The sequence below is a fragment of the Rissa tridactyla genome, chromosome W (genome assembly GCF_028500815.1).
Source record: "Rissa tridactyla isolate bRisTri1 chromosome W, bRisTri1.patW.cur.20221130, whole genome shotgun sequence".
Classification (NCBI taxonomy): Eukaryota; Metazoa; Chordata; class Aves; order Charadriiformes; family Laridae; genus Rissa; species Rissa tridactyla.
Genome location: NC_071496.1, coordinates 17,154,721 through 17,298,899, shown reverse-complemented (window position 1 = coordinate 17,298,899; position 144,179 = coordinate 17,154,721). Strand labels below are relative to the sequence as shown.

The window sequence follows — 144,179 nt, the reverse complement described above, 5'->3', positions numbered from 1 at the left end:
CAGTTAATATTCTCTCAGCAAGTCTGGTGAGAAGTGAATTTGCCATGGAGACTGGTCCCTTGGGGTAAGTAAGTGGATAATGTGTGTTTTCTGAATAAATTGGGGCATCCAGCACTGAATAAAAGGCAGTTGGCAAATGCTAGTACCTCCAAAACCAAGAGTCTGTTTGGTTTTAGCCTTTCTAGTGAGTTATGGGTGTAAGCAAAGATGTGCTAAAAGATTTTATCCAGCTCAAGTCTGAAAAGCTCTCTGTAGATGAAGTGTCAGAGCTGGTCATTTCACCATACTGTGGGGCAGTGTCTCTGTTCATTGGTGAGTTTAATGTTTCTGAGCTGGATCTCTGATTGTGTTTATAGTCTAATAAATGGAATCTAGATTATTCACACCCCAAACTCCTGCTTCTCAAATAAATAAATTCCTGGACTGAACCTGGGATGTTTAGAAAATGCATTCTGAATTATTTAGAACAAGACCATGGCAGCTATTAAACAGTTGCAATAGCACCTTAGCAGTTACCACAGAAGATGTCCCAGCCTTGGGCATTACAGATTGCAGACTTGTATAATCTGTAGACTAAATTCTTCCTTGTATATTATAGATTTTTCTTGTTCAAAGAAACTCTTTACACAGCCATGATTAGGGGAGGTCATTTATGTTTGCACAGTGCTGACTTTGGCCATATTGGGTTTTACTCAGAATTCATTGGTGGTTTTGTTTGATAACTTATTTGTGTTTAGGTACTACGAGAAATAATTTTGAAGGGAAAAAAGTGATTCACTTAGAGTATGAAGTGTATATTTCAATGGCAGAGACCGAAATAAAGAAAATCTGCAGAGATATTAGAAATGGCTATCAGTCAAACATATTGCAGTGCACCATAGACTTGGGTATGTATGGCCAGACCACATCCTTCTGCAAGTGGAATATTAATTCTTGTCTGGTGCATGGTTGTGCTTACATAGTTGCAGGATGTGCAGGAGTCTATATAAACTGTAATGCAGTAAAGCTGGCTGCAGGATCAAGCTCTCACTGCACAGATGTTTCAGAAATAGTCTTTTTCAAAATGTGTGCTTTGGTAGTGTTTGCTGGAATCCATATTTAGACTGCAGGAATGTTGATGCTGGTGTGATGGTTTGAAAGTGTGGAGAAGGGATTGAGATCTCGTTGCTGGGAAGGGGATGCTGTTGGTTTTTTGCTTTTTTTAAAGACATGAAGTTCACACCACTTTGTTTTTTCTTCTTTCTTCTGTTGAGGTGCCACAGAATGTTGGTTTCTTATTGTCATATTTAAGTCAAATTACGCCATAGGGAACCTGAAAGCTTAGACTGTGGAGAGGGAGAGAGGCATGGTAATTGCTAGCCATGCTTGTAGGACAACCTTCTGTTGTTCCTTGAGTCTTGGATAAGCATTTTCTGGTGGGTTTAAAACATGGAATACTAGTGTCTGACATACTCTTGACCCTTCACTGTTCATCAGATTTCTCGCTGAAACTAGCAGGATTTGCAGTGTGTGTTGCAAATGCTTGTTTCCTTTTGTCTCAACAGAAGGATCTTAGGAGGTCGCAAAGGGTAATATTAGCCTCTGAGGGGTAGTTTCCTTAGATTTCCTCTGTAGTAAACAGAGAGCACGATTCTCTCAAGGGCAGCGCAAAGCATTTAAGCTTAGTTTTTTTCCTCTGAGCTGTTTGACAGGAGTCTTACTATAGAGGGAGGGTTGGAAGGCAGATTTTGGGAATACTACCCTTGTGAGGAGCAAAAAAAAACCCTTGTGCTACTTCTATTAACTAACTTTGGGAAAAAAACAGACACCAAACAGGAAAAGCTTCATAATTTGAAATCAGAATTTGTCAAAATTTAAGTTTCATTGCAAAATCTGCATAGTTTGAAGCACTTAATTTCTTCTTTCACAAATTCTTGTGCAAACTGAGATGACTTCTCAGGTTTTCAGATAAGAACTGGCTGTTCCTGACTTGTTATTGTTCATTATTAAGACAGCTTCCAGTGATTTTTCTATGCATTGTTTCAAGTTAGCAATTTTCTCCTCTTAATTTCATAGACTTTATATAAAAAAAGAAAAACAGAAGAAAAAAGCCTATGACTGGTGGGTTTATTTATTCTAAACCATGGAATTCTCACATCTGGTACTGATTTTGGTTGTGGTTTTCTTTCTTTTAAAAAGTGTATAATCTTTTGGACATGGCTTGACACTTGCTCAGTATGAAGTAGTCAGGAGAGCGTGTGGCCAAAATACTGACATGACATGACCATGACTTTTGGGTGCTCTTGATGTTAAGTGTTAGCTAAAGCTGCTGTTGTTCCTCTTCTCTCCCTAGTGTGGTTCCAATAACTGAAGCAAGTGTAATTATTGTAGTCTTCTCCACACAGAGCAGAATCCCTTGAAGCTGTAATGTACTGTATCAACACCTTAAAAGCATCCCTCCCAATATGAAAAAAGGTATGTTTGGGACAAAGTTAGTTCTAGGCCTGTTCCGGAGTCTTAGATAGCTGGGCTGGAGGCTGCTGCTGCTCTTAAGGGAAGGAGCTGAAGCATAATGGGCAGCAGTTGCTCCTGACAGGATGACAATGTCTAGCACCAGTCAGTTTCCTCTAATGCAGCCAGGCCCATCTGTGGCAGGTAGGGCACCTGGGAGGCCCTCCCTTGCCTGTACTATCCAGCTCCTTTTCCTCTTAACTCCATCCTGGGGTCAAAGTGAAGGAGCCCTGAGCTCTCCTCTTTTGGGTGGCAAAAATTCATTTCTGCGTAGGCTTGTGTTCTGCATAGGCCTTGAGTCAGCTCTGCTCTGGATAGCATTGCGGTTTGCAAGTAAAAGTGGCATTTCTTGTCTTTCTGTTTTCCCCTCATCCTGATGGCCTTGAGAAAGCACAAAGCATTAAGCAACAGCACACAATGAAGGGATGTGCAGAGATCCCAAATCTAGTATGGGCACACAACAATGTGTGGAGAGACAAGCCCAGGTCTAGAAATAGTCTCATTGCATAACAGCAGTGTTGCATGCAAGTAATGAGCATTACCTCTGCCTCCTCTCCCAGGCAAAACTTGGCATGTGGTAACAGTGATGTTCTCTGCATTGCTCCACTTTTCTGATACCTCTTTCAGGAGACTGGAGTTCTGTGGTCTCAGAAAGAATAATCAGGGGCTCAGAGCCCTGCTGAATTTGCTGCTTAGGACTGGACTGCTGCTGGGTAGTCCATTCTGTCCTGAAGATGTAATACTTACTGTATTTTTGGTATTGTAATTTTTACTCTCATTCCTAAGTATGATGATACAGTAGGTTAACACAGCAACATGTAAAAAGAGCAGTGTTTCAGACACGAGTGCTGTGTACTCTACAGCTTTTACATCATTTCTTCTAGATCTCTTTCCTGAAGTGACTTCGGCATAGATGGGCCCTTCTAAATTTAATGGGGTTCAGCCCAAGGTTCAGGATCTGCCCATATGTAAGTCAGTATGTTCTAAGGATGCTGTCCTCTTTTCTGTTTGCCAGCTAAGTGTTGTGTAGTCCTGTTGTGTTCAGTAAATAACAGCAGGATGGCTGTTGAGTTGTTTGGCCTGGTTTGTGGCCACAATATTTCCCATTCTTTGTTTATATTTCCAGGAGATTCCAGGACAAATATTCTTGGAAAGAAAACAAGGAATGCTTTGGGGCAAATTCAGAAAAATAACCGTGCTCTTTTTAAAATAAAGTGTTATTGTTCCTAATGAGCATAGTGGTTTAGCTTTGAGTTGTTTTTACAGAGAATCTATATGTTTTTAAGCAGTTGTGAGACATTTCAATCTGAACAATTTAATTAGGACTGAATGAAATTAACGAGTAATAAGTAGGTTTTTAAGTGTTCTTGAATCTCCTTTGAAATAATTTCTTTGTGCTTTTTAACATGGAGTTAGTTTTTAAGACAATCTTCCCTAAAATTCTTGGTTGCAAGGTATTTAGTCCTCTGTGATATATACTGCTTTAATGCCTTTATATTGGTAGTCTGTGTTCACTGTCTGCATGGGAGGTCACAACAGGACAATTGGATTTTTTTAAAAATCTTAAAATCCTGAGTTTAATTTTATATAAATGCAGAATTAGTTTGCAAGCTTTATGCTATTTTGACATTCTTGTAACGTGAAAGCTACTCGAAGTAGATTAAACATTTTGGTACAGACAGAGAAGAAAATATAAACTATATGCCAGAGTTATTAACTTTTTATTAGTGGTTACTTTCCAGTAGCTGTGTCTCACAGAAACATTTTTACTGTGCAGCTGATATTACAAGTTATTACATTAAAAAAATATGGATAGACCTTGATTCAAAGTTAGATCTAATACTCTACCAGCAACAAACTTGGATTAGCAATAACACACAAACCTGTAACTACTTAATGATGTCTAGACATGATTAATATTGAAGGAGATTTTTTGGCTGTGTAATTGTATGGTGCTGCAGGGGAAAAAAAGACAGCTATTATTACAAAAAGGCAACTATAAGAATAAGTTTAATTAGTTTTAGTAGTTTGACTTTAGACAAGTTAGGATTCAGTCATCAAAATGGATTATTTTTTCCAAAGGAAAGTGCATCTATTAAACTTTTTGCAGTTTATGTATGTATTTATATTCACATCTATGATTTTAATACAGTTTTTCTCTTGTTACTGTTTTGAAACCTAGTTAAAAAGAAAAAAGACTGACATAGTATGCCTGTGCTTCCACTGGAAACAATGGGCTAATCATCTGAGTAAGATAATTTTATTTATATTATTGTTCTGTGCTATGATAGTGTTTAGGTGCTAAAAGTTCAAAGTCCCATTGTGTATGGCATTTTTACTCATGCTGAGAGGTAATTTTAGCTAGTGCTCATTATCAGTGTAGACAAGATAGATATAAAGGAAGGGAAATGAGGTAAAGTAAAATGACTTGCTCAAGCTTATATATCATTACCTCACACAATACTTAAGCCTCAGCTGTATAATCCATTTCATTGTGTCTGCAGTAAAAAAATCTACAAACAGCTGCTAGCTGAACAAAATAAAACCAGAAAATTAGGCAATGATCTTCTTTTCCCAGTGATCTCAATCAGTTCTAATACTTCGCAATGGTTACTGTATCCCGCTTAAGTGAAACCCAGTGAAACACATAACTTCAAGCAGAAGCATGGTTAAACTGTGCTTATTAGCTTACTGATGCACTTTCCTCAATGGAAGTGAGCAAGTCCTTGCTCTGTAGGACAGCAGCTGCTCCTTGTGTGCATACACATATGCAGCCTCCAAACCATGTGGGCCCTGTTCTCTAGGCAGAACTGAGCAAGTTCAAGGTTGAATTTTCTTTTGCTTTGGAGGTTGGAGAGAAGCCCTCTACTATTTGAATGTTATTTTTACTGGGAATTGTACAGAATCCTGAGTACAGATCACTTCCTCTGTCAAATAATTATATTTTTTTTTAGAGAAAAAAAAAAAAGAAAACTGTTTCCCATTTTTGGCGTTCATTTTTTCATGTTCATGTTTGCTGTTACCATGCAACTAATTAACATATTAATTTCACAAAAATAAACGCCTGAGTTGCCTTGTGGTGGATGGTTTATGAATTAAGTAAAACTTATGCAGCGCTTGCATACTGGTGCTGTGCTTTGGTACAGAAAACTAGTGGTATTTAGAACAGTTAAATTGTGTTTGGTGCCCTACAATCAGGGGCAATTCCTGTGGATTCACTGTGTTGCATTAGTGCCCCTCTAATGCTGCAATCTCCTGGAAGGTTTCTTCAGAGTGACCTTAAGTGCACCTTCCCCATTAGCAATGCAGCTGGGAAGGAAGATGCAGAAAAGAAGAGAAAGAATAATTTTGTACTTCCCCACAGTGACCAGGAACAATGAATGGAAGAGATGATGTACTGAGTCACAGCTGAGTGTTACAATGTGTGTACGCTGCCATGGTCAAAACAATGAAACGTCATTTTGTGTCCCTAGCTGAGCATAAGGCAAGTACTGCTTTGTTCTGGAACAATGATGTATCAGTATTGTGTAACTTTGGGTACTTCAGCTGGCATCTAAAAGCAAAATGGAAAAGCCCCTAAAAGGGATGATGTGCATAATTAGAGGTAAAATGTATCTCACTGAAATTTAAGTCCATACTCCAAATTCAGTGTTCCAGCTCCCTCTGTGGGGCTACCCTCTCTGCTAGGGAGATGTTATCTTAAGAGGACAAATTACTCTATTCTAAGATAGCTGCCTAAGGCTATGTCTAGAAGTGCTTCCAAATTTCCAGGCCAGGGGATGAATCCCAGCTGCATCTGACTGCATGTCAAGGAACAATGTAGCTGCACACGTCCTGGTTTCTACACACACAGGACTAGGCTGCTGGATGAGGACTACGTTGTGTTCTGGTGAGGTCCATGAGTGGGATGATAGGCAGCTGCAGATCAATATACAATGTAGTCCTAGCTTTCTAGGACAAGTCCAGTTGTTGCCTTGGCTATTAACCTTGGGAGGTTAATCCCACCCCTCTGTGGCTCTTCTAGCCGTGTCACAGCATGCTGCAGAGATGATGGCTCCAGGTACAGAGAGATGTTCCTAGGAACAGATGCTGCAGACCAGATGGTAAACACGTGACTTGAGATCTGCCAGATGAGTGGTGTTTGTGGGAAGGAATCGCATGTCTTCAGAGCAAGAATTTCTCCTTCTGAAAAGATGTCTTGGTTTTGGCTGGCAATATTTGAATACACTAATCCCTTTGTCTGTCAGAATGTCCATATATCAGCATTGCTTAAGAGTTTTCTGGTTCAAAATCTTTCATTTGCACTTCAGGGCATGCTCTAGTGGCAGAGATTGTAGCTTGTTTGGTTGGACTCGATGATCTTAAGGGTCCTTTCCAACCATGAAGATTCTGTGATTCTGTGATTTGTTCTATTCTCAAGAGAAGCTCAGCCTGATGAATACTATGAAAACAGTAACTGATGGAAGATAAACTAGCGGGGGGGTTGTGTTATAAGGAGCCTACCCAGGCGATGGCAGCAGAGAGACGTCTGTGTGTCCGGCTGTGCTGGGAAGTACAGGTGCTGGCTTCGGCTGTCACTCATGAAACTGCTACGTTTGCATTCAGGAATGAAGATTTTTACATTGCTCAACTTTAAACTAGATTTTTTTGGGGTTCTCTCAGCTCACTTTTCCTGTAGCTGTTCAAAGAATTTTTAGTTTTATAGACTAACGCATTCATTTGCTCCATCAAAAACATTAGAAAGAGGAAACTGCTAAAACTAATTATTAATGAAATGTAATGAAAGCAGACAATGCTAACCACCCCCCAAAGCTCCAAAAACTCAATCTTGAGCTCTTCCATTAAGTGTCCTTTGGAGGTACTTGAAGAAAGAGAGTTAAGAATGAGAGAGTGTTAAGGCTGATGACTAAATCGGCAGGTTTTTTGAGTTTTTTAAAATACCTTAGGCCTGTTTTTTTAAAACACCTTAGGCCTGTTTTTTTAAAACCAAACAAACCATGCCATTTGACCTTATCAAGTGTTCAAAAAATTAGCATCCTGATGTATCTTTATAGTAGTTCTGTTTTAAACATTCCATTTCTACTGCTTTAAGAGAAAGAGGCAAATACATTTTAAAAACTGCTAGCACAACAAAGCTGGTGATTGTCTATGAATAATTGATCATAAATGAGGGCAGAAAGGTTGATTTAAAAGATAGAACTCAACTTTTCTGAGGCTGTGAAAATTATGTACACTTTATTGCCTTTAAAGGCAATAAAAACTTGAGGCAATTAGCTATGGATTTTGAGATGCATTTTCATACCTTCATTTTCTTTAGTTTTTAATATGCAAATTTTATTGCACCTCAGTTTTGGATATAATACACACAAGTCACACACAAGTCAGTATATAATGAATCTGTCTTTCAATTCTGCAGAACACTGAGACTTGGTGAAAGATGGAGTTTTGTGCCTTAAGATTATGGTCATCTGATTCTGTATTATAGAAGTGTTAAAGTTGGTAGTCTGAAACATTATGCACCACTGTTAAAATATGGAGAAGTTGAAAGGAGAGAAGAGAAAAAAAAAAAAAGAAAAAAAGAGGAAGCTCGGTGAAAGTGGCTAGTTTTCAGGAGACAGTTCCTGCCATGACTGTCTTCCTATTCACAGCCAAGTTCCTCCCCTTCTTCCTCCCCTACCGTACTCCTGCTGAAGTGTTGCATTTGGTTTTCCAATGCATGGTAAGGAATAGCCAGAGCTGGTGTCAGGAGATGCTACTGCCAACCAGTTCTGTACATAGTATAAAGTGCAGGGCATGGGGCTGGCAGAATATGGTGTCATTTTAAATGGCAGTGAAGATAACCTCATGTTTATAGGAAGGCCTGATCATGGTAAGGTTTTAAAACCAACATAGCTGTACTCAGAGCTATCCAAATAGATATTTTGCACTAATGTGAACTGACTTATACTACAATATAGCTGTTGAAGAAGAGTCCAGGAAGACCCTCCTGCTGAGTCACGAGGTTCAGAATGGAATCTAGGTGTGGCTGGATCCAATCTTAGCCTCCAACTGGAAACAAGAGTTTGGACCCTAGGTTCTGTCACAGAGTCAGTTTAATATAGCTCGAGCTATGTGCCTCTAAGAAGAGGGTCCCCCTCAGTTATTTTACTGTGCTTTAAAAGCCTCACAATCTATGACATAAGCTGTTCATACAACAAGCATGTGTCTTTTGTCCAATCAAATTTTTCAATAGTTATGTGTCCTCTTTGATGATTGGAGTTTTGGTGCAGGCTCTTTTACCTTCTTACACAGTTTCATGATCTCTTTGTCCCATCTGCACCTGGATCTCATACATCTCCTGGATCTTATCCATATTCTGCTGACTCCAGGTAGAATGGTCCCTTTCTTCATTTCCAAGAATTATAGTTCCCTTTCCTTTGGTTGCTCTAATTCATATTGCTCAAGCATAGAATCTTCATTAATATTACTTATACAGTTTCATTATGTTAGTTAAGTTACGAGGTATCAAAGTCATACAAGACCACCAGCCATTCTTCTTGGACTAAGGAGGAGTTCAGCCTTAATTCACTATGTTGCTAGGTTACAGCTCGTGGCTGAAGGAAGGCTTCACCAATCTAGCTACTTATGCTAAGCAAAACTTCAGTTTCCAACAATAGCTTACTGGTAGTGTTCTACTCATAACTATAACCTACAAGATTTTAAGTGCAGCTTCTTTGTATACCCAGTAGAGTCATCACCTTAGGGTTTTCACAGTGCTACTGGAACAAAGACATATTTGGCCCCGTTTTATATAGTGCTTTTTCAATAGCATTTCTTCTCTTTAGGGTACTGTTTAAAAATAAATGCCATGTTCAGCAGTATTCTTGTTTTTAGTGTAGTAATGCTGTTAGGCCCTCAGGTAGGCACCACAGAGATACAGTCCCTGCTCCCATAGAGCTTACATGCTAGCTTTCAGAAGTCAGTTTGATTATAAACTCTCTTGCACATCCCAAACCTACACATAGGCTCATATGAAACTAACTTTGCTTTGGACTTGATTCTAGTACTTCAAGAAGTCAGCAGCTAGATTTAAGACCAGAAACATATATAACTTGAGTTTGCTGAAGGTATTCCTGACTTCTCTTGCTGCAACATTTCAGAATATTATTTCACCTGTAACATGCTGTTTTAAAAAACTAAAACAAATAAAAAAAGCCCTTGTGCATAATACAAAATATACATATTTCCAGCATTATTTGCAGCTGTGCCAACTTAAAAATGCAATAAACTCATGTCACACCCCACTCAGAAAAGACAGGGGGCAAATGACTCAGATTCGCAAATCCCCAATGGCACAGACTAAGGTGAGACAACTCTCAAGGTCCGTATACAAACATTTATTAGATTCACACAGTGATTAGTATAGGTCTTAACTAGGTCACAGACTCACAGAATGGTAGGGGTTGGAAGGGACCTCTGGAGATCATCTAGTCCAACCCCCCTGCCAGAGCAGGGTCACCTTAGAGCAGGTTGCACAGGAACGCATTCAGGTGAGTTTTGAATGTCTCCAGAGATGGAGACTCCACCACCTCTCTGGGCAGCCTGTTCCAGTGCTCTGCCACCCTCAAAGTAAAGACGTTCCTCCTCATGTTTAGGTGGAACTTCCTATGCTCAAGTTTGTGCCCATTACCTCTTGTCCTGTCCCCAGGCACCACTGAAAAGAGCCTGGCCCCATCCTCCTGACACCCACCCTTTAAGTATTTATAAGTGGTGATAAGGTCCCCCCTCAGCCATCTATTTTTCCAAACTGAAGAGACCCAAATCCCTCAGCCTTTCTTCATAAGAGAGGTGTTCCAGTCCCCTAATCATCTTGGTAGCTCTCTGCTGCACCCTCTCCAGCAGTTCCCTGTTCCTCTTGAACCGGGGAGCCCAGAACTGGACACAGTACTCCAGATGCAGCCTCACCAAGGCAGAGTAGAGGGGGAGGATGACCTCCCTCGACCTGCTGGCCACACTCTTCTTGATGCACCCCAGGATGCCATTGGCCTTCTTGGCCACAAGGGCACATTGCTGCCTCATGGTCATCCTGGTGTCCACCAGGACTCCCAGGTCTCTTTCCACAGGGCTGCTCTCCAGCAGGTCAGCCCCCAACCTGTACTGGTGCATGGGGTTATTCCTCCCCAGGTGCAGCACCCTACACTTGCCCTTGTTGAATTTCATGAGGTTCCTCTCTGCCCAACTCTCCAGCCTGTCCAGGTCTCTCTGTATGGTGGCACAGCCTTCTGGTGTGTCAGCCACCCCTCCCAGCTTTGTGTCATCAGCAAACTTGCTGAGGGTGAACTCTATCCCTTCATCCAGGTCATTGATGAATATATTGAAGAGGACTGGACTCAGTACTGACCCCTGGGGAACACCACTCGTCACTGACCTCCAACTAGACTCTGTGCCCCTAATCACGACCCTCTGAGCTCTGTCTTCCAACCAGTTATCTATCCACCTTACTGTCCATTCATCTAACCCACTCTTCCTAAGCTTCCCTATGAGGATGCTGTGGGAGACCATGTCGAACGCCTTGCTTAAGTCAAGGTGGACCGCATCTACTGCCCTCCCCTCATCTATCCATCCAGTTGCACCTGTCTGGTGCAACTAAATGCCAGAACAGCAGTGCTGAGTAGCCAGTTGTCTCCCTGCCAAGATACAGGCATCTCCAGGCTGCTTTAATGTGCCAAGGAACCCTTCAGGCACCAATGCCCTCGCACACAGAAAAACTTTTCCTTCCCCTTAATCTAGGTATCCTTGGTAAATGACTTTTTGCCCTCACCTTTCTCTGTTCTCTTTTTGTCTGTTCAGTGTATATCCTATGTCTTTGCTTCTATTCCCCATCTTTGCCCACTGGGAATATCATGGGGGATCAGAGCCCAGCTGGGGAGTTGTGGAAGGAGGCAGGCAGTGTCAAAAGAAAAAAAAAGGTGCCTCTGCCCCTGTTTTGAACCATTGGCTGCTCATTTATCATCTTCATGTTGCCAGTTTCTATTGGGACCCATTTTAGAATTTTGATTTTTAAAGCCCTTCTAAATGCTCTCATCAAGGGTGTAATGCCAATGCAGTATTATTCTTACCACCAAACTGCATGTGCAGCACCAGAGAAGAGACATTCCAAAGGGAATAGCCCAAATGTATTTATCCCTTTCTGCTTTTCTTTTTAAGAATATAAACACCTACTTACTTTCCACAAAACTGCAACCAATACTTACAGCAAGAGTAGTCCAGCCAATATACTGCCAATCAGAACACCACCTGGTATCTCTGCTTTCTCATCCAGTTTCATTATTATAACTGGGATCTGAAAGCAGAGATATTGTGCGTTAGGGGTTAATGTTAACTGCATATAAAGTAGGATTTGTAAACCAAATACTTCACTAATCAAGAACAGCTGGACTGCACACATTCCAGGATCGATGGCTGGAACACACCAGGCAATTATAGCCCTTTCACTGGTGTCCACAGGTACCTGGTTGCATCACCATGGCACATGGCAGTGCCAGTTAAGGATTAGGGGCCCTCATCACTCTTGGCCATACACAACAGGCAGAGAAGCAATCTCTTCCTGCCAGCTTTCTGCCTTTCCATTAACAGGAGGTCTTTCAGAGTTAAGAAAAATTATTAAGATAATTCAATTATTATTTTTTTATTTGTCCCAATATATTGTGTCTATGAAAGTAATAATGTATCAGTAATCCAGGCCTAATTTTGCTGGTTTTACTTATTGGCAATGAAACTGAAGAACTGGCTTTTCTTCTTTAACATATAGTTCAAGCAAAACAGAAGAATTTGATTATGTATCCATTTTCATAGTTATTTCAAAGCTGTCACTGCTACTAGCAAGGAAGAAGTGGAGAAAAAAAATAACAGCAAGAAAAGAAGAAATAGCTCAGCAACAAAAGACAGATGGGGACATATGTCTGGCCTTTGAAAGAAATGGAAACTGGATGTTCTTTCCCTTCTTTCCCCCCTCGCTTCTATCCAATGCTTCTGGTTTTCCCCACTTATTTTTTCCTATCACTATCTGTTCCTCTCCACTGATCAAATTCTGACATCACTCCCTCAGCTTAAACAAAGATGACAACAAAAATCTTAACCCAATTCCTATTTGAAAAGGGACCCTGTGCCAGATACCACTTCCTTCTGCGCACGTGTCTAGAGGCAGAGGAGCACCGCTGTGCAGACACTACCAGCTCATCACTGTTCTCCCCATGCATGAGAATGGCCTCAGGTTCATGGGAGCATGGGAACACTCACCAGTCGTACCAGTGCTCTGTCCTTTTGCCTCCTCAACCATTTATCTGCAGATGGTTCTAACAAGCTTAGAGCCCCCAGCAGGGCCGGGTACTGTGGGCTTGACACAGGGAATGTGAGCTACCATGGGTCCGCAGCAGCCAACGTGCACTGAATTGACTGTCCCTGCAGTGTACAGTTATAGCACGCCTGCACTGTGGCCATCTGCCCAAGTGGTCTGTCCTGCACTCCTAAATGTTTAGAAACATGCCTGAACACTATTCAAGGCACCTTGTTAATTCCTAAACACATCTTTCCTTGCTTTGCTTAGCAGATACCAGGAAGCCTGCTGTCCTCTTCTTGGACAATGACTGATTGCCACGAAATAAAAAGGCTGATTATGTGGCATTTTTGGGTGCTTGCAAGATTTTTTGCACTGAACATTAACAATCACATAAAAAATAACAAAATGGGAGATGAGAGGAAAACTGTGATATGCAACCTTCCCTTCCCATCTCCCAGTGGTAAACAAATTATTTCCACTCACTTCCTTGTGAGGGTAGCAACCTTTTATTCAGGTCTCCAACTTCTGCATAACTGACAGCACTAACAAGTGGTCTTGACCCAGCTGATTTGAAAAATACAAACTTTTACAAAGACAGACAGAGGCTTTCCTTCACAGACTTGCATAAGTATATTACATTATCAACCTGACCTTTTCCTTTTAAGAGCTGACTGCTGAATCTGGCAAGGAGCCTGCTGTTAAATGTCAATATCTGCCATAAGACTTGCCAGACAGACTAAGAAGACCGCATCATGTTCCTAATGCTCTAGGCATACCCAGGACTCCAACACAGCTTGGTGGTTGCCCAGCTGAGAAGCAAACATGGTCTAATTTCAAAAGTATGGTAATTCATGATGAGTTATATCCTGGAGGACACATGGTGATATAAAATGGGAAAGTCATGATATTATGGATGGATATTATTAAGCATCCTTGTATTGAGTTAGTGTGGCAAGGTTCTGGTAGCAGGGGGGCTACAGGGGTGGCTCCTGTGAGAAGATGCCAGAAGCTTCCCCCATGTCCGATAGAGCCAATGCCAGCCAGCTCCAAGATGGACCTGCCACTGGCCAAGGACGAGCCAATCAATCAGCAATGGTGGTAGTGCCTCTGTGATAACATATTTAAGAAGGGGGAAAAAACTGCATGACAGCAACTGGAGCCGGAGAGAGGAGTGAGAATATATGAGAGAAACAACTCTGCAGACACCAAGGTCAGTGAAGAAGGAGGGGGAGGAAGTGGTCCAGGCACCAGAGCAGAGATTCCCCTGCAGCCTGTGGTGAACACCATGGTGAGGCAGGCTGTCCCCCTGCAGCCCATGGAATGTTAACATATCCACATGCAGCCCATGGAGTACCTCACGCCGGAGCAGGTGGATGTCCAAAGGAGGCTGTGACCCCATGAAGAGCCCATGCTGAAGCAGGCTCCTGGCAGGACCCGTGGACCCGTGGAAAGAGGAGCCCACACTATAGCAGGTTTGCTGGCAGGACTTGTGACCCCGTGAGGGACCCACGCTGGAGCAGTCTGTTCCTGAAGGACTGCACCCTGTGGGAAGGGCCCACGCTGGAGTAGTTCATGAAGAACTGCATCCCGTGGGAGGGACCCATGCTGAAGAAGTTCATGGAGGACTGTCTCCCATGGGTGGGACCCCATGCTGGAGCAGGGGAAGTGTGTGAGGAGTCCTCTCGTTGAGGAGGAAGGAGTGGCAGATACAACATGTGATGAACTGACTGCAACCCCCATTTCCCATCCCCCAGCATTGCTCAGGGGAAAGGAAGTAGACAACTCGGGAGTGAAATTAAGCCTGGGAAGAAGGGAGGGGTGCGGGGAAGGTGTTTTAAGATTTAGTTTTTATTTCTCATTATCCTCCTCTGATTTGATTGGTAATAAATCAAATTAATTTTCTCCAAGTTGAGTCTGTTTTGCCCGTGACAGTAATTGCTGAGTGATCTCTTCCTTTCCTTATCTCGACCCACGAGCCTTTCGCTATATTTTCTCTCTCCTGTCTAGTTGAATGATAGAGCGGGTTTGATGAGCACCTGGCATCTAGCCAGGGTCGACCCACCACGCCTATTTTTCTCATCCCATCCAAACTCAGAAAATGAGGGGTTTGCACCAAAGGCAGCCTTCTCCCTCTGTTTTAGCTCTAGTGTACCTGTGGATGTTGATAAATATAAGTCCTGTTCAGGCAGATAGGAAGGCACGTTGCTGCCTGTGGCAGGCTTGCAGAGTGCTACTCTTTCCCACAGCTCAGCACCCACTTCCATGTCTGGTGCAGAAGAGTGCAAGGCCTGAGGGCGAGACTTGACCTTTCTCGTTTTATGGGTGTCTGAGCCAGTGGTAGCACATTTGTACTGGGGCAATGCCTGGAAGTTCCTTAGAGCTCCTGTGCACTAAGTAATCTACATAAATACTGTACAAGAGTAGCCCTCACCCCAAATAAGTCAGTCTTTGCTACCATGTGTTTTTTAATTTAGCCCAAGTACCAAAATTAGGACAGTCTGTGCATGAGACCATGAGAAAAGACATGTACTTCTTACATTCCTATGCTGCAAACACAAAAATCTGACCAAAAGTTTTGTTGCTTTTTTAAAAATACTTGGTATTATTGGCATGATTAATTTTTTGTTTTGTAATAGTACCCAGATATCCCAGTCAGGGTCCTGCTGTGCTTAACACCATATGTTGCCGGAGCCGGCTGCCGGTGCCAGCTGGCACCAAGACAGACCTGCCGCTGGCCAAGGACGAGCCAATCAGCAATGGTGGTAGTGCCTCTGTGATAACATATTTAAGAAGGGGAAAAAACCGCATGACAGCAACTGGAGCCGGAGAGAGGAGTGAGAATACGTGAGAGAAACAACTCTGCAGACACCAAGGTCAGTGAAAAAGGAGGGGGAGGAGGTGTTCCAGGCGCCGGAGCAGAGATTCCCCTGCAGCCTGTGGTGAAGACCTTAGCGAGGCAGGCTGTCCCCCTGCAGCCCATGGAGGTCCACAGTGGAGCAGATATCCACATGTAGTCTGTGGAGGACCCCACATTGGAGCAGGTGGATGCCTGAAGGAGGCTGTGACCGCGTGGGAAGCCCATGCTGGAGCAGGCTCCTGGCAGGATCTGTGGCCCTGTGGAGAGAGAGGAGCCCATGGTGGAGCAGGTTTGCTGTCAGGACTTGGGACCCTGTGGAAAGGACCCACACTGGAGCAGTTCATGAAGAACTGCATCCCGTGGGAAGGACTCACGTTGAAGAAGTTTTTGGAGGACTGTCTCCCGTGGGAGGAACCCCACGCTGGAGCAGGGGAAGAGTGTGAGGAGTCCTCTGCCTGAGGAGGAAGGAGCGGCAGAGACAACGTGTGATAAACTGACTGCAGCCCCCATTCCCTGTACCCCTATGCTGCTCAGGGGAGAGGTAGAGGAATTGTGAGTAAAGTTGAGCCCAGGAAGAAGAGACGGGTGGGGGGAAGGTGTTTTAAGATTTGATTTTTATTTCTCATTACCCTACTCTACTTCTAATTGGTAATAAATTAAATTAATTTCCCCGAGTTGAGTCTGTTTTGCCCGTGACGATAATTGCTGAGTGATCTCTCCCTGTCCTTATCTTGACCCATGTGCCTTTCTTTCATTATTTTTTTTTCTCTCTCCTGTCCAGCTGAGGAGGGGAGTGATAGAGCAGCTTTGGTGGGCACCTGGCATCCAGACAGGGTCAACCCACCGCAATCCTGTAGTTTTTTTAAGCAAGGATGTTTCTTTGACACCAACTCTAATAAAAACAAAAAATGAATTAAAAAAAAAATTCCATACCTTCTCTAACAAATATAACTGGCAGTACTAATAGGCTTTTGATATTTTGGTGTGACTTAAAATGATCATTATGTTCAAAATCTAAAAGCTATGACAATACTGTACTCTGCTGTCCTATTTTGAGTTTTGTGGAAATTGTAGTTTCTCTTGAATGAATTTAACAGACACAGAAAAATGTTTTTTTTACAGTTGTGAAGATGTTCATTATCACAGCACTTTCTTAGGTTTTGTGCTGGACTGAAGGTTATCAGCTCCATTATGCAGCTTCACTACTTACTTAAATGTAACTTTTAGATTCAAGTTTTCAATCTGGAGAAACACACACAACAGTGTAAAGTAAAGTAAAGGAAGGTCTTTCTAGATTGGAAGGTCTCTTTACCAAAGTTTGAAAAATATCAGGAACTAGGAAATATTTGAGTATTGGTTCCTTCGTGAAGACACAGCTGATACTCACAGCAGCAAAGGTTCCGTTCCAGATCCGCGTGGACACATTCACAAAATACTCTCCTTTCAGCATGAGGTCTTCCAGTTTGCATGCAACGGTACTGCACTTTGCATTCTTACAGTTCTTCCAGGGAAAACAGCAAGGAGAGGCAACAGCATGCAAAGGTTGGTTAATATGTTGGTTAAGAAAATATGAAGTAGGGTTTGATATATTAAAGTTGTAAACTAACTGAAGTAGGTGCTTAATATATTAGAACTGTAAATTAAAGTAGGAGCTTAATTTAGGAGACTGGGCGCCTTAAGACTGTACAAAGAGCAAATGCAACAGTTGTAGTACTAAATGTCAGAACTTATCTCCTATTTTTTAAGAAAGAATGCTTTAGGACAATATAACCTTGCAGTAGAAGCTTATCTCTCGAAACAAGGGGCCCAGGATTACTGAGGAATGCAGAGACTAGTCAAAGCTAACACTTTTGATGTGCCAGCAAGAATAAAGAAGGAGAGCAGAGGCCTGCAGTTCACCCAGAAGGTCACAATGATGAAGAGGAGTGGAGGAAGTAAACGACCACCAGATGTCTCTGAAGACCACCAAGAGACTCTAGTGCGCATGCGGGAGTGGGCAGTAACCTGTAATAATGAGTTAATGAATAGGTAGTCATTTCTTGGAAAACTAGTGAATATGCATACATAGTATGTATTTAAACTGTACATCTAAATCAGTCAGTGCGCACATTAGGTGGAGCAATCCCCTGTGCGCCCAGTGCTGCAATAAAGAATACCTGCTTAATAGTCACCAAGGCTATTGAGTCTTAACTTTGGCATTTCACTGCATCAAATACATGGTGTACTGAAGCCCAAAGCTGGAGCAAGCATGTGAAGGTAAAACACAAGGGCTGCATGAAATGCAGGCTCTGCTCAGCCTCCTGCACCCTGTGGTGTTTCAGTGCCATGCTGCAAGCTCCTCTCCCAGGCACAAATTGCAACTTTCAGCCTTGCAGTGGTCTCCATCCTCAGAAAAGGCCCCCTGATACCCCTTGGTACATCTATAACAGCAAATGCCAACAGGTCCCAACGGAGATCCTGGGCTCTAATGCCATAGACCACAGGCAGGCTTGTTTCCGCGCTGCCTGGGTGTAGAAACACACACGGCACCCTGCTTGTGTGCATGGTACATATCCCATAGCCCTCTGTTTCCTCTTGGCTACTTTCTTTATTATTTATGTTGGTTTTTTTCATTAAAAATTTCCAAAGTAACATGAGGGTGGTTACAGCTAACCATAGCATGAAATTACAGGTGTGTGATGGAAGGATGCGGTATGAGAGCCTGTGGATGCTTGAGGGGCTCAGCCAGCTGGGACCATGCTCAAAGACAACAAAAGCATCCCTATGTGGTATATCACATCCATGTGCTACTGTGAGTAGCTCCTCCTCTGAAGCATCCCAGAACTGTTTCTGGTCTTCATCCTCGAGGAGGCTAATTTGAGCAGTCAAAAACCAAGCTGGGGAGTGAGTTAACAAGAAGAAGGGGCTATCGTGATTCCCTACATCAGCTCTACCTGTAGCACAAGATACAAATCTTTCCTCTTTAGCAGTGCCGCTCTCCCCATTTAATCTGGGTAACATCTGTGCATACAATCCCAAATTAACACGTGCAGTCTCACAGAGGTGCTTCCTGATGAGTTGTGCTCCTCCATATTGCATTGTGGATCCTTTTCAATCCTCTATACTTACTCCCGTGGGCCCTTTCCTTGAAGGGCATCCTCAGAAGGACTCCTAGGAAAACCTGCGTGAAGCATTTTCTGCTTCCTTAATGCTCAAATCTCCAGTCCTTCTGGAGTCCTTGCAGGAGTCACTAGTAAGACTGATTCCCACCTCTTCTCCTGGAAACTCAGATTAGGAGACTTTCCCTAGAAAAGCCTCACTTCAGCAAGACGACACTTTTTTCCTCAACCCTTGTATTTTAAGAGGTTGCTTCTTGGCTAAATTACCTGCCTCAAGAAGGAACTATCTCCAGATAGATATTTCCTAAGTGGAAGAGAGTGTAAAAATGAGCTAACTCCAAGGGAAGCATTTAAAACTGTGCCTTAGCATAATGTGTACTTCCTTTAGTTCTTTTAAATTGATTCATCTCCAAGAATAACTAAACCTTTTCTGGCTGTAGGGATTCTTTCATGCCTTGACTTGCATATGAAATTGCATTTTCTCATACTCGGGAGATGCACCTGAATTTGAAACCCTGTTTTTCCTCAAGTAACTCTTTTATAGACTCCGTGCCTGGCCTTTTCTGAAGCACTGAGTTTCTTTTTGTATTTCTCAGCTAACTAAATTTGCTGATTCAAGTTTGTACCATTTCCTAGGAGGCTGCTTAAGTTACTGTGCTAGCCACCTGGTCAGATGCTCCTGTAACCTCTGTGCGGTTGACAGCTTTAGTAACAAACACTCTGCTTCTCCTGAAGTCTCATGCGACATTTTCAGAGAGTTGAAACAACTCGCTTCACTGACTCAAGTGCTTTTCAGCAATTAAAATAATCTGAAAAATTCCGCACGATATAACCCTATAACCTCAGGTTTTAGTTCAAATCATTATCTCAAACTGCTAACAAGCATTTATATTTTTGGTTCAGGTTCAGCAGATATGTCCATAAAAAATGTATTTTTTAATTTCTTTGACGAGAGTTTGAACTGGGGCATTTTTGTTTCTTTTTTTCGTTGCTGTTTTGTTCAGTTTTGATCAGTAACTCCAGGTTTGATCCAACATCACTACGTTTGAGCCCAGAGGACTACTCTTATTATACAGTATATTCTAATTATATTATCAAACCCACAAGCACTGTTTGGTTTTTATACTGCTTCCATTCAGACGAGCATCTGATCCCCTGTAACAATTGTGTGGAGGTAAACATGGATCCACAATTTCTTACAACACATTCCATATTTTTTTGTGTGTAAGATTATTGGAAGAACATAAGGTTCTGCTATTGTTGATGAAGTGGGAATTTTTAATTACTTCCAAAATGAAAACAAAGTTTCACTATCTTTTCAGTGGCCTTTCAAGACTGTTACTATATTCAAATGCCTTTGAAAAATGGCAGCAACTCTTTACATTATTCAGCATACCTTGTGAAGTGAATTTCTGCATCATACCACAAAAGAATTGATAAGCTGACCTGGTTGTCCAGTTATTTCTCTTCCTTACTTTCACTGTTCATCAAAACACGTTTAAGTTGGATGTTATAATATTATTTTATATGAATAAGGCATTAATACCTAACTTGCTTTCATATGATTATATACTTTACCTCAATGCACAAAAACTTAGAACTGCCATATTCTGAAGATTTTTCAGGTTAAAATCAAAACTAATATCAAAAGATACCTATGGAAGAGACAAGGAACACATGGTACAACATTCAAAGCATTTCTCAATAACAACATAATTATTCATATGTGCAAACATCTAGAATTGCCCTCTGTATCTGAACACCTACTTCTGTGCATTTTAGTAATTCTTCATACTATAGAATTGCTTTGTCCTCTCTTTCACCTACAAATTGACATTGTTGCATAAACATTAGCTATTTGCATTCTTAAATGGTGTATATCTAGCTACAAGCTGCAACAAAAGGTGTTCAGCTTTGCTTCAATTACATGCTTTTATGCACTAGCACTGACACAAGCTTTGTATTCACTCTTTTCTTCTATTAATTCCAACAGGTCCACTTTGACCAATGCCATTAAAAATTCAGTACAAACTTAACTTTTTATATGTAATTAGGTTTTTTGGGTTTGCTTCTTCCCTCCCCCCCCACTCCCTCCCCCCATTATGTTTTTATTCTCTCTGGCAAGTTTCTTATTGCTCCAGTTGACTGTGTTAGAGTCTGAAAGCCTATTTTTGTTCTGACCCAGATGCATAATAGATTAACTTCCATAAAACCATGGATATCCCAGGATTTATGGTATATATGAGAAAAAGGATATATGATCTATCCTAGCGCTTTGTGGGCCACCCCTTTGCTCTCAAAGCAATGCTGCTTTCTTGGAGTGATGCGATTCACAGAGCAGGAGAGGGAGCTACCCCTGGTTCAGGCAGCAGGAGGGGTTTGATGTGAATTTTGCTCAGTTCCCGGGAGGCTACACATGTTGCTCTCTGCTTCTGCCCCCAGCGCTCACGCTCCAAGAGTTACAAAGCTACAGTAGCATTTGAAAGCCATGGCTAGTGACAAATCACAGGATCACAGAATGGTAGGGGTTAGGAGGGACCTTTGGAGATCATCTAGTCCAACTCCCCTGCCAAAGCAGGTTCACCTAGAACAGGCTGGACAGGAACACATTCAGGCAGGTTTTGAATATCTCCAGAGAAGGAGACTCCACAACCTCCCTGGGAAGCCTGTTCCAGTGCTCTGCCACCCTCAAAATAAAGTTTATCCTCATGTTCAGATGGAACTTCCTGTGCTCTAGCTTGTGTCTGTTGCCCCTATTCCAGTCACCGGGCACCACTGAGAAGAGCCTGGCCCCATCCTCTTGACACCCGCCTTTAGATATTTATAAGCATTGATGAGATCCCCCTCACTCTTCTCCAGGCTAAACAGACCCAGGTCTCTCAGCCTTTCCTCATCAGAGAGGTGCTCCATTCCCTTGATCATCTTGGTAGCCCTCCACTGGGCTCTCTCCAGCAGTTCCCTGTCTTTCTTGAACTGGGGAGCCCAGAACTGGACACAGTATTCCAGGTGGGGCCTCACCAGGGCAGAGTAGAGGGGGAGGATGACCTCCCTCGATCTGCTGGCCATACTCCTTTTAATGCACCCCGGGATGCCATTGGCCTTCTTGGCCACAAGGGCACATTGCTGCCTCATGGTCATCCTGGTGTCCACCAGGACTCCCAGGTCTCTTTCCACAGGGCTGCTCTCCAGCAGGTCAGCCCCCAACCTGTACTGGTGCATGGGGTTATTCCTCCCCAGGTGCAGCACCCTACACTTGCCCTTGTTGAATTTCATTAGGTTCCTCTCTGCCCAACTCTCCAGCCTGTCCAGGTCTCTCTGTATGGCGGCACAGCCTTCTGGTGTGTCAGCCACCCCTCCCAGTTTTGTGTCATCAGCGAACTTGCTGAGGGTGAACTCTATCCCTTCATCCAGGTCATTGATGAACATGTTGAACAAGACTGGACCCAGTACTGACCCCTGGGGAATACTGCTAGTTACAGGCCTCCAACTAGACTCTGCACCACTGATCACAACCCTTTGAGCTCTGCCATTCAGCCAGTTTTCAATCCACCTCACTGTCCACTCATCTAACCCACACTTCCTATGTACATACTCTGTGTGTACATTGGTTTCTTGCACACTGGGTAAACGACCCCGCTTTGGGACAACATTGGAATGTACTAACACAAACCACAAGCATGCTAGATATTAATACCTTAAAAGAGTGCATTAATCACAATCTTAAAGCATGCCAAATATTATACGTATGTTTCTTAATCCCTTACCCTCTCTCTCAGGTAAAGCCTCCTAATCCCTGGGAAATTACCTTGTATGGCATCCCGGACAAGGGGGAAAGAATCTCCTACAGGCCAGCTGTATCATTGGAAAAGACTCTCCCATTTTCTACCCAAACCTCATGGGTTTTATTTCCTGATTTGATGGGTGGGTAGGATTATGCCTGAGTGGATTATACTATCTGGAATGTTTATCTCTGGTGGTGTGATGGCCCCTTAGTCTGTACTGCTAATTTTGTGATGTCTAGTACACAAAGTTACTGAATAGTGGTGGAATGGGACTCAAGGCATTTTGTTTATTAAGGGATTTTTCAAAGCTCCATTCAGGTTTCAGTTCTTAGTATGATGCAGCATTCAGGCAACCTAGGGCTGAGCCGTTTCCACAGCTATTACAACTCCCTGCATTTCACCTTTGTGCTCTGAAACCTGATTAGCCAGGTGATCCCATACACCTGTGTAAGGGACAGACTGTAAATTCCCTGACGAGGGGCAGAAGGCCCTCCAAGCCTTCAATGGAATGCCTCAAACACTCGCAAGGAAATAAATAATGCAGGCCTGGCCTTCAAAGAACTGATAAGGCTAACACTTCTGGCACCTGAAAGTGTGGGAGAACTGTCTTGTGAAGACAGGATAGTTCTGTCACTCATGTGATGAGCTTGCTAGTTCTCAGTTCTCAAGGCCATTGTGTCCGATGAGTGACCTTTGCTTCATTATCCGTGAAATGCATATGAAAGTGCACGCCCCTGCATATGCTAATGAAGATTATAGAGATCATGCTAAACATGTATGACTATGGCACTCATCTCTCCACCCAAATCATGCTACACATCACCTGGAAGAAGGGAGAAACCTGAGATGAGGCTGTCCTCAGCAAGGGGGGTGGACCATGCCAATTCAGCAAACATAAAAGGGGAAAATAAGTGCCCCTAGAGGGGGGAACAAAGAAGAAACAAAAGAAGACTGTGTCTGGGAAGATTCTTCCCAAGAAAGAAGACCGTGCCTGGGAAGATCTTTCCAAGAAAGAAGAAGATTATGCCTGGGAAGCTTCCCTGAAGAAGACGCTGGAACCAGGACCGGTGATCTCTTTATCTCTGTCTTTTTCTCTGTCTTTTCCTTTCTCTATCCCTCAGTTTCTCTTTTCTCTTAGAATTGTTAAGTAACAGTTAGAGTTGTTAAGTAACAACCTTAAGTACGACCTTAAGTACCGCTTGCCATAAGTTGTCCTATAACTGTTGTTAACTAACGGTATGTATACCCCACCACTTGCCATAATTTGTTATATATCTAACCAATTATTGTGGACTTGTTAAGACCTATACTAACCATTTTGGTAAGCTAATAAATGTTTCTATATGGACCTTGAGATTTATCTCACCTTAGTCCGGGCCATTGAGAATTTACGAATCTGAAGTCACTTACCCCCCCTCTTTACTGAGAGTGGGAGGTGACAACCTGTCTGACAGGAGACTTCAGTCCCATTGCTCTGCAGAGGAAACAGACATAAAAGTCATCTTAATATCAGGTTTTGAATAAAACAGAGAGGAAATTCCCAGTCTGTATCTTCAACAGGACTTGTATTACACTAAGGAGCAGTACAAATAGGTGTTATGGCAGTAACTCCTAGAGATGCAGATGGGCGTGGAGATAGAGAGCAGCATAGGAGGTTTGTTCGACCTTGATGAGACAAGGCTGCGTCCTTGAAAGAGGATTCGAGAGAACAGATAAAGAAGTATCAGGGAGTATCAGGAAGAAACAGGATGTGAGAGTGAAGTTGCTGTGGGAGAGTGAAGTTGCTGCTCCTCGTGAACAGACAGCATAAACCAATCGGAAGTGGAGAAGCGCGTGACAGTCGACCTTCAACCTATCAGCAGGATACAACTTGCGCGTGGAGAGTGTGTAAAGCTATAAAGCCTGTCAAATTGCTGCAATAAAGGTCTCTGGTCTGTACCCCGCCAGGGTCTGTGAATCCATGCTCCACAAATGGTGCCTGAACAGGGACAAAAATCGTAGGAATGTACAACCGGTGGAGCAGCCCGGCTGAACGAAAAAAAAAGCAGCAGGAAGGAGAGCTGCAGTCCGGACGAATAATCACTAGGAAAAGGTGAGCAGCTGGGGACGTGTGAAAATGGGATCGAAAATGTCCCCAGAGGAAAAGGCAACTGTATGTATATTAGAAAAGTTTTTAAGTAGAAGGGGTATTAAATACGATGAAGGAACTCTTCAGCTTTTACTGGCATGGCTAAAAAGCAAGGGTCTTCCCACTGATTCTATGATGGCTTTCCAATTATCAAGTTGGGAGCAAGCGGGCGAAACTTTATTTGAGGCTGCAACAAAAGGGGATGCGACTGCCACAAAGGTTTTGACAACCTGGAGGTTGATTAAAGATACTTTACAGCAGGTAAAATCCGAACAAAATGCCACAGCAGCCGCTGTTGCAGCTAGGGCACCGGACAGCCCGATTACCACTCAGACAGAGGGGGGGAAACCTGAACCCCCGAGCTGTCTGGCTGCGCCATTAGCACCCCCGCTAGATGCGACGTTGATATTGCCGCGGTCTCCTGTGTTACTGGGTTGGGGCAAGTCCTTGCCAAGTCTGGCACCAAGTCTGGCAGCCACTGCAACTTACTATCCTGTCAACACTGGCAGAATTTACATAAACAGGCATTACAGGACAGCGATATGGAAGCCGCTACTGCCATCACCTGTCCAGTACTGCTCAAACAAAATGGACCGAACACCTGGGAACTGATAAGGTGGGAGCTGGTTAGAGAAATGCAGAAAACAATTATGCAGCATGGACTAACCTCCCCTTATGCACAAGGACTATTAAATAACATTATGAAAGGACACATACTAACTCCATTCGATATCAAGCAGCTAGCCAAAGTTATTTCTACCCCAACACAGCGAGTTCTTTTTATGGCTCACTGGAGAGATGCGTGCAGCGTCGCCACAGTAGATAATTTGTCAAGAGGGGACAGCAATCCGTTACAGGGAGCGGGCATCCCTCAATTGTTAGGGGAAGCACCTGTTGATACCCCACAGCTGCAGGCGAGATTAATTCCAGAGATACTAAGACAGTCAGCAGACATTGCTTTACAAGCTATCGTAAAGGTTCCTGACATGGAAAAGTCAACTCAATCTTTCACAACTGTCAAGCAGAGTCCTAATGAACCCTACATGGCATTTATTGACCACCTGCAGGAAGCTATTCATAAACAAGTGGAGAACATAGAAGCCAAGGAAGCACTCATGTTAAAGCTTGCAGTGGAGAATGCTAATGTCGATTGTAGGCGTATATTACAAGCCTCAAAGAATCCGGGCTTAATAGATATGATAGAAGCTTGCAACCGAGTGGGATCTATCTCTTATCAAACTGATTGGTGGCAAATTCTAGAGATGATACGGAAACAGGAGGATATCAGTCAAGCTGCGAGCAATAACAATGCTGCTCCATCTGGGGCAACCACCGCACCTCCTAATTTTAAAGCAGACGATTGCCCCCCGGTTTCGCCAAGATCAGAACAAGCCGAAGGGAAAGGAGGCACTCAAGTTCACTCTACCCTATTCTGTAATAGCCCTGAGGATGGTCCTGGTCCAATAAATCCAGAGACTGAACCTGATTTATATCCACCTTTAACCCCAGTTAAAGCTATGCCTGCATCTGCTCCAACCGCGGAGGAGATTTTACAGCAACAGCGACGAAAGTTGTTATCGCGCTCCTCCATTCTTAATCCTTCTCCATTTGTGCCAGGTACTGCATCTGTTCCTCCTTATCAACCGCTTATACGTGCACAGCCGGAATCGGGGTATTGCGGTGTATTGTCAGAATGTCAGCAGAGAAGGACGGAGACGGAGATGCTTTGCTCCTGCCACTGCCCGCCTCAGCCCCTCCCCTCCCCAGTCGTCTCCCTGAGATAGAAGTGCTGGTTTTGTATGTCTGCTGTGTAAGTGTGTGTGGGCGCCAGCTTATACCTGCTGATCAGCATGTGTGCTGCTGTTTGTTTTTTGTTGTGTGCAGTGTCGCTAGGTGACTCCCCTTGAGCAGGTGTTCTGCCCGGTGTGGTACTGTTCTCGTATGCAACTAGGGCTGACACTCCGTCAAGCAAAGAAGTTTGTATATACACAATGTTTAGACGTAAGGCGAGCGCGCCCCAGGTAGATAGACCAGGATGGGCCGTAGATACACTCAAGGGACTCGCACCTGGGTGCTGGAAAACACATATATCACACTAATTGTTATTCAGTCTCGGGTGTTTGTAAGAAAAACATTTGGATGACATAAGCCTGTAATGGACTCACAGACACCTTATCTAGCTGCTTGAGAATCTTGGCCTGTTGTGGAAGAAGATCAAAGCACAGCACCAGCAAGAACAGGGAGTCTGCATGCGCTCTTGCTAACAAGGACTCTTTTGCTGCCAAGGACTCTTGATAACAAGGACTCTCTTGCTGCCAAGGATAAGTTTAACAATGCTACTAGTACCGCTATTTCTGAGTTATTGCTAGATGTAGATAGTATTCGATATGCGATGTTGCAAAACAGAACTGCTACTGATTTTTTGCTTTCAGCTCACAGACATGGTTGTCAAGATTTTAAAGGACTGTATGGTATGAATCTAAGTGACCACTCCAAATCCATCCATGCCCAGTTGCAGGAACTGCACCGACCGAACCAGCAACTTGTGGAGACCACTGGGTGAAATCTCTTTGCTGGATGGACTTGGGGGTGGGGTTGGTTGAAGCAAATTATACTCATTGCCTGTGTGGAAGGAATTTGTCTGTTATGTTTAGTATGCTGTTTGCCGTGTTTAATAAGCATTATACGATCAGTTGTAGATGCCGCTTTGCATCGTACCCTTGTACGAGTTGTAGAATATGTTGCTCTAAAAACTATGTGTGTATCCATGAGAACCTGACCTTCACAGAAGATAACAAGAAGGGATTACAACAATGTAGTCACGTATCAGACAGCCACTGTTAGCAAAGCTGGATCATGAGTCTGGTGAGACTCGCTGCATACGCTGGCCACGCGTGCAGCGACTCTAGCCTGTACTTCTCCACTCAATCCAGTGCAGGATATAAGGAGGCTGTCTCGGGTCAGAGAGGGGGAGAGAGACATGAGCACACTTTGAAGATACAGGGGATGCCCTGAAGCACTGTGTCTGGCCCCGCCCCCCCATAAGTTCTATGTTCATTAACCCCAACAGCTCAGGAGGCATTACAGCACGCACGTTGCAGATAAGATATAGTCTACTACTGCTGCAAGACGCATTGAACACCTTCCTACAAGAATTTCAACTTTATGCCCTGATAGGACAGTGGGATGATGCACTCACAAAGAGCCTGACTGCGTTAGAGTGGGTGTTTTTGCCACATACCTTTTCAAAACCAGTAACTATGATGATTGAAATGTTACCACGATTGTTTTCCCAGGGTCGCTTGTGCTGTCAGCAGCTTTCTGGAATGGATCCAAGCCACATACATGTCCCCATCAAAAAGGATGACCTTGACCCTTGGTTAACACAAAGTCTTAACCTACAAATTGCCTTAGTACATTATATTGGGCAAATAAATTATTCTTTGCCCTAGCACAGACTATTACAGTCACTTTCACAAATTCCTTTACAGCCACGCATCCTGCTAGCACCAAAGCCTCTTGCTGGCACCCGTACGGTGTTTGTAGATGGTTCAGGGACACAGTAAATGCTTTTGACTTATTTCAACAGGAACCGTTAAATATAGTGGCAGACTCTCAATATGTTACTGATATTGTTCAAAGACTTGAAGGAGCATTTATAAAACAAGTAGACAACCAATTGGTATTTAATGCAATTAATGTTGCTTTTATGAAAAAGACAGTTTCCTTATTTTATTGTCCACATACGCTCTCATAGCTGTTTACTTGGTCCTTTAACTGAGGGAAACACAGTTGCAGATTATCACACTCTGTTGGTAACAACTCCAAACATTATGCAGCAAGCTAAAATGTTGTATGATTTTTTTCATCACAATGCGAAGGCATTGAGGAAGCAATTTTCTTTAACACAACAACAAGCACATGATATTGTGTGAACTTGTGCCGATTGTCAGCAGCTGGCTCCTCTGCCATCATTTGCAGGGGTTAACCCACGAGGGCTTACACCTGATGAACTTTGGCAATCTGATGTTACTCACATTATGGAATTTGGACATGTTTCAGTTGATTTGTTTTCTCACCTTGTTGTAGCTACTGCTCATACAGGAGAGAAGGCTTGTGATGTTATTCGACATTGGTTGCAATGCATTGCAGTCATGGGAGTACCGAAAACTATAAAAACTGATAATGAACCAGCTTATGTGTCTGCTAAAGTACAGGTCTTTTTTTTTTTTTACAGACATGGGGTATTAAACATGTCACCAGTATTCCTCATTCCCTAACTGGGCAAGCAATTGTGGAGCGTATGCATCATACTTTAAAAACCATGCTTGCTAAACACTTGTTCTAACACTTGCCCAAACAAATTAAGGGATTCTGTAAATCCCACAATGATAACACCCTACTGGTGAACCTTGAGCTGCTGGTAGGAGTGGTCTTCCTCGCCCCCAAGTAACAGTCTAAGGGGTCCCACTTCGGGGATTCAACTTCTTTGCTGATTGAAAAATCACCGACAGTCTGGGCTGGGAACATATAAACTGGATTTGGGCGTCCTCGAATCCTGAATCTATTCATCTTGACCCATCCAAAAGCATATTCACCTTCTTCGAATTCCTTATTATTCCTTATTGTTTACATACATGTTTAAAGTCTGACAGACCCAGTCTTCATCAGATACAAATTTGGGCCAAAATACACTAGGAGGTCTTATGGGTTCTTTGGTCCAAACAAATTCAAATGCAAACATGTCCCCCCTGGGATACCCCGAAGATCTCCCGTGACAGACATGGGACCCCCAGGGATGTCCCCAGGATTCCCCCCCAGGACACCCCTGGGATCCTCTAAGACAGACACAGGACCCCCTAGGACACCCCTGGGACCCTCCCCAGGATGTCCACGGGCCCCCTTCATTCACTTTCCTTACTGTTTCCTGCCTTGGAGCCAAGAGATGTTAAAGTGCCACCAGTATTTTCCACAGCAATTGGTAACCATCCAGCGTGCAGGGTGTGAATGCTACCAAACCTGTGGGGGATTTACCCTGTGCACTGAAACTCTGAATGTGACCAAGGATGTGAAAGGAAACTACTCAGCGTTACGAGGGCCTCGGGCGGATCTCTGGTGGTATTGTGGAGGGAAGACCTTGCGATCTGTGTTGCCGGCTAACTGGAAAGGTACATGTGGAATAGTACAATTGGCAATACCATTCACCCTAGCATTTGAAAAAGGAACAGGAACCCTGAGCTCAGGCAATAGAGTAAAAAGAAGTTTGGGTGTATCCTTTGATGAATGGATATATATATAGATCCCATTGGAGTCCCTAGAGGAGTCCCAGATGAACACAAAGCAAGGAATCAGATAGGAGCAGGATTCAAATCTGTCCTTTTTCTGGTGGGTAACTATAAACAAAAAAGGAGATTGGATAAATTATATTTACTATAACCAACAGAGGTTTATTAATTATACCAGGGATGCATTAAAAGGAATAGCTGAACAATTGGATGCAACCAGACGAATGGCATGGGAAAATAGGATCGCCCTGGACATGATCTTAGCAGAGAAGGGAGGTGTGTGTGTAATGGTAGGGAATCGGTGCTGTACCTTCATCCCAAACAATACAGCTCCAGATGGTACTATAACTAAAGCCCTTCAAGGGCTCACCACTCTAGCTGATGAGTTAGCTGAGAACTCCGGAATAGACACCTCACTGATAGGTTGGCTGGATTCCTGGTTTGGGAAATGGAAAGGTATGGTGGTATCAATATTGACTTCTCTTATAATGGTAGCAGGAATGTTAGTGGCTGTAGGATGCTGTATCATTCCCTGTGTGCGAGGATTAGTTCAACGATTAATTGAAACTGCCCTAACGAAACGAATGGAAGTAGACCCTCCCCCATACCCTGGGAAAATGCTTCATCTAGAAGACAATAAAAACTCTCAAGAAGAAGAAGAAGAATGTAACATCATGCTGTCGGCTCTAGAGGCCTCATATGGAACCATGCCCTAGAAATGCAAAAGACAATAAGATTATGAAAAAGGAAAGGGGGAAGTTGTAAGAAAGGCAGGTATTGCTTTTGCAGAGGAGAAAAGCCGTTTCCATCAGAGGTGACATGATAAGGGAATGACTAAGACAAAGAGGCTCCAGCAAAGGCTTGTAGAACATCTCTTATCACACAGACAAAAGGACAAACTGATTCCTACTGGATTAGTGTCTAGAAGGGTAGTCAAACATTTAACCAGGGCTAATGACATTGAGCAATTTTTTTACCAAAAAGGAAAGAAATAAACTAGTCAGATAATCCCTTTAGGTGGAGCATAAAGAGAAGTAAACAGAGGCAAGACATCCGGGAAGAATTTTAGGCGCCTCGGACAGACTGTGAACCCTGGAGTACCTAACCAATGGGAAACAGGGGAGGGAAAAATTTGGCTGGGATTAGGAAATAAAAAGGTGTGTTTCAAGAACTGAAAGTGTGCCTACTTGCTAGGTCACCCACTCTTGCAAGAACGTGAATAAAAATGTGCTTCACAGAGGATTCTGCCTGAGCCTATTTCATTCGGACCGGAACTTATTTCTCACATGGTCTTTTGGCATAAGTGGAATGAGCAATTTTGCTGTGCAGCAGGATGGGGAGGTAAAGAGGCACCCTCAGCTCTCTGTGTGGAGTACTTCTGCCAGTTCATTGTTCAAGAAAATGCTGTTCTTGGGCAGTGATGAATGCTCCTATCCCTCCTCTCCCTTCAGTATAGGGATTGCTCTGGATTTCACCCCTGGGATTATCACACACCTCTGCAGTAGCAGCCTGACTGCATAGGCCAAGCACTGAAGTCTGAATTTCATCCTACATTAATTGTTTGGTAGCAACAGTTGAGATTATAGATTTACTGCGCTCCCCAAAATAGTCTGTATAATTCCTTTCTTTTCCCTTTTCTAAGGTAAAATTCATAAGAAGAGCTTCTGGTATAGCAATCATTTCAATCTGATTAACTGTCTAGGTAGAATACATGGCCTTGGCAGTAAAACTATTTCTAGATCCAAAATCTGTGCTTTAAGGCCGCATCGATACTGCATGCTTGATTTATCAAATATGAATTCCCTGTGGCACAACAGCTGCATTCAGGCATGTTGGGAGTCAAGCAGATGCAGGTGACAGGGTCTAAAGTGAGAAAAAGATGACTGAAATACTGAGGTGAAGTCAAACTCGACAGGTTGCCAACTTTTATGCTGAGTTGGCAGTGTCTCTCCTTGACCTAAACTGATATGCCGAAGGGAATGATTCTAGTATCCAAAAAAATAAATTCAGAGAGAGGTTTGCACACACATTCTCCTTTCCTGGGATAGGCACTACCAGGAAAAATATAAATAAATTCTCTGAAAAGCTGGAAAATCAGTGGCAATAACAGAAACAGGATGGGTACCACATACCGATAAAGACGATGAAGCAAAAACCGAGTTGTCTGAAAATGTAGCCTGGATTCTGGTATTATATGCATTTTCCTTTTTATTTCTCAATTTCACATTGAACGTTATTCTTCTGTTTTTGCTGCTGATGACAAACTGCTGTTTGCTGTTGGAAAATAAAGTCCATTGTTGTAAACAGAGGTACTAGACCAGCTGTGGATCATGAAAATGTTGCCTCTAGCCAACAACAAATAACAAGTACAGCAAGACATTTCCTACGTTCTACGCTTTTAAACCCTCTGCTTTCTAAACCCTTTGACATGAAAAGCTTTGTGATGATGTTTCTTAGAACCGAATGGAATTAGTGTCTTCTTAAAGTGCAAGGCCTTGATTATGTACTGTCAGAGTCATTTTGCTGAATTTTCAAGGGCTCCACACTGGTGGGAATGTGGGCAGAGAGCAGACGGCAGACTGGGATGGCAGCTCCAGGAAAAGGCAGCCCTGTCTCTCTGTGTACTATACACGCATGCGTATATCTACATATGGACTTGGAATATGTGCTGCCTGAACAGCTGAATTCTGCTTCCCAGTGGCACAGCCTGCTGCAGGATCCTCACTGCTTCCTGAGGGAGGGACCAAGATGGCTGCTGCAGCCTTTGTTGCTCTCCCAGCACACTCCCTTACCTGTCGGCAGCCAGCCAGGCATGATTCTTCTGAATGTTCACCATGTCCTCATCCCTAAGGCACCAAAACTTGAGTCTGTCTAAGCTGAAGAGAGTCCTACTTCCATATCTGTGTTCCTATTATACCTCTTTTTCCTTGACTGGTTAAATAACTAGACAGTAGTGCTATTGATTCCCGCCCCCCCCCTCCACTTTTTCTAATTAGATGTTGAACTAGAAAGACATTCTTATCTAGAAATTAATCCAGAGCCTACAAACTCTGCCTCTGGTTTTTAATCCAGAGCCTACAAACAAAGCCTCTGCTTTTTGTCAGTTAGGTTGATGGTTGGACTAGATGATCTCAAAGGTCCCTTCCAACCTAGGCGATTCTATGACGCTATGATTCTAAACCAACTGATGAAAACTAACACCCAACCCCAGCAATTTCACTTACCCATCATCTGCCTTCTGCTGAACATTCAGAAAAAGATCACAGATACAAAGTTCATCTTCACCACAGTCCTTAATAAAAGGAGTCTATGAAAACCAAAAACATTTCCTGAATGACAGTGTTCAGCTTTAAAATTATCTACAGACAGTAGCATTAAACACTTTGAGGGGAAGCATGTTCTTCTTTTGCAGATAAGAAAATCTCTCCGAAGGGCATTAAAAACTTTGACACGTGAACAAGTCAACACTGAGTATATCTTACTATATGTCAACTGATCCATAAGAATGGTACAGGCAGGGTATTGTTAACCCACAACAAATACGATCTAAGAGGATCCATCTCTTTTATTTACTCTTCTGTTGTAGGCTAAACTAACCTAAATTACTTAATCTTTGCCATTGTCCTGGTTTTGGCTGGAATAGAGTTAATTTTCTTACTAGCAGCTGTTATAGTGCTATGTTTTGGATTTAGGATGAGAACAATGTTGATCACACACTAATATTTTAGTTGTTGCTAAGCAGTCAAGGACCTTTCAGCTTCTCATACTGGCCTGCCAACAAGAGGACAGGGGGCGTCTAAGAAGCTGGGACAGGGGATATTCCATACCATGTGATGTCATGCTCGGCATATAAAGCTGGGGGAAGAAGAAGGAAGGGGGAGACAGTTGGAGTTATGGCATTTTGTCTTCCCAAGTAACCGTTATGCATGATGGAGCCCTGCTTTCCTGGAGATGGCTGAACCAATTGGAAGTAGTGAATGAATTCCTTGTTTTGATTTGCTTGCATGCACAGCTTTTGCTTTACTTATTAAACTGTCTTTATCTCAACCCACAAGTTTTCTCACTTTTACTCTTCTGATTCTCTTCCCCATCCCACCACAGGGGGAGTGAGCAAGCGGCTGTGTGGTGCTTAGTTGCCAGCTAGAAGTTCACATGAACAGTGACATGGCTCAACCAACATGCTTGTTATGCCATGGTGGCTGGTGCACGTGTGTATGTGTATGAAAGCAAGCCCATGAAATACAGACAAAGGTATAAAAGGAACCAGGCAACACCCACCCCCCCAGGTGCCTGCTTTCAGACCGATGACTTAACTAGAACATGAGTTTTCACTTGCATGTACCTCTTTGGTGTTTGTGGGGGCCACATGCTACGCACGTGTGTATAGCCAGGTGTTTTACAATAGTAAGTCTGTATACTTACACTATAGGCCACAGATGCAGGAGAATATATATCAAGGACAGGGCTGGAGCCAGGATTTTCAAGGCTATTGTCAATGTGCAGACTAAAGGAATTCACTACATCGGAAGGTTCTTGTAAAACACATGTTCAGATGATAGCTGCCAGCACACCAAATAGGGTAAAATTGGTAATTCTATTGTAAATTGATAATGCATAGTAAATTCATACTTGCTCTGAACAAGTAGTAACAATGCAAAGCTTCATTTCTTTACCAAAATAATTTTGTGAGATTGCCTAGTGTGGGCTCCTCTTGCTAAACAGCTTTTAGTGCCATTTCCATTATAAAAGTCCTTTTCCTAGGATTCCTGGAGACTCCATTCATCACAGTCATTTCTAGGGCTAAGGAACATGCAGATTCTCTGCAGCTGCAGAAGCTGGTCCTCAAAAACCACCAGCAGGTGACTTTTGTTCTCACCTAGCTGCAGAAGTCAAATTCCTATTCCACTCTGCCTCACCATCACAGAGAGCAGCTGGACCTGAGCAACACTAAAACACACTATACTTCATGTCTCCTCTGTTTCTTTGTACTGTATGGATACTCTTCTAGCCCTATAGCTCATGGCTCCACAATGGCACTAAATGTGATCAACAAATCAAAGATATTTGAATTGCAAAGCAAAGCACAAATCAAAGTCCTCTGACTTTCTAACTACCTGACCTAGCATCATGCAGAGGGCATATGGCAGCTCTCAGGGCTGTGTTCGGTATTTGGTTCTAGAGAAAGATGGAGACTTTATTTTTAACTTTTCCAACACGACTTGTGTATACCTAGGGCTAGCATGCACCAAAAGTCTGCCTGAAATGTTGTTAGTTTGAGATAAAACATTTGCCACATAAGTCTTAGTTCTTACAGAAGAATCTACTCAGAGGGAAATTAAAATCTATTGAAACTATGGACTATGGTCTCTGTGTTATGTCAGAGCTGAAGTACATAATTAAGAACAGCCTCTTCTGTCCTAAAAAGCTGTGCTGAATAAGACAGTTATTAGTGTCTTTGAAATCAGAATCTTACTCAGTATTTTCCAGTTGTGGGGGATTTGAAAAATGTAAATCATTGATTACACCATGCATGAAATTAATCTTATAGACATAAAATTCATCAATGTCTTCCTCTGATCATTTTTGTTACATAAGGCTGCTTGCAATTGCACTTACCTGTACACTGAAGACGTCATGAACCCAGTTCTCCTCATGACATACCACAAGATCCCTCTGCATGTACCTTTCATTATTTTCTTTGAACAATCCTCTAGAACTCACTCTAGAGGACTGGAGACCTGCATCCAATGTTGCATTATACTTTATAGCTACAAGAAGAATAACAGTACATTTTTTGCTGAGTCTGACTGCACATGATCTCATTACTACACTCAACATTACAGAATGATAAGATTTTTCAAACCACACTAAATATTTTACTTTTTTTTGTAGCTTGTTAAACACAGAGCATTCTCAAAATGATAAATTTTTTTTGTGTTTTCCAAAGCAGTCAAACAGGTTTAAATCCTGACATAAGTTCTCATCCACACGGAGTACATTAAATGGCAATCAACCCAGTCTCCACTGCAGATGTCTGAGCCTGCAGCTCAGGCAAGAAGCCAGTCATCAGGGCCAGGATTACGCTAGATATAGGGGCCTTGCAACCATATCCCTGAACTCTGAGGAGACTATAAAGGACCTGCATCTTCTCTTCAATCACATAATAATTGCTGTCTTATCTTCATGTTACGACGAATACACCGTGGAAGTTCGCTGTTAGTTTATAGCGAACGTGAGTTCCTAAAGGCACTATACATAGCACTGAAGTAGTCCAACTGGTTTTATCCATGACATGTACATTTAAATAGCTTCATGAGAGGCCAGTGCTGGTCTCAGAAATATTTGGTGCCCTCCTGTCCTCTGAAATTAAGAGCTTCTCCCCACTGACATCTGCACTGAGCCTACTTTTTTTTTCTGAAGAGAAAAGTCTCCAGTCTGCTGTTGAATCCAGCAGCTCACAAAGTCTCTGTCCCCATGAGTAGCATCCTCCAGAGATAGCCAGTTACCCTTCCTAAAGTCTCTTGCTGTATCTGAGTGATATCAGCTGAAGGAAAACAACAGAACTTGGCGAGCAAAGGTTGAAAAAAATCAGCTTCTCACTAATGACATTTTCTGGGAGTTGCTGAAAAGTGAGAATACAGCTCTCTCTTATGTTGTTAATTCCTCACTTTTCAAAGATTATGGAGCCAATGATGAAAGTAGGTCTTAAAACCACTTTCTCAAGCACTTAAGTTTTATACTGATATTGCCTTTCTTGACGTTCATTCCAATATTTCTTTAGAATTTCCATTACTCATCTGAATAATGGACTTTTGAAGAAACTAATATAAAACAAGCCATTGAAGTACTCTTATCCACCTGATTATTTATCTTAGCAGGTCTAAATGTAGCCTGAAAACATATTTTGACAGTTATTTCTGTGTCCTTGTTCAGTAGACTGATTTTCTCAGGTTTAAATGAGGCAATTATGGACACATTTGCAATGTTTTGTGACCTGAAAAATATTTTTAAAAGGTTACGTGTGATTTTCAAGAGCACTGGGTAACTTAGAAGCTGTTTTCTATTACTATCTGTAAACGTAACATTGATTTTTTTTGCTTCCCGATACAAACATTTTTTATGGTACTGGTAAAATTATTTTTCTTTGCACGTAACTGAATTTGTTGATACAGTAACTTTCAGTAATAACAATAAATAATTTATCATGTCAAATTAATGCTCTAAACCTTTCCTTAAGATAACAGAGAATGAAGCCCTTGTCCTGTTTTCCCAATAAGTAAGCTGTATCTGCTCCTTTAGAGAAGTTACTGAGCTCCTCTGGGAAGGCAAAGAAGGCAGAATTATCTTCATTTTAATTAATACTCTTATTTTTCAGAAAAACAACTTTCATGTAATTGATTAAGATTTTGAAGAACAGTTTCAAAGGAACCCTGCATGTAAAAACAAACACTTTAATAAAAAGTGAAACTCATTAATCAGACCAAATGATGTAGTGAAAGAAAAATTAACATCTTCATTAATCAAATCTAAATAAATGCTGGTACTCCACGCATAATTTTTTTAATGTAACTCCCATCAGCACCAGCAACAGTTCTATTGTGGGTCAATGGTCCAAACTGACCATTCACTTTTAATAATCTTGTTATGAAATAAGTAGCAATTCAGTGATGTTTTTCTTGTTACAATGGGGAGCCTCAGGTGAGAAGACAGGAGACAGATAGGAAAGCAAGATGCTTTTTAATTTAGCTCCTCAAGGAAATAGTGGAAAATATACAGTACTTAGGGAGTCATGAGATTTGTGTTCTTGTGAAGCCTTTCTTCTTTGTTTTGTGAAAGCACTCAGATTGCTCTGGCAAAGGCCGCATGCCAGAAAAGATGGGTTTCTTTCTTACCATAAATAGGTGCCAACTCTCTTTCACTACTCTGTCTTTATCCTGCAGGACAAGTCTCTCCTCAAGATCAGCCTACCAGTTAGTAAAGGTCATGCAGGTTATGTGGGAAGTGGTTTCGTCTGTCTCAGGCTCAGCTATCAAAATTATACTTTGGCGATTGGAGTACAACCTACTGTTATAAATACTCTCAAGCAAGCCCCACTCCCCGCTGCTGCCCCTTCCCTCTGGACCATGTGCCTGTATACAGTGGCAGTGGGCAGGGGTGTCTCCTGGCCCTCCCCGTCCCTGCCCAGGTCCCTCCCAGCAGCATCTGCCACCGGCTTCCCCCCCCCCATGCCCCTAGCTCTGCCCCCCCAGGCTGGCTTGGCTTTTGATGGATTGATGATACATACTTAAAAGAGGTATAGTCTAATGCTGTTTTTCAGCTAGCTACGATAGCAGTGATGAAGGCTCTGAACATAGATTGAAAGAGCTTTTTGGTTTGTTTGTTTTGCTGTTTAATAAACTAAATGCTCGACTTGCATCAGAATCATTAAGTGCTTCCTTTCTAAAAGAGTTTACCAACTATAGCAGAACCACATTTCCATCAGCACCAACTGATGTCATTGTCATCTTAGTCTCTATGGCCATCTACTGATCTTCCAAAGAATTTGAGCTGTTGTCCAAAAGCAGAATCTGATCGGAAAATTTTCTGTGAAAGAGAGTTTGATTACTGAGTTTGCCACAAGGGTGCTTAAGTCTGTAGATAGCAGCCTAAGCAATGGATTTTCAGTGATATTCCCTGTATACACAATGCATTGTTTAAACAAAATGCTTTTGTGGATGTTTTCTCAGATGCTTTTAAGCACTTCTTCCTTCCCTGTTGGAGCAGACAATGGACTAGATTTTTCTATCTTGGGAGTAGATCAGTTAACTGACTGCTGTATGCCAGCTAGTACTTACTGGAAACTTTTTCCATCTCACATTGAGCAACTCAAAGAATAGGAAGCTTAACAGGACTTCTAACAAATACTTCCTGCAACCAGAAAGTCTACATGGAAAGTGACATTAAAATTACCATTATATTAGCATATGGGATAATGAAGACTGTTGAAAATATTTTCCTTTAATACTACATATTTATAATTTACAGAGCTGGGATTTATCCAGTCTTCATTGTTGGATATCAGCCCTAAAAACCTGAATAATGGGTGTCAAAAAATGTATAGGAAATCAACTGACTTCATATATAGGCACCAAAAATTATAAGAGGCTCAGGTAGAGCATCCTCCAAGTCCTTTTCCTCTGTACACTTCGGCTATAAGCACCACAACATTATCCAAGACATGCTGACAGCTGAAGTAAGAAGTGTCATGGTTTGGGCACGAAACTTGAAATAAGCCATGAGAATAACATTATTCCTTTAAGAGGATGAAATAGTAGCCAATAGATAGAAAAACCTTCTGCTTTCCTCTAGCAGATCTAAAGGCACTGAGTACAACATTATGCAACAAAGTTATTTACCTGAGAATATTTGGTAATTATAGTCTTTTGAAATCCATTGTAAATGTAAATTGCTCCAGAGTTCTGTTTTTCCAGTGGTGCACCTATTATAACATCATTAAAGCCATCCAAATCAATGTCTGCAAGCGTTGCAATAACTGATCCAAAGTGAGCATTTTCTGACCCCTGTGGACCTTCTAAGAGTTCTTGTTGATCCAAAAATCCCTTTAAAAAAGGAGGAAAAAATAAAAGAAAAAGAAAACCCACAACTATTATTGCATCAGATTAGACATAGACATAGGAGCAGTATCTATGTGCATTGTTTTATGGTTTTGTTTTCCAATACATTCCCCTTGAACTATTCAACCCTGAATTCCTTCCCCATTGTATTGCCCATTCAGTTTGCATTATGTCTCAGAGTGCTGGCAAGCATTACACAGCAAAATTAAAGCATGCTGTGCAAAGCACTAACAGCAAATATAACCATATGTATGAAGCTTAAATGCTCTCACTGTCCTCATCTGACTGTTCTGAAAGTTTCACAATACATTGAAAAATACAGTTCCAGTTTTGAATTACCAGTTTTTATGCAGAGGGAATGGAAATTATGTAACTGGACATAATTCTTTAAAACAGAAATGCAATTTCCTAACTAAACTAATGCAAAAAACATGTGTCCAAATGCTAAACTCCTGACCTCCAAGAAAGATTGGAGATCTTTATAATATATAGTTATAATAATCACATTTACACTAGCTTAAATTCAACTCTCTGGCAAATATCATTCTCATCTTGAACCTCAGTTATCATGCTGTGCTTAAAATTTTAGAAATACCAGCCAAGTTATTTATTAAAAATGGCTAGAAAAGTATAATTTGCACAACACAGACAAGTTGCACAAATCAAGGTTCTTTTTAAAAAAATAAAAATCATTCTTTCATTATTCTTAATATATTGCTTAACTTTAAATAATTTTAAACTTAACATTTGACAAAGTAAAAGCTGTAAGGATAGTCTTCCAATTTATTCAGTTTTCAAAACATGAAAAAAAATAATCCATTTTTCTTTTCTTCCATATTTTATGTCTAATTCCACAAAGACCAATGTCAGTTGCCAGCAGTACCACTTCCAGCACCTCCATCTACCTTGAAATTGCCTTAGTGTACAGTTTCCTGTTGCTGCAGGATGATCTGACTGTGAGCTACTGTTGAAGAGAATGGTCCTTCCTCTCTATTTATTTGATTACAATTTACCTAGTAAAAAGGCCACGTTCTGTTTTCTCTGATGGATGGCAGGTATTAATTTACTTTGTATATCCAGACATCCACGATTGATTGTGAGGCTGTTCAAAAGTGCCAGAGGCTTCAGGACTGTTAATACAGATATTCTGAAAACACCTACCACAGGTCTGAATAAAAAACACAGTCTAGCATCAGACAAATAAGATGGTTTTATGGTTTTGTTGACAAAGACAACAACATGAGTAATAGCAACCATCCAGTGTGAAAGTCTACAAAACAATGCAGAAAACTGGCAGAAGAGCATTTATTAGAACTGTTTTGGGAATACTGTTAGGTGTTGAACAGATTTTTCAAAATCAAATGGCAAACAATTAATTAGCAAAAGCCTCAAGCTAAGTTTTTCAGAGAAATGGTCAACCTTGTGTTATATTTGTGTACAGTGCCTAAAACCAGGACCAGGGAGCCACCTAGAGCAGCAGGCCCCTGGTCACTAATAGTGCTTAGCAATTAACTTGCTTATTGGCTCTGTTTTGGTCTGTTCCAGCTGTCTTATTCCCAGATTACATGCACAAGCGGTTCTGGGGAAAGTTTGCAGCTGCTCCTGAAAAGCAGAATGGGTAAGATCGCACTGGGCAGGGCTCCATCTGCAGTCCTCTAAACCAGGTAGGCTTGACACAAAGCACATGCAAAGCACATGCTCTGTTTCTCGTTACAAAAACACCACTCCCAGTATTTCAAACACTTGGAAAAAGATACACTAAATAGTGACTTAGGGGTTCTGAAGAGATCCAGGGCCAAAGGCTTTTTAGCATGCATGTGGCCAGAAGCTAGCCTGAAGCAATGCCTGCTTGAGTGAGTCTGCACCAGTTGGCCATGGGGCCAGGGATCGCTCTTCTGATCACTCTGATTTAACAGAACAGACATTGCCACTAAGTACTATTGCAGTTTGGATTGCTTTTTCCTTGGTAAAACTGTAGTCCAGGGAACGACAGCAAATCCCTCCATCTGCAAATGAAAATATCACCACTTATCATGGATGGGTAGAAAGCAAATTACAGCTTTGCTACAGTGCTGTTGTAGTAAAATTGATATTAACTAGAAAAATTAAATGTAACATGTAATTGAAGCAACCAAGGGAACCTGCCGCTGCTGCTAAAAGTTATCTATACAGCCCCAACTGTATTTCATTAATTATAGAGAAATAGTAATTAGACATGATTAATCTAAGATTAAATTAAGCAACTAACTACTAGACAATGTAGCTTTGTTAATAAGCAGGATATTTCTGTCAAGAGAATGATGAACTGTAGGCCTGGTCAGCAAACCGAGAAAACCACCTGGAACTGGCAAGATTAGAGGAGAAGTAGGTAAAAGGTAATTTCGGCAGGGGGAGATCGCGACCACCAACTCGTTGACCATCTACCCAAATGATACCACCTACTTAAAAGAGAACAATGGATGAAGAAGACAGAGACTGTGCATTAATTTACATAGGAAGTGAAGAAACCTTGACCAATCATTACAGAGAATAACATTGAATATGAATTAATCGTTAGAATATGTAATAATCAGTGTATAAAAAGGGAAATTTTTGAAACTAGGGTGTGCTCCCTTGGAACGGGCACCCAATTTCTGCGCATTAATGGAATAAACTTGGAAATACCTCTGCTCTGTGTGTTATTGGCTTGCACACCAAGTAAAGAACCATTTGTTTATGAATGACATGAAGAAAGAGGAAGGGAGAGTATACATGTTTTCCATCACAGAGGTAAGAATGGCACTGTTTTCCCAAATCTGGGTTATTTACTGAGAGTAAATCAGAGATTGGGTAGTTTCATGTGCAGTTTAACATTTAAAAAATATACCTCCCATAGCTTATTCTCTGTTTGTTATTCATAAACATTGGTGCACCCACAAGGAGCATATCTGTCATAGAATCCCTGTTAATGTCCGTTGAACACACCACACCGCCAAAATAGGAGCCAATCTGAAATCAGTAGTAAGAGTTGTGTTTGTATGTGGACTTTGTAAAGCATAAAGTTTTAGCACCTGACTCAGAAAACTCTTACACCCATAAATAGTCCAATACTAATGAATGAAATTGCCCATTGGAAGTAAATTACTATATAATATACTCCAGTGTTTGAAGTATCATATCCTTACTATGTGTCCACTGTTTCCACCCAGTAGCTACTGCTACTTGACAACAAGAATGCAAACAGAGAATAAGCTATGGGAGGTATATTTTTTAAATGTTAAACTGTGCACATGAAACTACCCAATCTCTGATTTACTCTCAGATTTGTCTTAAAAACAAGCCAAACCAAAACCAAAACCCTCTAAACTTTCTGCTCTTTCCCAAATGGAGAAAAAGAGAATGAGCTTCCAAATCTCTCTTTTGATATTATCTTCACGACTTCTCAGGCAGAGTGGATCTCACTGAGTCTCTCCCAATTAGAAGTGTTGACAGCATGATTCATTAAGTGGATTTGGAGATTATCTTTTACCACTAATTGAGTGACTACCTAAAATACTGTTTAAGAGCTGAAGTTAACCTCATTGAAATAGTCTAGTGGCAGAGAAAATTGCAAGTGGTATTTGAAGTGCATTGCAAGAAAGAGGAATTTTCAAAACAAATGCATTGCAATTTACTGCTGTGTCAATAAAAACAGATGCCTGCAAAATCTGCATTCATGACCAAAATATACTTGCCTGCTTGCCTCTCTGGGCCTGCACAATTGCGATATTACTACGGCTGTCAACACCAGAAACCATTACTCTGACAGTGTAGCTGGATATTGGTGCTCCAGCAACAGAATAGACGAAGCTCTGCGTTAAGAGAACAGCAACAGAATAACCTGGGGAGAGAAGCCAACATTTAACATGTGTGAGAGACCATTAACTACAAGTTGTCAGTTGGTTATCTGTAAAGGCACAGAGGATGAGTCAACCTGTCATGTTAGTGGCAGAGAATGATGCTTCCAGACAGGAAACAAAGTTGTCACATCAAACTTGCAATAGTCTTCTAGAGAGAACAATGACATGCAGATCAATAGTCTAGCCTATTCAGTAAAAGACAGATGACAAAAATGTTATGGTTGTGAAAGAGATAGGAAAAAGAGTGCAAAGAATATCCTTGGAATGAAGAAATAAAGATAAACATGAAATCAACATTTGGGCCAGCCTTCAAACCAGGGAAGAACAACTAGCTTCTACAAAGCTTGTAGTGCATTTTCCCCACAGTTCACCAAACCACAGTCCAGTGCTTTGGCTGAATACATGTCCTTGTTTGAGGTAAAACAGAACCAACTTTCTGTTCAGTAATTTTACTTCTTAGCTAGGCCTCTTCTAACTAACTGAACTCTCTGAAATTAACGGCTATTTTAGCTATTGATTTAGCTATTAATGTAGTCCGCTCCCAGAGTGCCAAGACCTGATTGTTTATAATTTATGCCAAGGAATGGTATGCAGAGAGGTTCTTGCTTATACTTATTGCTGTAACAACCAAGGTCAGCTAACTTTGTTATATGCCCCGTTGGAGAGTCAGAAGTGGAAGAGCATAGAGGGGTTGCACGTGCAGGGAGGAGAGGACAGGACAGGTGACCCAAAATTGACCAACAGGGTATTCCATCCCATCTGCCTCATGATCAGTATAAAAGCTGAGAGATCACAGAATCACACAGAATGGTTCGGGTTGGAAGGGACCTTAAAGATCATAAAGATCAAAGGGTCAGCCCTCTTTCTTCAATGTCCGGCGTCCAAGGAGGACCCTGTATGTTCATCTGCCTATGAACCCAATCTGTGCATTCCTGAATCCAGATCTGTAATCCAGTTCCCATCCACCGCTGAATCCAGTCTGGAACTTTACCAGTGCCTGCTGGTGTCATGATCGTCATCCTGGGAGCTTGATGCAGTTTTGTTTATATTGTATATATTTCATCATTTTATTTTTACTATTTTATTAATATTCTCACTAAAGTAGTTTAGTCCCTTCTAAACTCATAAGTCTCTTTCTCTCCCTCCTTCCTTTCCTTGGAGAGAGAGGTGGGGGAGAGCATCTGTCATTTGTTTCAGTGGCCAGTCTGGCCCAAACCACGACAGATTTATTGGCACCCAACTTGGGGCATGACCAGGGCTCAACCAGGGCTCTGATAGATTGCAGGAATAGTTTGAATTCCAGCTTGCTCAGCTGAGAGAGTATTGGATTTTTTCTCTGAGAGTCTTAAGGTGCTGGAAATTAAAACAGACAGCCCACATCATGTTGTTGTTAAGCAAAATGTTATAGAATTGTAGAATCCTAGAATCCTAGAATCCTAGAATGGTTTGATTGGAAGGGACCTTAAAGATCATCTCCCACCTCCCACTAGACCAGGCTGCTCAAAGCCTCATCCAGCTTGGTCTTGAACACTTCCAGGGATAGGGCATTGACAACTTCCCTGGGCAACCTGTTCCAGTGTCTCACCACCCTCACAGTAAAGAATTTCTTCCTAACATCCAATCTAAATTTCCCTTTTTCAGTTTAAAACTGTTACCCCTCATCCTATCACTACACTCGCTGATAAAGAGTCCCTCCCCATCCTTCCTGTAGGCCCCCTTTAAGTACTGGAAGGCTGCTATAAGGTCTCCCCGGAGCCTTCTCTTCTCCAGACTGAATAACCCCAACTCTCTCAGCCTGTCTTCATAGGAGAGGTGTTCCAGCCCTCTGATCATCTTTGTGGCCCTCCTCTGGACCCATTCCAACAGGTCCATGTCCTTCTTGTGCTGAGGGTTCCGGAGCTGGTCACAGTACTCCAGGTGGGGTCTCACGAGTGCAGAGTAGAGGGGCAGAATCACCTCCCTCGACCTGCTGGCCACACTTCTTTTTATGCAGCTCATTTTATCATGCCTTTAGAGAGTTTTGTTTAAAGTTAATTGATGCAACACTGCTTAACCTGCCAAATGTGTTGTATGGTTTATTTGCTCTTTGTGTTTGTATGCAGTGGTTTAAACATGTGTCCTGGTTCCAGCAGGGATAGGGTTAGTTTTCCGCAGGTTCCGGCAGGGACACAGGTATTCCATCCCATGTGAGCCATGCCCACTCAGAGCTGCCAGGGAGTTGCGGCTTGGAGCGGGCTGGGGCGTCCCAGGTCTGGTTGGTGAGCAGCGGTTCCATAACCATGTTTGTATATTCCTCTGTCCGTGTTATTTGTCGTTGTTTTCTTGTTCCCTTTGCTGTTAAACTGCCTTTGTCTCAACCCAAGAGTTTTGCCTTTTTTTCTTCCGATGCTTCCTATATTGGGAAGGCCCGAGCGAGCGGCACGTGATTCTTTGTTGCCGTCTGAGGCCAAACCACGACAGTCCTCTTTTGGCACCCAACGTGGGGCTCGAAGGGTTGAGATAACGACAGAATCCAACTAGGGGTTGTTAAAACGAATTTGTTGTGTGCATTTATTGTATTGGGTAAATAGTCGCTGCTCACCATGTTGCTTGGTTTGTTCTCATGGCTGTGTTATGTGAATTCCTATATGGCTTAGGTACTCCCTGCAATGCTGTATATCATCTCTGGAAGAGGGATCACGATTATCATTCTGCTGTCCTGTGCAATATCGGCTTATGATATGATAACATCACTGTTCAGACAGTTACTTTGGGGCGTTTATGTGGTATAGCTGTCCTGTCCGTACCTTGGGCACCGTCTCTCAGAATTTATTAATAATTACACCCAGTCTGTGGGAGAAACAGGGGAGGATACTTTCCCCAGCTCTTTTGCCTCCCTTTTCTCCTTCGGGTCAGGTATGACAGCTTTTGAGAATTTTGAATATCCTTGGGATGCTCAAACCAGCCTGGTCCTATTGTTACGTCTCCTGAATATGTTCCAGGTCTTGTTTAGGGTTAAATGACTATTTAAGACTACCACCCAGAGATCTGCCCTGAGGCTGGATAGTCAGGGGTGGCATGGCATGTGGGAGAACATGGGCAGGTACCTAGAGAACTTCTCACCTCCAATGGTCTGGGACTTCACCCCTGAACAATTACAGGACCCTGATAAAATGGTAGAATATTTGAAGGGAAAATGCTGTGGCTATTCTAGAGAGGCACAACTCACCGCGCTGTGCTGGGCCCTGGCCAGTATCTACCAGGCACTGCTCGGTATTATGCAGCACCCTCAGGGGGAAGAGATGGAGACCAGACCAGCAGCCACTGTGGCTGCTGCAACCCCTGAAGCAGCCACCACTGCAGCTTCTGCAACTCCTGTAACAGTCACTGCAGCTACTCCAGCCCCGGTGGTAGTTGCTGCAGTTCTCCAGCCCCGGTGGCAGCCACTGCCGCTGAACCAGGGAACCAACCCATGCCAGTATCAGTTGCCCCCATACAGAAGAAGAAGTACACAAAGAAATCAGTTCGCTTAGTAAGGGATGATGATGAACCAGGGCCATCACGAGAGCAGGAGGAAGAGGCAGAACCAGAGATAATTACTCAATCCCTATCCTTGAGTGAGCTGCGGGATATGCAAAAAGATTTTAGCCGACTTTCAGGCGAGCACATTGTCACCTGGCTGCTCCGGTGCTGGGATAATGGGGCCAGTAGCCTGGAATTAGAGGGTAGGGAGGCCAGGCAGCTGGGATCCCTGTCTAGGGAAGGGGGCATTGACAAGGCAATTGGGAAGAAGACCCAAGCCCTCAGCCTCTGGAAACGACTCCTGTCAGGCGTGAGGGAGAGGTACCCCTTCAGTGAGGATGTTGTATGTCAGCCAAGCAAGTGGACTACCATGGAAAGAGGTATCCAGTACCTGAGAGAATTAGCCGTGTGGGAGATGATTTATTATGACTTGGACAATGCAGACTTACCCACAGACCCTGATGAGGTCCAATGCACAAGGCCCATGTGGCAGAAGTTTGTATGGAGCGCACCATTGTCATATGCCAACTCACTGGCAGTAATGGAATGGAAAGGCGAACAGGGACCAACGGTGGATGAGGTGGCTGGCCAGCTCCGGTGATATGAAGGAAGTCTCTCTTCCCCCCTCGTCTCAGCTGTGGAGAAACTGTCCCGGAAGGTCCAGCAACTTGAAGAGAATATGTCCTACTCCCCACCTGTATGGGCCAGCATCTCAGCAATTGGGAACAGGCATTTCCCCACTCAAGAGAGAGACTACAGAGGGTACACACCACGAGGCACCCTGTGGTTCTACCTGTGTGACCACGGGGAGGACATGAGGAAGTGGGATGGACAACCTACTTGGATCCTGAAGACACGGGTACAGGAGTTGCAAGGAAGGACAACCACAAAAGGGGATCCCTCCAGGAAAAGTGCTGCCCCAGTTTCCAGCGGGCATTTCCCCAGACAGAGCAGAAGGCCTGATCTTGCTTCTGATCCTCTTGAAGGAACTTCCAAGTCATTTATGCAAGAAGTGAGTAACGGATACTATGACCAGGATTAGAGGGGCCCTGCCTCCGGCCAGGTGGAGGAAAGGGACAACTGGGTTTATTGGACGGTGTGGATTCGATGGCCTGGCACATCAGACCCACAGGAGTATAAGGCTCTAGTGGACATGGGTGCACAGTGTACCCTAATACCATCAAGCTATAGAGCGTCAGAACCCATTTGTATTTCTGGGGTGACAGGGGGATCCCAAGAGTTGACTGTACTGGAGGCTGAAGTGAGCCTAACTGGGAATGAGTGGCAGAAGCATCCCATTGTGACTGTCTGTGTTAGGGATAATGGCCCGAGTGAGACACGATGGAAAATTACTAGTTGAACCAAACCCAGCATACGTGCCGAGAAAAAGGACCTCAATACTGTTGCTGCAAAAACTATGTATGTATCCATGAGAATCTGACCTTCAAAGAAGAAAATAACAAGGAGGGAGTGCAACAATGTGGTCGCGTATCAGACAGCCACTGTTAGCAAAGCTGGATCATGAGTCTGGTGAGGCTTGCTGCATGCGCTGGCCACGCATGCAGCGACGTTAGCCTGTACTTTTCCACTCAATCTGGTGCAGGATATAAGTGGGCTGTCTTGGGCCGGGGAGAGGGAGAGAGACATGAGCACACTTTGAAGATACAGGGGATGCCCTGAAGAAGCGCTGTGCCTGCCTTTGCTCTGCCATACCGAGCTGGCTCCTCGTTATACTGCTGCTCGTCGGTGCTACTATGATCTATGGGTTGGTAAGACTCTCTGAAGTAACTTTCGGGACATTTGGGAACCGCTTAGCAAGGCTTCGCAATAAAGCTGAATTCACTCCTTTTTCTTTCTTTCTAGCAAGGCTTCACAATAAAGCAGAGTTAACCTTTTTTCCCTTTGTGTGGGCTCTGGTTTGTACATTGGAATCTCTTTAAAAAAGAACCCATTACACTGGCCCAGAGGCTCCATGCATCCTTGGTATAGATTACCTCAGGAGAGGGTATTTTAAGGACCCAAAAGGGTACCGCTGGGCCTTTAGCAGAGCTGCCTTGGAGACAGAGGAAGTTAAACAGTTGTCTACCTTGCCTGGTCTCTCAGAGGATTCTTCTGTTGTGGGGTTGTTGAAGGTCGAAGAACAACAGGTGCCGATTGCTACCACAACGGTGCATCGGCAGTAATATCGCACTAACCGAGACTCCCTGATTCCCATCCATAAGCTGATTCGTCAACTAGAGGTTCAAGGAGTGATCAGCAAGACTCACTCACCCTTTAACAGTCCCATATGGCCAGTGCAAAAATCTAATGGAGAGTGGAGGCTAACTGTAGACTATCGTGGCCTGAATGAAGTCACGCCACCGCTGAGTGCTGCTGTGCCGGACATGCTAGAACTCCAGTACGAACTGGAGTCCAAGGCAGCCAAGTGGTATGCCACAATTGATATAGCGAATGCATTATTCTCAATCCCTTTGGCAGCAGAGTGCAGGCCACAGTTTGCTTTCACTTGGAGGGGCGTCCAATACACCTGGAATCGACTGCCCCAGGGGTGGAAACACAGCCCCACCATTTGCCATGGACAGATCCAGACTGCATTGGAACAGGGTGAAGCTCCAGAACACCTGCAATACATTGATGACATCATTGTATGGGGAAACACAGCAGAAATTGTTTTTGAGAAAGGGAGTAAAATAGTCCAAATCCTTCTGAAAGCTGGTTTTGCCATAATACGAAGCAAGGTCAAGGGACCTGCGCAGGAGATCCAGTTTTTAGGAATAAAATGGCAAGATGGATGCCGTCAGATCCCAATGGATGTGATCAACAAAATAGCAGCTATGTCTCCACCAACTAGTAAAAAGGAAACACAAGCTTTCTTAGGCATTGTGGGGTTTTGGAGGATGCATATCCCAGATTACAGTCTAATTGTGAGCCCTCTGCATCAAGTAACCCGGAAGAAGAATGATTTTAAATGGGGTCCTGAGCAATGACAAGCTTTTGAACAAATCAAACAGGAAATAGTCCATGCAGTGGCCCTGGGGCCAGTCCGGGCAGGACAAGATGTTAAGAATGTGCTCTACACCGCAGCCGGGGAGAACGGCCCTACCTGGAGCCTCTGGCAGAAAGCACCAGGGGAGACCCGAGGTCGACCCCTAGGGTTTTGGAGTCGGGGATACAGGGGATCCGAAGCCCACTACACTCCCAACAGAAAAAGAGATATTGGCAGCATATGAAGGGGTTCGAGCTGCTTCGGAAGTGGTTGGTACAGAAGCACAGCTCCTCTTAGCACCTCGACTGCCGGTGCTGGGCTGGATGTTCAAAGGGAGGGTTCCCACCACACATCATGCAACTGATGCCACATGGAGTAAGTGGATTGCACTGATCACACAGTGAACTCGAATGGGAAACCCCAGTCACCCAGGAATTCTGGAAGTGATCATGGACTAGCCAGAGGGCAAGGATTTTGGAATGTCACCAGAGGAGGAGGTGATACGTGTGGAAGAGGCCCCACCATATAATAAACTGCCAGAAAAATGAGAAGAAATATGCCAAACCATGACAACGTGATATTCTGCTGTGGTTTGGGCTTCAGATGTATAATATGGTTACTTGGATAATGGTTTTACCTGCATATCTCAGGCATCACGTAATGGATTCTATTAATAATTACACTTTCAATTTTACCTGGGGAAATTTTACTTCGCCCTTTGTCGTGGTTTAGCCTCAGACGGCAACAAAGAACCAAGTGCCGCTCGCTCGGGCCTTCCCAATACAGGAAGAATAGGAAGAAAAAGGCAAGACTCTTGGGTTGAGACAAAGGCAGTTTAACAGAACAGCAAAGGGAACAAGGAAAAACAACAACAATCACACGGACAGAGGAATATACAAACGCGATTACGGAACCGATGCTCCCCCCGCCCCCTGCTCACCGAACAGACCCCGGACGCCCCAGCCCGCTCCAAGCAGCGACTTCCTGCCCCCTCCCCCGGCAGCTCAGGGTGGGCGTGGCTCACATGGCATGGAATACCAGGAAAAATTAACCCTATCCCCGCCGGAACCAGGACACCCTTTCCTGCTTATGCCAAATTGACACCATCAGAGCTAGGGGATGGAAACCTTTTGGACTGTTTCAGAAATGAATGTTACTTTCTTAAAATCATGATTTTGTTGTCAGCTTCCCTGAATGTGTTGCAGGGGTGGTTTCTTATTAAGAATTGGTTCAGTAGTAGGTATTATATGACATATGCTGCTGTCACTGAAACCCCACAAGCCGCTCCTGTGCCTGTACTGGCACAAGCCACTCGTCAGCCTGCACCGGCACGAGCTATTCCAGCCTCGACAGCAAGCACTGTCAGTACTCCAGCTGCTTTGGCAATGAGTACCACTGCTACTCAAACTCCATCAGAACTGGTACAAGTTGCCCCAGTGACCAGGAAGCAGAAAAGGAGGTCAGTTCATTCCCCTGCCCCTTACAACAAAGACCAGTAGAAGCCATATAGCATGGGAAAGAATTCTTATGATGAAGATCAAGGAGAGGGTCTTTCTCAAGTAGATCAGGGAGAGGTTCCTTCACAGGCAGCGTCAACGCAGGAGGAGGACTCAGATGCAGAAATAATCATTAAATCCTTCTCTATGAAGGACTTGCAAAATATGAGAAAGGACTTCAGCAGTTGTGAAGGTGAGGCACTTATCTCCTGGTTGGGATAATGGGGCTGATACCATAGACTTAGACAGTAAAGAAGCCAGGCAGCAGGGAAACCTAGCCAGAGATGGAGGTATTGATAAAGCAATTGGGAAAAGGTCAAACACTCTCACTTTTTGGAGGTGATTGGTGTCAGCCGTAAAGGGCAGGTATCCCTTTGAGGATGATATTGAATACCGTCCAAGCAAATGGAGCAAATGGACCAGCATGGATAAATGTATTATGTACCTGAGACAACTGGTTGTGCGAGAGGTGATTTATGGTGACTGGCAAGTGAATGTAGACCCCGATGAAATGCCATGCAAACAACCTATGTTGAGGAAGTTTGTGCAGAGTGCACAATCAATGTGTGCCCACACATTGTAAACAATGGTCTGGGGAGGATCTGATGCTGATGCACCAACTGTAAATGAAGTGGCTAAGAGAGTACGACAATATGAAGACAGTCTTTCTTATCCGCTCACTGTGGCAGCTGTGGAAAAACTGGCTAAGAAAACCGAGAAAATGACCAAGTAAATGGCTGAGCAAAACAAGAAAATTACTGAGAAAAATGAGAAACTGTATGATAAACTGTCAAGGATGTAGGAAAGATCCCACTCTTACCCTGCACAGACCCATGTCGCAGCCATTAGGAGAAGATGTCCTCCTACAAGACTGACTCAAGAGAAACAGAACCTGCTCCAAGATATACTGTGGATTTGCTGCTGTGACTATGGAGAGGGCGTGAGTAACTGGGATGGACAACCTACCTCAGGCCTACAAGAGCAGAATCCATCGCTGTTTCTGGCGTGACAGGGGAGTCTCAAGAACTGTCTGCATTGCAGAACGAAGTGAGCCTAATGGGGAATAGACGGGAGAAGTACCCCATTGTGACTGGCCCAGATACTCCTTGCATCTTTGGCAAAGAATACCTCAAGAAAGGGTATTTCAAAGACCCGAAAGGGTATCGGTGGGCTTTTGGTATAGCAGCTGTAGAGACTGAGGACATTACACAGCTGTCTACCTTGCCTGGTCTTTCAGATGACCCTTCTGTGGTGGGACTGCTGAAGGTTAAAGAACAGCAGGTGACAATTGCTACTTCCACGGTGCATTGACAACAATATTGCACCGAGACTCCCTAATTCCCATCCAGAACCTGATTCGTCATCTAGAGACCCAAGGAGTGATCAGCAAGACTCACTCACCCTTTAACAGCCCTAGATGGCCAGTGCAAAAGTCTGATGGAGACTGGAGATTAACACTAGACTACCATTGCCTGAATGAAGTCACAGCACCACTGAGTGCTACTGTGCCAGACATGCTAGAACTCCAATATGAACTGGAGTCAAAAGCAGCCAAATGCTATGCTACAATTGACATTGCTAATGCCTTTTTCTCTATTCCTTTAGCAGCAGAGTGCAGGCCACAGTTTGCTTTCACCTGGAGAAGCATCCAGTACACCTGGAATGGACTGCCCCAGGGGTGGAAACACAGCCCTACTATTTGCCATGGACTGATCCAGACTGCACTGGAGAAGGGTGGAGCTCCAGAACACCTGCAGTACAGTGAGGACATCATTGTGTGGGGTAATACAGCAGCAGAAGTTTTCAAGAAAGGTAAGAAAATAATCAAGATTCTTCTGAAAGCAAGTTTTGCTGTAAAAAGAGGAAAGGTCAAGGGACCTGCAGGAGACATCCAGTTCTTGGGAATTAAATGGCAAGATGGCTGTTGTCAGGTCCCAATGGATGTGATTAACAAAATAACAGCTATGTCCCCACCTACTAACAAAAAGGAACCACAAGCCTTTTTAGGGGTTATGGATTTCTGGAGACTGCATATTCCAGGTTATAGTCAGATTGTGAAACCTCTCTATGAAGTGGCTCGAAAGAAAAATGAGTTTACGTGGGGCCCTGTGCAACAACAGGCCTTTGAGCAAATTAAACAAGAGATTGTGCATGCAGTGGCACTTGGACCAGTCCGAACAGGATGGGACATTAAAAATGTGCTCTACACTGCAGCTGGGGACAATGGCCCTACCTGGAGCCTCTGGCAGAAAGCACCAGGGGAGACTCGAGGTCGACCCCTAGGATTCTGGAGTCGGGGATACAAAGGCTCCGAGGCCAACTATACTCCAACTGAGAAAGAAATCTTGGCAGCATATGAAGGAGTTAGAGCTGCTTCAGAGGTAATTGGTACTGAAGCACAGCTCCTCCTGGCGCCCCGATTACCAGTGCTGGGCTGGATGTTCAAGGGTGAAGTTCCTTCTGCTCATCATGCCACCGATGCTACCTGGAGTAAGTGGGTTGCCTTAATCATGCAGCGGGCTCGAATAGGAAACCCAAATCATCCAGGAACTGTAGAAGTGATCACAAACTGGCCCGAAGGCAAAGACTTCAGAATGCCACCAGAGGAGGTGGTGACACATGCAGAAGAAGCCCCACCATATAATGAACTCTCAGATAATGAGAAACAGTATGCCTTCTTCACTGATGGATCTTGTCATATTGTAGGAAAACATCAAAGGTGGAAAGCTGCTGTGTGGAGTCCTACATGATGAGTCACGAAAGCTGCTTAGGGACAAGGTGAATCAAGTAAATTTGCAGAGGTAAAAGTCATCCACCTGCTTTAGACATTGCTGAATGGGAAAAGTGGCCAATACTCTATCTCTGTGCTGACTCATGGATGGTGGCAAATGCTCTGTGGGGGTGGTTAAAGCAGTGGAAGCAGAGCAACTGGCAGCGCAGAGGTAAACCCATCTGGGCTGCTGAATTGTGGCAAGATATTGCTGACCAGATAGGGAAACTAGTCGTGAAGGTTTGCCATGTAGATGTCCACGTACCTGTGAGTCGAGCCACTGAGGAACATCAAAGCAATCAGCAAGTGGACCAGGCTGCTAAGATTTTCCAGACAGATTTGGACTGGGAACATAAGGGTGAACTATTTTTAGCTCGGTGGGCCCATGACACTTCAGGTCATCAAGGAAGAGATGCAACGTATAAATGTTCCCGTGACCGAGGGGTGGATTTAGCTATGGACGCTATTGCGCAGGTTATCCATGATTGTGAAACATGCGCTGAAATCAAGCAAACCAAATGGTTGAAACCTTTGTAGTATGGAGGACGATGATTTCAATAGAACTATGGGGAGGCCTGGCAAATTGATTATATCACACTCCCTCAAACCCACCAGGGGAAGCACTATGTGCTTACAGTGGTGGGAGTGTGGAATAATTACTAAAATGGCCAAAAATACAGTATTGTTCACACATTAAGGAAAGTTATAAAATCAAAAGGCTTCTAAGGTAGAATACAGCCGCAGCTGGCATATGAAGAATGCAACATCTGCGATTCCCTGTACAAGATTGCTTGCAAAGCTACATGAGGCACGGGACGGAATGTGATCATTCTGTGGCCTTGCCTCGTGACGAATAGCAAATATGGGAATGAGATGGTACTATGGAACCGATAAGCTGCCTACTTGCTACCTTGAGCCAACATTTTGTCAAATTTTGATGAAATGCTGTCCTTTGTGTGAACTTTGTTCGTTATAATGTACCAAAACACACCTCCATCCTGAAGGCTACCTGCCTCCAAGGTGCGACCACTCCTCCTTGAGTACACCAATCATAATAAAAGTATGTATGACTAAAGTCACTCAAACTCCACCTTGAAGATAAAAAAAAATAGTATAAAAATAGCCCGAGAGAGGGGGGATATCAGGGAAGACACCATCGCGAACAAGTCGAGGAGAACTCCATCACTGACTTCTGGGACCAGTCGACAGGCTGAGCCTTTCTTTACCCCTCCCCCCCCCCCCCCCCCATAGGGACGCCTTTGGGTAAGACTTCGATTATACCGGGTGCTTCCTCAGGAAACTTAGAAATTTCTCTAGAGACTCTCTTTCCTACATTTATAACCAGGCTGTATTGTTTATAACTTTGTCGCGTGTTTTGTATATGTAACAATACCTTTATTTGCACGTGCTTTGCAGACAGTGTATTTATCACCGGCAATCCTAAGAACCTATCTATCTGTTGTTTAAATAAACTGCACTGTTTAAGTAGCTAGTTGTTTCGGTTTCTCACTGAACACGACCAAAGACTCGAGAGTGGCCGTGCTAGTTCATGAGCACGACTAGACTGAAGGTGCAGTCCACTGTTAGTGTATCCAAATCGTAATAGTTTAATACATATTAAGCGCGATTGGACTGATAGTGCTGAATTGGGCATCACTCAGAATTTAAACCTAGCTGCACCTAGCCTCCCACCTCAGTGAGGAGTGTTAGAATGGAAGGGGGTTTATTTTCTGCCAAAACCGCTTTGCCCCTTCCACGCAACAGGGAGTAAGCACCAGATGGTTGGTTTCTTAACCAAAATGTTATAGAATCATAGAATGGTTTGGATTGGAAGGGACCTTAAAGATCATCTAGTTCCAAGCCCCCTGCCCTGGGCAGGGACACCTCCCACTAGACAAGGCTGCTCAAAGCCCCATACAACCTGGCCTTGAATGCTTCCAGGGATGGGGCATCCACACCTCTGGGAAACCTGTTCCAGTGTCTCACCACCCTTACAATAAAGAATTTCTTCCTGATATCCAATCTAAATCTACCCTCTTTCAGCTTGAAATCGCTGCCCCGTGTCCTATCACTACACTCCCTGATAAAGAGTCCCTCCCCATCCTTCCTGTAGGCCCCCTTTAGGTACTGGAAGGCCGCTATAAGGTGTCCTCGGAGCCTTCTCTTCTCCAGGCTGAACAACTCCAACTCTCTCAGCCTGTCTTCATAGCGTAGGTGCTCCAGCCCTCTGATCATCCTTGTGGCCCTCCTTTGGACCCGTTCCAACAGGTCCATGTCCTTCTTGTGCTGAGGACTCCAAAGCTGGACACACTACTCCAGGTGGGGTCTCATGAGAGCAGAGAAGAGTAGAGGGGCAGAATCACCTCCCTTGACCTGCTGGCCATGCTTCTTTTGATGGAGTCCAGGATGTGATTGGCTTTCTGGGCTGCGAGCATGCATTGCTGGGTAATGTTGAGCTTCTCCTCAACCAACGCCCCCAATTCCGTCTTCTCAGGGCTGCTCTCCATCCCTTCATCCCCCAGCCTGTATTTCTGCTTGGGATTTCCCCAACCCACATGCAGGACCTTGCACTTGGACTTATTGAACTTCTTGAGGTTTGCACAGGCCCACCTCTCAATCCTGCCCAGGTCCCTCTGTATGGAATCCCTTTCCTCCAGCGTTTCGACTGCACCACACAGCTTGGTGTCATCGTCAAACTTGCTGAGGGTTCACTCAATCCCACTGTCCATCTCGCAAACAAAGATGTGAAACAGCGCTGGTCCCATTATGGACCCCTGAGGAACGCCACTCGTCACTGGTCTCCACTTGGACTTCGAGCCTTTGACCCCAACTCTTTGAGTGCGGCCATCCTTATTCACCGAGTGGTCCATCCATCAAATCATAGAACCATAGAATCTTCATGGTTGGAAAGGACCTTTGAGATCATCGAGTCCAACCATACACACACACACACACACAAAAAAAAAAACCAAACAAAAAATACCCCAAAACCACAAATGACCACAAACCAACAACCTACAATCTCTGCCACTAGAGCATGCCCTGAAGTGCCAAATCTAGATGTTTCTTAAATACCTCTAGGGATGGTGACTCAACCACCTCCCTGGGCAGGCCGTTCCAGTGCCTGACCACTCTTTCAGTAAAGGAATTCTTCCTAATATCTGATCTAAACCTCCCCTGCCGCAACTTCAGACCATTTCCTCTGGTCCTGTCATTATTCACCTGGGAGAAGAGGCCAACACCCACCTCTCTCCAACCTCCTTTCAGGTAGTTGTAGAGGGCAATGAGGTCTCCCCTCAGCCTCCTCTTCTCCAAGCTAAACCTGCCCAGCTCCCTCAGCCTCTCCTCATATGACCTGGTCTCCAGACCCCTCACCAGCCTGGTAGCTCTCCTCTGGACACGCTCCAGCACCTCAATGTCCCTCTTGTACAGAGGGGCCCAGAACTGAACACAGTACTCGAGGAGAGGCCTCACCAGTGCCGAGTACAGAGGCACGATTGCTTCCCTACTCCTGCTGGCCATGCTATTCCTGATACAAGCCAGAATGCTGTTGGCCTTCTTGGCCACCTGGGCACACTGCTGGCTCATGTTAAACTGGCCGTCCACCAGCACCCCCAGGTCCTTTTTCTGCTGGGCAGCTCTCCAGCCACTCTTCCCCGAGCCTGTAGCGTTGCTTGGGGTGGTTGTGACCAAAATGCAGGACCCGGCACTTGGCCTTATTAAACCTCATACAGTTGGCCTTGGCCCATCGATCCAGCCTGTCCAGGTCCCTCTGTAGAGCCTTAAGTCCATGCCTTCTCAATTTAGAGACCAGGATGTCATGCAGGACAGTGTCAAATGCTTTGCACAATCCAGGTAAATGACATCAGTTGCTCTTCCCTTATGCACCGACGCTGTAACGCAATTGTAGAAGGCCACCAGAGTTGTCAGGCACGATTTGCCCTTAATGAAGCCATGTTGGCTGTCACCAATCACCTCCTTATTTTCCATGTGCCTTAGCAGAGATTCCAGGAGGATCTGTTCCACGATCTTGCTGGGCACAGAGGTGAGACTGACTGGCCTGTAGTTCCCTGGGTCTTCCTTTTTTCCCTTTTTGAAAAATGGGGGTTATGTTTCCCCTTTTCCAGTCAGTGGGAACTTCACTGGACTGCTACGACTTCTCAAATATGAGGGATAGTGGCTTGGCAACTTCATCTGCCAGTTCCCTCAGGATTCGCAGATGTATCTCATCCGGTCCCATGGACTTGTGCACCTTCAGGTTCCTTAGATGGTCTTGAACCTGCTCGTCTCCTACAGTGAGCAGTTCCTCATTTTCTTGGTCCCTGCCTTTGCCTTCTGCGACTTGGGCAGTGTGGCTAGAGCCCTTACCGGTGAAGACCAAGGCAAAAAAAAGTCATCGAGCACCTCAGCCCTGTCTATGTCCCGGTGACCTGGTCTCTCGTTTCTATTTCGGAGAATACCCACGTTTTCCCTAGTCTTCCTTTTATCACCGACATACTTGTAGAAGCTTTTCTTGTTGCCCTTGATGTCCCTGGCCAGATTTAAGTCTATCAGGGCTGTAGCTTTCCTAACCTGATCCCTGGGTGCTTGGACAATTTCTCTGTATTCCTCCCAGGCTACTTGTCCTTGCTTCTACCCTCTGTAGGCTTCCTTTTTATGTTTGAGATTGTCCAGGAGCTGCTTGTTCATCCATGCAGGCCTCCTGGTGTTTTTGCTGGACTTCCTCTTTGTTGGGATGCATCGCTCCTGAGCCTGGAGGAGGTGATCCTTGAATATTAGCCAGCTTTCTTGGGCCCCTCTTGCCTCCAGGGCTTTATCCCGTGGTACTCTGCCAAGCAGATCCCTCAAGAGGCCAAAGTCTGCTCTCCTGAAGTCCAGGGTAGCGAGCTTACTGTGCGCCCTCCTTGCTGCGCTAAGGATCTTGAACTCCACCATCTCATGGTCACTACAGCCATGGCTGCCCTTGAGCTTCACATTCCCCATCAGCCCCTCCTTGTTAGTGAGAACAAGGTCCAGTATGGCACCTCTTCTCTTTTTTGGTTGTTGCTAAGCAGTGAAGGCCTTTTCTGCTCCTCATATCACCCTGCCAGCAAATAGGCTGCAAGTGCACAAAACATTGGGAGGAGACACAGCCAGGACAGCTGACCCCAACTGACCAAATGGTTATTCCATACCATATGACGTCATGCTCAGCATATAAAGCTGGGAGAAGAAGGAGGAAGTGGGGGGACACGGTTGGCGTTATGGTGTTTGTCTTCCCAAGTAACTGTTACACATGATGGAGCCCTGCTTTCCTGGAGATGGCTGAACACCTGCCTGATGATGGGAAGTAGTGAATGGATTCCTTGTTTTGCTTTGCTTGTGCATGCAGCTTTTGTTTTCCCTATTAAATGGTCTTTATCTCAACCCATGAATTTTCTCACTTTTACTCTTCTGATTCTCTCCCCCATCCCAACCAGGGGGAGTGAGTGAGCGGCTTCGTGGTCCTAGTTGTCGGCTGGGGTTAAACCACGACAGATAAGTTACAACAGTAGTGCAGTAATCATCGATATATTTTACCTTGCATTGTGAATGGCTTTGAAAGTATTAGTCGAATCTCTTCCCTTCTAATATGTTCCCTCCATTGCTTTAACAACCTCATCCTTTGTTTGATATGTATTTGAGTTGAACACTACACGGGGATCATTAGCATACTGAATTAAACCCACCTATGCAATAAAGGAATTATGTTAGATTATCACACATTGCAATGAGTTACATAGCATCATGATGCTTAATTATTTGTGAGGCTGGAGTAAAAGATCTGCAGATGTATATGGGGTTATCATTTTCTTTCAACGCATATAGAACCAATTAATATTAACACATTTGGAAAGCAAAGAAAGCTAAATGCTCTTGCATCTTATGTCATTTATTATGGACTACAATGTGTTAATGCAAACAATCTGAAACAGTAGGCATTAAATGTTTGCTTGGTTACTTTTGGAAGAGCACTGTGAAAAAATGAGGAAATAGCAAAAAATTCTACAAGCTGACAGCACCTCATTCTGATCTCTTCTAAGGAAATCCTAAAGGTTAGTTACTTCACAGCGCTGCAAATCCTATTTATTTTTAATACAGGTGAATGCTAAAGAAATATGCGAAGATGTACATTTAGTATGAAAGGAAAAAAAAAAAATAGAGGAGAAGATGCTAAAGGTTAGGTTCAGAAAGGACTAAGCAGGAAGCCTAGCTTTTAAGCACCTCGCTTCCAAAGTAGCCCAAGAAAGAAGGAAGCCTTAGGGAGAGGGATTGCCAGCGCCCCAGTCTTTGTTCCCATGACTGTTTATGGAAAATGGACAACTGCAAAGACAGAAATTTTTTTTTAAAAAGGCATTTTAAAGATGCAGCAGTTGAAAAGTAAGAGCCATATGAAAAGCCCATAAAAGGAACTGTTCTACTTTTACCACATCCCCACAGACTGCATTTTAATTATTCTTACATATAATACATGAAAGAGATCTGACTCCACTAGATATAACCTAGACTTCTATTTTAGTTGGTCTATGTTTTGAATCTGACCTGGTTTAGGGCAAAGCAGAACCAACTTTCTGTTCAGCAAGAGAGGCTCTTGCTTATACTCATTACTGTGGCAACCAGGGTCAGCTGACTTGGTTGTTTACCCTGTGGAAGGGTTACACCTGTGGACAGGTCAGGTGACCCAAACTGACCAATCGGGTATTCCATCCCATCTGCCATGCTCAGTATAAAAGCTGAGGGATCAAAAGGATTAGGTGGGTTTTTTTCTAATGGTGTTTTTTTTTTTAAAAGAAAAAAAAAAAAAAAGAAGGGGCTCTCTGTTGCTGATGGTGGCCCTGTTGGTATGTTTCAGTTCCCATTTGTCACTGAGTCCAGTCTGGAGCTTTCCCAGTGCCTGCCAGTGACATCTTCCCAGGAACTTGATCCAATTTTTTGTATATATTTATTTATATTATATCTATTTCATTAAATCCTTTTTTATTTTATTGTTAATATTTTATTGAAGTAGTTTATTTTTTTTTTTTGAAACTCATAAATCTCTTTATCTCTCTTCTTCCTTTCCTTAGAGCGAGAGATGGGGGAGAGCATCTGTTGTCTTGTCATTGGCCAACCCAGCCCAAATGGTGACAGAATCAAATTGCTAACCCTTTTGGAATAGGTTAGCTGTCAGGTAAAATCCCAAGTATTGAAAGATAAAGGATAGCTGCATTATCTCTGGCCTTGGGGGAGGTACTGTAGTTATGCTAATAAAACATTTTTTTGTCTTTCTCAAAGATGTCTTTGACTTACCTGGATTTTGTGAAGGCCTATATCTAAGCCTTGTACAATTTTTTTCAGAAATGCTCACACTGCATCCCAGGGATAAATGCTGTTTGACTCATCACAAACCACCACAGCAATGCTGACAGAGGAACATGCTCAAACAAAAACAAAAATGGACATTAAATGCACTTTCGGTCTCAGTGTGCTTACAACTCTTTGGCTAAATCCAGAAGTGCATAGTTAGGTCTCACACAGGCAATATTTCAGATCAGGAAGGTTTTGCCTGAATGAAGACTCAATAGAAGCACATGCAGGTTTTGAGCCTGTCTTCATTTTCACTGCTCTGGTGCAATGCCACTGAATTCAGAGGCATGAGTCCAGATTCATATCAGCATTAGATCAGAATCTGTCAGTCCTTACATGTGAATCACAGGGCTTTACTTTTTGCACATACATGTTTTTAAAAAATCACAAATTAAATGTCCCTGACAAAACGTATCTTGATTTTGTTTGATCTGTTTTAATTGAATCTGTTTTGCACATGTTGCCTTACTTTGAACAGCATGAGAAAAGCTTCTTAGTATCTGGAAACTTGGACTGATTTCAGAACAGATTCCTGTTGCATAGTATTGGCTTCCATACTGCTGTGCCCACAAGGGACCACGTCTTTAAAAACAACAAAAAAGAGAAACTATAAAAATAACAAATACTTGTCTCACCATATCTATATACAAAAGCACAATAAGAGGGACTGCAGGAATATAGGATCCTCTTGGATTATCAGGCCAAATCCCTTGCTATCACTGTGACAGTGTCAGGTAACCCCTTTATAGACTTTCTCATAAAAAGGATTCTCTATTTGTGATCATCTTAGTGCCACCTCCTGCAAGCTGGCACCTCCAGACTATGCATAGCTATAACTTCTAGGGAGTGTGACTTGGTTTGCAAGGAATCTGTGCTGCTTTAAGCCACCTGCTCTACAAATGGATGTTTTAAAACTAGGGCTGGTATTTGCACATTGTTTATAAACGTGCAGAGAAGTACTTCCACTAACCAGGAGGCCGCATCAGAGCCATGAACATGCACGTTGCTGCAAACATGCAGCTAAAAGGACAAGTTTGTCTCTGGCCTCACATACCACTCGGCTACATGTTTCATTGCCTTCCAGGGAAAATAATCTTGCTTCTTTGCTGAAAATGATCTCTGTAAAAATAAACATTTTCAGATAGATCAACCAGCTGGTTGCATGACATCCACACTTCTGATATTAGAAGGATTTTTACAAAAGTATCTATCTAGATAAAAAATACAGATACTGAGAAAATATTTTGTCATGAGGATATTGGAGGGGGGTTCTTTTTAAAAGAAAATCATGTTAGGAATTCAAGGACAAAACATAACCTCTGTCCAATAGTTCTGAAAGAAATGATAGCTTCATTACATATACTTTCTGATTGCCTTATCCAGTCAGGAGAGCCTGGAAAACAGAAAATGCACCATCTCTATTTAGGAAGAGAAGAGAGAGTGAACAGCATTATTACCCTTTTCTCAAGAATATTGAAAAAAGGTAATTAAAGGCAGAAATAAATGGAAAATGAGATAAATCACACACTGGTTTACCAGTGGCAGACCACACCAAACTATCCTAACATATTTGACAAGATGGCAGATTTTCTAGACAAGAGAAAGGAAGTATATCTACATTATCTGATCTTGAGATAAGTGCTCTTTTTAGCTGCCACATGGGGCATGATTAGTTTTACTGGAAAAGATGGATATTTACAGAGGTGAGAGGTACAAAAGAAATCATCTATACCAGTAACTATGAAGCTGGAAGAGAATCTTTAATTTAAAGTTAGTTTTAATTTAAAGTTCTTTTTAGATCAATCTCATTTGCCTGTTTTCTAGTTTTCTTCTGTATTAATGGTAAAAAAAAAAGGAAATTCTTTAATGTTCTAGCTTTGTTACAGTCAGAAATTTAAGATGCATCATTAATGTAGGGGAAAACTGGGAGATCACATATTAAAAACTGATAAACTTGAAAAGTAGAATATTAGAAAAGGGCACAGACTTGCCTTTAAGGACTAATCTTAAGAAATGTGGACATAAACTGGGAGCTCACTGAGTGGAATAGAGAGGAGCAGATGGATCAGGCACTGGCTGATTACAGGGTGACCATAAGCATGCAGCCAACATGCAAAGCAAATATGGCCTGAAGATATGTGACAAGAAGCACTTCTAGTTGAGACAGGGAAATACCAAATACAATATATAGTGCCCTGGAAAGACTCATGTAGAATACAGCATAGATCTGGTCATTCATGTTCAAGAGGAGTATATTTTAAAAAGTACATTTCAGCCAAAAAACTCTGTGTTTGTCTAGAAAACTGAAGGACAAAGGAGAATGATTGTGGGGTGTTAAATATAGAAGGGAGATTTTACATGTAGGGAGATGGGAGCTGTTCCTTTTAGCTAAAGGCACAGCACTATGCAAAGAACAAACTGATAGAAACTGATGTCAGAAATCTGGAAAAAAGTTGTTAACAATCAGTGAAATTCTTAAGCACCTTTCCAACAGGACTAAGCATGACTCAGAAAAATGTAATGAGCATGTGAAAATGACTGCCCTGTACTTAGGATACCTGTGGGAAGCAATCATATGGCATCAAACAGATGAACCAGCACGACCCACAAGCTACGTCATAGACACGTTAGGCTGGGTCACATTCCAGCCAAGCAGCCCAGGACATCTCCCTGGATGCAGCACAGACTGGTACAAGTGGATGGAAGCTGAGAGAGAAGCAGCTGCGGGAGGAAGGACCACAGTGAGTCAGGACAAAGAAGCCCTGAATATAACCCAAAGAGTCCATCACAGAGGCCAGCTGCCAGAGACAGTGTCTTGGAGTGAACTCCTAGCTGGCAGCAGCTTGCAATTATGAGCAAAGGCAATCTCCACATTATCCAATTCTAGACACATCTAAGTCACAGGGCTTTTGCTATTTGTTGAGGCCGAGTCACAAATAAGCATCTGTCTCCAATACCCCATTCTCCTTCTGTCAAAAAGAACTCCCTTTGCCAATGAAGTGGCTAACTGTTCACATCTTACTGTTCATCTTTTTTTTTTGTTACTTTATGCAATTTAGGTAGAGTCAATCAATACCATATGGATCGGGAAAATATTTACGTTTGAGAGAAGTTCAAATATTATTAGAAAATGCAAATTTTTCTGCACGAGATGTTTTAAATTACTGCAACTACAGATACTGATTAAACTGGGTATGCATGGAACAGTATTAACAGTAATTAAAAGGTATTATCAAAGAGATAGAATAAGATTTTTTTAATAAGTATCTTCTCAAACAAACAATAAAGAAGAGCACTGTTGCTGTATTTTGAAGTTATGATTAATCTTGGCGAGTTGACCCTGTCTGGATGCCAGGTGCCCACCAAAGCTGCTCTATCACGCCCCTCCTCAGCTGGACAGGGGAGAGAAAATATAACAAAAGGCTTGTGGGTCAAGATAAGTACAGGGAGAGATTGCTCACCAATTACTGTCATGGGCAAACCAGACTCAACTCAGGGAAATTAATTTAATTTATTACTGATCAAAATCAGAGTAGGGTAATGAGAACTAAAACCAAATCTTAGAACACTTTCCCCCCACCCCTCCCTTCTTCCCAGGCTTAACTTCACTCCTGATTTTCTCTACCTCCTTCCCTCAAGTGGCACAGGGGGACAGGGAATGGGGGTTGCAGTCAGTTCATCACACATTGTCTTTGCCACTCCTTCCTCCTCACACTCTTCCCCTGCTCCAGCGTGGGGTTCCTCCCATGGGAGACAGTCCTCCATGAACTTCTCCAATGTGAGTCCTTCCCACGGGCTGCAGTTCTTCACAAACTGCTCCAGCATGGGCCCTTCCCACAGGGTGCAGTCCTTCAGGAACAGACTGCTCCAGCGTGGGTCCCCCACGGGGTCACAAGTCCTGCCAGCAAACCTGCTCCGCCATGGGCTCCTCTTTCCACGGGTCCACGGGTCCTGCCAGGAGCCTGCTTCAGCATGGGCTCTCCATGGGGTCACAGCCTCCTTTGGGTGCATCCACCTGCTCCAGCATGGGGTCCTCCATGGCCTGCAGGGGGACAGCCTGCCTCACCATGGTCAGGTGACCATGGTGACCATGGTCAGGGGAATCTCTGCTCCGGCGCCTGGAGCCCCTCCTCCCTCTCCTTCTTCACTGACCTTGGTGTCTGCAGAGTTGTTTCTCTCACATATTCTCACTCCTCTCTTCTGGCTGCTGTTGTGCAGCAGTTTTTTTCCCTTCTTAAATATGTTATCACAGAGGTGCTAGCACCATCGCTGATTGGCTCAGCCTTGGCCAGGTGCGGTTCAGTCTTGGAGCCGGCTGGTATTGGCTTTATTGGACATAGGGGAAGCTTCTGGCATCTTCTCACAGGAGCCACCCCTGTAGCCCTCACACTACCAAAACCTTGCCACGCAAACCTAATACACTAAGTGCAAGAAAGCTGCTGGAAAGCTTAGAATTAGACCCATTAAGTACTTCAAATAATTGGGCTATATGGTAATGAAGATAATAAATTTTTGAATACTTTTGTGATACAACAGATAAATACATCACTTAAAGTGAATCTCAAAGCTCATTTGCCTTTAGTTTATTGTTTCGTTTAATTATTCCACGTTTACAATGTATGCATCATAAACTGGAATACACCTACACTCCAAGGGTTTTCATGCTTATGGTTAAGATTGTAAAAAAGCATATTAAAAGGGCATTAATTTCCTTTCAATGATGAAATCTGTTTTGCAGGCTCAAAGGAGAGTGGCTTGCAGAATATACACATAGAAAACGCATCCTTCTCCAGCTCACTAGCTAAATAAATCATATTGCTAAAGGAAAAGGCAGATCCATGGGACTGGAAACCTTGACATCTCAGGAGAACAGTTACTATGCAAGTGCTTACAGCGGAGGCAAGATCCCATAATAGCTTTTGAAAGCATAACCAGAACTATCTAAGACTACCTTACAAATATCCATAGTGGGAAATATTCTTGCCTATGTTTTCTGACTTAAATTACAGAATATTTAATTATATGGTCTTCCATAGGATTTTTAGATAAATGCAGAAGGACACAATTTGTAATTTTCCTGATTTTGGACCCTAGGTAATGACAGTGAGATGGAATGTTTTAAAATATGCAAAATATGTACTAATCTATGCTGCATAATAAAATACATTCAGCTTCAACTGTCTATTGAATACGTCCTCAATATGTATCAAAAATCCTCCTGTTTTTGAGTTCTGTATTAGAGTCAAGCCAAGGTTCATGTCTTCCTTTATCTCGATCACATTTGGAATATTTACTAAAGCTGAAATAAAAAGAGATTAAATAATGACAGAACAGTAAATAAAACGTAGAACCAATTTAGTAAGTTAGAATTCCTTTTCTAAAGCTTGATTTCTCAGAATCTAAGATGTCTCTTCCAAATGGCTGTACAAAATTCTGAGACAAAAGAAACGAAAGCTAATCTTTGTCAAAAATTTGCTTGCCATTAATTATAGACATGAATTAAGTATGGCCATTTAGAATATCTTCCCTCAAGTGAGGTGAAGGCAAAAGAGAGGAAGAAATTGTCTTCTTTGCCATTGAGTATTTTTGTCTGGCTGAGTAGCTGCAGCTGAGCAGCTACTGTTACATTCCTCAAGACACCAGACTTCTCTCATCCAGCATCACACTTTAGAAAAAAATGTGGAAGAAATGGTGGAGGACAGAAATGTGCTGCACCACAAATAAACATAAAGTAGGCATCTCAGCACACTCTGCGGTCCCGTATTCTCACTGTATCCAAAAGTGAATCCCATTTTATACTTAGTCTGCAAACACACAGAGGCAGAAATGGTTTCATATAATATATGTTCAGTAAATGCAATTCAAAACGAGAATGTAACAAGTATTAAGTGATGTTAAGAGCATGCCTGCCTCCGCCAGCTGCTCCACCTTCTGCCCGGATGCTGGAGCCCAGCCTGGTGCCCAGGGACTCAGAGCCTCTGCCCAGACTGAGGGATGCAGCACCAGTAGTGAAGCTGAGCGCACATCTCGCACACACACACACAGAGGACACTCAAACAGGCAGTCACACAGACTGCCACAGACAAGGCATTGCCTTCAGCAGCATCCATGTACTGGGTGTGCTCCTCTTGGGCTGGCAGAGACTGAAGGTTACTAGTGCAGGCATAAACACACGACAATCTGGGTTCACAAGCATGTGCACATTCATGGATCCCCTGAGTACTGGCATGGCCTCTCTGTCCACCAGCACCCCTGCCCGGATCCCAGGCCCCCTTACCCACCCCATGGGTCCCCTACTTGCCAGCTGGTCCAGCTCGGTGCTCACTGCAAACAGGCAGCACTCACACACTCGTCCCTCATTCACTCCACATTTGCAAGTCCCCCAGGTGTACCAGCACAGACCCCTCTGCCCAGATCCAAGGCTCCCCCTAAGCCATCTGGTCCAGCTTAAAGTTTGCTAGTGAATGAACGAATGAACAAACACACAAGAACACATGGTTTGGGGAAGTACAGACATTCATGCCCCAGAAGCCAGCACCTGGGCTGTAACACGCAGTCCCTCTCCAGCCACCAACGTGGAGCCCCTCACTTGCCTCACTCACCCTGTTACCCTCACAGCAGCTGGTTTTGGGACACACACCATTGCCACCCCAGTGGCTGGAAGATAAAGAACCCCGCTGGCTCCAGTAGCTGACACTGAGACCCCAGCGGTTCCAGTAGCTAGCACCACAGGCTAGGGCACCCACACCCCCAGCCCGACTCCAGTAGCTGGCACCAATTTTCACTCACACACACAGAGGTCTCACCAGTAGCTGGCACCTAGTCCTTGCAGCATACACATGGGACAGAGACTGAAATTATGCAGGGAGATAGTTTAAGAAAAGATTTAATAAGAAGACAGAACAGACTGTGATGATCAGACACAGGGCTCAGCCAAACGAGCATCCTGACCAGCCCCATTTTGCATGCAACCAACTCCTTTTAATACCCTTTTCTGCCTATCCCCCTCTCTTTGTTACTCCCTGCTCCCCCTTCCCCTGCACGTCCCCCATGGATTTGTACAGCTCCATCAATTCCTGCACCCCTCACAGTCTGGGATCCCCCTGGTTTACAGTCTTAACAGTTGCATATTCCATGCTTATTTTCCTGGAAGAGGTGCCTGTAGTTTCATGATAGCCCATCAATTAGTGTGACTGACCAGGTTTGGTTCTCATCACTGCCTCCCTGATCACTTGCTGGTCAGTTTTGTGTCCCCATATGTTCTTATTTATGGCTTCCTCCTTTTCTTCTTGCACTGAAAAAGGTCCTTGACCAGATACCCTTAAAGGAACAGACACTCCTCTTCTACATACCCTTACAAGAACCCTCAAGTATAAATATGTTATAAATATTACTACTAATAATGTTATTAATAGGGCTGATACAAATGGCTAAGACTATAAAAAAATTTATAAAGGTAAAACAAAAAGTTTTCCAGAAAAGATATAGCAAACAGTAATAATAATAATACAGTTGTACAATAAGCTGATGTCAGAAATCAAATCCACCTTAGGAATATGTGAAATAAATGAGAGAGGCAAAAAAGAGAGTTCACATCAATATCACAGGGGAAGCTGTAAAAATACCTGTAAGTGCTTGCCGACAGTTAATTTTAGAATTCGGGAACAACCAAGTGAAAAGGACGAGAAAGATATTGCTCTAGAAACAGCTTTATAATATACAGTAAGATCCATATTTTATTCTTCAAGGAGGCTAAGACCAAGGAATGCTGAGCTTGTCAATGAAAATGAAATTCTTCTGCATGCCAGTGCAGCAACAGTCACACATACTCTGCTGACACCTATTTTTGTTATTGGTCTTGCTAGTTTCTGATTGTTATTCTATTAGATATATTGGCCTGGTATAAAACCGAGGAAAAACTGAGGAAAAACTGAAAAATTGTAGCAAAACATTATGCATTACAACTTACCTTGTAAATTCATTTTCTTACATGTGGTTTTGGATGTACCAACAGGAATCGCACGACTGGAGTGCTGCATTAGATGGCAACAAACTCTTCAGAAGTGACAGGCAAGGAAGGAGAGGAGGTGGGGTGGCTCTGTATGTTAGGGAGTGTTATGAATGTTGAGAACTTAATGATGGTAACAATAGGGTTGAGTGTTTATGGGTAAGAATCAGGGGGAGGGCCAACAAGGCAGATCTCATGGTGGGAATCTGTTATAGACCACCCAACCAGGATGCAGAGGCAGATGAAATATTCTACAAGCAGCTGGGAGAAGTCTCAAGCCCTTGTCCTGGTGGGAGACTTCAACCTACCAGATATCTGCTGGGAATACAGTACAGCTGAGAGGGAACAGTCCAGGAGGTTCCTGGAGTGTGTTGAGGATAACGTCCTGACACAGCCGGTGAGGGAGCCAACTGGGGAAGGAGCCCTGCTGGACCTGTTCTTCACAAACAGAGAAGGACTTGTGGGGGATGTGATGGTTGGAGGCCATCTTGGGCTTAGTGATCATGAAATGATAGATTTTTCAATTCTTAGAGAAGCAAGGAGGGAGGTCAGCAGAACTGCCACCTTGGACTTCCAGAGGGCAGATTTTGGTCTTTTCAGGAGCCTGGTTGACAGAGTCCCTTAGGAGGCAATCCTGAAGGGCAAAGGAGTCCAGGAAAGCTGGACATTTTTCAAGAAGGAAGTCTTAAAAGGCACAGGAGCAGGCCATCCCCATGTGCCGAAAAACAAGCCATCGGGGAAAAAGACCGGCCTGGCTAAACAGAGAGATATAGTTGCAACTCAGGGTAAAAAGGAGAGTTTACAGATTTTGGAAGAAGGGGCAGGCCACTTGGGAAGGATACAAAGATGTTGTGAGGCTATGTAGGGAGAAAACTAGAAGGGCCAAAGCCCAACTAGAACTTAACCTGGCTTTGGATGTTAAGAACAATAAAAAGAGTTTCTATAAATGTATTAGTAATAAAAGGAGGACTAAGGAGAATCTCCATCCTTTATTAGATGAAGATGGGAACATGGTGACAAAGGATGAGGAGAATGTCACTCCAGTCCTCAAAAAGGTCAAGAAGAAAGACCCAGGAAACTAAACCTCACCTCCATCCCTGGAAAGATGATGGAATAGCTCGTTCTGGGCATCATCTCAAGGCATGTGGAGGAAAAGAAAGCTATCAGAAGGACTCAACATGGATTCACCAAGGGGAAATCATGTCTGACTAATCTGATAGCCTTCTATGATGGCATGACTGGACGGATAGATGAGGGGAGGGCAGTAGATGTGGTCTACCTTGACTTCAGCAAAGGCTTTGACACTGTCTCCCACAGCATCCTCATAGAGAAGCTTAGGAAGAGTGGGTTAGATGAATGGACAGTAAGGTGGATAGATAACTGGTTGGAAGACAGAGCTCAGAGGGTCGTGATTAGGGGCACAGAGTCTAGTTGGAGGTCAGTGACGAGTGGTGTTCCCCAGGGGTCAGTACTGGGTCCAGTCCTCTTCAATATATTCATCAATGACCTGGATGAAGGGACAGAGTGCACCCTCAGCAAGTTTGCTGATGACAGAAAACTGGGAGGGGTGGCTGACACACTGGAAGTCTGTGCCACCATACAGAGAGACCTGGACAGGCTGGAGAGTTGGGCAAAGAGGAATCTTATGAAATTCAATAAGGGCAAGTGTAGGGTGCTACACTTGATGCAAGTGTACTTGCACTGATGCAAGTACATCAGCAGTAAAAGGAAGACTAGGGAAAATGTGGGCCTGCTGCTGAATGAGGTGGGTGCCCTGGTGATGGAGGGTGCAGAGAAGGAAGAGTTACTGAATGCCTTCTTTGCTTCAATCTTTACTGCTAAGGACAGTCCTTAGGAATCCCAGACCCTGGAGGTAAGAGAGAGAGCCTGGAGTAAGGAAGACTCTCCTTCAATTGAGGACGATCAGGTTAAAGATCATTTAAGCAGACCTGAAACCCACAAATCCATGGGCCCTGATGGGATGCACCTGTGAGTGTTGAGGGAGCTGGCAGATGTTATTGTGAAACCGCTCTCCATCATCTCTGAAAGGTCCTGGAGAACAGGAGAGGTGCCTGAGGACTGGAGGAAAGCCAATGTCACTCCAGCCTTCAAAAAGGGCAAGAAGGAGGACCTGGGAAAACTGCAGCCCAGTCAGCCTCACCTCCATCCCTGGAAAGATGATGGAACAGCTCGTTCTGGATGTCATCTCTAAGCATGTGGAGGAAAAGAAGGTTATCAGGAGTGGTCAACATGGATTCACCAAGGGGAAATCATGCTTGACCAATCTGATAGCCTTCTATGATGGAACGACTGGATGGGTGGATGAGGGGAGAGCAGTGGACATTGTCTACCTTGACTTCAGCAAGGCTTTTGAAAAAGTCTCCCACAGCATGCTCATAGGTAAGCTTACGAAGAGTGGGTTAGATGAGTGGACAGTAAGGTGGATAGATAACTGGCTGAATGGCAGACCTCAGAGGGTCATGATCAGTGGCACAGAGTCCAGTTGGAGGCCCGTAACTAGCGGTGTTCCACAGGGGTTAGTGCTCGGTCTGGTCTTGTTCAATATATTCATCAATGACCTGGATGAGGGGATAGAGTTCACCCTCAGCAAGTTTACTGATGACAGAAAACTGGGAGGGGTGGCTGACACACCAGAAGGCTGTGCTTCCACACAGCTAGACCTGGACAGGCTGGAGAGTTGGGCAGAGAGGAACCTAATGAAATTCAACAAGGGCAAGTGTAGGGTGCTGCACCTGGGGAGGAATAACCCCATGCACCAGTACAGGTTGGGGGCTGACCTGCTGGAGAGCAGCCCTGTGGAAAGAGACCTGGGAGTCCTGGTGGACACCAGGATGACCATGAGCCAGCAATGTGCCCTTGTGGCCAAGAAGGCCAAGGGCATCCTGGGGTGCATCAAGAGGAGTGTGGCCAGCAGGTCGAGGGAGGTCATCCTCCCCCTCTACTCTGCCTTGGTGAGGCTGCATCTGGAGTACTGTGTCCAGTTCTGGGCTCCCCAGTTCAAGAAGGACAGGGAACTGCTGGAATGAGGGTACAGCAAAGGGCTACCAAGATGATTAGGGGACTGGAATCTCTCTCTTATGAAGAAAGGCTGAGGGACTTGGGTCTTTTTAGTCTGGAAAAAAGACGGCTGAGGGGGGAATCTTATCAAAGCTTATAAATACTTAAAGGGTGGGTGTCAGGAGGATGGGGCCAGGCTCTTTTCAGTGGTGCCTGGGGACAGGACAAGAGGTAATGGGCACAAACTTGAGCATAGGAAGTTCCACCTAAACATGAGGAGGAATGTCTTTACTTTGAGGGTGGCAGAGCACTGGAACAGGCTGCCCAGAGAGGTGGTGGAGTCTCCATCTCTGGAGACATTCAAAACCCACCTGGACACATTCCTGTGCAACCTGCTCTGGGTGACCCTGCTCTGGCAGGGGGGTTGGACTAGATGATCTCCAGAGGTCCCTTCCAACCCCTACCATTCTGTGATTCTGTGATTCTGTGAAGGCTGAGGTACTTAATGCCTTCTTTGCCTCAGTCTTTAGTAGAATTGGTTGTTCCCTGAGTAACCCTGAGCTAGTAGATAGGGGCAGGGAACAGAATGAAGTCCCTGTAATCCAAAGGGAGATTTTGAGGGACCTGCTGCAGCACCTAGACACACACAAGTCTATGGGGCCAGATGAGATTCACCAGAGGGTACTGAGGAAGCTGTCAGAAGTGCTCACTGAGAAACTTTCCATCATTTATCAGCAGTCCTGGCTAACCGGGGAGGTTCCAGTTGACTGGTGTCTAGCAAATGTGACGCCCATCCACAAGAACAGCTGGAAGGAGGATCTGGGGAACTACAGGCCTGTCAGCTAGACCTCAGTGTCTGGAAAGGTCATGAAACAGATCATCCTGAGTGCTACTATGCAACACATGAAGGACAACCAGGTGATCAGGCCCAGGCAGCATGGGTTCATGAAAGGCAGGTCCTGCTTGACTAACCTGATCTCCTTCTATGACAAGGCGACCCTCTTGGTGGATGAGGGAAAGGCTGTGCATGTTGTTTACCTGAATTTTAGTAAAGCCTTTGATATGGTTTCCCACAGCACCCTCCTGGAGAAACTGACTGCCCATGGCTTGGATGGGAGTACTCTATGCTGGGTAAAAAACTTTCTGGAGGGTCGGGCCCAGAGAGTGGTGGTGAATGGAGTTCAATCTAGTTGGCGGCTGGTCATGAGTGGTGTTCCTCAGGCCTCAGTATTGGGGCCAGTTCTGTTTAATATCTTTATCAACGACCTGGATGAGGGGATCGCGTGCACCCTCGGGCATGTAGCGATAGGACAAGGGGCAATGGTTTTAAACTAGAGCAGAATAGGTTTAGATTGGACATTAGGAAGAAGTTCTTTACAATGAGGGTGGTGAGAGACTGGAACAGGTTGCCCAGAGAGGTGGTGGAGGCTCCATAGAATCACAGAATCTTACGTCTGCTGGAAATATAACACAGCGGAGAGGGAACAGTCCCGGAGCTTCCTGGAGTGTGTGGAAGACAACTTCCTAACGCAGCTGGTGAAGGAACCAACTAGGGGAAGTGCCCTACTGGACCTACTGTTTGTTAACAGAGAAGGTCTTGTGGGGGATGTAAAGGTTGGAGGTCGTCTTGGGCACAGTGACCATGAAATGGTAGAATTTTCGATTCTTGGTGAAGCAAGGCAGGGAGCCAGCAGAACTGCCACCTTGGATTTCCGAAGGGCAGACTTTAGCCTGTTTAGGAGCATGGTCGAGAGTGTCCCTTGGGAGGCAGTCCTGAAGGGTAAAGGAGTCCAGGAAAGCTGGACATTTTTCAAGGAGGAAGTCTTAAAGGCACAGGAGCAGGCCATCCCCATGTGCCAAAAAATGAGCCGTCGGGGAAAAAGACCGGCCTGTCTGAACAGAGAGATATAGTTGCAACTCAGGGTAAAAAGGAGAGTTTCTGGCCTTTGGAAGAAAGGGCAGGCCACTCATGAGGACTACAAAGATGTTGTGAGGCTATGTAGGGAAAAAATTAGAAGGGCCAAAGCCCAACTAGAAATTAACCTGGCTTTGGATGTTAAGAACAATAAAAAAAGCTTCTATAAATGTATTAGTAATAAAAGGAGGACAAAGGAGAATCTCCATCCTTTCTTAGATGGGGGTGGTAACATGGTGACAAAGGATGAGGAAAAGGCTGAGGTACTTAATGCCTTCTTTGCCTCAGTTTCTAGCAGTAGTACCACTTGTTCCCTGAGTACCCAGAACCCTGAGCTAGTAGATAGGGGCAGGGAGCAGAATGAAGCCCCCATAATCCAAGGGGAAATGGTGAGGGACCTGCTCTAGCACCTAGACACACACAAGTCTTTGGGGCCAGATGAGATCCACACAAGGGCACTGAGGGAGCTGGCAGAAGTGCTCACCGAGCCATTTTCCATCATTTACCAGCAGTCCTGGCTAACCGGGGTGGTTCCAGTTGACTGGAGGTTAGAAAATGGGATGCCCATCCACAAGAAGGGCCAGAAGGAGGATCCAGGTAATTACAGGCCTGTCAGTCTGACCTCAGTGCCTGGGAAGGTTATGGAACAGATCATTTTGAGTGCCATTATGTGGCACATGGAGGACAACCAGGTGATCAGGCCCAGTCAGCAAGCATGGGTTTATGAAAGGGAGGTCATGCTTGACTAACCTGATTTCTTTCTATGACAAGGTGACCCGCTTAGTGGATGAGGGAAAGGCTGTGGATGTTGTTTACCTGGACTTTAGTAAGGCCTTTGATACAGTTTCTCACAGCATTCTCCTGGAGAAACTGGCTGCCCATGGCTTGGATGGAAGTACTCTTTGCTGGGTAAAAAACCTGAATAGATGGCTGGGCCCAGAGAGTTGTGGTGAATGGGGTTAAATCCAGTTGGCTACCAGTCAAAAGTGGTGTTCCCCAGGGCTCCGTATTGGGGTCAGTTCTCATTAATATCTTTATCGATGATCTGGATGAGGGGATCGAGTGCACCCTCAGTAAGTTTGCAGACAACACCAAGTTAGGTGGGAGCGTCGACCTGCTTGAGGGAGAAAGGCTTTGCAGAGGGATCTGCACAGTCTGGATCAATGGGCCAAGGAGAATGGTATGAGGTTCAACAAGGCCAAGTGCCGGGTCCTGCACTTGGGTCACAACAACCCCAAGCAGCGCTACAGGCTTGGGGAAGAGTGGCTGGAGAGCTGCCCAGCAGAAAAGGACCTGGAGGTGTTGGTCGACTGCCAGCTGAATATGAGCCAGCAGTGTGCCCAGGAGGCCAAGGTGGCCAACAGCATCCTGGCCTGTATCAGGAACAGTGTGGTGAGTAGGACTAGGGAAATGATTGTCCCCTTTTACTTGGCACTGGTGAGGCTGTACCTTGTGTAATGTGTCCTGTTTTGAGCCCCTCACTATGAGAAAGACATTGAGATTCTGAAGCAAGTCCAGAGAAGGGCAACAAAGCTGGTGAGGGGTCTAGATAACAAGTCTTATGAGGAGCAGCTGAGGGAACTGGGATTGTTTAGCCTAGAGAAAAGGAGGCTGAGGGGAGACCTTATTGCTCTCTACAACTACCTGAAAGGAGGTTGCAGCGAGGTGGGGGTCAGTCTCTTCTCCCAAGTAACAGGCAATAGGACAGGAGGAAATGGTCTCAAGTTGTGCCAGGGGAGGTTTAGATTGGATATTAGGAAAAATTTCTTCACCAAAAGGGTTGTCAAGCAATGGAGCAGGCTGCCCAGGGAAGCAGTTGAGTCACCATCCCTGGAGGTATTTAAAAGATGGGTAGACGTAGTGCTTAGCGATATGGTTTAGTGATGGTTTTTGTCAGTGTTAGGTTGATGGTTGGACTAGATGATATGAAAGGTCCCTTCCAACCTAGACAATTCTATGATTCTATGACATGCATAGATATCTCTAGTTCTGTTAGCTGGATAGCTACTCCAGGGTGAACCAACAAACAACCTAAACCAACAGGAATTTCATTAGGTTTTAATGATACTGGAAAAGTCCAGCAGCATTATTGCTTAGCACACTGTAGGTAACAGGTAAAGAGGCTTTTACCAGACATAGCACCTAAGGCATTCAGGAGTTCTCTCCAGAGCTGTTCAGAAGCTGAGCTTCACTTGCATGTTAATACACTGGATTCACCAGGGGCAGCTTTGGTAGAGAAGCCTCTGGGGATTAGGCTGCCTCAAATATGTATACTGTTACTTTTGTAACATTATGTCATAGTGTCAGAAGAAATACAGCAAAGATAATATATACAAATGCATACATATTTAGAAATGGACTACTACTACCTGGACTTATGCAAAGCATTTGACACTGTCTCGCATGACATCCTGGTCTCTAAATTGTAAAAGCATGGATTTGATGAATCCACCACTTGGTGGATAAGGAACTGGCTAGATGGCTGCACTCAGAGGGTTGCAATCAATGGCTCAATATCCACATGGAAACCAGCGATAAGTGGCATTCCTCAGGGGTCAGTACTGGGACCAGTGCTGTTTAACATCTTTGTTGGTGACATGGACAGTGGGATTGAGTGCACCCTCAGCGAGTTTGCAGATGACACCAAGCTGTGTGGTGCAGTCAACACGCTGGAGGGAAGGGATGCCATCCAGAGGGACTTGGACAGGCTTGAGAGGTGGGCCTGTGTGAACCTCATGAAGTTCAGCCAGGCCAAGTGCAAGGTCCTGCACCTGGGTCACAACAATCCCAGGCACAAATACAGGTTGGGAAGAGAATGGATGGAGAGCAGCCCTGAGGAGAAGGACTTGGGGGTGCTGGTGGACAAGCAGCACAACATGAGCAGGCAACATGCACTTGCAGCCCAGAAAGCTGACCGCATCCTAGGCTGCATTAAAAGAAGTGTGGCCAGCAGGTCCAGGGAGGTGATTCTGCCCCTCTACTCTGCTCTCATGAGACCCCACCTGGAGTACTGTGTCCAGCTCTGGAGTCCTCAACACAAGAAGGACATGGACCTGTTGGAATGGGTCCAGCAGAGGGCCATGAAGATGGAGCACCTCTCCTATGAAGACAGGCTGAGAGAGTTGGGGTTTTTCAGCCTGGAGAAGAGAAGGCTCTGAGGAGACCTTATAGTGGCCTTCCAGTACCTAAAGGGGGCTTACAGGAAGGATGGGGAGGGACTCTTTATCAGGGAGTGTAATGATAGGACACGGGGTAACGGCCTCAAACTGAAAGAGGGTAGATTTAGATTGGATATCAGGAAGAAATTCTTTATGGTAAGGGTGGTGAGGCACTGGAACAGAATGCTCAGGGAAGTTGTCAATGCCCTATCCCTGGAAGTGTTCAAGACCAAGCTGGATGAGGCTTTGAGCAGCCTGGTCTAGTGGAAGGTGTTCCTGCCCATGGCAGGGGGGTTGGAACTAGATGATCTTTAAGGTCCCTTCCAACCCGAACCATTCTGTGAAATATATACGTAGGGGATTGAATGACAAAAAATTTTATTTTCCTGTCAGGTAACAGTTAACTGATTCGAAGCATTTCCTACAGGATCTACTCAGCAACACTCACATGCTTATATCTGAGCTTGAACACTACCATACCTTAACAACAAACACTGAGTCAGAAAGAAAATACTGCAGGGAATAATAGACTGCTGTGTGAAGTAATTAATCTTGAACAAGAAATTTAAGAATTGTGATAATTTGTGTCTACAATATGAAGTGATTCACGTTCTCTGACTCATTCCTTCATCTGCCATATGCTTTCCCTCCAACATCTGCTACTCAGGACACCTTTAACTTTTATCTGAAAACCTTCACAAATCCATCTAATTCACCCCCTGGAAATACTGCTATGTTTCAGCACAACTGTCTCAGAGAGTGAAACCACCAGACAGTATAGGGCTGTGTAAGACTGGAAGAGAAATTTTATACAGTTTAATGTGCAGTGAAATGAGGGTAAGGTAAACCATGACCACAGGAAGATGATCTCAAGGGATGTGAGAAAATGAAATGGATGATTAGAAAGCAGGGACTGTGGGTGTTTGCTCCAGCAGCAATATGACTTTCCATTCATACAGAACTGTTTATGGTAGTAATTAATGCATTTATGGGACACTAAAAGGACAAGCAATGGGACCCCAGTACAGAATATTGAGCTTCAAAAGAAACCATCTTTTTTAGTTGGTCAATATGTTGCTAAAATCTCAGCTGGTGTCCTCTAAAATTTTATAGGTAGGTAATGCAAATACCTTGCACTATCAAAAGAACACATTTTATGAAATGATTATGTTTCAAAGCAATTGCTATATATCATATTACCTTTCCAGGAGTCATCTGATTTTATTGCTGCAATTTTATAACTAGTTTGAATAAAATGGCTTTGATAAAAATACATAGTTTTAGATGCACAAGAAAGAGTTTGAGTCCTTTTTAGCTTTCTCAAAGAAAATACTGCTAAGTGCGTTTTTATTTTTTTTACTTTATTTCATCACAATTAAACACAAACTTAAGAGCACAAATAATGTTATACCATTTTAGAAGTTCGGTTAGGGCTAACTTCAGATTCCTTTTTTTTTTGTGTAGGAATATTTTAAAAATACCTACCACCTTCTCAATTACCTTGTTGAAAAACAGTGATTATGCAGGCAGCATGAACAGGATTTTTGTGTACTTTAAACATCTCTAAACCTGTAATTCAGGTTCATATACATACCTCTCTATAGAAAAACAGTATATGTTACACTATCTGTGAGGAGGCCACTGATCTTGTTATTTTATGAGGAATATAGCTTATCTGCACAGTGAAAAGCAGAACCACCGGGACCAAATAACCAGAGCTCATTAGAAACTATTCCATCAGGTATATGCCGGTAGATGATACAACTCGCAAACATTTGCAGTAACACAGAGAGCTGGAGCCAGTCAATATTGATTGACAGGAGGAAGACACAATGTTACAGTCTCCCCACCTTGTTAGGTACTACAGTTATTTACAGTAATAAAATGCAATCTGGACTAATGGGAGAGAGGAAGGGCTAATAGTTTTAATGGAAACAGAAAACAATTTAAAAGGGTAGCAGAACTGCCTGTGTAACATCTGAAACTGGAACAGGTTTTCAGCATTAGGTGTCAAGCTGAACATTACAACGGGTACATTTATAAATATTTGTATGGTTTTTTCTAAGTTTCCCAGAAGGCAAATATATTTCAGAATCCCTGCAGGAGGACAGCTACTGTTCAAAAGAATGACCTTAATGGATCTTGGAAATACCCCCTGCACCACTCCATCTGATCACGTAACCCACTAAATCTCTGCACTGCACTGGCATCGCTCTGCAGCCACAGGTTATTCTGAAGCCCAAAGTACAAAGTTTGTATAAACAGAGTGAAAATGAGAAGCAACAGGAAACTGTTCTGTAATGCTATCACTCCTCAAATAGTTGAGTCATAATATTTTTTATGTCTGCATTTGTATGTTCAGTTGACAAATGGTTGATCTAAAGACTCACAACTCACACTTACTGCTGCTGTCTGAGGTGATGGTGGTGGCAGTCCTTCCCATGGCCCTGACTGGGTCTCGGAACCATCAACCCCTGGGAAAGCTACGTCTATAGTAGGAAAAAACACACTGAAAATCAACCTGAGAAAAAATGCCTTTAGTTAATGTGATATTAAGCATGACAAAGTAGCTGGAGACAAGGATGTTATAGAAGTTTGTGGTCAATGCTAGAGTTTCTCCCAGGGATGTTCCTGAGACAGACCCATGCATTTAAAGATGATTAAATCCTTGATATAGGGAACTATGATGATAAGAACGTGTGTTAAGTGTAACTTTGGACCTGTATCCCAAAACATGACTAAAGAATCACAATTTTCCTCACACTGCCCTAAGATGTAACTGCTGCCAGCACCAGTCTTTCTTTTATCCTGGCAGGCCTTGCAAAACCCAGAAACAGATCATCACTTTGATCTTCTACTGCTCCTGACCAAACTCTAACCGTGGGCATCTCACTAGTCTACACTGTACCCCAAAACCAGAGCTTGATTAATTAATAGGTCTACAGATACAGGATGAGGGCATCTGTCATCCCACTGGGGTGGCTTTGAGTATTGCAAGATTCATAATTGTCCTTCTTAGCATGTGCTATGTCAATGCCTAACACCTAGCCAACAAGCCTGTCTGGCACCAGGGAACTTGACATTAGCCATTGTCACCTATTGCCACAAGCTTTCAACCAAGGCCTGTGACCCTTGAATCACAGAATCATAGAATATCTCAAGTTGGAAAAGGCCCATAAGGATCATAAAGTCCAAATCCCTGCTCCTCACAGGACTACCTAAAACTAAACCACATGATTAAGAGCCTCCTCCAGATGCTCCTTGAACTCTGACAGGCTTGGGGCCGTGACCTGGGGCCCTGGGGAGCCTGTTCCAGTGACTGACCACCCTCTCAGTGAAGAATCCTGCCTCACCACCAGCACCAGAAGAAAGGGGAGAGGGGAAAAGGAAATAGGGGAGAAGAAAAAAAAAAAAAGGAAATAGGGGGAAAAAAAAAAGAATAGAGTGCTTGAGCACTAGCTGTCCCCAAATCCAAACCTAACGCAAACCTTAACCTTTGCTCTCGGTATAACTAAGACAAACACAATCCACAGAATTTAGAAAAAGCAATTCTCTCCCTTTCAGCATGTGTATTAGAGCTCATTCCATGGGCTTTATGCTGCTCAGCAGTAATGTGGGCTCTGAAATTCCTGCTTTCCCCAACCTCAACTTTAGTTCCAACCCAGACATCTATTTATGCCAAAGAACCATCACTCCTTATACCCAATCCACTTGTAAAACTTAATATTCACAACTGTATTTTACTTTCACTAGCCCTAAAACTAGCCTTGTAGCTGTTGTGCGGTACAAGAAAAAAAAAGTAAACCAAACAAGATAAATTCCTTTAATTCTAAACCCAAATCTAAATCTATGCCGGTTGTGCCTAAAGCAAATTTAATTTTGTCTTTTATTTAGTTTATATTCCTCATACTTTACTGGAAGTTATTATACTACTCTGACACTGTATACAAAGCAATGGAACTAAATGAAGTCAAATAAAGTTCGGCAGCAATGCCATACCACACAGGCTGCAGGAGTGGCAGATCAAAGTGCAACAGGAATTATTTCTGGGAAATTATACTATGACAAAGCCAGAAACCGGCAAGGTGTGATGTAGCAGAAAACAAAATCATAATTCATGGTGAAGGGATGAATTCTCAGCTGTTGTCAGAGCATGTGTCGTGGTTTAGCGTCAGACGGCAACAAAGAAACATGTGGCCGCTCTCTCAAGCTCCCCTCTCCACGGCTGTGGGGAGAGAATCGGAAGAAAAAGGCAAAACTCGTGGGTTGAGACAAAGGCAGTTTAACAGAACAGCAAAGGGAACAGGAAAACAACAATAACACTGATAGAGGAAAACAACAAACACGATTACAGTACCACCGCACACCGACCAAGGGGTGCGCCCAAGGGGTGCTCCTCTAAGAAGGCATCACAGCCAACAGCCTGGCTGAAGTGCCTCTACACGAATGCAAACAGCATGGGCAACAAACAGGAGGAGTTGGAAGCTACCGTGCTGCTGGAAAGCTACGGCATAGTGGCCATTACTGAAACCTGGTGGGATGAAACCTATGACTGGAACGTGGCTATCGATGGCTACAGGCTGTTCAGAAGGGACAGGCAAGGAAGGAGGGGTGGAGGTGTTGCCCTCTATGGTAAGGAATGGATAGAGTGCAGAGATGTCCCTAAAGAAAAGCCAAGAGGAAGTCAAAAGCTTATGGGTAGGCATTAGAGACCGAGGCAACAAGGGGAACCTTGTGGCTGCTGTCTACTACAGGCCGCCTGATCAAGGGGAACCTACTAATGAAGCCTTCTTCCTCCAGCTACAGGAGACATCGTGCTTGAAGGCTCTTGTCCTGCTGGGGGATTTCAACCACCCTGACATCTGCTGGAAAATTAACATGGCGAGCTGTAGACAACCCAGGAGGTTCCTGGAGTGCCTCGATGAAAACTTCCTAAGACAGGAAATAGACAGCCCTACCCGAGGGGATGCCATACTGGACCTCATAGTCACCAATGCGAGTGAGCTCATCAGGGATGTCAAGACTGGAGGCAGCTTGGGCTGCAGTGACCACACATTGGTGGAGTTCACAGTCCTGAGGGATATGTGCCAGATGAGGAGCGTAGTCAGGATTCTGAATTTTAGGAAAGCAAACCTCCAGCTCTTCAAGGAGTTAGTCAATAGGACCCCCTGGGAAACAGTCCTCAGGGACAAGGGGGCAGAACAGAGCTGGCAGCTCTTCAAGGACACTTTCCATAGAGCACAAGGGCTCTCGATCCCCAGGTGTAAGAAATCAAGTGAAGTAGGGTTTGATATATTAAAGTTGTAAACTAACTGAAGTAGGTGCTTAATATATTAGAACTGTAAATTAAAGTAGGAGCTTAATTTAGGAGACTGGGCGCCTTAAGACTGTACAAAGAGCAAATGCAACAGTTGTAGTACTAAATGTCAGAACTTATCTCCTATTTTTTAAGAAAGAATGCTTTAGGACAATATAACCTTGCAGTAGAAGCTTATCTCTCGAAACAAGGGGCCCAGGATTACTGAGGAATGCAGAGACTAGTCAAAGCTAACACTTTTGATGTGCCAGCAAGAATAAAGAAGGAGAGCAGAGGCCTGCAGTTCACCCAGAAGGTCACAATGATGAAGAGGAGTGGAGGAAGTAAACGACCACCAGATGTCTCTGAAGACCACCGAGAGACTCTAGTGCGCATGCGGGAGTGGGCAGTAACCTGTAATAATGAGTTAATGAATAAGTAATCATTTCTTGGAAAACTAGTGAATATGCATACATAGTATGTATTTAAACTGTACATCTAAATCAGTCAGTGCGCACATTAGGTGGAGCAATCCCCTGTGCGCCCAGTGCTGCAATAAAGAATACCTGCTTAATAGTCACCAAGGCTATTGAGTCTTAACTTCGGCATTTCGCTGCATCACAAGTAAGAAAGGGAGGAGACCAGGATGGCTGAGCTAGGACCTGCTGGTCAAACTAAAAGGCAAGAAGGAAATGCACAGGCAGTTCAAGCAGCATCAGGTGTCCTGGGAAGAGCATAGGGATGCTGCCCAGTTATGTAGGGATGAGGTCAGAAAGGACAATGCACGGCTGGAGCTGAACTTGGCAAGGAATACTAAGATTAATAAGAAGGGCTTCTACAGGTATGTCAACCAGAAAAGGAAGGTCAAAGAAAGCATACCCTCCCTGATGAGCAAGAATGGCAAACTGGTAACAAGAGACAAGGAGAAGGCTGAGGTTCTCAAAAACATTTTTGCCTCAGGCTTCACTGCCAGCCTCTCTTCTCGTGCCTCCTGAGTTGAAGGACTGCAAGACAGGGACCTGGGGGACAAAGTCCCTCCCACTGTAAGTGAAGACAAGGTTCGTGACCACCTGAGGAAGCTGAATATACACAAGCCCATAGGACCTGAGGAGATGCACCCCAGAGTCCTGAGGGAATTGGCTGATGTCGTTGCCAAGCCACTCGCCATGATATTTGAAAAGTCATGGCAGTCAGGTGAAGTCCCTGGTGACTGGAAAAAGGGAACCATCGCACCCATTTTTAAAAAGGGTAGAAAGGAGGACCCTGGGAACTACCGACCTGTCAGCCTCACCTCTGTGCCTGGGAAGATCATGGAACAGATCCTCCTAGAAGCTATGCTAAGGCACATGGAGGACAGGGAGGTGATTCGAGACAGCCAGCATGGCTTCACCAGGGGCAAGTCCTGCCTGACCAACCTGGTGCCTTTCTACAATGGAGCGATTACATCAGTGGACAAGGGAAGAGCTACGGATATCATCTATCTGGACTTCTGGCAAAGCCTTGACACAGTCCCCCACAACATCCTTCTCTCTAAGTTGGAGAGATATGGATTTGATGGGTGGACTGTTCGGTGGATAAGGAACTGGCTGGATGGTCACATCCAGAGGGTAGTGGTCAATGGCTTGATGTCCAGATGGAGAGGGGTGACAAGTGGTGGCCCTCAGGGATCCGTACTGGGACTAGTGCTGTTCAACATCTTTGTCAATGACATAGACAGTGGGATCAAGTGCACCCTCAGCAAGTTTGCCAATGACACCAAGCTGAGTGATGTGGTCGACGTGCCAGAGGGATGGGATGTCATCCAGAGGGACCTGGACGAGCTAGAGAGGTGGGCCCGAGCAAACCTCATGAAGTTCAACAAGGCCAAGTGCAAGGTCCTACACTTAAGTCAGGACAATCCTCATTATCAGTACAGGCTGGGGGATGATGTGATAGAGAGCAGCCCTGCAGAAAAGGACTTGGGGATACTGGTGGATGAAAAGCTGGACATGAGCCAATAATGTGTGCTTGCAGCTCAGAAGGCCAATTGCATCCTGGGCTGCATCAAAAGAAGCATGGCCAGCAGACCGAGAGAGGTGATTCTCCCCCTCTACTCTGCTCTGGTGAGACCCCACCTGGAATACTGTGTCCAGCTCCGGAACCCTCAGCACAAGAAGGACATGGACATGTTGGAGGGGGGTCCAGAGGAGGGCCACAAAAATGATCAAAGGGCTGGAGCACCTCTCCTGTGAAGATAGGCCAAGGGAGTTGGGGTTGTTCAGCCTGGAGAAGAGAAGGCTCTGAGGATACCTTATAGCGGCTTCCAGTACCTGAAGGGGGCCTACAGGAAAGCTGGGGAAGGGCTGTTTGCAAGGGCATGTAGCGATAGGACAAGGGGCAATGGTTTTAAACTAGAGCAGAGTAGGTTTAGATTGGACATTAGGAAGAAGTTCTTTACAATGAGGGTGGTGAGACACTGGAACAGGTTGCCCAGAGAGGTGGTGGAGGCTCCATAGAATCACAGAATCTTAGGGTTGGAAGGGACCTCTGGAGATCATCTAGTCCAACCCCCCTGCCAGAGCAGGGTCACCCAGAGCAAGTTGCACAGGAACGCGTCCAGGTGGGTTTTGAATATCTCCAGAGACGGAGACTCCACCACCTCTCTGGGGCAGTCTGTTCCAGTGCTCTGCCACCCTCAAAGCAAAGAAGTTCCTCCTCATAGAATCTTCATGGTTGGAAAGGACCTTTGAGATTATCGAGTCCAACCATACACACACCAAAAAAAAAAACCAACCAACCCCACAAACAAACAACCTACAATCTCTGCCCTTCAGAGCATGCCCTGAAGTGCCAAATCTAGACGTTTCTTAAATACCTCTAGGGATGGTGACTCAACCACCTCCCTGGGCAGGCCATTCCAGTGCCTGACCACTCTTTCAGTAAAGGAATTCTTCCTAATATCTAATCTAAACCTCCCCTGCCGCAACTTCAGACCATTTCCTCTGGTCCTGTCATTATTCACCTGGGAGAAGAGGCCAACACCCACCTCTCTCCAACCTCCTTTCAGGTAGCTGTAGAGGGCAATGAGGTCTCCCCTCAGCCTCCTCTTCTCCAAGCTAAGCATGCCCAGCTCCCTCAGCCTCTCCTCATATGACCTGGTCTCCAGACCCTTCACCAGCCTGGTAGCTCTCCTCTGGACCTGCTCCAGCACCTCAATGTCCCTCCTGTACAGAGGGGCCCAGAACTGAACACAGTACTTGAGGTGAGGCCTCACCAGTGCCGAGTACAGAGGCACGATCACTTCCCTACTCCTGCTGGCCACGCTATTCCCGATACAAGCCAGAATGCTGTTGGCCTTCTTGGCCACCTGGGCACACTGCTGGCTCATGTTAAGCTGGCCGTCCACCAGCACCCCCAGGTCCTTTTTCTGCTGGGCAGCTCTCCAGCCACTCTTCCCCAAGCCTGTAGCGTTGCTTGGGGTTGTTGGGACCGAAATGCAGGACCCGGCACTTGGCCTTATTAAACCTCATACAGTTGGCCTTGGCCCATCGATCCAGCCTGTCCAGGTCCCTCTGTAGAGCCTCCCTACCCTCAAGCAGATCAACACTCCCACCTAGCTTGGTGTCGTCTGCAAACTTACTGAGGGTGCACTCAATCCCCTCATCCAGATCATTGATAAAGATATTAAACAAAACTGGCCCCAAAACTGAGCCCTGAGGGACACCACTGGTGACCAGCCACCAAGAAGATTTCACCCCATTAATCACAACTCTCTGGGCACGGCCATCCAGCCAGTTTTTAACCCAGCGAAAAGTACACTTGTCTATGCCATGATTCTCCATCTTCTCCAGGAGAACGCTGTGGGGGACGGTGTCAAAGGCCTTACCAAAGTCCAGATAGACAACGTCCACAGCCTTCCCTGCATCCAGAAGGCGGGTCACATGGTCATAGAAAGAGATCAGGTTGGTTAAGCAGGACCTCCCTTTCCTAAACCCATGCTGGCTGGCCCTGATCCCTTGGCTGCCCTGCACTTGCCCTGAGAGCTCACTCAAGATGATCCTCTCCATGATCTTTCCTGGTACCGAGGTCAGGCTGACAGGCCTGTAGTTCCCCGGATCCTCCTTCCGACCCTTCTTGTAGATGGGCATCACATTAGCCACCCTCCAGTCATCTGGTGCCTGCCCTGTTGACCGAGACTGTTGATCAATGATGGAGAGAGGCTTGGTGAGCTCTCCCGCCAGCTCCCTGAGTACTCTTGGGTGAATCCCATCCGGCCCCATAGACTTATGTGCATCTAGGTGCAGAAGCAGATCACTGACTACTTCCTCCTGGATTATGGGTGGGTTGTTCTGCTCTCCATCCTTATCTTCCAGCTCAGGAGGCTGAACCCCCTGGGGATAGCTGGTGTGACTATTGAAGACGGAGGCAAAGAAGGCATTAAATATCTCAGCCTTCTCCTCGTCCTTGGTTGCAACTTTCCCCCCAGCATCCAGTAAGGGATGGAGATTCTCCCTGGTCCTCTTTTTGTTGATGTATTTATAAAAGCTTTTTTTGTTGTCCTTTATGTTAGTGGCCAAGTTGAGCTCCAGCTGGGCTTTTGCCTTCCTAATTTTCTCTCTGTATAACCTAACAAGATCTCTGTACTCCTCCTGAGTTGCCTGTCCCTTCTTCCAAAGGTGGTAAACCCACCTTTTATTCCTAAGTCCCATCAGAAGGTCCTTGTTCATCCAGACTGGCCATTTTCCCCGCCCTTTAGACTTGTGACACTTGGGGACAGCCTGCTCCTGGGCCTTTAAGATTTCCTTCTTGAAGAGCGTCCAGCCTTCCTGGACCCCTTTGCCCTTCAGGACTGTCTCCCAAGGGACTCTCTCAACCAATGTTCTGAACAAGCCAAAGTCCGCCCTCTGGGAGTCCAAGGTGGAGGTTTTGCTAGTTTAGTCCTCTGTTTGTGAACAGTAGGTCTAGCGAGGCACCTCCCCTGGTAGGCTCACCCACCAGTTGTGTCAGGAAGTTATCTATCTTCCACACACTTGAGGAACCTCCTAGCCTGCCTGCTCTCTGCTGTGTTGTATTTCCAGCAGATACCCAGCAGGTTGAAGTCCCCAACCAGAACAAGGGCTGGCGATTGCAAGACTTAACAGTGTGAATGACAGTGTTGAGTGTGTATGGATAAGAATTAAGGGGAAGGCCAACAAGGCAGACATCGTGATGGGAGTTTGTTATAGACCCCCTAATCAGGATGTAGAATCTGGTGAAGTATTCTATAAGCAGCTGGCAGAGGTCTCATGATCATTTGCCCTTGTTCTTGTGGGGGACTTCAACTTCCCAGACGTCTGCTGGAAATATAACACAGCAGAGAGGGAACAGTCCCGGAGGTTCCTGGAGTGTGTGGAAGACAACTTCCTAACGCAGCTGGTGAAGGAACCAACTAGGGGAAGTGCCCTACTGGACCTACTGTTTGTTAACAGAGAAGGTCTTGTGGGGGATGTAAAGGTTGGAGGTCGTCTTGGGCAGAGTGACCATGAAATGATAGAGTTTTCAATTCTTGGTGAAGCAAGGCAGGGAGCCAGCAGAACTGCCACCTTGGATTTCCGAAGGGCAGACTTTAGCCTGTTTAGGAGCATGGTCAAGAGTGTCCCTTGGGAGGCAGTTTTGAAGAGCAAAGGTGCCCAGGAAGGCTGGTCATACTTCAAGCAGGTGCTCTTAGAAGCACAGGAGAAGGCCATCCCCATGTCTCGAAAAAACGAGCCGACGGGGAAGACTACCAGCCTGGCTAAATAGAGAGCTTTGGCTGGACCTCAGGGAAAAAAAGGAAAGCTTACATTCTCTGGAAAAAGGGGGTTGGCAACTTATGAGGATTATCAAGATATAACAAAGCTATGTAGGGGGAAAATTAGAAGGGCCAAAGCTCAATCAGAACTCAGCTTGGCCACTGCAGTTAAAGACAACAAGAAGAGTTTCTATCAGTATATCAATAGAAAAAGGAAGACTAGGGAAAATGTAGGCCCACTGATGAATGAGACGGGTGCCCTAGTGGTAGAAGACACAGAGAAGGCAGAGCTACTGAATGCCTTCTTTTCTTCAGTCTTCACTGCTAAAGCTGCCTCTCATGAATCCCATACCCTGGAGGCAAGGGGAAAGGTCTGGAGAGAGGAAGATTTTCCCCTCAGTTGAGGAGGACCGGGTCAGAGACCACTTGGCCAAGCTGGACATTCACAAGTCCATGGGCCCTGACAGGATGCACCCGCGAGTGCTGAGAGAGCTGGCAGGTGTTATTGCTAGACCAATCTCCATGGTCTTTGAAAGGTCATGGGGAACAGGAGAGGTGCCTGAGGACTGGAGGAAGGCTGCCATCACTCCAATCTTCAAAAAAGGCAAGGAGGAGGACCCAGGGAACTACAGGCCAGTTAGTCTCACCTCTGTCCCTGGGAAGGTAATGGAACAGCTCTTTCTGGATGTCATCTCCAAACACGTTGAGGAACAGGAAGTCATCGGAAGTGGTCAGCATGGATTTACCAAGGGTAAATCATGCTTGACCAATCTGATAGCTTTCTATGATGTTATAACTGGTTGGCTGGATGAGGGGAGAGCCATAGATGTCATCTACCTTGACTTTAGCAAGGCTTTTGACACTGTCTCCCATAACATCCTCATTAGGAAGCTGAGGAAGTATGGGCTAGACGAGGTGACAGTGAGGTGGATCGAGAGCTGGCTGAGTGACAGAACTCAGAGGGTTGTGATCAGCAGCACAGAGTCTAGTTGGAGGCCTGTAACCAGTGGTGTCCCCCAGGGGTCAATACTCGGTCCAATTTTGTTCAGTATATTCATTAATGACCTGGATGATGGGACAGAGTGTGTCCTCAGCAAGTGAGGGTGACAGAGCACTGGAACAGGCTGCCCAGGGAGGTTGTGGAGTCCCCTTCTCTGGAGATTTTCAAGACTCACCTGGATGTAGTCCTGAGTAATGTGCTCTAGGCAATCCTGCTTTAGCAGGGGAGTTGGACTAGATGATCTCTAGAGGTCCCTTCCAACTCTGAAGTTTCTGTGATTCTGTGACTTCAGCCAGCCACTTATAGAATACTCCATCTGTCTCCTCATCCTGGCCAGGTGGTCTGTAGCATACTCCCAGCGCAACATCTCCCTTATTTGCCTTCCCCTTCATCCTTACCCATAAACACTCGACTTTATCATCACTGGAATCTAGCTCCATACAATCAAAACATTCCCTAATGTACAGAGCCACACCCCCACCTCTCCTTCCTTGCCTGTCCCTTCTGAAGAGCTTATAGCCATTCATCGCAGCATTCCAGTCACAACAGTCATCCCACCACGTCTCCGTGATGGCGACTACATCATAGCTGTCCTGATGCACAATGGCTTCCAGCTCATCCCATTTGTTGTCCATGCTATGTGCATTCGTGTAGATGCACTCGAGCTGGGCTACCCCCATCCTTGGCCCTTTATCCCTAGGCTCATTACTAGTAGGCCTGGTTTTACCCCTTCCCCCTTCGTTTCTAGTTTAAAGCCCTGTCCATGAGCCTTGCTAACTCTTGGCCTAGTACCCTTTTCCCCTTTCAAGATAGGGTTTTCCCATTCTTAGCGAGCAGGCCTGGTGTCCTGTAGATCAAACTATGATCATAGAACCCAAAGCCCTGCTGGTAGCACCAGTTTTGGAGCCAGGTATTGATCTGTCTGATTTTCTTGTTAACCCATTCATCAGTCCCCAAAACTGGAAGGGCAGAGGAGAACAGAATTTGTGCTCCCGAACCCTTGACAAGCCGTCCCAAGGCCCTGAAATCTTTCTTCATTGCCCTCAGACTTCTTTTCTCCAGCTCATCACTGTCTGCCTGTAAGATCAAAAGAGGGTAATAATCTGAGGGCCGTATCAGGCCAGGAAGCTTCCTGGTTATATCCCTAACATGGGCCCCAGGGAGGCAGCAGACCTCCCTGTGGGAAGGGTCCGGCCTGCATATGGGACCCTCAGTTCCCCTCAGACTGGAACCCCCCATAACTATTGCCCTCCTCCTGCTCTTCACAGCAGCAGTCTTAATGCGTGGAGCTGGCTGCTTTGGCAACTCCCTGGATGGGGCTTTATCGGTATCCTTAGTTCCCTCATCATCTATCTCCAGAGGCCCATATCTGTTCTGTACGGGCACCCGGGGAGGCATGGGAGGTCTGGAGGGGACTCTCCTGCTGCCCTGAGCAGGTACCTGCTTTCATTTCCCCCCATCCTCTCCTAGTTCCCCTCCTTCTGCCTGGTGACAAGAGGGCAGGGGAGCCTCTACCTCTCGTGGAGCCTCCGCCTGCTGCTTTTTCCCTAAGGACGGCAGGGTGTGGCTCCACCAATCAGTCTCCCTTTCACAGTCCCAAATGGTCCTCAGTCTTTCCACTTCCTCCTTAAGCTCAGCCACCAGGCTGAGCAGATCATTTACCTGGTCACAGCGCACGCAGGCGCTGTCTTTGCTGTCCTCCTGCCAGAGTGACAGACATTCCATGCAGCCCGTCGCCTGGACAGCTGCATGTCTCTCCGTCACGTCCGTTTGGGTTGCTTTATTCCTTTTGGCTTTGGCTACAGACCTAGTGGAGACCATGTTTCCTTTGCAGTCGACCTAGCCTGCCTGCCTGCCTGCTCTCCCCTTGTTCCTCCCCTCACAGTCACCCGTCCCGCGCCGCACTCTGCGGTGGCTGCCCGCCGCTGATGTCGCCTCTCCGACGTACACCCTCCTCTGGTGCTCCCGGGCGGTTCCGCGGGTAACACCCAGGGAACGCCCACTCGATGCTCGTTTGCTCAGTACCCAACGACCTAGTCGCTGCGCTCCCGAAGGGCTGCTTTTATGAGGGGGGAGTGGTCCCACCCTCCTCCTCGTTCAGACCTGCCGCCGGGGGTGCTGGCTCCGCCCCACTCCTCCTCAGCTGTCACCACCCCCCCGGAAGTGCTGGATACTGGCTCGGGCTGGCCACTTTTCTTGGTTTGAAAGAGCCTCAAAAACGAGCCCCTTTTTGCCGGCCTTTTTTGCCGCGATTCCCTTCCCCAGTACAGTCTTACCTGCACTGGAGCTGGTCTCCTCGGCGGGTGACCGTTGGCGTGTTTACGCCCCGTTTAAATCTGCCGCCGGGGGTGCTATCACCACCCCCCCCGGAGTTCATGTTTAGGTGGAACTTCCTATGCTCAAGTTTGTGCCCATTACCTCTTGTCCTGTCCCCAGGCACCACTGAAAAGAGCCTGGCCCCATCCTCCTGACACCCACCCTTTAAGTATTTATAAGCTTTGATAAGATTCCCCCCTCAGCCGTCTTTTTTCCAGACTAAAAAGACCCAAGTCCCTCAGCCTTTCTTCATAAGAGAGAGATTCCAGTCCCCTAATCATCTTGGTAGCCCTTTGCTGTACCCTCATTCCAGCAGTTCCCTGTCCTTCTTGAACTGGGGAGCCCAGAACTGGACACAGTACTCCAGATGCAGCCTCACCAAGGCAGAGTAGAGGGGGAGGATGACCTCCCTCGACCTGCTGGCCACACTCCTCTTGATGCACCCCAGGATGCCCTTGGCCTTCTTGGCCACAAGGGCACATTGCTGGCTCATGGTCATCCTGGTGTCCACCAGGACTCCCAGGTCTCTTTCCACAGGGCTGCTCTCCAGCAGGTCAGCCCCCAACCTGTACTGGTGCATGGGGTTATTCCTCCCCAGGTGCAGCACCCTACACTTGCCCTTGTTGAATTTCATTAGGTTCCTCTCTGCCCAACTCTCCAGCCTGTCCAGGTCTAGCTGTGTGGAAGCACAGCCTTCTGGTGTGTCAGCCACCCCTCCCAGTTTTCTGTCATCAGTAAACTTGCTGAGGGTGAACTCTATCCCCTCATCCAGGTCATTGATGAATATATTGAACAAGACCAGACCGAGCACTAACCCCTGTGGAACACCGCTAGTTACGGGCCTCCAACTGGACTCTGTGCCACTGATCATGACCCTCTGAGGTCTGCCATTCAGCCAGTTATCTATCCACCTTACTGTCCACTCATCTAACCCACTCTTCGTAAGCTTACCTATGAGCATGCTGTGGGAGACTTTTTCAAAAGCCTTGCTGAAGTCAAGGTAGACAATGTCCACTGCTCTCCCCTCATCCACCCATCCAGTCGTTCCATCATAGAAGGCTATCAGATTGGTCAAGCATGATTTCCCCTTGGTGAATCCATGTTGACCACTCCTGATAACCTTCTTTTCCTCCACATGCTTAGAGATGACATCCAGAACGAGCTGTTCCATCATCTTTCCAGGGATGGAGGTGAGGCTGACTGGGCTGCAGTTTTCCCAGGTCCTCCTTCTTGCCCTTTTTGAAGGCTGGAGTGACATTGGCTTTCCTCCAGTCCTCAGGCACCTCTCCTGTTCTCCAGGACCTTTCAGAGATGATGGAGAGCGGTTTCACAATAACATCTGCCAGCTCCCTCAACACTCACAGGTGCATCCCATCAGGGCCCATGGATTTGTGGGTTTCAGGTCTGCTTAAATGATCTTTAACCTGATCGTCCTCAATTGAAGGAGAGTCTTCCTTACTCCAGGCTCTCTCTCTTACCTCCAGGGTCTGGGATTCCTAAGGACTGGCCTTAGCAGTAAAGATTGAAGCAAAGAAGGCATTCAGTAACTCTTCCTTCTCTGCACCCTCCATCACCAGGGCACCCACCTCATTCAGCAGCAGGCCCACATTTTCCCTAGTCTTCCTTTTACTGCTGATGTACTTGAAGAAGCCCTTCTTATTGTACTTGACATTCCTTGCCAGATTTAATTCCAAGCGGGCCCTAGCCTTCCTCATTGCATCTCTGCATACTCTGACAATGTTCCTATACTCCTCCTGAATGGCCAGTCCCTTTTTCCACATTCTGTAAATTTCCTTCTTCCATCTGAGTTTTTCCCTTCCTTCTAGAGCCTTAGCCCATGGGATTCCTCCAAGTAGGTCTTTGAGGAGGCCAAATTTAGCTCTCCTGAAGTCCACAGTTGTAATCCTACATTTTGCCCTGCTTCTCCCATGCAGGATCCTGAACTCCACCATCTCATGGTCACTGCAGCCAAGGCTACCCCCAACCTTCACACCCCCCAACTAGTCCTTCTTTGTCAGCACAAGGTTCAGCAGCACACCTCTCCTGCATGCTTGGCTGTGTTGTCTTTCCAGCAAATGTCAGGGTAGTTGAAGTCCCCTATGAGAACCAGGGCCTGTGATCATGAGGCTATTTCCAGCTGTCTGTAGAAGACCTCATCGACTCCTTCTTTCTGATCTGGTGGTCTGTAGTAAAAACCCACAACAGTGTCTCCCACATTAGTCTGCCCCTTAATTCCTACCCATAAGTTCTGAACACATTCTTCATCCACCCCTAGGCAGAGCTCAATACATTCCAGTTGCTCTCTCATGTAGAGAGCAACTCCACCACCACACCCCACTGGCCTGTTTTTCCTAAAAAGCACGTAGTCATCCATGACAGCATTCCAGTCACGTGAGCTATCCTGGCTACAGACTGGGAATAGCTCACATGGGATGGAATACCTGTGTCCCTGACAGAGCCTGGGGAAAATTAACCCTATCCCCACCGGAACCAGTACAGCATGTTTTATATTTACTGGTTTAATTTTTTTTTTCTTTTTCTCTTTTTCTTTTCATGCATTTCCTCTTTAGTGTGTATCTTTGCTCTTTATTTTTAAACAAATATAGGTAATAGGAAAATAAAAGTAGAAAGGACCTCTTAAAATCATCTAGTCCTTTTCCCTATATTAGGGGAAGCAAAGAATAGATACGAAGACCAGAAAACTCTCCACTCTCATAGATGCTTCTCTGCACACTCTAAAACAGTTCTCACCATCTAACTTTTGATCCTTTGAACAAAAGACTCAAAAGTTCAAAAATTAGAGCGAGCTATGGCAAGAGAGTTTTGACTGACAAACTTCAAAGGCCTAGAAGACAGAACCCAATGCTGCTTCTCCAAGAAGGAAAAAAAAGCAAACTGTAGGTCATAGAATCATGGAATGCTTTGGGTTGGAAGGGACCTTTAAAGGTCATCTAGTCCAACCTCCCTGCAGTAAGCAGGAACATCTTCAACTAGATCAGGTTGCTCAGAGCCCCATACAACCTGACCTTGAACGTTTCCAGGGATGGGGCATCTACCACCTCTCTGGGCAACCTGTTCCAGTGTTTCACCACCATCATCTTTATATCTAGTCTGAATCTACACTCTTTTAGTTTAAAACCATTACCCCTCGTCCTATCGCAACAGGCCCTGCTAAAAAGTCTGTCGTCATCTTTCTTTTAAGCCCCCTTTAAGTACTGAAAGGTAGCAATAAGGTCTCCCGGGAGCCTTCTCTTCTCTAGGCTGAACAACCCCAACTCTCTCAGCCTGTCCTCATAGGAGAGGTGCTCCAGCCCTCTCATCATCTTCGTGGCCCTCCTCTGGACCCACTCCAACAGGTCCATATCTTTTCTGTACTGAAGACTCCAGAGCTGGATGCAGTACTCCAGGTGGGGTCTCACGAGAGCAGAGGGGCAGAATCACCTCCCTCAACCTGCTGGCCACGCTTCTTTTAATGCGGCCCAGGATACAGTTGGCTTTCTGTGCTACAAGCGCACATTGCCAGCTCATGTCCAGCTTTTCATCCACCAGTAACCCCCAAGTCCTTCTCAGCAGAGCTGCTCTCAATCCCTTCATCCTCCAGCCTGTACTGATAGTGGGGGTTGCCCTGACCCAGGTGCAGGACCCTGCACTTGGCCTTTGTCCTGGTTTGGGGTAGAGCAGAGCCAACTTTCTGTTCAGTGAGAGAGGCTCTTGCTTATACTTTTTGCTGTGGCAACCAGGGTCAGCTGACTTGGTTGTTTACCCCATGGAGGGGTTGCACCTGTGGGGAGGAGCAGACAGGTCAGGTGATCCAAAACTGACCACTAAGGTATTCCATCCCATCTGCCACACTCAGTATAAAAGCTGAGGGATCAAGATGTCAGGGTTCTTCAATGGCTCTCTTTCTTCAATGACTGATGCCTGAGGAGGGCTTTGTCAGTTTGTCTACCTTTGATCCCCATCTGTGTGCTCTGGAATCCAGTTCCCATTTGTCACTGAGTCTAGTCTGGAACTTTCCTCAGTGCCTTCTGGTGACATCTCCCTGGGAGCATGATATGGTTTTGTATATATATTTGTATATATTGTATCTATTACATTATTTCGTTTTTTATTATTAATATTTCATTAAAGTAGTTTAGTTTTTTCTGAACTCATCAATCTAGCTCTCTTCTTCCTCTCCCTTGCCATTGAGAGGTGGGGGAGAGCATCTGTTGTCTTGTCATTGGCCAACCTGGCCCAAACCACGACAGCCTTGTTGAACCTTATGAGGGTCACATGAGCCCAATTGAACCTGTCCAGGTCCCTTTGGATGGCATCCCGTCTCTCAGGTGCATCAACTGCACCACTCAGCTTGGTGTCATCTGGAAACTTGATGAGGGTGCACTCGATCCTGCTGTCCATGTCACTGAAGAAGATATTGAACAGTACTGGTCCCAATAGGGACTTCTGAGGGACACCACTTGTCACTGGTCTCCAACCAGACATCGAGCCGTTGACCACTACTCTCTTGATACGACCATCCAGCCAATTCCTTATATACCAAAAAGTCCATCCGTCAGATCCATCTCTCTAATTCAGAAGGAAGGATGTTGTGGGGGACCATGTCAAAGGCCTTGCAGAAGTCTAGAGAGATGACATCCATAGCTCTTCCCTTGTCTGCTGATATAGTCACTCCATTATAGAAGGCCACTTCTGCACAATGATGGTCTCGTCATAAAAGCATGCGGTGACAAATGCTCCCTTCTGACAGAAAGCAGCATCCTGACCTTATGCAAGGCTCAGTCTGTGTATCTCACTCCTAATTCAGCCATGTCATCCTGTGTTCTGCACACGGGCTGCAGCCTTTGCATCGCTTAGAGGAGAAACCAACTCTACTGAACACTTGAGTGTTTTTGTTGTGTTTGTTTTTAAATAACGCACACAAGAAAAAGTGCTACTGTCCCAAGAAAAAGAAAATAGCCTAAAATTTAAGAGAACAAGAGAGTAAACTATGAGTGACCTTTTTTTTTTTTTTTTTATAAAGCATGTCTAATGATTTCTTGAGAGGAAGACTGAAGAGAGCTTTTTTTCACTGAAGAGTCTCTATCAAGTCATGGTTACTCAAACTAGAGTTGATAAAATTCCCCTGACTTTTGGGGCTGTGGTCAGACATCGTGCAGTGAATGAACAAATTATGAAGTTCTTATCTATAGAAAAGTTTCCCAGATTCATAATATTCATATAATTGGGAGAAGATGGGAAGTTCCAAAGTTACTTTCTTTCCCAAACTCCACCATATATTATCAAAGAAAGTGGTAGTGGAGGAGTTTTTAATATCAGAAGTAATAATAAAACAGGGAAATATAAAACATAAATAGCTTGGATGAGTCTGGATCCTAGTGCTCCTGTTGTAAGCTTACAGAAAAAAATTACAAGAAGGATAAAATGCATGACAATTTCTCTAGACAATACCATGTATGAGCCAAAGCAGCCAATTGACTTATTCTCCTTCAATAGTTTTACACAGAAGTTTTTTAAAAAAGGGAGCTCTGATCTATGGGTGACTAAACATATAAAGCATGCAGTAACACAGTGAGAAGCTGCCACAGCATCAGGTGAGGAGCAGGGGGAAGTGCCTACCCAACAGAGGGAGAGGAAATGCTGAGCTTTTAGTTCAGACAATACAGCTGTGCTCTCCTCTTACTTTGCCTCCTGGTCACTGGTGGTAAACACAGTAACACCAGAGATGCATTAGCATCTAGGTAGTCTTACATCTTTGCATATGCAACTAATTGCAACTGCACAGTGGCTCTGTGCAGGGCTATGCATAAATGTCTCAGCTAGCTCAATTTTTTTGTATGGGCTTTTCCAAACTTTAACTGTAAAATACATTTTCATATGCATTTCCATGGATTTCAGATTTTGACATCTTACTTTCTTTTTAATGAAAAAAATTCAGCTACTTACTATCTGTCCATCATCACTTAAACAAACATGCCAATTTGTGGCTATTTTGGTTCTGACACTGTTTCAATCTATGGAGAATGATGCATCTAAAATATTGTCTCAGCTTATGATAATATATATAACTTGTGTGACTTTCCGCTCTTGACTTAAAACCATATATACACAAGTAGCCACCTGAAGTAGTTGAGTATCACTAAACTATTTATAGACACATAGTCCCTGCCATGAAAGACACCTTAAGTTTTGTGATTGCTGAGGCTGCAGAAGAGAAAACAATGTGTTTTTCATTAAATGGGCTTACTGTGGGTTAATATTTTAAAGTTCTTTTTTAAATCAACATTACTAGAAAAAATATTTTACTAATTACTCATCAAGCCCAGTGTTGTGTCAACAGTGGATTTCACATCAAACTATGGCTGAAGAAATGCAGCAGACACAAAGCCTTTGCAAGAATTGTGTTATGATATACATCCAAATATGCCGTCCCTTGTCCCTACTATATCATATACAAAGTGATATCAATTTAAGTTCACTTAATTTTAATATTAATAATTAGAACTTCCCAGCCCTAATCATTTGTTTCAATCTCAGCAGTGTTAAAATGGAAAAATATCCCCCATGTATGGAATGCATAACAGAGATGCTACTGCTACAGGAGGGACTGAAATCGGCATTAAAATTCTACAAGAAATTGTGAATCTGAGGAAACTGGTGTATTGGAGATGAAAGTAAAAGTTTAACAGAAAGATAGACCTCAGACCGCATTGTGTGAAGGGAAAAACTCTGAACCTTCACATGCATAGATCTTTAGCGTATTTTCACTTCTGTTTTAATAAAGTCACTATTTACTAGTAAAAAGATAACTCTAATATAAAGATGAATTAACTGGATGCATTTAAATGAAATTTGGAATTGTAAAATAAAAACAAGTTGCAATATTTCTTCCTTAACCTTTTAACTGGACATATAGAAAGTGTTCAAACTGCTTACCATTTGCCTTGTTCATTTTAAACTGTTGAACTATATATCCAAACTGTTCTCTTGATGAGCCAGAAAATACTTTTGCTTCTAGGACCCCAACATTGTAGGCTTCGCAGCAGTTATGAAGAACACCTGTTAACAGAAAGATTAATATTATCACAGAAGCAATTAAAGAAGAATTTTTATCCCAGTGAAAAAGGCTCTTCATCTGTGCTAACTCCCTCGACAGAAGAAAATACAATGTAACATGCAAGAAAAAAACCAGCTGTCTCCCTACAGTACCCATCTACACGTGTAAAGCCTGTCTTGCACTCTTTACAGGTGTTATAATATTGTGGGCAGAGATTAATGACTCATTCACTGTTTGGCTTAAAAGTTGCAGCATTACTAATGGGAATGTTTTAGCTGAAGGAAGGCAAGAAATATGATTCAGAGGTACATTATCCTCCTTTACCTTAAGGCATAAATTAAGTTTATGGCACAGCAAACACATCAACAGCTTGCTGAGGTACATTAAAATTACACTGACTATAATTGCTAATACTGTTTGTATTCTAGTGTCTATCTGCAACTTAATGTTTGAAACACTGGAACAAAAATCACATTATCTACTGCATTAGAAAACCTACATTTTGGAGTCATTTTATTATCATGCCAGAAACATTTCAGTCCAAACAGTCAGAACAGTTGTCCAAACAGGAAAACTTAGAAATACAAACATGCAAGATATTACTGCATTAATAAATCATGACACTCAACACAAACTTCACTTTGCTGTGGTTATGGTATTAATTTCTTTCCTTGGGCACTTGCATGCCTAGGAATAAGGGTATGCCAATCCACGCCATTTTTGGGGGGATCCAGTAGTGTGGGCTGGGGACAAGGTCCTAAATATTATGAGTTTTCAGGGCATGGGGACCCACTCCTCATTCATAAAGGACCTGATTTCTATCTGATCAAGAGCTGTAGGTGGACATCTGTGAGAATGTCCACTACAGAAGCTGCAGGAAAAGGGCCAGAGACCCCTAATAACTGAGTAGATAGCTCCTTCTCCCATAGCTTGGAAGTGGAAGGATGGAGACAATGGTGTGATCCCAGGAATAAACTACAGCCCAGCTAAGAAACACCTTAGGGCTACTGACAATCCTCCAAAAATGGCAGCAGTGGAAGAAATCACAACCTGGTTGCACTGTGCAGTTACTGCCCAAGGTTCCCAGGTGAGGCCGGTTCACAGAGTTGCTCATGGGTTAAACAACATCCCTCACATTTTCCCTCCCTTCCTGTGTGCCCAGACAGAATGAGTTTTATCTGCTCTACACACAAAATATGCCTCACCAGTTATTTAGTATGAGTCATTTTATAGTAAAGTGGCAATCTTTAAAGGATCCCTGTTATAAGAGATTATCATAAGGAGAGATGTGCTGATCTTTGTCATCTTAAAAATCTAAGCTTAAATTCTAAGTGTTTCTCTAGCTTTGATGGTCAGAGAGAGCTCATTGTTGGTATCACTCTCTTTCGGGTCCCAAAACCAGTTTTGGAAGAGAGATTAACAGGGATTAAATCAGTATAAAACAGCACATCACAGTAGTTTAACTATAATAGTAATAACAATAACATCATAGTGATAACATTAAAATCGCAACTGCAGGTTTGCAGGCAAAGTTCACTACATGTAAAAAATTTCAATGAATTTTGTATCTTTGCCCATAGAATAGAAAATACAAGAGTTACTATCAGAAGACTAAATAACTCACACAGTTACTACATTTTGACCACAAACTCAAAACAGGAAATCATGTATTAGTTATTTCAAACAACCACTATCTACAGCTGACTTCTGTAAAGCAAACAATCACCCTTTGCTAAAAGTATAGTTCCTTGAGAAACATCGGTAGAGATAAATATATTTCCTGAGTCATGTTATTTAAGACTGAAGAAGAGAATATGTACAGACATATCACTCTGTTTTGCAATACTTTTGACATGAGCGTGTTTACAGTCCTCCTCGCTGATCTTCCATTACTTTCCCACAGCTGACCTTTCTTGCCTAAAGGCAAGAACGTAGTCTTCCAGATAAGACAGACACCAGATTTTGTCAATGCATCAAGGACTGAAGACCCACTTCTGAATAGAGGTTCTGATGACAGCAGGTCAGTTCTTTCTTTGTGAACTTCAAGAATATGCTCTACCAAATAGATAATCTTATAAGTATTCCTCAGGCTCCCTATCAGGATAATACTAATTTCTAAGGTATGATACACCATCTGAAGCATAGTGTATAATGTAGTGAAGAGGGTAAAAAAGAATGGAGAATATTTCTGCAATAAAGAATTTATATTAAATCATATTGAAGGTCTTTTATTCTCGGTTTTACCAGTGATATGCTGAGCTGTATACAAAGCCATGTTGAAGGTTTTCCTATGTATGTCTTGGATTGCTCAGTGTTTGCTCGGTTCAATTACTCTCCTATTTTGTTCTTTTCCACCGTCACTACCTTTTTTTTTTTTTTTATCTTTAAAGCTTATCTATTCCCAGTTCTTTTGATCTCATGTTAAATTTTAATTTTATTTGTGTATGCTGAGCAGATCATCACAATGGATACTTTCTGATTTTCAATAAATAAATAAAATATGTGGGGAGTGATTTTCTGCTAATACAAATTCCCAGGGATTTTTGCATCCCAGTTTAATAAATATTTACCCCTTGAGAACTGAGGTATCCAATGTACTAACAGAACTAAGAATATGTTGTGTAACTAATAATGCAGATCATATCCATTACAGAAATATCCTTTATATATATCTTCTATCTCAATTTCACCAATACAATATCAATTTATATATTTATAGAGAACAGTTTTATAGTTCACAGAACAGTTTGAGTTGGAAGGGACCTTCAAAGATCATCTAGTCCAACCCCCCTGCCATGGATAGGGACATCTTGCACTAGATCAGATTGCTCAAAGCCCCATCCAACCTGACTTTGAACACTTCCAGGGCTGGGGCATCCACAACTACTCTGGGCAATCTGTTCCAGTGTCTCATCACCTTCATCATAAAAAATTTCTTCCTTATATCCATTCTAAACCTACCCTCTTTCAGTTTAAAACCATTGTCCCTTGTCCTGTCACTACAGACCCTGGTAAAAAAAAAATAAAATTAAAAAAATATAAAATCTTTCTCCATCTTTCTTAAAATATTATAGAATATTCTCTTATGCTATGGGAGCATTAAGTTTAGAGTTTGTGTGAAGAAGGTATTTATTCTCTTAAGCTTTCATTGTTTATAATCATTCTTTATATACATTTTACAAAAAGCTAACTGGATTGCAGGAAACTCCAAAACCTCCAACAGCAAACAGGACTGTGTAAAGAATTCTGAAGTACTCATTCCAAATTTATGCCATCACCAAGAAAAAAATCTACTTCATAAGAGAACTTCTATTTTCAAACAGTTTGTTTACCTGAGAATAATGAGCACTGAAACCAGCTTGAGACATTTCCATTTCAAATGAAGCTGCCTGATGGTCTGTTGTTGCTATTAAACAGAAAAAATTAATTTTTAAAGTAAATGAGTTTCAATCTGAAAAAGTATCTGAATAGTGTAATGAAAATATTCGTATGATAGTAAAGGATAACATAATTAACTAGAATATTCAGTGAATATAGTTTGCCATAGATTTTCATAATAAATACAGAAATTAAGATCCTTGTTAAATACTACCATTAAGTATGAGAGTTTCCGTTTTAAAATCATGTCTCAGAACTTGTCCAAGAAATATTTCTGCGCTAAAACTGTCCAGATTTGACCTCAGGCTCATGATAAATATGTTTGAAATGTTTAATTAATATGGTTAAGTCATTTTCCACTTGAGCTAAGCGAACAATAAAATGCCATCCATTTAACTCTGGCCTTTTATTCAAGCAACTAAAAATTCATAGGCTCCTGGTAGAACTTTAATGTAACACTTGATGTTTGTATGAACCTTTGTAAAAGAAACAACATAGGAAAATCTCAGCTGTCCAAGATTCATAAGCCTCAGGGAAGGGCTTGGGAACTATAACCCTTCCCAGAAAGTTACATGAAAATCTTCCTGTTTCTCTTAAGTGACTATGAATAAAAAAGGTATCAGATAATTTAGTACTAGTTTCAGTATTTTCAGGTAGTCATATGCTAGTTATTAAATTCTGATGGGCTACTTTGCTGTCAAGGTACACCTGAGAGATCACCAGGGAAGAGAAAGATCTGCCTTTTCCCCTACTTAAAAGCAATACTCAAGGACTATTTTGACACCATAAGCACCACAAGTAAGGTAACTATATTATGCATATTGAGAGCAAGATATGGTATCGAGCAGTAGCGAGGAACTATGAAATCTGTTCTGAGGCTTGTCCAGGAAGCGATCACAATTTGCTACCAGCTGAGTGCTGGGGCAAACCTCAAACTGTGTGAACGAAACTGAGACATAGCAAACCATGGCTGCATGAATTTCAGGCATCTGGACAATTAAATAATACTGAACTAAACCACAGAGGTTGCTCCCTGGAATATGATGCCTTTGCCAGTTGTTGGGATTTATGGCCAGTCATAGGAAGGAGACATGATCTCAAACACAAAATGTTTGACACACAAACGTAGGCCATCATGGCCAAGAAGGCCAATAGCATCCTGGCCTGTATCAGGAACAGTGTGGCAAGCAAGACATGGGAAGTGATTGTCCTACTGTACTCAGCACTGGTGAGGCCCCACCTCGAGTACTGTGTCCAGTTTTGGGGCCCTCACTTCAAGAAAGACATCGAGATTCTGAAGCAAGTCCAGAGAAGGGCAACAAAGCTGGTGAGGGGTCTGGAGAACAAGTCTTATGAGGAGCAGCTGAGGGAACTGGGGTTGTTTAGCCTGGAGAAAAGGCGGCTGAGGGGAGACCTTATTGCTCTCTACAACTACCTGAAAGGAGGTTGTAAAGAGGTGGGGGTCAGCCTCTTCTCCCAAGCAACAAGTGATAGGACAAGAGGAAATGGCCTCAAGTTATGCCAGGGGAGGTTTAGGATGGATATTAGGAAAAATTTCTTCACTGAAAGGGTTATTAAGCATTGGAACAGGCTACCCAGGGAAGTGGTTGAGGCACCATCCTTGGAGGTATTTAAAAGACGGGTAGACATAGTGCTTAGGGACATGGTTTAGTGGTGGTTTTATCAGAGTTAGGTTGAGGATTGGACTCGATGATATGAAAGGTCCCTTCCAACCTAGACAATTCTATGATTCTATGTTTCACAAGATGTAGCCGCTTTGCTAAGTCTGAAAAAAATTATGGTTCTTTTTAAACATAAAACTCTTAAGTTGTGCATTTGCTGATAAAAAATATTTTCATGCAGTAAAAGATGCTCTTTAATGAGCTAAAACAGGACTCTCACAGTTTAAGGCAGAGGACAATGCTGGTACTGTTAGTATGTGCAGCTCTGAATGCTGCTTAGATAACATCCCCCAGTCTAACTTTCCATTGAATTTCAAACTGTCAAGTATCCAACAAAGGATATTTTGTGGAAAAAAAAAAAAAAACACAACAAAAAAAACCACACACATTTGTGCCTGCCTATGGATTGGATAAAACATAAAATTGCTGTCAAAACCAGAAGTCCATGCCATGAGACACAGAGGCATATGAAAAAGATTATGTGTAAAAGTCCACTGGGTGTCAAGCGTGGGTTTTTGTTGGATTTGATTTTTCAACTCTCTCTCAATTTTCCTTTGCAGTTTTTTAAATGCCAGAAACAAAAAGAAAACAAGAAAACCAAGAAAGAAAATCCAATGTACTATTACACTAGTAGGAAGCTATTTAGATTGAGAGTTTAAACACATTCAGATACAGAATTTCAAGAATCAAGGTTCCTGTGACCTCCATGTTATGCAAAGAAGTTACTTCAGCTACACTGTATGTGGTTAATTCCTCTTTTCCACATTGCACACATCCAATAAGATAGACTGTCACCAGAAAGATGGGTGGGACAGAATTAATCTGCTGTTCTCCCCTGCCACAATAATGCATCCATTGACACAGTTGCGAATCTCAAATAGCTCCTGAAATGCTTTGGGAGAGACAGGAAACCATGCCTAAAGAATCAACAGAAATAGATTTAGTCAGCATCTTCTAGCTCCAGCCTTATCAACCTATCGGAACAACTCAGCCTTGCTATGTTTTGACATAAAGCTAATATCCCATTTACAGTTTCCATTCTGACTTCACTTGCAGCCAGATTATGTGATTTCCGGGACTTCCACACGTGGAGGGGGGGGGCATAATTTCTTGCCTCGTATCACAGGTATCTTATATAGAAATTTTAGCACAGTTCCTAGCAAAGATCAGAAAGCCAAGAAGCCTTTTGGGAGCAGTAAAATTACCTAGCTCGTCTCTTATGGTGTGGATTAAAATAATTTTCCACATTTTTTTGTTTCAAATAGATATTTTTTATAATACAGCCAAGTCTATCTAAAAAATTGAAAATAAGGCAAATATATCAAGGCACAAATATCCTAAAAATTTATAATAAGTTTATGTTAAATAAAAAGTAATAATATTCAAGAAGTAGAAATTTGTTACTGCATCTTGTGCAGAAAATTAAAGCAGAATTCAAGGACTGCAACAGCACTTGTTGATACTTAAAGAGGTGCAATATGCTTAAAGTACCAAAATACCGAAAGGACATGATGACCAGCATTAGTCATCTCAAGAGCTGACTATGATATAAACAGAAAACATTTCTACAATTTGATCAGGGGTTGATCAACCTCAAGGGGTTGATCTATGGTGTGAAATCTTGATTTTGAGTACACAGATGTCCAGAAATTCAGTCATGTTAGATCTTATTATCATATCATTCTTCCATTCTCATAGACTACCAAAACAGTTGATTAAACTTACTATAAATCCATTATATTTAATAGGTGTAACTAACAGATTTGATTCTGCTAATAAAAGACAAAGATTTTTCTTACTTTTTTCGACGTACAACGCACATATTGAAGACTAAGTTTTCAATTTCTGTTTGAACAACTATTTTTCCACTGCAAATGTATTCTTCCTAGTAAACAGGGACTTAACAAAAGAGCTCCTGTTCAATGAACCTCAAAGCACTCAATGAGCCTCAAAGCACTCAATGAGCTTAAGTAGGCTAAACTTTGGTCTTTAGAGAGATTAAATTCTCCTCAAATTAATTCGTTTTAAAAGTAAGGAAACAAAATCTTCCAGAAAGTAAGAAGATAGGAATATATAAACTGGAAAAAACATTTAGTAACAATAATCAGAAAACAGTAATATTTGATCAAGCAAAATGATATACTAACAAAATACCTAAAAGCGTCTGTCCTGGTTCCAGCGGGATAGGGTTAATTTTCCCTGGTATTCCATGCCATGTGAGCCATGCCCACCCTGAGCTGCCGGGGGAGGGGGCAGGAAGTCGCTGCTTGGAGCAGGCTGGGGGGTCCTGGGGTCCTGTAGGTGAGTGGCAGGGAGCTGCAGTTCCATAATCGTGTTTGTATATTCCTCTGCCCGTGTTATTGTTGTTGTTTTCTTGTTCCCTTTGCTGTTCTGTTAAACTGCCTTTGTCTCAACCCAAGAGTCTTGCCTTTTTCCTTCTAATTCTTCCTGTATTGGGAAGGCCCGAGCGAGCGGCACGTGGTTCCTTGTTGCCATCTGAGGCTAAACCACGACAACGTCTAAGAAATATAGCTCCAATTTAAAAAGCTTTAAAATAATCTCTCATATTTCTATTATTTCTTAGTGTCGCAGTTTGGGCCAGGTTGGCCAACAACAAGATGACAGATGCTCTCCCCCATGTCTCGCTCTAAGGAGAGGAAGAAGAGAGATAAAGAGAGTTATGAGTTTACCTCTGCACTGCCAGTTGCTCTGCTTCCACTGCTTTAACCACTCCCACAGAGCACTGGCCACCATTCATGAGTCAGTACAGAGATAGAGTATTGGCCACTTTTCCCATTCAGCAATGTCTAAGGCCAGCTGGATGGCTTTTACCTCTGTAAATTCATTCATTTCACCTTGTCCTTCAGCAGCTTCTGCAACTCATCGTGTAGGACTCCACACAGCAGCTTTCCACCTTCGATGCTTTCCTACAATACGACAAGACCCATCAGTGAACAGAGCATACTGTTTCTCATTGAGTGTTCATTATATGGTGGGGCTTCCTCAGCAGGAGTCACCACCTCCTCTAGTGGCATTGTGAAGTCTTTGCCTTCAGGCCAGTTTGTGATCACTTCTACGATCCCTGGACTATTGGGGTTTCCTATTTGAGCCCACTGCGTGATTAAGGCAACCCACTTTTACTACAGGTAGCATCAGTGGCACGATGAGCAGAAGGAACTTCACCCTTGAACATCCAGCCCAGCACTGGTAATCGGGGCACCAGGAGGAGCTGTGCTTCAGTACCAATTACCTCTGAAGCAGCTCTAACTCCTTCATATGCTGCCAAGATTTCTTTCTCAGTTGGAGTATAGTTGGCCTCGGAGCCTTTATAGCCTCAACTCCAGAATCCTAGGGGTCGACCTCGAGTCTCCCCATGTGCTTTCTGCCAGAGGCTCCAGGTAGGGCCATTGTCCCCAGCTGCAGTGTAGAGCACATTTTTAATGTCCCATCCTGTTCGGACTGGTCCAAGTGCTACTGCATGCGCAATCTCTTGTTTCATTTGCTCAAAGGTCTGTTATTGCCCAGGACCCCACATAAACTCATTTTTCTTTTGAGTCACTTCATAGAGAGGTTTCACAATCTGACTATAACCTGGAATATGCAGTCTCCAGAAACCCACAACCCCTAAGAAGGCTTGTGTTTCCTTTTTGTTAGTAGGTGGGGACATAGCTGTTATTTTGTTGATCACATCCATTGGGATCTGGCGATGCCCATCTTGCCACTTAATTCCCAAGAACTGGATGTCTCATGCAGGTCCCTTGACCTTACCTCTTTTTACAGCAAAACTTGCTTTCAGAAGAATCTTGATTATTTTCTTACCTTTCTTGAAAACTTCTTGTGCTGTATTACCTCACACAATGATGTCCTCACTGTACTGCAGGTGTTCTGGAGCTCCACCCTTCTCCAGTGCAGTCTGGATCAGTCCATGGCAAATAGTAGGGCTGTGTTTCCACCCCTGGGGCAGTCCATTCCAGGTGTACTGGATGCCTCTCCAGGTGAAAGCAAACTGTGGCCTGCACTCTGCTGCTAAAGGAATAGAGAAGAATGCATTAGCAATGTCAATTGTAGCATACCACTTGTCTGCCTTGGACTCCAGTTCATATTGGAGTTCTAGCATGTCTGGCACAGCAGCACTCAGTGGTGGTGTGACTTCATTCAGGCCACAATAGTCTACTGTTAGCTGCCAGTACTACTGGCACTTCTGCACTGGCCATATAAGGCTGTTAAAGGGTGAGTGAGTCTTGCTGATCACTCCTTGGGTTTCTAGTTGATGAATCAAAACCCACCTGGACACATTTCTGTGCAACCTGCTCTAGGTGAACCTGCTCTGGCAGGGGGGTTGGACTAGATGATCTCTAGAGGTCCCTTCCAATCCCTATCATTCTGTGATTTTGTGTCATAGATTTATCATCAGCTTTACGCAAGTAGCACCTTAACTACAGTTTCAGCAGCAGGGAGTGACAATGGATCACTTTCAGCTTTTCCTTCCAGCCCAGCGATGAGGCAGCAGAGCAGTGCTGATGCTGCACTTTTTTTTTTTTTGCCTCCCTTCATTCTTCTTTGGTCTATAGCTCTTTGGATACTGCAGTTGCCTTTGTCTAGCACAGACTTTTCTAAGCTGTGCTGAGATAAACAGAGGACCAACTCACAGCAGCTCACTTCAGAATCGTTGGAGGAAGCATGCTTTCTAAAGGAAACACATTTAACGATCAATGACTTGAGTCTGATGCCTGTTTACAAATAAAATGCTCAAAACCTGTTTTTTAATAAATCTTTAAAGCTCATGGAGGACATCAAACTGACAGAGACCGAGAGGAAATTGCTCACTAAATCCATATCACATACCTTATCTAAGCATTTTTGCATTGTTAGCTCAGACAGCTAATCCCTGTCTGTTCACTCCATCCTGACATGAGGTCAGTATTGCAGTGCTATCTGGTGTATCTGTTGAGATGTGGCACAAGCATATGTACTAAGAATTGGGCTGATATAAACTGGGCAACACAATACTCCACTAAAATAACAGCAAGCACTCTGCTTCTGTTCAGAGCATAGGGTACAGGATTGATGAATTGATTCCTATCTATTGCTGGTAACTACCATCATATTTTTCAGCATAAACAAATTCCATATTAAAACAACCTTTTGCTGTGATTATTCTGACTGTAAGGCTGTCCCAACTTCTCATTTTGCCAGCAGTAAGAACTTTCTGCTCTCAAACATACATTTATTTCTTGCCAGTTCTTATGTCAAAATAAAAGTGTTTAAGCTAGAGAACAAAGTAGTTTTAAAACAAGTGTTCTAGAAGTAAAAGTGAGAACATTCATCAAAATACTACTGTCTAAAGCCCTAAACATTTTCCAGTAACAATTTTAATACACTCTCTCTCAATTTGAGCCCCCCTCCCCCAACTATTATAAATCCTTATAACCTATTTAGGTTAGACTTACAGTTGTCAACATTAATTGTCAACATTAATTTTGTTCTTTCTGAATGCTTAATAGGACTTTTGTCTCATAACAGAAATAGCACATGACCATGCAAGTAGACTTGGATAAAACAAATGCAGTGGTTTGCAATTGCTTAAGCAATCATAAATCCGTTGTTTACCAAGATCACAATGCTTGACTATCTATTAATAGATTTTTAATAACTGATTTATGAGGCTTTCAAGAGCAAAAGTCTAAAAACATGCCATTAGACTGACTTATTAGTCTGGTTATCTTAAAAAATAATGCTTTAGCTGAAACATAACTTGAAACACTTAAAAGAAAATAAACCTTTTAACATGATTATTTTTTTTTCCTGTCTTTCTCTTACTGTTTCTTCTCAGTAAGCTCCCCTTCAAAAACTCTGGAAGGTTTGTTTCAATCAGCTTCTACTGATTTTATTTTATTTTACTGTATGACTAGAAATTTTTCCTGAGCTTAACACACTGATTGCCAACGCAACACATTAAGGTGTTTGTTTCACAAAGCACTTCCATACTACTTTTGTAAAAGAAGTAACACAAGGCATACAATACCACTTGCTATAATTCATTGTATACCTGTTATTAAGTACCACTTGCCATAGTTTGTTGTATATCTGTTGCTAATTAACACAATGCATACCTTACTGCTAGCCATAATTTGTTAGATACCTAACTAATTATTGTGGACCTAGTTAAGACCTGGTTACTAACCTAATAAATGCTTGTATATAGACCTTGAGTGCAGCTATCTAACCAGATTACTTTAATAGTCAACAGCCTAAACCACCTCAGCTGCACCTAGCTCTGCATTTTAAGAACTTCATTCCAAAAGAAACATTTTAACTGTATCTTAAAAAACCCACAACTAAACACCGACAAAAAAAACCCCACACAAAACACACACCCCTACCCCAAAATCAATAAAAGCAACTGGTATATCACATAGCAAGGGGAAAAGAAAAAAGAAAAAAAAAGAGTCAGAAGTTTTACTGTATCTAAAAAGGACAGAGATAAGCAGTTTTCTGAAGTCATTCCCCCTTTTTTTTTTTTAATTAATATATCCTGAAAGAATTCCGATTTGAGGTTATAAACAATGACTCCTAATTGTAGATCTTCTAATCGCAGTTTCACATTTTAAGAATTACTATATTAGATCTTTTATAGAAGAAATAGACCACACACTGCACAAATGTGGATTCAGATAGAACAGCATAAACATTTACATTATATTTGAAAAGTTGTGGCAGTCTGGTGAAGTTCCCACTGACTGGAAAACATAACCCCCATTTTCAAAAAGGGAAAAAAGGAAGACCCGGGGAACTACAGACCGGTCAGTCTCACCTCTGTTCCTGGCAAGATCATGGAGCAGATCCTCCTGGAAACTCTGCTAAGGCACATGGAAAATAAGGAGGTGATTGGTGACAGCCAACATGGCTCCAGCAAAGGCAAATTGTGCCTGACAAATTTGGTGGCCTTCTATGATGGTGCCGCAGCATTGGTAGATAAGGGGAGAGCAACCAACATCATCTACCTGGACTTATGCAAAGCATTTGACACTGTCCTGCATGACATCCTGGTGTCTAAATTGGAAAGGCATGGATTTGATGGATGGACCACTTGGTGGATAAGGAGTTGTCTAGATGGCTGCACTCAGAGGGTTGCAATCAATGGCTCAATGTCCACATGAAAACCAGTGACGAGTGGCATTCCTCAGGGGGCAGTACTAGGACCGGTGCTGTTTAACATCTTTGTTGGTGACATGGACAGTGGGATTGAGTGCACCCTCAGCAAGTTTGCCAATGACACCAGGCTGTGTGGCATGGTCGACACGCTGGAGGGAAGGGATGCCATCCAGAGGGACTTGGACAGGCTTGAGAGGTGGGCCTGTGCCAACCTCATGAAGTTCAACCAGGCCAAGTACAGGGTCCTGCACCTGGGTCATGGCAATCCCAGGCACAAATACAGGCTGCGCGGAGAATGGATGGAGAGCAGCCCTGAAGAGAAGGACTTGGGGGTGCTAGTGGACAAGCAGCACAACATGAGCTGTCAGTGCGCGCTTGCAGCCCGGAAAGCTAACCGCATCCTGGGCTGCATCAAGAGAAGCATGGCCAGCAGGTCGAGGGAGGTGATTCTGCCCCTCTACTCTGCTCTGGTGAGACCCCACCTGGAGTACTGTGTCCAGCTCTGGAGTCCTCAACACAAGAAGGACATGGACCTGTTGGAACGGGTCCAGAGGAGGGCCACGAAGATGATGAGAGGGCTGGAACACCTATGCTATGAGGACAGGCTGAGAGAGTTGGGGTTGTCCAGCCTAGAGAAGAGAAGGCTCCAGGGAGACCTTATAGCAACCTTCCAGTACCTGAAGGGGGCCTACAGGAAGGATGGGGAGGGACTCTTTATCAGGGAGTGGAGCGATAGGATGAGGGGTAATGATTTTAAACTGAAAGAGGGGAAATTTAGATTACATATCAGGAAGAAATTCTTTACTGTGAGGGTGGTGAGGCAGAGGTTGCCCAGAGAAGTTGTGGATGCCCCATCCCTGGAAGTGTTGAAGGCCAGGCTGGATGGGGCTTTGAGCAGCCTGGTCTAGTGGGAGGTGTCCCTGCCCATGGCAGGGGGGTTGGAACTAGATGATCTTTAAGGTCCCTTCCAACCCGAACCATTCTATGATTTTGAGAACATGTTTTTCCTGTCAAACTAGACATCTATTCCCTTATGAAACAGGCTTGTTTTCTTGAAAAAAAACCCACAAACAACCAACCCACCACAACAAAGAGATTAAAATCTCAGAGAAAAGTGAAGTGATCCGTCTGACTCAAAAGGATCACGTGCACATGATTCCACCTTTTATCCCCACCTTGCCTTTACATAACTGAGCACGTTTTCTGTATGTATAATGCTGCTTCCAGAAAGAAATTAAAAAAAGAGGCTCAAACTATTAACCAGTCAACTGAGAAGGTAGGTATAATACACCTTCACAGAAAAAGGTAAGCCAAGGTCGTCAGCTTCAAAGTTAAATTTTCAAAGGGTAAGTTTTATATTCAGGACTACTTAACCTTTCAAAAAACAGTAGCAAATGAAAATTAATTCAGACATTTACATTACTTTAAAAACCATCATGCTAGTTATATCAAATTAAGCTGAAGAGCTATAGGCTCTTGTTACACAGGTGGTCACAAGATCATTTATTACCAGCATTTTACTCAATTAGTGTACAACAGTGAAGACAGGAAGGAGGGAGATGAAATTCCCTAGGTCAAATATTGCTAAGTAGTTTACAATTTTATAAAGTGGTTTTATCAATAAAAGATTTATATTTTATTTGGCTTTATAACTAGGATTATTTTTGTCTCTTGCTGGTGGTGATCTATGCTTTGCAAACTTCACCCGTGTGTTAGGGATAATAGAGGATGGTCCAAGTGAGACACGACGTAAAGTTACTAGTTGAACCAAAACCAGCATATGTGCCAAGAAAAAGGACCCCAGTACTGTTGCTGCAAAAACTATGTGCGTATCCATGAGAGCCTGGCCCTCAAAGAAGACGACAACAAGAAGGGAGTACAACAATGTAGTCAGGTATCAGACAGCTGCTGTTAGCAAAGCTTGGATCATGAGTCTGGTGGGGCTCACTGCATGCACTGGCCACGCATGCAGCGACTCTAGCCTGTACTTTTCCACTGAATCTGGTGCAGGATATAAGGAGGCTGTCTTGGGCCAGAGAGAGAGAGACATGAGCGCACTTTGAAGATACAGGGGACGCCCTGAAGCGCTGTACCTACCTCCCTCTGCCGTACCAATGTAGCTCCTCATTATCCTGCTGCTCAGCGGTGCTACTATGATCTATGGGTTGGTAAGACTCTCTGAAGTAACTTTCGGGGCATTTGGGAACCGCTTAGCAAGGCTTCGCAATAAAGCTGAATTCACTGCTTTTTCTTTCTCTAGCAAGGCTTCACAATAAAGCAGAGTTAACCTTTTTTTTTTTTTTTCCCCGTTTGTGTGGGCTCTGGTTTGTACATTGGAATCTCTCCAAAAAAGAACCCGTTACAACCTGATAAACAACCACCAAAAAAAAAAAAATTGATGTAACAACTGGATTTAAATGCCAAAGGTGACATAACTAACAAACTGGGGCCTGTTCCAAAGTATGACTTTGCAAGAGAGCCTCTAGGACATAAATCAATCAATTTATTTGAATCCTTGAAGCTAACAGTACAACAGGGTTCAGGATCAAACCCATTTCATAATACTTTTTAAAGCTTTCTTCCTACCAAACATGATAAATATGAACAAGTTCCACAATGTATACTCATTTATTTTGTAAACCAAAAAACTGGAAGAGAAATCATGCTAATAGTTCACAAAATTATGTCAGAACCTAATCAGAAACTAAACTGAGATACTGTTTGAAATTAGTAAAGTCTTTATAGTGTAAGAGAACAATTTTCATATTATGGACAGATTTTAGTTCATGTATGTTTAGTTCCAAAATAAAATATTTTTCCATGGCTCTAGCACTTATTCATTTCATCTGCAGATAACATGCATGTTCTGTGTTATCTATGCACAGACATTAAGGTCTGTGTTAGGGAAGTATCTTTGTCAATATGGACTTTTCAACTATTCAAATTCCTTTAAATGTAAGATACTACCATCCTTGGAACTTCGCGAGGCCGAGCACCTGCAATTACTGAACATGGCCTACTTTCAATACCAAGCCCTTAAGCTGTTTCCTGAAACAGGATGAATTTGTCTACATAGTGATTGCATATTTATTTTATTACAAAAATGCTTACCAAAAAAAATATTCCCACCCTTCCATACTTTGGGGAAGTAGATGTATATTTCTTTCAGAGACTTAATGCTATGATAGCAATAGCTAAGAAAAATATTCATAAGTTGTAAAGTCAGTGCAGAATTTTAATTCTAAGTGCAAATAATTCATATAATCACCACAAACATATTTTCTTAAACACCTTAAAAAAAAAAAACCCAAACACACACACAAGCAGCAAAACAGCTGCTTCTTTTCCTTGGTGATACACTACCACAAGCACAAAATATAGACTTGCAGAACCATCGTTGTAATCTTATTATAGTACACAGTAAAAACTCTTCATAATTTCTTTTCTCCAGTTATGGAATCAATTTGGTCTAATAATATAGCAAACCATTCTACAGCCTAGGAACAGCTTGATTTTTCTCTTAGTTTGCTAAGAATTAAACTAAAAATTACCTGGTATACTATAATTTTGAGTATAAGTATCATTAGTGTACAATTGCAACAAATAGGCATTACTTATAAGGGAAATACTAATATACCAGCTTATCTTGAAGAAATCAATGACTTTGTTTAGACATAATGAGCCTGTTTAAAGCAATAATTTGCTAATTATAAATAATATTTATTGAAGGTCAGATTCTTCTACCCATTTCATATGCTCTTTAACTCTGTGTATAGCAGGAATCGGGGTGCTTTCTAGCTGGCAAACATGTCAGAATCTGAAAGCAGTTTCTGTTTCCTCAGCCTAACATTTATTGTCCAGCGAAGAAGCAAATCTCATAGTGGCTCTCAATACTTTGAACAGATCAAATAATTGGAAAAGTAATTTTGATTTTTACAGTTGTCATTATCTTAAACTGAAGTTCTATTTATAAACGTGTAATCTTTACTTCTATATCACAGCTTAAGCATATTTTTAAAGAGGTACACAGGTAGTCAAATACCAAATTATGAACTTATTTAAACTATTCGTTGTCATAAGATTCCTCATGGAAATTGGGGTCCTGATTGTGTAAGCCTTACTTAGTCATATATCCTCTCAGAACTGTGTGCTAAATAATCCCAATGACAATTCATCACAACACAGTCCATGACAACATACATCTGTAAGGGACGGACTGTAAATTCCCTGACGAGGGGCAGAAGGCCCTCCAAGCCTTCAATGGAATGCCTCAAACACTCGCAAGGAAATAAATAACGCAGGCCTGGCCTTCAAAGAACTGATAAGGCTAACACTTCTGGCACCTGAAAGTGTGGGAGAACCGTCTTGTGAAGACAGGATAGTTCTGTCACTCATGTGATGAGCTTGCTAGTTCTCAGTTCTCAAGGCCATTGTGTCAGATGAGTGACCTTTGCTTCATTATCTGCGAAATGCATATGAAAGCACACACCCCTGCATATGCTAATGAAGATTATAGAAACATGTATGACTATGGCACTCGTCTCTCCACCCAAATCATGCTAAACCTGAGATGAGGCTGTCCTCAGCAAGGGGGGTGGACCATGCTAATTCAGCAAACATAAAAGGGGAAAATAAGTGCCCCTAGGGGGAAAAATAGAAGAAACAAAAGAAGAAGATAGTGCCTGGGAAGATTCTTCCCAAGAAAGAAGATCATGCCTGGGAAGATTCCCTGAAAAAGGCACTGGAACCAGGACTGGTGATCTCTTTCTCTCTGTCTTTTTCTCTGTCTTTTCCTTTCTCTATCCCTCAGTTTCTCTTTTCTCTTAGAATTGTTAAGTAACAGTTAGAGTTGTTAAGTAACGACCTTAAGTACCACTTGCCATAAATTGTCCTATACCTGTTGTTAAGTAACACAATGCATACCTCACCACTTGCCATAATTTGTTATATACCTAACCAATTATCGTGGACTTGTTAAGACCTATACTAATCATCTTGGGAAGCTAATAAATGTTTCTATATGGACCTTGAGATTTATCTCACCTTAGTCTGCACCGTTGAGAATTTACAAATCTGAAGTCACTTACCTTCCCTCTTTACTGAGTGGGATGTGACAACATCATACCTTGTTAGCCTTCAGGACAATCTCACAAGATAACAGTATTATCAAAAAGATAACTGAAACAGATGCACTGAGCTTCACAATTTGTCTTGCATCTACTATCATATTAGGGAGGAAATGGTTAATTTAAAGGGTCTGGTTTCTGAAAGACTGCTTCAAATGTTTCACAGAAATATTAAAGTGGTTAGAGTCATAACACCAAAAAACCCCTAACAGATTATGTTGATCACGCTCCTTTACCACATCTCAGGAAGAAGGGTGAGTTCCTAAGATCAAGCATAGTTTTGATAGGTCTTGCATGAAGAAGTTTACATTTGTTTTGTAATACTCTTTTCAAGCATTTAAACAGAAATAGACAGTCTGACAATTTTCTCCCTTTTAGTTTATTATTTTTTTCATACACATTCCAAAACACTAAACTGCCAGTCTGCCTTAACATACAGAATGAGCAGCTTTGGGGAGTCAAATCAGTTTCTTGTACTGGTGGAAGTCCAGGGTGTAACTTGCAAAAACAGTCAGCTCCAGTTCATAGTATACCAATAATCATTACCATAGAACAGAGATACATTAGTGTGCTGAGCAGAGCTATATACTGTAAGAAATATTATCAAAAACTTAAGTTACATGTCACAGCATATCTGCACACAGTATTTAGGGCCTTTAATGTAATTTCAACATGACTTGGAAAGAAACTGAGGCATGAAGTCACCATTATCAATCCTCTTCAGAGCTAGATTCATCTTCCAGGTCAGAGAGCTCAGCAACAGGCCACCCCTGTCAGCTGGCCAAGCTGCTCTCCAGACACACAAAGGCTGGAGAAAGTGTGCACTGTACCCACATTCTCCTGTACGCTATCTAACAATTTAACATATCAGGTGCATACAGTCACATACCGGTGTCAGGAAAGCTCATCACTAATCAGCAAGGTATCAAAGGCCATGGCTTCATGTGGACTTTTCCACATGTTTTAGGCCATGAAAAGCCCAGTCAGGCTCATGCTGCAGCATTTTATAGAAGTCATCTAAGGCTTTGACCTCATCAGCTGCCTTAGTGTCAGAGAGACAGCTAGTTACAGCTGGGTCACAAAGGGCTTCCTTTAATGCATACTTATGTCCCAAGGAAGAGCAGACCTAGAGTAAAAGTCAAAGGTTTGTTTTGTTGTTTTTTTTTTTTTTTTTTTTTTAATAAAAAGGACCGTTTCCTTGATTAGCCAATCACAAACAGCTTACACTATATATAACTTTCTTGAATAATTATCAAGATAAATATTATCTCTTCCTTGAAACCTACATGATTCTTTTCTTAAAATATCTCCTCTCCTGCAACCCAAAGCCTAGCCCAAATCCCTTAAACTGTATTTTAAGTAGTGCAGGAAAGACGTTTCTTTTATTCAATGACTGCATTAAATATGCAAGCTGTTGTAGACAGTCCCCATGGTAGGGTCACCTGAAACCACTAAGACATTAAGACTTAAGCCTCTTCCTTTTAAAGCATTCAAGAAGAGGAAGACCTCTTAAGACTGCAAAAACATCAAGTCTTGCACAACTGCACGGCTACCATGCTCACAAAGTCATAAAGTACCTTTTACACTTACTATTATCACTGCTATAAATACAAAAGAAAGCTTCTTGGTGCCATTTGACTCCTAAACTTTGTGACCATTAAGTACTGGGACACACCTCCCACACATACACTTTTGCAAGCACAGATTACAGGCCTGCTATGATGCACAAGTGATATAAGCATCCTTATGAAAAGGAAAACTTATTTTAGGCTTCGAGTTTGCCTATTTCAGTGAAAGGCAAAAAATCCTCACTCAGTCAATAAGATGACTAAGGAACCGGAAAAAGTGTTGCGGTCTGCATAATTTTGTACTAAATTGTTAAAGATTAATAGCAACATTAACCTATACCCCATCCAGTTACTTTTTCTTCTTTAAAAAGCTTTAGAAAGATGTTATTAAACATGCATGCTATACAGTATGGCAGATTAACACTACAGTTAAACTAATTTCCAAGTTGTACTTCACCCTTAATTGAAGATTAAATATGTACTAATAGGAAGTTTAAAGTATTTGATACTTTCTCTACTCCACATTAAGGTATCCTAGGAAATAACCATCCCTGTATCTTCATAACCACCTTATAATTTGAGGGGCATGAGAATAATTCACTTCTTGTAGTCAGACAAAAATTTATTTTTTCTAATAAGTTAATTATTTCCCCATCACCCTTATAATTATTTTCTATTACCACAGATAGCTCTTAAGCATCTTTTTACCCACTCTGGAGACAGTTTAGCTCCTTACCTGTAGGAACTTGGACCTGTTCTCCAGCAGAAACTTGTTGTCAGTCTTGACTACCTACTGGAACATGTAGTCACAAAACTACTCCCGCACAAAGCCTAGGCTAGCCATCAGTACACACTTCACCACCTCAAGAGTTGATATACCACTAGATGACTTACACCACCTGCTCATAAAACCTCTCCAGGGCCAGGTTGTTCTGAGTGCAGCTCCCTTTCCACTTGCAGGGGATGTTCACCTCCACCTTAGCACAGGTGAGAGTCACGTTGGGAGTGACCAGACACTCCAGGCTGGGTTGCAGGCCTGCTCAATGCACTCCAGCACCACACTGTCCCGCTGCTGCTTTGCCACCATGATCTACGGGTTGGGCTCCAGTTCGATGGCGTGGTAGGGCCCCATCTTGACATACTCATTCTCCTGGACATTGGTGTCCTTGACCCACAGCTGGCAGGCCCATGAGTCAAAGTCAATGGCCTCAATGCAGAGGATGAGGGTAGTGCAGATGCTGCCCATGGCCAACTCAGTCTGCACCTTGCAGATGGTGGAGGCCTGCAGGCTATCACCCACTGTAGCAGGTTGCAGGTGTGCCACATGTCCTTGGGCTCCTCAGGGATCAGTATCACCTGCCCTACATTATCCTTCTTCAAGTCCTTCCTCACCAACTTCATACCAGCAGTTCCCAGCATTGCCACACCACCCCAGCTTCCCCTCGGTGCAGCAACCAGCAGGCCTACCCCAAGAGGCCTAGCGGTGGGATCCACACGCTCCCATTGGCAGATGGCCTACCCATAGGCTGTGGTGAATGGCCTATCCCAAACACTAGCCTGCCCCAGGCCTGCTGCAAAGCCTGAGCAAAACCTCACACACAGCAAGGTGGCTCCTCCAAGCACCCACAGCCAGCTCCTAGCCACATGTGCATACATAACACCCAAGGCACATATGCGCAGTGCATCCTAAAAGACATCAGCTGGATATACACTCCCCCCCACCTTTTCACCTCTGCACCTGACACACATGTGCACGGCCACTCCCTCCCTGCCAAGGCTGCATCAAGAGCTGGCACATGCGCTGGGTGGGGAAAGGGAGTGGTGTTGGCATGCTACATAGAGAAGTGTTGTCTAAGGGTGGGTGTTGTGTTTTAAGGAGTGGTATGAGTAATCTGCTGCTTCCCCCCCACCGGCAGGGGAGATGCCACAAGCCAGGGCCATGCAGGCTTGGAGATCCCTGAAGGGAAACCTGGGGGATACTAGAAAGCAGCCACAATGCTCCTCTGTGCTATGAGGCACTGTATAATTGCTGTTTTTCCTCCTGCCCTGATGCTACAGCCTCTCCTTGAGTGAGGCGGGAAGGGGTCAGGGCCTGTGCTGGTCCTTATCCTCTAGCTCTTTAGAGAGATGATTCAAACTTCCAAAGGCTTCTAACACAATCCCTCACATTTGGGAAAGAAAAAAAAAAAAAAAACCCACAACACACCCCAAAACAGAAACTAAGTAGTTGTGAAAGGTCACAGTTACAGATCAGGGAAGAGAGACAAGAAAAGTAAGCAGACAGTTTTCTTAGTGCAATAATTGAATGCCACGGTACCTCAGTGTCACAGAGGACAGGTACCTAACAGCCCCTGGTGCTTAAAAGTGAGCCAACCACTACAGAGTGAAGTGAAAACCAGACCCAGGCAACATCAGAACCTGAACTGTTATTTTGACATTGCTCTTGAACTGAGCTTCAGCTTAAAGTTTTTGGTTAAACTTGCAGTAATATTGGGGTTTTGGTTTTTTTTGAACACATCCTAGCCTATACTGAAACTTGATCTGCTTCCTGAATCTAACAGTTATTTCAGTCAGAATGAGACAGTTCTGAGAAGCTTCAGAGGCAGCTAAGTGCATTTCAAATGAAGTTTGATGTTGACAAATGTAAGTAATATGCATTGGAAAAATCTGAAAATTATCACTAATACAGATGATATTTGCACAGAAAAGGGACCTGAACAATAACTAGACAGCTCAATTTGCAGCCTAGACAAATTTAAGAAAACAGAAATAATATAAAAAAGTCATTATGCAAATACTGCAGCTTATTTTGGAGTGATGTACAGCACTGAACACTCCATTTCAGAATGAATGCTGCAAATTTAGAAAGAATAAGGAAGAGAAATTGAAAAGAACAAGGAAAAGGAAAAAACATGCTTATATGAAGAAGAATTGAAAAGAATGCAAGTATCTGAGAAAGCAGACAAACTAATGTGCCATAAGTGTCACCAGGGCAACTGGAACAGATAAAGTAAGTTTGGAATGTCTACACATTCAGTTTAATAACCACAAAGCAAGAGAACATCCTCTTAGAGATGAGAAAGTGGCAAATTTAGAATTGTTAAGAGGAAGTTTCTGGTTTCTTTTAGTTTGCTTGGAAGTTGATTTCTATCTGATCTATCTCATGATCTATCTCTCTATCTGATGATATAGAAGACTACTGTGAGCAAAAAATAATCCCCTATCTCTCATTATGGTATACATATAAATTTCTCTCAAGTATCTATCACTAATTAGTTGTTGGGACAGGACGCTGAACTCAGATTTGTCCCAGTAATGCGTATTCAGCATTTCTAAGCTTGATACTGATGTTAAAAACAACTTTATCAGATATTGCACAATAGGATTTATTTATGAAACCTCAGACTCTCTTCCTGCAAGTACACATGCTTAACTGTTAGCATGAATAGTTTCACAGATGGAAGCTGGACCACCACAGATTTGGATGGGACCCATCCTTGAGATGTCTTCCTATCTGACAATAAACCTTTTTTGTCATTACTGGTGAATTATCTGTCAGTAGTACCAGTGGCAATTTGCAACTCTGAAGGGAAGTTGTGGTATACTAAATTGTTGCCACATTACAAAGCCTCCTTCTGTAAAGAAACACCAAAAAAAAAGCATATTTTGGAGAATATCATTGTGTAATAAAAGTAATAAAGACATCTATGAGAAAGGGCTAAATATGGCACAAAGGACTACATTCAGATTTTCATGTTTTCCTATATCTGTTCTTTCTTGCACAATAAGCACAGAGTGAAGAGGGAAAAACCTTAGTCTTGCCTCTTCCCCACTTACTGCCACCTGCATTTTGACAATTCTTATGAAATTGATTTCCCCCTCTGTACTGCCACAGATTCAATGTGTGCTAGTGCTGGGGAGCTCAGTATCAAAGTTTGCAAACACATGAATTTCAGCATTGCCTTAGCCTCTTTGACACTTGTTGGATTCCCCCAAATTCAGATCCAAAATGTTACTACAGATTGACTAGCTAGGGGGAATATTACTTGCTGTATTTGTTTTGCAAATTCCCCCCCCCCCCCAAAAAAAAAAAACCACCCCCCCAAAGAAAACACAAAAAAACCCCAAAACAAACCCTCCCCCTCAAAAAAAACCCCCTTCAAGTAAGTCCCTAACAATAATTCCTAACAATAAGTGAAACCCTAAAAGGAAACATTACATATTCCATCTCCCAATGGACTCATCTTTCTGAAGTTAGTTGGGTGCAGTTAACCACATCCTCACTTCCCCTTTTACCACTCCAAACATCTGAAAGCTAAAGGGAGGAAAATAGAAAAGCTACCCTAATTAAAAAAAAAAAAGTTGCCAGGTGCATCCCTTTTCCCATGCTAACTTCAATTATAGTATTTCTTCTCACCCGTTTATCCTCATCTAGCAGCCCCCCTGAATTCTAAGATTGGTTTTGGGATTAAAGCTCCCAGAGAGAAGCAAACCAAAGAAGTCCCTCAAGAGCTCCTGTTGGAGGGCAGCTCAAGGTAGGAGATTCCTGTGGCAGGTAGAGGTATAGGGGAGGGGGGACACAGTCCCACAGATGCCAGCCCTCAACAGCCTCACTCCCCCTCCCACAGGGAGAACTACTTTCAGGACCTGGACCTTCAAAGCAAGGGGGGAAAAAAGGGAATATCCTCACCTGTCAGCATCCAGCAGGAGACAGCTATGCCTGGGCTCCTGCAAACCCAGGAGCAGGGGTAGCAGAAGAGGTCCTGCTACCAGCACACCCAGCAGTGCTGTATTGTGAGTGGAGTTCAGTGCTCTATGCCTCCTGCCTACCTTACAGACAAGTTAAGCATTTCCTATTTGTTATTCAGTCTCTATATTGGTTCTTCACATAAAGAAAAACTTAGCTTCTTTCCCCTCAAGGCCCAAAGACCTCTAAACTTCAGCACTATCCCCTACAACACTAAACCCAACCTCTCCTCCCACAACTACAACCTCTGAAGAGCTAAGCAGACCTTAAAGGGGCATCTGCTCTCTCATAATTTATTAATTGATTGGTGTATCCCACCATCTACCTCTCTGCTAGCAAGGCAGGAGAGAGCTGGGTATGCTGCATAGCTACCTCTCTCTCACCCTATCTCAGCAGAAACACATTGCTGTGTTTGGCTAGTCAGGTTTAATTTCTCTTGCATCACCCCCTTAAAAAGGTACTCTATAACTGATCATTTGCCTGTAGGAGGAAGCTGGGCTGAGCTAGCATTTCTTATTAACTTGTACACATTCAAAAAAGTAAAATGCATTACAGACCATTATTTATTTTGGAATGCAGAAATAATAATTCTGAAAAGAATTATAAAAAAGTAATTATAAAAAAATAATAATTCTGCAGAAATAATAATTCAGAAATAATTCAGAAAAAACCAAACTCCTATTGCTTGTAGAATAGCTGCTGCATCCTTTCACAGTCTTCGTTGTTTTGGGGGCATGCATTTAGGCAACTGTTCAGAATATATTGCTAAATACTCTTCTTGGAGTTTAAAACTTTATACATTAGAAGTAATGAATACATGTATATTAAGCAGGAATCGCCAGATGAGGTGTGCTCAGGCTCGGAAGTAGTAAAGATATTGGGTAATTTCAATATCTGCATAACAAATATTAGTTTCAGCAGATCATAATAGTATAGAAAATCATTACCTATAATGGATAAAACAAAAAGGTCAAATTAATTTAAAGAATATAATTTTTTGCACATTCCTTTATGCCTTTCTAAAGTATTGCAGAATGCTTTAGAAAGGATTTTTTTTCTAGTGCTATAAATTAAGCATTTGTCATTTTGAACTCTGCCTCCCAATCCTGTTTCAGCAAAGTATTTTAGAATATGCATTATAGAATAAGTACACTAGTAGTTCCATGAAATCTGATAGAAGTATTTGTGATTAAAGATTAATTTAAAGACTTTGAAGGATTGGACTCTGAAAAGACAACAAAAAATAAAAATATCAGGAAGACCCAATTCTTCTCCCTTTAAGTAGGTGTTATTCCCACAAAAACCAGTGGAAATACATTCTGTCCCAAAGGTGAGGGGTGAAGGAACAGGATCCAAAGCTTTTCAAATAGTTTCAAAGATAAGCAGGCAGTCTTCTAGTGTGACTATAGTGTACATAGAACTCACTTCCATGGAAACTGTTCTTCCATTCTTATGGAGGAGATGAGCAATTTTCATTTATTTTGATTGTTAGTTTAAAAGGATCTCTAACCTGTAGCACAAGAGAGCAATGAGTAATGCAAGACTTTGACTTCAAATAGCCAGAAGTATGCTTAACTTACTTCCATTAAAGGAATAGTATGACAACATCAATAATTGTGAGAGAGGTAACATGTTTCTGCAATGTACACTGTTGTTGTTATGCTGGATTATGCACTGCTTGGAAAATACTACAGAGTTTGTTCATATAGTTTCTAAGTGAAGATTTATCATTGAAAGCTGTTATTATCATCTTTGATGGTTTACATTGTGCTGTAGATTGGTGATGATTTACATTTACATTTTTTTCTTACACCTGCTTATTCACAGTCTTCAAGATGTCTTTCACCTTGACTGCTCTGTTCTTCATTTTCATAGTCTCAATTTTTTCCTATCTGATTCTAGGACCATGTTAGAATTCACTTGGCAGAACATGTGAGACTGTAGTCTTATTTTGATTATGTCTGAGACACTCAAGGGCTCCTTCTTCAAGTGCCAGAACTAAGACCTTGCAGAATTTGGTATGGTTCCAGCAATACTCTATGCATAAATCTTTTCATGTTTTACAGCTCAGCTTTTAGCTGATACTTGATATTCTTAGAGAATGCCCATGTTTCTGTTCCATCTGTATTAACCAGTGGTACAAATGTGACAAAAATCCTTTTTACTGTACAAAGGGATCTTCATAAAAATTTTGTTTTGCAGCTTGTGTTAGTTTAGTTAATGTTGGTAGGACACATTATGGAAAATGCCCATTGTGTTCTGTGTTAAATTTATTCTCTGCAGTATCTTTTATGTTGTCTTCATTTGTCTGTCTTGGAGTATATACCAACTATCATAGAGTATTCCTGAACCAAATTAATATACAATCTATTCTTACTGAAATAAAATAATCTGATTTTCCTCCTTAACAGATTTAAAGAGTCTCACATCCTTAGTCATGCTGCTTTTCTTTTCTGTATTTTCTCATTTTTAGAGATAAAAAATGGCTGTATCACAAAAATAAACCATCTCAACTTCTCTGTAACTTTTTATTTGCACACATGATGATCTTAGACCAGGAAGAGATGAGTTTATATGGTATCACTTACTGTTATAAATCTGCCACCAATCTCTTTATTTTATGATTGTCACTTTATACTCACGTAGAAGGATTTTTATATTAGAATAGAATTTAAGATTCTTGCAGACAATACCTCTAATACTTTGAGTCAGTTTCTGACAATTAAAATATTTTATTTAAATCCTAATTCACAGTTTTCTCCTGCAACATGGTTTTAATTTTCTGCTTGCTTATTTACTTATCTATTTATTACGTCAACAATATATCTTTGAGCTCTGTAATATATTACCAGACTTTAACATGAACATATATTTCTTTAAAGTGTAAGCTACAAATAAGGCTAGAAAAACACAAGTTTGTTTAGCTATTCAACTTGAACAAGGTAAAAATCATACAGATCTCTCTGGCCTGAGTATTTCAGACTTTTTTTTTATGCTGAAGCACTTTTTCTGTAGTCCTGAAGCCATTGGAGCTATGGCATTGAGTCTGAGGGGAATGGAACTGGTGGGGGGAGACAAAAGAAACAAATTCATATTTTATTGTACAAAATCAAGGGGCTGAACTAGAAATTGCAATATGTTTATAAGGGTTTTTTTATGAAAGGTACATATAACATATCAGCTAATGTTGGTCCATCAGTGCTTTAGCTCCACTGCATTATACAAATTAAATTAATTGAAATTAGGACAGAATTTAGGGGCAGAGGATTAATTGATTCTTATTATTATCTTGGGATTTCTTCACTTCACCCACACTTCTTACAGCTTCTTAACAATTAGTGTCTTCTTTTTTTAACGTGCTGCTCATGGTATGTTGCATAACCAATATTATTTATTGTTCAGATAGATTTCAATTATGAAACTGTATAAAAGAATAACTTACTGAGAGGGTGCTGTGAAGGGAGACTAATAGATGACAATAATTACTCAAAGAGTTTTACATCGTATTGCATTGCATTGCATTCTATTCATTACCTTCACAGCTGGTCTGCATAATATAATTACTTATTACTGTTTGGTTACAGAAAAATGGTAGCTGTGACTTCAACAGCCATGTTGAAAACTCTCAGTTTATTCTTTTTTTTTTTCTTTCTACTCTATATAGATAAAAACATTAACCCTCCATCCCCTTTTTCCTTGATGCATGCACACATTCCTCTTCCATTTCTGTTATTTTGCTCAGTTAGTGCAAAAGCAGCATTTAAATACAGATCACTGCCCAGGCTTTCCTTTAATCTTCATGAGCAGGAAAAAAATCTTGCTTTTTACGGGAACATGAGCCTGGTCATGATGCCAGTATATGTTTTATGGCATACATTAAATAGAAAAACAGCACACAGAGAAGAAAAATATCCCTGTAGTGCAGAAACTTCAGCTTCTGCAATAATTACCTTTTTATTTTTTAACTATGTGATTTTAAGACAAATTATGAGTTTTCAATAATCCTTCTATAATGAGCAATGCATTGCTACTTTTTTAGTGGATGTTGTAAACCAGACTCCTGCTGGGATTACAGTTTCTGTAGATTGCTATAACATTTTGTTTCAGGGATACTACAATAATTTTTACCTCCTGAGATCTGTAATCTAAATACTACTACTCCATGTGCCTTTCTGTAGGAATGTGTCTGAGAGAAAATGGTCACATGAGCCAGCCTCCCTACTATGAGAGATTAGATTAAGGGCAAAACAGGTGGTAGAAGATGGAATTAGTACATGGGAAAAACGGGAACTGAGAAGGTAGAAAACATGTTGTGCTAATGACTAAGTAATTTACTATGTGAATTCTTGTAACCAATCTGATGTGTGAACGAACTGCATGGACAGCGCGTGGACAGTGTAACTAGCTAATCAGAAATAAGCAAGTGGCATGTACGGCTACAACACAGGGTATAAAAGATGATGATCTGTGCTTAATAAACGGCTTCTGTTGATTCACATTGGATCGTCTGGAGTCCAGTTATTTCTCCTCAGATGGTGACCCCGATGTGATACCGATCGGCACTTGGCTTGAGCAACGGAACGCGAGGGGCGGAAGACCCAGAAGGAGATCCACCGGCTGGAGGACGGCTCAGCTGGACTGAGACAGGGCGGATTGGGCAGCAATCCGGAATAGAGGAAACAGACGACGTGGCCACGGACACCCAGAGAGAGGTGAGCAGCCGGGGCAGGAGATGGGGCAACAAGTAATAAAAGAAGAAGGGGCTATATTAAGACTTCTCCTGCATATCCTCTCTAAGAGAGGGGTGAAATACGATGAGCGTATGCTCCGAAGGTTGTTAATCTGGTGCAGAGGGAACGGATTCGAACCAGAGCCCCAGACAGCTTTTAAACCAGAAATATGGGAGGCTGTTGGGAAAAGACTGTGGGAAGTGATAAGTAAAGGAGACAAAGAGGCATCACCGTTAGCGACGACATGGTGGTTGGTGTTATCGACCTTACAAGACATGAACACGGAGCGAGCCACGGCAGCCGGGGCTTTTGCAGCATTACAACCCACGGGAGGGGGATCGAACAGGCCAGGTCCGAAGGTCTGGGACGATCCCCTGCTGATCCCCTCTGCTCCACCTGAGGCCGATGGAGGAGGCAGAATGTCAGCAGAGAAGGACAGAGCCGGAGCTGTTTGCTCCTGCCATGGCCTGCCTCGCCCCCTCCCCTCCCCAGTCATCTCCCTGAGATAGAAGTGTTGGAGTGGGAGAAGGACCCGGAGTAACGATGGAGTCTCAATATGAGTATGATCATTCTCCCTTTATTCAAGTTTTCACAGAATATATATAGACAGGCAATAAGAGCACGCGCTAGCGGCAGCTATATGATTGGCTTACAGTCTCTGTTCACGCGCTGTCCATGCAGTTCATTCACAGATCAGATTGGTTACAAGAATTCGCATAGTAAATTGCTTAGTCATTAGCACAACATGTTTTCTACCTTCTCAGTTCCCGTTTTTCCCATGTACCAATTCCATCTTCTACCACCTGTTTTGCCCTTAATCTAATCTCTCATAGTAGGGAGGCTGGCTCACATGGCCATTTTCTCTCAGACACATTCCTACAACACCCCCTTTTTCTTCTTGAGCCAGCCAGACCTTATGCATGGCATTTTCTATCATGTCAGTCACTTTGCGGAGAACACACGAGGCTACCATAATCAATAATAATATAACCAACAATAGCATGAGCCCTTGTTTTAGGAAGTCTGATAACCATCCCGTTATACCCCATGAGCTTAACCAATCATCGAAACCATTTTTGACCACTTTTAATTTGGACATGTTATCCTTCAGCTCCTGTAACTGCTTATGAATGGATGATGAGTGGTCAGAAAGGTTCATACAACACATACCTTCAAAATCTTCACATCCATGACCCTGAGCTAACAGCAAAAAATCAATAGCCGCTCGATTTTGCAACGTAGCATGCCGAATGCTATCAGCATCAGTAAGCAAGCTAGATATGATTTCAGTTGTGAGGTTTATCTGTTTACTTGCCCAACACCCTATCTTATTCAACATATTTAATGCCGTTGCTGTTCCTAGCGAAGGAAGAATACTTAGCCCTATTCTTTGTCCGAGATTCGGAAATGTTATATGGTCGTCACAGGATGGAGTGAAGGTATGAACTGTTCTCTTGGCTCTGTGGTTACTGTGTGCTCTGCTCACTGTGTCTTTGGCCGTATGCAGGCCTCTGCTCGTAGATCTGCCACATCTCCCCCTTTTTTGTTTAACACCAGACCATTTATTAACAAGGTCGCCATGACTTGTGCTTCTACTCGTTGTGACGCTCTTAGCGGGTTATATACTAAACACAATTAAAAACAGAATCAAAAAGAACCCTGCTAAGGCAATAAATACCCAGATTCCTAAATTTAGCCCAGAAAGCCAATTTCTTTGGATTTACCCACGAGAAATCCTTTTGTAATATTTCAAATCCATTGCGGTTCATTAAGTCTTGAATCTTTAGTATTTGAGCTTTTAGCTGATCATGTAAAGGACGAATATTTTGTTGCAACAACAAGTCAAATTGTGATAACCAAGGGTCAAGGTCATCCTTTTTGATGGGGACATGTATGTGGCTTGGATCCATTCCAGAAAGCTGGTGACAGCACAAACGACCCTGGGAAAACAATCGTGGTAACATTTCAATCATCATAGTTACTGGTTTTGAAAAGTCGCTGGTATCGCTGGTCAGATATTTTGCATGCTCGTGTCCATCTAATCGTATTTTAAGATGCTATTTTGAAATAACAGTCATTAATTGATATATGATTTCTTCTATTTTTGTCTCTGTTGATTAAAAAAATCAACACTGTGAAATAGGGAACAACACACTATAAAGTCAAAAAATACAAGAATCTAGAATTAAAAGAATAGGGTAACTTCAGCAGTATGATTATAGTATGGTTTTTTAAAAATAATTACACGATTTGCATTTAAGTACTTTACTATGAAGTACAACATCTATAATTAGAGGTATAACTGTAATATCTACTTTTAGTTATGAATCAAATACATAATTAGTGTGAAGAGTTGTATCATATTTCTAAACAATATTTGTGTACTATTTGCTTATCAAAATAAGCTGATGAAATAATTTTATAAAGTTAATTTTCCGATCTAGCCTAATAGCTTCTTTCTCCAGCAACTTGCATATTAACACCCAGATATCCTTCCATGTCTTTCTGCAGTGGGACTGTGCCAGTTATAGTGTGACACAGGCCATCCAGAACTGCGGAAAAGCCAACACAATAGCAAGAAAGCAAGATGTTATTTATATTTTTATCACCAGCTTTATTGGGTCACTTGTGGTCTATTTCCTGTTACAGAGGTCAGTATAAAGCAGATACTATAATAATTAATAGATATTTTCCCACCTATGAAAGGCAATGCAAATTTTCATACCAACTTAAGTTCTATCTAGAACAGAAACATTTGAAGGAAATACATATACTACATTTTGCTATAGGAAACAAAAACATTGGGAGATGCATATTCCCAAAAGAACAGCATTTAATAAGAAGTGTAATGGATTTAAAAGTTTATAACAAAGCAAATTCCCTGTAAACATAGTTTTCAGGAAATTTTGTATGCAAGCTATCCATGCCTTTTCCCGACAATGCATTGTATGATATCTCTGAAACCACAGTTCTTTATCCCAGGTCTAACACTTAGAAGGAATTTAGTTATCTTAGACTGTTATGGTTTGAGAAACCCACAACAATTTGTTGTCGTTTAGACAATTATTATATCACTCAATGACCCCTCCCCACACGGGAAGGGGAATCGGGAAAAAACAAGGAAACCCAAGGGTTGAAATGTAAACAGATTTTATAGAATAAGAATAGAAATTTAACATTAATAACATTAAAGAACCAGTACTGATCCTGATACCAATATAAAATATACAAGGATTATACTCAGCCAACTATATCAGTAGGAAGCTGTGTGCACTCCCAGCAGTGGACAGCAAATGTCAGACACTGCAAGTGCTATGGCTTTGGGAGGAAGGGAAGGCCTCAGGGGTCGGGCACTGGGGCAAGAAGTTCTCAGGATTGCAGCCATCATAGAAGAGAGCTTCACAGCAAACTTTTTAATTTATATTGAATGTGACATTCATGGTATGAAATAATCCCGTTGGCCAGCCTGGTTCAAGTGCCCAGGTCTCACTCCTCCTCATCCCTGCACCTGGCAAGGCTCAAAAACACTGAGACCTTGAAACCCACATACTATAGCTGGCTATAAAGTAAATATCTTCACAAATTCAGACACTAGAGTCTTCCAAAAGTGTAGTTTTCCCAAGCATTAGAAGATAAATTAGTCTTGTGTCACTTAAACCAGGACATAGACAAATGGAGGGTCAAGGTTTAGACTGTTTTGCTTAAATAAAAATCACTGTGAAGTTTAACGTGAAAGATAGGTGGATTTTAAAGAATGTGGAGAGAGTGCCTTGGAATTCGTTTTCTCAAACAGACCACTGAACAATCATATTGACATCTCATGCTCCTCATACTGGATAGTTCAAGCTTTTCATACTGCTTGAAATACAGGATCTGCACATGGAAGGGCCTTCATTTTCTTTGATTCTGGCTATTCTCCACCTCAATCCCATTAACAAACAGCTGGATTCAACAATGCCAAGAAAAGAGCGTGGAAGCTGAAGTCTGAGCTCCATGACAGTGCAGAATAGGAAGTTGCATTTCCCAAGTGCTTTTCATGATCCCAGCTGGGGACTATGGATATAATTCAGTGTAGGCTGGAGTATCTGGATGGAAAGTCATCTTTAGGACACACGTCATTTTGTGGTGTAACTGAAATAGTGTAGTTTGGAGTTATTAGGTGTCTGAATCAATGCAGGCCCTGTGTTGAGAAGAAAGCCAAAGGCAATAATGAACACCTTGGAGTCAAGAGGACCCTTCTACCATAAGGTCAGCTACATCTGGGTGAGTGACATCACACCAGAGCTTCTGTGAGGAAGAATGTGGGATGATCTCTGCCTGAGATCAGTTTTAATTTGCTGGGAATACTGAGGAAAAATAGAATGAGAAATATCTGTAGTAGAAGAGTCAGAAGGAGTGAAATCTAGGGAAGAGGCTGGAGGAGAGCTTCTGGAAGCCAGGAACCTTAAAAAAGATCTCCAGAATCTATGCAGTAACCTGACTGCCACAACAGATAAAAAACTCACTTATGTGGACATTCTTCCCTCTCCATTTCTTCTTTTAGCTGCTACTTTATGGTAGATTTTTTGTATGAAACTTTTGATGGGAGTGTGCTTCCAGTCTAGGTTGCTTGGAAGCTGAACTTTATCAGTTATTGCTTGCATTTTTCTTCCTGGAGCTCCCTAGTCACCTCTGCTATAATGTCCAGGTCACACAATTGAAGCAAGTGGAACCACAGATGTTCTTGGCTGACCCAAAGCACAATTTCTCTGAGTGAAGCACCTTCAGCCACATTTATCCTGAACCAAGAACTATCCAAATAAGCAGAGGTTGCTTTTAAACTGTGATGCTCACTGGCAACTTTTTGACCCCAAATGAGCTTGCAATGAATTGGGATGAATATTAATTGCCGGATTCTGAGTGATCAAATCACCTTTTGGTTGGTTTCATGCCCCTCCAAGTAAGGAGAGAGGTTAGGGGCAATCTTCAAATGTCACATCTTCTCTCCCTCAGTTTTTCCTACTTTTGGGATCTTCCCACTTTTGTAGCCTTTGCTCTTAGGTTTGCTTTGCTCAAATTTGCTCTTAGGATTAGAGGCGATAGCTACGGGCAACAATACAGCATACTAAGGGTATACAGGACCTCGAGGACTGTCAGACTAGCTATCATCTTTCCAGATTCCTTGCATACAGCCACTTCCAGAATGTGAACCTGAATAGAACCTGAAGGAGCCAAGGAATACCAGAGTGCATCTCATGGAGAATACTATGTCAGACACAGACAGACCAGGAGTAGCTTGTGGACATGGAGTAAGAGTAGGCCTTCCACTATGAAAGATTGCTCCAATTCCACCAAGACCATGCCTTCTGCAGGTACAAGAACTAGGCAAAGGTATACTACTCCTGATACAGATATACTGAGAAGCTAGAGAGTGAGGGATGAGATAACGGAAGTGGATATTTCCTTTGGGATGTGTTAAATTCTGAACCTCCAGCCCTACTGCTTCCTATAGGCACTGTCAACAAGGAGGAGTCTGGGTGCCAGGAGGGATGGTGACTCCTCCAAGAGACAGGACTGGTTGATTTTGCTAGCTGTTCAATCCTGACCAAATTTGTGTTGACGAGTGATCTAGTAATGGACAGAACTGATAAAACAATTATCTGAGTGTTGCCTGAGCCAACGTCACCGCAAGCTTACTGAAGGATATGTACCACAAAACTGCATGAAACTCTCATATATATTTAAGAATTGGTTGCTGCAAGAAGAACAGAGAAAGTAAGCTTGCTGGAGTTCCCTGTATGTGACAACCTTGTAATGCAGGATGCTTGTTCCTTGTCCTGGTTTGAGGTAAAACAGAAACAATTTTCTTTTCAGTAAATTTACTTTTCACCTAAGCCTCTTCTAATTAACTGAACTCTCTGAAATTAACAGCATATTTTTTAGACATTGTCGGCTTCTAGCAGAGATAAGACCTGATGTTTATAATTTATACCAAGGAATGGTATGCAGAGAGGCTCTTGCTTATGCTTATGGTTGTTATGCTGTAACAACCAAGGTCAGCTAACTTTGTTATTTGCCCTGTTGGAGGGTCAGAAGCGGAAAAGCATAGAGGGGTCGCATCTGCAGGGAGGAGAGGACAGGACAGGTGACCCAAAATTGACCAACAGGGTATTCCATCCCATCTGCATCATGCTGTAACGGGTTCTTTTTTAAGAGAGATTTCAACATACAAACCGGAGCCCACACAAAGGAAAAAAAGTTAACTCTGCTTTATTGTGAAGCCTTGCTACAGAGAAAAAAGTTAACTCAGCTTTATTGTGAAGCCTTGCAGTTCCCAAATGCCCCGAAAGTTACTTAAGAGAGTCTTACCAATCCATAGATCATAGTAGCACCGCCGAGCAGCAGGATAACAAGGAGCCACATCGGTATGGCAGAGGGAGGTAGGCACAGCGCCTTCAGGGCATCCCCTGTATCCTCAAAGTGCACTCACGTCTCTCTCTCTCTGCCCCAAGACAGCCTCCTTATATCCTGCACCAGATTGAGTGGAAAAGTACAGGCTAGAGTCGCTGCATGCGTGGCCAGTGCATGCAGCAAGCCCCACCAGGCTCGTGATCCGGCTTTGCTAACAGCGGCTTTCTGATACGTGACCACATTGTTGCACTCCCTTCTTGTTATTTTCTTCTTTGAAGGTCGGGTTCTCATGGATACATACATAGTTTTTGCAGCAACAGTACTGAGGTCCTTTTTCTCAGCACGTATGCTGGGTTTGGTTCAACTAGTAATTTTCCATCGTGTCTCACTTGGAACATCCTCTATTATCCCTTACACACATGCTCAGTATAAAAGCTGAGGGATCAAAGGGTCAACTCTCTTTCTTCAATGACCGACATCCGAGGAGGACTCTCTCTGTTCATCTGCCTTTGATCCTGATCCGTGTGTTCCTGAGTCCAGATCCAGAATCCAGTGATCCTCGTCCTGGGAGCTTGATGCGGTTTTGTATATATTGTATATATCTCATTATTTTCTTTTTATATATTATTATATTTTATTTTTATTATTTTACTATTAATATTTCATTAAAGTAGTGTAGTTTTCTTTTAAACTCATAAGTCTCTCTCTCATCCTTCTCTTCCTGAAGGGAGATGCTCTCCCTTCTCTGAAGGGGAGAGAAGTAAAAGAGAGCATCTGTAGTTCATTTCAGTGGCCAGTCCAGCCCAAACCATGAAATTCCTCTTTGTTTATTCTGAGAGTAATATACTTGATAGGGTTTTTTTGTGAGTGGTTTGCTTCATTGGTTAAGCTATTTTCTGCTTTGGCACTAAATTATTTTTTTTGCAGGACACTGGCAGAAATAACACAGTAGCAGCTGGAATGATGGAAGCTGTAATTAAAAGTGTTTCTGAAATTAACTGCAAGGGCAGGCAGCATCATCTTAGTGAAGAATACGTATATTAAATCAAGAAATGTGTAATGTATCATTTATATTTGCTTCCCAAGGCTGTGCAGTAACCTCAAACAAAGTAGTAAACCCTGTCTTCCCAACCCCCTTCTCATAGTATTGTAAAACTTTTCAGACCTGGATACACAGTTCCAGATATTGCTGATAAAAAACAGAGGGCCATTTTAATGAGAAGAAATCATAAATCTAGGATTTGGCTCCCAAGGAAACAGATCAGGAGCTAAAGGACAGACAGGCTGATTCTAGTTTAGCTAGGTCTAACATAAAATAAAAATGTAAAGCTATTATACCTCTGTCCTTTGTCAGATGTGACCAAGAATCCATCAAGAAAATACCACTCTGAACAGAGGAGAGAGTGTTTTGTCTCCTATGAGGAACTGTGCAGGTACCAAGCCTGAGGACAGCCATTGTACCAATAGTGGTGGAAGCCCAGTTCCATTCCTTTGAGTGGAGTCTGTGAATTTTGGCAGAATTTTGACCATACTTCTGTGCAGGAAGACACAGAATTCTGGGGAGATGCCATATGCATGGTGACATCCTACCCACCTCATATCAGTAAACTGTTTTGTTTTGTTTCTTTTTTTCCCCATTTGCTTTTTAGCATGGTGTGGAAAGAAGGCAGGTAAATGGGTTAAGGTGAGATTTTTAAATTGTAAATTAAATTTAAATTATATATAAATATACTTTTGTTTTAGAATCCTAAATGAAGTTTGTTCTATACTATATGCCCCTGCTTATTACAATGTAAATACAAAGTTGCATGGTTGGCAGTATGAGGAAGGGCATGTTTCAGCTGAGTAGGGAATGGGAGGCAAGCACTGACTGAAGGCTGTGGAGTCCCTGTTCTGTGCCAGGCTGCTAGGAGAAACAGTATTGCTTCCTCTCTGGGCCCAAGGAAGCTTCAGAGCTCAGAGGAACTTTAAACCAGAAAAAATCCAAACCCAGTATGTGGATCGTGCAGCAGGAGAAATATAACAAGTGCTGTAATCTATAAGGACAAGATCTTTTAACCTGAGCAGGACCATTGCTGCTAATAAGAGTAATGACAGCTCAGGTAAGCCGGAATGGCAAGATTTAGTACTGAATGTTGGGCTTTTTTAAAAAAAAGAAGTATCTATCTATTTTTAACTGTTTTAAAACTTATATATACTACTTGAGTATAATTATACATAATGTCATTTAAAATGCAGATGCCAATGAAGCAGAGAGTTAAGGGACAAAAATCCATTAAATAAATTGAGGAAAATTACACTATTATCATTACTATTAGAATAGCAATAGTGTCAAATATTTTTGACACATCTAGGTGGTCTCAGGCCAGATTCTTAGACCACTTGAATCATCAGTGACATTAATGGGGGCTATATTGATTGATGGCTTCTGAGGGTTTGTCCCTCTCCAGTTTTGCTATGAAAAATCCGAGTATGTCTCCGGGTAAATCAACATAGTATGCAAACTTCATTTTCTTTCTGTATTTCTTCTTCACTCTCTGTTGTCAGGAGGATTCCCAGAAAAACAAAACAATACTGTGGGCCTGATACCAAGATTGCTGACATCTAGGGAATCTGTCCCTTCCCCCTCCCCCCCCCAACTTGTCTTTTGGATCAAACCTGTAACTTAGGAGAGGAATATAATGTAACTGTGAGTATCTTCTGAATTGTTGTCTCTTTTTGTTCTAGTAGGAGAATTGGCTTTTATAAACAAAGATATTTTTCATTACTTTGTTGTCTTCATTTTCACATACAGCTTCTTTCTCCTTGAGCCTCAGTTTTAAAATCTAGGAGTTGCTATGCTCACTTACTAGATATGTTAATTTCCAGTCTGAACAGCAAATTTGTTAGGAAAACAGTCAGGAAATTTCTTAAATGCCAACAATAGTTTTAGAGCATTATTGCTCATAGTAATATATTACCTAATTCACAACTTTTTTCCCTCTGAGGGACAGACTGAGGCATAGGTAAATGATGCTGAACACTGAATGATGCCTGCCGACTTTGTTCTCTGAAACTCCCATTCACTCATTTCCACTCTTCCCCATCCTTCTAGGGAGACATTCTGAATTCCTACTGTCCCTTATCAATATCTTGAGCATTCACAGGCTCCCCAAAGCTTTCACAGCCCTTTTATTTACCATGACCTCCACTGAACTATTCCAACCTGCTAAAACTCTCACTTTTTCCCAGGCTCCCTCTCACCTCCAGAACTTGCTGGACTCCTCGCAGCTACTTGTACAAAAATACTACACTGCTGAGCACGAGACTGGCTCTGTTCAGGTAGACCATTACCAAGGTTTAAACAGCAATATACCAGAATGTAAAGCCTGGATTCATTAACAGTTCACAGACTGCAGGAAATGCTACATTTTTTACAAGTGCTTCCTGTCTTCCATTAACTGGAAAGCATAAGACAAGGGAATTCTGTCAGGAGTTGCAACCACTATTGCCATACCTCAAATCTAAGAAACAGAATTTGGTTTAATGTTCAATTGAACATATATATTTCTCTGCATCAGTAAAGACTCCTTACTTAAAGGTTCATAGCCAGAATCATTCTAAGGAATAGAAGTCGATACCCAGCTATTCTTCAAAATACCTTGCTTAAGAAGCAGTCCCTTTTGGGTCAGGTCTCCAGTCCCTGACATGAATACATAAAGCAACTGCAGAGCTTCTTTAATGTAGAAGTTGAGAAGTCTTCCTGATGTGGAAGAATACCAGTTATCAGACTGGGAGATAAGATCTTAAATTCAGTTGGCTTACTGTGGGACTGATACAGATAAGGGAAAGGACTAATGCACTAATGGACTGTATTGGGTTTGTGTGGCAAGGTTTTGGTAGTGGGTGTGGGGTGTGTGCTACAGGGGTAGCTTCTGTGAGAAGCTACTAGAAGCTTCCCCTGTGTCCAATAGAGCCAATGCCTGACAGAGCTGGTGCCAGCCGGCTCCAAGACAGACCCGCCACTGGTCAAGGCTGAGCCAATCAGCAATGGTGGTAGCGCCTCTGTGATAACATATTTAAGAAGGGGGAAAAAAATGCTGTGCAACAGCAGCCAGAAGAGAGGAGTGAAAATATGTGAGAGAAACAATTATGCGGATACCAAGGTCAGTGAAGAAGGAGGGGGAGGAGGTGCTCCAGGTGCTGGAGCAGAGATTCCCCTGCAGCCTGTAGTGAAGACCATGGTGAGGCAGGCTGTCTCCCTGCAGCACATGGAAGTCCACGGTGGAACAGATATCCACCTGCAGCCCGTGGAGGACGCAACGCTGAAACAGGTGGATGCACCTGAAGGAGGCTGTGACTCCATAGAGAGCCTGTGCTGGAGCGGGCTCCTGGCAGGACCCGTGGACCTGTGGAGAGAGGAGCCCACTCTGGAGCAGGTTTGCTGGCAGGACTTGTGACCTCATCAGGGACCCACGCTGGAGCAGTCTGTTCCTGAAGGACTGCACCCTGTGGAAAGGACATTTGGAAAGGACCCATGCTGGAGCAGTTTGTGAAGAACTGCAGCCCGTGGGAAGGACTCACATTGGAGAAGTTTGTGCCCACCAAAGCCACTCTATCACTTCCCCTCCTCAGCTGGACAGGGGGAGAGAAAATATAACAAAAGGCTCGTGGTCCAGATAAGGACAAGGAGATCACTCAGCAAGTACCATCACGGGCAAAACAGACTCGACTCAGGGAAAATAATTTAATTTATTGCCAATCAGAAGTCAGAGTAAGGTAATGAGAAATAAACCCCAAATCTTAAAACACCTTCCCCCCACCCCTCCCTTCTTCCTGGGCTCAACTGCACTCCCAAATTTTCTGCTTCCTCCCTCCCAGCGGAGCAAGAGGGACGGGGAATGGGGGTTGCGGTCAGTTCATCACATGTTGTCTCTGCTGCTCCTTCCTCCTCAGGAGGAGGACTCCTCACACTCTTCCCCTGCTCCAGCATGGGGTCCCTCCCACGGGAGACACTCCTCCATTAACTTCTCTAATGTGAGTCCTTCCCATGGGCTGAGATTTTAAACAATCTTTTATAAATTTTAAATAACTTATTGAGATATTTTTTAACATGGAAAGGTTAGACTTTCTGCTAACATTTATTCATGGTCTGCTTTTTAAGACAATGAACCACTCCAAAATAAATATGATCAGCTTTGCCACACATGATCAGCTTTGCACACCAGCCAGAATAAGCAAGCAAAGATATTTTGTGTCCTCAGTCACCTTTTGAAATGCATTATGTATAACATTATTTAAGTGTATATGGACACAGTTGTTCAGTATTATCTGGGCTCTGAAGAGATCAACGGATGAATGCAAAGGCTGAATTTTTCATTGTGATGGATCCAAAGACTATGTGCTTGCATTTTAAAAATGGCAAGGAAAGGAAGGACAGAAAGAAGTAATGCTATAAGGGAGGAAATGTGTAGTATGGAAGTTTAGGATTATTCTAGTCACTTGTAATGAATTGTGAGTGAAGTTCAGCATGAAGAGGAACTGAAGAGAAGTGTGAGCTAACAAATGAACACCATCCTATTGGGCATTTCCATTCAAGGAGGAGGAAAAGAATCAACAGACTGTTAAAGTTACTTGAATTAATGTTTTGCCTATAATTAATGAAAATATATTGAGTTTATGTTCTTAGTCCATGTAAATTTGTCCTGCTTCGGAGACAGACTCAGCTATGATACTAATCCACAGAAACTGAGTCATTTTGTCTGTCTTCAATATTTAATTATTAGAATTTAATATTATTGAACAACACTATTTCATAGAAGCTTGACTGATGTTACAGTAACAAAGAGATTCTCAGAAGTCTGTGTTGGCAGCAAACAGTACACAATCTAAATACCAATTTTTTCTGCATGTGAAAAGGTCAATCAATTGCACTGTGCTAACAGGAATCACAATGCTAAGTCAAGGCAACGTGTCCAGAATTTGTCTGGGATGATGTGCATGTTTTAGGCAATGGCCTGTCCTCACTCCCATGTCCTTGGTACCTGTTCTAAATCTTATTAAAATAACCAGAAATTCATGACATTTTTTGATATTTTCTTCACTGCAGCCACGTCAAATTATGTCTCCTTGAGAAATTAGTTCAGGTGTAATAAAAAGGTAGAGAGCTATATTGTAAATAACCGGGCCCAGTTAGTTCTTTTCATATCAGTTCCTCTACAATCTGTAGCAGAAAAGAGTTTTCAGAAGTACGCTCATTGTTAGCTTGTTTTCTTCCACACTTTATACCAGGGAAACTGACTGCAGTTACGATAGTTTGTGTTTTCTCTTCTTTACCTATTGCAAGAGACTTTCTGAGTTGTAGGTTTAAAAACTGTCCTGGTTTGAGTGACACAAGACTAATTTATCTTCTAATGCTTGGGAAAACTACACTTTTGGAAGACTCTAGTGTCTGAATTTGTGAAGATATTTACTTTATAGCCAGCTATAGTATGTGGGTTTCAAGGTCTCAGTGTTTTTGAGCCTTGCCAGGTGCAGGGATGAGGAGGAGTGAGACCTGGGCACTTGAACCAGGCTGGCCAACGGGATTATTTCATACCATGAATGTCACATTCAATATAAATTAAAAAGTTTGCTGTGAAGCTCTCTTCTATGATGGCTGCAATCCTGAGAACTTCTTGCCCCAGTGCCCGACCCCTGAGGCCTTCCCTTCCTCCCAAAGCCATAGCACTTGCAGTGTCTGACATTTGCTGTCCACTGCTGGGAGTGCACACAGCTTCCTACTGATATAGTTGGCTGAGTATAATCCTTGTATATTTTATATTGGTATCAGGATCAGTACTGGTTCTTTAATGTTATTAATGTTAAATTTCTATTCTTATTCTATAAAATCTGTTTACATTTCAACCCTTGGGTTTCCTTGTTTTTTCCCGATTCCCCTTCCCGTGTGGGGAGGGGTCATTGAGTGATATAATAATTGTCTAAACGACAACAAATTGTTGTGGGTTTCTCAAACCATAACAAAAACCAAACCAAACAGCAGAATGGCACTTCAATGGCATTGCATTAACCTGGAATGGCAGTGGGGGAACTGGGGTCTACCCTAAAACCTCAGTTTTCTGTATATTATCATGTGTGTATGTCTGCCTTACTAAATCAGTATTCTGCCATTTTTAAATAACCTCAGTGCTCCAGTTGCAACCGCATCACGTGCCTTGTATGCAGGAAAGTACTTAGATATGAATTCCAGTTTCATTTCCTGAGAATGCAAAGAAAATACAGATACAAAAATACCTAGAAGAATCGTATGATGGATTCTGCTTTTGCTTTTAAATGCCTTTATATCAATGTATCCTCATTAGTATAAGGGGAACCTCAGTGGCTGTGAGGGAACAGTCCTGGGTTTTTTTGTACAAAATATGACCTAGATATTTCCCTGTCCTGCCTCCCATACCTATTGCTATACACTGAGATGCTGATGCAAGCCATAGGCAGCAGCAGGCTTTTCAGATGGGAAAGTGCAGGAACCAACTTGGTATAGGATTTTTCAGGTACTGGTGTGTAATGGTTGGTATGATTTTATTTGCTTTTCATTTGTATTTTGTTCACAGAAATAATACACACAGGAATCATGCTCATCATTCCATCTTGAAAATGTCAACACAGGAGATGACAGATGTGACACAATTACTTATTGTTCTTTCAACTTTACATGGTTGTCTAGTTACAACTTTGAACAGGGAGTAGAATAAAGAACTTCCCGACTATAGAAGTACTCTGGGCAACTACTGAATATATCTAGGCTTCATATTGATGCACAACATATATCTAAAAGACTTAATATAGTGGAACTATTACTAAGGACCTTGCAGTAGTCCTTATTCATACTGACGTCAGTTTCAACAGGGACTTGTTTGGATGAAGGTTTTTAGAATCTAACAAAAAATGTCCCTTGCTGATCCAATGACAATGCTAGACCATTGCTATTACTGTGTGGTTTCTTTTTTCAAGTATTTTTTAATTTCTGGCTGATCTCTTGTATTCTATACAGGAATCCTATTCTGCAAGAAAAAATTATACTGATGCAATTATTTTTTAAATGTTAGAAGCGGCCCTGATTTGTCATGTCATACATCATGCTTGCTTTTATACAGATCCCTGGAAACTATTACAATTTTTATTCTCAGTCTTTCTATAAGCCAGGAAAATGGATGTGGGAACCATCATGCTAAATCAGACCCACTGAAACCATGTCACTGTCCCATCTGTAACCAAATCCAACTGGTTCAGAGTAGGATACATAAAACATAGAGAAGATAGATTGGTGATTAAGTCTGTCCACATCTTCTTGACTATTAAGGTCTGATCGCACCTTAAAACTCATTGTTAACATTAATAGGCTCCACTTTACATCTGACAGCTGTATTTCAAACACTCACTGTATAAAGCACTGGCTTCTTACTTCAACTTTTCCAAAATGGTAGCCATTAAAAATAAAATTAGAATTGAAGTGGTGAAGAAATCAAGGTGGTATTCAGTTTATTGTGTTTATCAGTTTATTCAGTGTAGACTTAAGAAATCATTATTTACCAAGTACAGGTGCTCTCAGGAGCAGTAAAATGTTCTAGACTATGCTGTCAGACCAGTGAAGAGTAAAATGCTGTACTAAGTTTCTGATTAGACATGTTTTTCCCTGATTATGGTAAAGTGCCATCTAGATAAAGTGCTTTAGGTGACTCATACAGAATTAGATATGTAATTGGTTTTGTTAAGGTTTTAGTAAGTTAATATGGGATACAAAACTTACAAGAACATGCACAAGATCTTGAGTGAAACTTCTAGAGTTAGTTAGTGCCTATCCAAATGTTAACTGTGTGAATAGCCCTAACATCCGTGTATGTGGTATGCCTTGTTATATATCTCACTGCAGTACAAAATAGCCTGTCCAGCAGAATTGCAGTCGACATTTTTGGTCACCCTGAACTGGCATGTCAGCTCTTGCTAGCTCAGAAGGTAATTTATATATCTCCAAGGAATTAAGCTGAAAATCAAATGAAGATTGTTTATTTTTTCAGATACAAGGGTCCATGTAATATCTCCAAAGACAAAGATATAGATAATACAGATGCTTATTTTGCCATCTACTGGTTCTCTTTTTACTTATGAACAATAAAAAAATTGTTAATTTTTTGTGTACATTTTTTATGCAATAATTTTCAGAAGTTGTGAGTAGAAAACAGTTGCCACTATTACTACATCTATAATATATATTTAATTCAGGCTATAAGATTCTGCAACATTTTATTTTTAGTCACTCCATTATTGATAATTGTAATGATGCCCTGCTGGTCAATTAAATATTAATTTCACTCTTTCTTATGTATACATTGCCAATACTTCCTAGATAACTTTAAAAGGTTATGAGTTTAGGATGTTTGCCATGCCCTTTCTTAACAGAAAAGGAATCAGCAATACCATAACATCAAATAACGTAGTAGGAAACCTGCTTTCCAACCTGGCTGAAATGCTTCAGTGTTCTGATTGTATCAACTGGCCTAAAAAGAGAGAGAAAGGAGAGAGGGATGGGAAGAGAAACCAAAAAACTCCAAACATAAAATGCTAATTGCAGCTGAAGACAAGCACCTGAATTTCTGCCACAAAGGGAGAATAGCATTGCCAGGAGCATTGCAACAGCCATTTGGCATTTCAGTTGTCAGTCCTACAGCATATAATCAAAGGGTGTATTTAAGTTCTCCAGCAATTGCAAGTCTACTAAAAATGTAGTATTCTGACATCCATCAAGCTGAAGGAATGACAGTTAAAGAATACATATGAATATAAATTGTGTTCTTTCTGAGAGTGCTTTTTGTATAAAAAATGATTGAGCTTGTGTGTGAGACAATGCAGGCAGGACGCAGGAACAACCACACACCATGGATGAAAGGCAAAGAACAAATTTAATCTCGATACCATATTCCACCTCCTTACTCAAGAGACCGCTTCTGCTGGGGTTCATTTAGTCTCGCAGGGTATAACACAGAGTAATTGACAAAGGCATGCAATAAACATATATATGGAAAAAGAGAAGAAAAAAAAAAAGAAAACCAAGCATATCTCTACAATACTGCTTTGAATCAGGTGTCCTACTCCTCTTGCCAGGGCATTAAACCACTCAGCCAGGCAGGCACTACCAGTAGTTTGGTTCATTTGGTGTGTTAAGTCCCAGAGGATGCTGAATGTCGTGCTCCACGCTGGCTGTTTCATCAGTTATGTTGAGGCAGCACATGCCTTCATGCACGCGCCACATGCCACGCGTGCAGTGACTCTAGCCTGTACTTTT

The 144,179-nt window shown here is 43.0% G+C and overlaps 3 pseudogenes; 1 reads left to right on the top strand and 2 right to left on the bottom strand.

Annotated features, from left to right (window-relative positions):
• The first annotated feature begins 191 nt into the window (after positions 1–191).
• On the top strand, positions 192–3,683 carry LOC128901896 (molybdopterin synthase catalytic subunit-like; annotated as a pseudogene).
• Positions 3,684–22,899: 19,216 nt separating this feature from the next.
• Positions 22,900–99,163, bottom strand: LOC128901895 (integrin alpha-2-like; annotated as a pseudogene).
• Positions 99,164–117,136: 17,973 nt separating this feature from the next.
• LOC128902073 (protein pelota homolog) lies at positions 117,137–119,395 on the bottom strand (annotated as a pseudogene).
• Positions 119,396–144,179: the final 24,784 nt, after the last annotated feature.